Here is a 144,179-nt window from a genome sequence, read left to right as displayed (position 1 = left end):
GTGTTGGTGCCAGCTTAAGAAGGGCATGTCTTGGGCACATGGGCAAACCTTATGCACAGAGATACATCAGACTTTCTCACGACTCCCTGTGAATACTCTGTTTCTCTGTTTTGTCCTATGAAATATGTCGGCAAGCCTCTTGGTAGCCCCAAGTGGTGTTAAACCATTGTCACTGACTCTTTTCAGGAAAGCTCCGTGATAAAAACTATTCAAAGCAAAAGAGGCCTCAGTTCTGTCAGTGAAGGCAGCTCCTGTCCGTAGACCTTATAAAAGATCCAACGGGTGACTCAAACGCCAAAGGAATTCCCCACGAGGGCTACCTGTTGGGAGCTCTAGACTTATTCTCCCACCTCCACTGGTATGCCGTTGAGGCAAGGGAGGGGGCGTGGGGTCCATGCTCCTCTTTAAGACATCTGTGCAGCGCTTAAGAGAGAGGTTGGGAATAATGCAAACAAAACCACAAATTCAACTATTTATCTTAAACAAAAACTCCTTGCATTATTTTGACTGCTTAGTCAATTTCTGGCTATGAAAATGTCGACCTTTCCATCTTTACCAGTGTTATTGTTTTTAGGAGGAGGAACACATTTGGGGAGGGTCTTATTTCACCATTCCTGCTGGTCCCTGCCCTTTAAAAAATACTTGTTTATCTTTATTTGTTGTATCTAGGTATTTTGCTTGCACCAATGTCTTTATACTATGTGTCTTCCTGGTGCTGATGAGCACCAAAAGAAGGTGCTGGATCTCCTGGTACTGGCATACAGATGTTTGTTAGCAGCCATGTGGGTGTTGGGAATAGAGCTTGGGACATCTGGAAGAGCAGCCAGTGCTCTTAACTGCTGAGCCTCTTCTGCAGCCCCATTAAAAATATTTTAGCCTTCTCTCCTCCCCTCCCCACTCTCCCCACATCTGATCCCCCGTTTCCCTTCCCATACCCTCTCCAACCCAGTTCCCTTCCCACATTCACTTCTACTGCCTATTCTATGTCCCCATCTGAGTGAGATTCAAGGAGGGCCTCCCTTGGGTACTACTTGTTACTTAGTTTTTGAGTTTGTGAATTGTAGTATGTCTATCCTGTACTATTTGGCTAAGACCTGCTTATTAAGTGAGTACATACCATGTGTGTCTTTCTGGGTTTGGGATACCTCACTCAGGATGATCCTTTCTAGTTCCATCCATTTGCCTGCAAATTTCATGATTTTTTTGTTTTTAATAATGATGGAAGAGGAATACCAATCCATCTCTAAAACTTTCAAACCAAAATTTATCTTACCTACAAGGTATGTAGAGATAAAGATAGATCAGAGACTGAAGGAATGTCCAACCAATGCCTGGCCCAACCTGAGACCCACCCCCATGGGAAAGAGCCAACTCCTGATACCATTAACAATACTCCGTTATGTTTACAGAAAGGAGCCTAGCAAAATGATTCCCTGAGATGCCCCACCCAGCAGCTGATCCAATCAGGTGCTGAGACTCGCAGCCAAACATTAGGCAGAGCTCAGGGATTCCTGTGGAAGAGTGTGTGTGTGTATGTGGTGGTGTTGGGGGTATCAAAGGACCTGGAGGGAACAAGAATGCTACAAGAAGACCAATAGAGTCAACTATCCTAGACCCATGTGGCTTAAAGGCACCAACCAAAGAGCATGCATGGACTGGACCTAAGCCTCCCGCACATATATAACCGATGGGCAGTTTGATCTTTGTGTGAATCCATAGTAAGCTGAGCAGATGCTGTCTATGACATGGACTCTGTTGCCTGCTTTTGATCACTTTGCCCGACAAGGCTGATTTGTCTGGCGTCAGTGGATAAGGATGATCTCAGTCCTGGTGCAACTTGATGTACTAGGGATGGGTAGGGTGCTCCCCTTTTTGAGGTGAAAGGGTGAGAAGGGGGGAAGAGGAGGGAAGAGAGGGACCAGGAGAAAAGGAGGAAGGGGTCTACGGTCAAGGTGTAAAATAAATATATAAATTAAAAATAAATGAAAAAGAATATTTTAAACTTCTAATCGTGTGTAGAATTTAAAGAGTTATGCATAATAAATGAATAAAAACAAAGTGGATAATGTTTACATTCTAGAACCCTTGGATACTATTTCTCTTTATTCATGATCCACAGGCAGAGAGCAAAATAGTTCTCCCAAAGGCACCCAGACATCTGAGTAGCCCATACTCAAGCATGATACAGGATGCCTACTTAAATCTCAGCTAGAGGAACAAATATGTTTATTTCTTTGCCTCATATAATGAGACATGCTTACACTAAAATTTTGCTATTCATCTGTATTTAAATTGACAAAGGCATTCTGCTTTTGTTGTTTGATTGGTTATTTTGTTAAATCTTGCAACTCCACCCATAGGAATCTTTAGATTTTGTGTTTTCATCAGCCACTCACATCCAAAGCAGAACACCACCCTGAGTCTTTCTTTCTTTATCTTTCTTTCTTTCTTTCTTTCTTTCTTTCTTTCTTTCTTTCTTTCTTTCTTTCTTTCTTTTCCTTCCTTCCTTCCTTCCTTCCTTCCTTCCTTCCTTCCTTTCTTTCTTTTTGGTTTTTCAAGACCGGGTTTCTCTATGTAGCCTTGGCTGTCCTGGAACCCACTCTGTACACGGGCTGGCCTCGAACTCAGAGATCCGTCTGCCTCTGCCTCCCTGGGTGCTGGGATTAAAGGTGTGTGCACCATGCCTGGCCTCTGAGTCTTTTTGATAGGAAAGCTACATTGCAGGTTCATCTTCTCTTTGTCCCTGTTCACTGTTGTCAGGTCTGCCCTGAGCGCTGTAAGATTTCGTGAATGTGGGTTGACTATGAGACCAGAGGAAGCACCACTATCACTACTTACGAGGGATCAGTTGTCATGTCAAGCAGTGCTGGTTCCTTCATGCACTGTGCATGTCATCACGTGATATATGAATTGTGCCTAGTGTGAGGCAGTAATAGAGAAACAGAGGTATAGACGAGGACTTATCTCCAAAGCTCCACTTTAAATATTGTCTGTGCTACTGAGTTATTTCACAAGTACATGCTCCTTTTTTTTTTTTTTAATGGAAGCACAACATATATCCAGAAATATATAGATATTGCCACGGTGCAACTCAGAACAAGTTTTCAAATAAATCTTGAATTTTTTAATGCAAAATTTAAAAGTTAAATTAAAAAAAGTTAAGTTGAAGAAAAAATTTCCCTACTTATGTTTCCCCAAATCCTTAAAGGTCAAATTTCCTTTCCAGCTCCTAGGATTCCTCTCATCTGAATCCAGAGAGAGAGAGACAGAAAGAAAGAGCATATATATTAGAAATTTCATATTAAATTTAGGTTGTGACTTTTGTTCCATATCTATCATGTATGAACACTGGCTTCAGACTTAGAAAAATCTAGTTCAGCGTTCTCATGTGGTAAGTGAAGCTCAAGGGGTCTGGTTGTACTTCATCAGGAAAACCTTAATTTAAAAAAACGAATTAGTTTTACATTTTTTTACATAGCATCAAACTAAAGTGCCTTCTAAATATATAAATATTTAGCCTTAATCAGAGAAACCTCTGTTAACAGTGAAGGCAGACTCATGGCTACCGAAGATGCTGAAAATAAGTGACAGCTGAGAGCCCATCCCTGCACAAGACACTTCACACTACCCCCACTTTTAGCTCAGGGAGCATTGCAGAAGAATGTTAAGAGCTGAAAGACAGGGAGAAGGGCTGCAGAACGCTACTTTCTTGGCACAACACAACCATTGGGAATCAGGAACTCACAGTAGCTGTGATTACTTGCACTGGCCTACACAAGACTGGCCCTGAAAAAAATCATTCATGAGTGGAGGAAAGCTCACAGGGCCCTGCCTCTTAGTGATTATTTATTATTGACCATTGATAGATTCTTGAAGAGAAAGAATCATTATCTTCAGTTATGCACCCACTGTTGAGGCCACCAGGTTCCGATGGATAGCTCCAAACCCATGACCATACATGGGGCCTGCTCAAACTCAGTGTATCATTAAAACAAAACAAAACAAAACAATTATATATAATATATGTAGGGAAGACGGGGTGACAGTAGACAGGAATGGGAGTGAGTAGAGTAGGAGATGAGAGTAACCAGAATATGCTATGCATGGATGGAATTGTCAACAAACAAGTTTAAGTAAACAAAAAAATATTTTCCTGTCCATTTCAGTCACCTGGTTTTCTGGCTGGAATAATGATCTATCTTTGCTGTGGATATATCTTACGTGTCAGAGTTACTGTGAGCTTTCACCATCCAAACCACCCATGTTCACCTTTATACAACTATTCTACCCAACAATAAACAGTGGCCGTTAAATGAAAGCAGTGATGACTGGCATTGATACACTACGCGAGGAACCAGCTTCAGAGGTAGCCCTTGGACCAGCCAATCTTGCCTCTATTTCTGCCAGACAAATTCCTCCCAAGTTCCCCTTAGCTTTTGGCTTGTTTTCATTCTAATGAGACATGAAGCAGAACCAAGAGTTTTGATGTGACCATAAAATGTTCCTCCATTATTTCCAAGGCGTCTTCCTCCAACCCCGTATGGAAGTTTGTTTCTGATTAAGTGATAGAAAATTTCCAAATACATAACACTTACTTAGAACAATGTATATGCGGGGAATGAAATGATTCTGACAGAAATGTGCAATGATAACTTGAACTCTTGTTTGGTTCTGAAACAGCAGAATAGGACAAACGACAACACGATTTTCACAGCACAGCATCTGTTTTCTTTTTGGAAGACAAACATTTTCCAATAAAAATGCATTAAGAAAATTCTGCCTCGAATTATCTAGTAGGAGTCCAAACTTTTGGTTTATTTTCTTATAAATGTACCCAAGGCGGTAACCTATTCTTCTGCTGTGAGGACCTCCGTTCTGGGCAGTGCGCTGACTATTAGGAATCTTGTTGTTGCCAGGGCTTCTGAAATGTCCTGCCTTTGTAATTGAGACCAGGGTTTTGTGCCAGCCCTGGCTGTATAAAACATCTTCCAAGCTTGGAACCCAGGGTTGGGCCATTTTCTACACAGCAATGTGGAGGTTAATCTATTGTCACTTGGAGCCATTATGTGACCCTTAGTGGGAACAATGTTCTTTCTTTCTTTTTTAAATTTCAGTTTATTTACCTTATATCCCAAGGGAGCCCCTCCCTCCTCTCCTCCCAGTGCCCCCTTTCCTTTCCTTCTCCCTCTCATTCTCCTCTTCCCCCCCAGAAAAGGAGAGCTCCCTACCCTCATATCAATCCTCCCCAGTACATCAAGTCACATCAGGACTGAGAGTATCCTCACTCTCTAGGCCAGGCAAGGTGGCCCTGCCAAGAGGAAGTGATCCTCTGCTGGCCAGAGCCTCCCAGAGGACAGTCAAGTTAGGCTCCTGTCTACGAGCATAGCAGAGCGTCATTAATAGTGTCAGGGGCTGGTTTTCTACTGTGTGGGGGGTCTCAGGTTGGGTCAATTATTGGGTGGACATTCCCTCACTCTTTATTCCCTCTTTGTCCCTGCACTTCTTGTAGGCAGGGTAATTTTTGGATCCCAGGTTTTGTCAGTCCACGAGTCCTGTTTGGCTAAGAGGTGGTCACTTCAGTCTTCATGTTCCCCCTGTTAGGAGTCTCAGCTAGAGTCACACCCATAGCCTCCCAGGAGCCAACCCTGTCTCATGCCTCCACCTTGACAAAGAGATGTTCCCCCTTCAGTTTCCCTTCCTGTTCCCAGCCCTTTCACCTTCCACCCTCGCCCTCCACTCTGTTCTCTCCACATCTGATCTCCACCCTTGTTTTTCTCCCCATTCCATCTCCTGCCCAGGTCCCTCTATTCACCCACCTCTGCTGTCTTTTCTATTTCCCCTTCTGAGTGACATTCTGGCACCCTCCCTTGGGCCCTCCTTGTTACTTAGCTTCTTTGGGTCTGTGGATTGTAGCATGGTTATCCTGTACTATAGGTCTAATATCCGCTTATAAGTGAGTACATACCATGTGTATCTTTCTGGGTCTGGGTTATCTCACTCAGGGTGATCTTTTCTAGCTCCATCCATTCGCTTGCAAATTTCATGATTTCTTTGTTTTTAATAGCTTAGTAGTATTCCATTGTATAAATAAACCACAATTTCTGTATCCATTCTTCAGTTGAGGGACATCTAGGTTGTTTCCAGTTTCTGGCTATTACAAATAGAGCCGCTATGAACATAGTTGAGCAAATGTCTTTGTTGTATTGTGGAGCACCTTTTGAGTATGTGCCCAAAAGAGGTATAGCTGGATCTTGAGGTAAAACTATTCCTAATTTTCTGAGAAAGCCCCAGATTGATTTCCAGGGAGGTACAAGTTTATACTCCCACCAGAAATGGAGGAGAGTTCCCCTTTCTCCACATCCTCTCTAGCATGTGATGTCTCTTGAGTTTTTTATCTTAACCGTTGTGACTGGCATAAAACAGAAGTTTCTTGTGTGAATCTCATTTCTACTCTATTCTATAAATGGGGGAAGATTTCCCCTCCAATAAAGGGAGAATTTTCCGAACAGTTCTGTTGTTGCCTAAACCCTTCATACTCATAGAGCCCAGAAAGACTTTTCTATTTTAAAAACCTGAACAACAAATTGTATTCATTTGAATCTTCTCAAAAGTAGAAATGCTGTCTATATTTTCTTATACCTTGGGGGTCAGGGTCCCTGGATCTAAGGACAAATCTTGTACTCATTAGTTCTGTGCCTTGTGCCGAGTTATTTCGTTGTGTGAGAGTCCCCCTCTACAAAATGATGGTTATATCAGTCATAATTTTATTGACATGGGGGAAATAATGAATGTGAGATAATGAAAATCTAGAACTTAGCACACTCTGCTCAGTAAGTAAGCTTGACAAAGCTTACATTATTTTCACAAATTGGGGAGGTTTTTTTTTTTTGTTTTTTTTTTTTTTTTCAAATCCATTTAGTTTTTGGAATGAGAAAAAGTTCAGAGAAAGGCAGGGCACCACCAGCCCATAATTGTCCCCGCAAACACTCATGTTCCTTTTGAGACCTTGCTGTTTGACAGGCCATTCACAGCTGTCTCCTATGCAAGTCTCCCACAGATGCAGCTATTTTCTTTTCCATTCATTATAACCGAGCAAAATTCTTCCAGCAACAGCAACAACAAAAATCTAAGAAAAGGGAATAAAATAAAACTAGACCAAAATAACCTAAATACACATTTTCTATTTTCCAAGTATTTTGCCACCATGAGCCTAGTGTTCATACGAGTTGAAATGAATGTTTTCAGAGATATAAGTAAAATTCCCATCATCACACTGGGTTAAAAGTCTTTATCTCATGTGGTATATATACATTACACATTGTGATAGTAGGGTAATATTGGGCTGCTGGTACTTGCCCGAGATTAATCTTCACGTCAAAAGAAGTGGCAGAGTTATTTTAAAAACCTTTAAAAAAATCTGGATAGATTCTAGGCAACATGTTCCCTGGGGTGAACAGAAACACTGTGAGGGAGGGAGCAGAGTGCGATCCTTTGTAAGACCACAGAGTAAAGTGCACCAACAAACACCACTGACAACAACTAACACGTGCTCTTTAAAAATTACCCCAAAGGGTGACACAAATGTATAACAGAGCTTATATCCTATCACCCTGCTCTCTGTTCTGCTCTGGAGCAGCCATTCTAGATGAAGATAGCCACAGAACGATCCCTACCCTGCAGCTGACAACCATGTTGTCATTTTGACTACAGGGAGATTAATCTGCCTGCCATTTCACATATGTCTCTGTCCTATAAAATTCCTTATCAGGGTATGATCAAGACTAAATGTGGTAGATTTTTCTCTTTGGGTGCTTTCCCAGTAGATGTTTCACTTTATACTTATTAAAGGTTCTTTTTTGAAAAATCAGTGGGTTTGTTACCTGACCTATGGACACTTCCAGATTTATCATTAGAAAGCAAGTTAAAATGTACGATAAGTAGTATTGGTTATAATTGTGCAGTGAACATGTATGTTTATATGGGATGGCTTTGGGTGACTTATAACTGTTATGAGTACCTTATGCATCAGTGAGTTTCACAAAGTGGGTATATATAATTCATCCCCTTCCTTACGAGTATCTACATAGGATCTTCTTTTTTTCCCAGAGGAGTTATTCATTTTACAGAGAAGCCCCTACCCCCATAGAAGCCAGCAGTTTTCCAGCTCTTCTAGTGGGTACATAAATTTAACTCTGGGGTTTAGTATTAGAAAGCCCTCTGCTGGTGTGCAGTGTTGTAGGCATTAAAAATGGTGTTGTCTATATAATGCTTATTATTATCTGCCCTATAATTTCATGGCAGTATTATTTAACCCAATATCACAATCAAGTAAGACACAGACACCTGTTAGATTTTATAATTGTCTTATTTACCTTGGGCTGGGCAAATAATTTACCTACACTGTCTCAATAACCTCACCATCTGTCTCCCAGGCCCCATCCACCTAAACCATTCCTATCTGGACTACCTTCCACCCATAATCCCAAAACACTTGCTTATATTTTTCATCTGGATCTTTCGGAGGCATTTCTGGAGTTCTTCCTCCAGGCCCATGTGGTTCCTTCTCTATGCTAGCCCATCGTGGGATCCTCCTGCCTCCTCTCTTCCCTGAAAAAATCTGTCTGTCTGTTTCCCGTGATTCTCTTGAATCCAAAGCCCTGGAACCATGGCCATGTTTACCCCAATCTGTCCCACCCAGGTTTTAGGCCTTTAATCAACCAATCAGGTATAATGTCTTAGGCAGGTTTACACAACAAGGATAGGTTTATCCGGGCAGTAACCAGATCTTGAGAACCAGTAATTAGCATCAAAACACAAGCATCAGACCAACACCCAACAGTGGAGCTAAATCTCATCCTGCATACAGCTAGCTCCATGGGAACTTCATCTCTTGTCATTTTGATTCTTTCTGATAACGGATTTTGAACATGGGCCAAAGAAAAAAGATAACGCTGACTCTATATTACTTTTTCATAGACTCAACCCAAGACCTGGTGCTTTGGAAAAAATAGACAGCATCAATCTTTAGCCACTGAGAGAGAGAGAGAGAGCACACCCAAATTATAAAAGCACAGATGACAAAGGAGGTTATAATAGATTCTAATGGAATCTGAGGGATTAGTAAATGTTTTGAATATTCTAAACAAACTGGAAATTTTAGTAGAAATGGATAAACTGTTAGACACATATGATCTGCCAAAATTAAATCAAGAAGATGTAAACAAGTAAAGAGATCCAAAGCGACAAGATTGAAATGGTGATGAAGAGTTTGCCAACAAAAACTAGCCCAGGTCTTGAGGAGTTTATTGCTGAGCCTTTCCAGACCTTCAAAGAAGGACCCGATGCTAACAATCTTCAAACTGTTCCATAACATAGAAAGGGAAGGGTTGTTGTTTAACCCATTCTATGAAGTCAGCACCATCCTGATACAAAAACCAGGTAAGAATATAACAACAAGAAATAGGAATAGGAGTCAAATTATCCCAATTTTCAGATGACATGATCTTACACTTAAAAATGAGCTTGTCACTGAGTTGTTGCCAGAGAAAGCCCATTTCCCTTCCTAGGGACCCCACTTGGATACTGAGTCTATGGGCTACATCTGAGCCAGGGTTTTAGGCCTTCTCCATGCATTGTCCTTCATTGGGGTATCAGTCTCTGCAGAGCCCCCAGGGCTCAGTTTTCATGGTTCTGTTTATCTCCTTTGGAGCTCCTGTCTCCCCGGGGGTGGGTTGCAGCCTTCCCAGGCCACTGAAGATGTGTAACCAGTCTTGATGAGACCTGATAGGCTAGGGTCAAATAGAAGGGGAGAAGGACCTCCCCTCTTAGCGGACTAGGGGAGGGGCATAGGGGGAGAAGAGGGAGGAGACGAGGGAGGGGGCCACAACCTGGATACAAATTGAATAAATTGTAATAAATGATGATGATGATGATGATGATGATGATAATAATAATAATAATAATAAGAAGAAGAAGAAGAAGAAGAAAATGCCCTAAAGATTCCACCAGAAAACTTTTAGCTCTGATAAGCATTTCAAGAAAAAAGCAGGGTACAAAATCAACACACAAAAGTCAGTAACTTCTCTATATATCCATAATGAAAATGTTGAGAAGAAATTAGGAAGAGACAATCCCACCCAAATAACTTTACAAAAAAAATGCTCAGGGACAAATCTAACCAAGCAGATAAAAAACCTTTACCATGAAAACTTTAAAACGCCAAAGAAAGACATTGAAGAAGGCATGGATTGGCAAAGTTAACACCACAAAGATGGCAATACTTATTAAAGTGTTTTACAGATTTGATGCCACCCTACCAATGATATTTTTAACAGCACTGAGGAAAATATCCTTAAATTCATATGGCAGTATATAAGAGCCTAACTGCCCAAAGCAATCTTAAGAAGAAAGAAAAATTCTTGAAGGCATTACAGTATCTAATCTCAAACTATGCTACAGATCTGTAGTAACAGAAACAGGCTAGTGCTGGCACAAAAGCAGACATGTAGAGCCAAAGAATAAAATAAAGGACCCCAAAACAAACCCCCATACTTCCATCCCCCTAATTGTAACAAAAGTATTAAAAATGTGTGCTGGGAAAAGGCTTTTTCAGCAAATGGTACTGGGAAAATCTGTATGCATAAAAGTGAAACTAGATCTATATCTCTTACCTTAAATAAAGTCAAATGAAAAATGGATCAAAGATCTTACTATAGACCTGAAACCTAAACCTGTTAGGGAAAAACATATAGGCATAGGCAACAACTTTCTAAAAGGGGATTTTTAATAAACTAAAAATAATCCCAAGTACTAACAAATGAGGCCACTTGAAATTAAAAAAATAACTCCTGGACAGCAAAGGAAACCATCAATAGAGTGAACAGGCAGCGCTCCTCTGACAGAGAACTGATATCTGCAATCTACACACACAACTTTATTTCCAAAAAATTAAATACCAAAAAATACAAATACCATCCAGTCAACAAACAGGCTCCTGAGCGTTAGGTGAAATAAAGCAGACTCAGAGGAGCAAATACCTGGTTTTCTCTCACAGGTGCAATGCTGATTTAAATTTGAGCATCATCTATATGACATGCCGATGGAAAGGGGACTCTGGGGGGGAGGTTAGGTCCAAAGGGAGACGTGTATCCTCTCAGCAGAGCAGGGGATGTTTTGGGATGGGGGAGGGGGACTGACAATGGGAGCAAGCTGAAAGGATATGAAATGTGTGAAAATGTTACAGTGCAGCTCGTTTCTGTGTTCCGTAACCTACCTCCAAAGAAACAAAATGTGGTCCCATTAAAGCTCCAAATTTCAGTATTTACTGAACTACTAGAATGCGTTCGACTGTTTGGTTACATCTCATTTGAGCTCCTCTACGCCTGTGAGGTTGGCATTGTTGTCTCCATCTTACAGAAGAACTGAGAAGACAGTCAGTCAGAATTCGGTTTAGGACCACAGCTCCCTCGACTCCAAAGTTACTCCTCTTTTTACTTTGCAGGGGTTTGCAAACAATTTTTAGAAAAAAAGCCCTTTTTTTTTTTTTTCTGAAAAGAAATGTTTCAAGCCAAACATACAAACCAAGAAAAAGCTGAGGTGTTCTGTGGTAACCCAGAGGTCTGTCTTTGTGGCTTCTCCGATTCCAGCTTGCTAGCCATTGCCTCTCTGAGCCCCGAACAGATCTTCTTAATAAGACTGCTCAGATAGCGGTAGGGGTGGGGATGGTACAGCCGCAGAAAGCTGCCCACAACAGCCGCTTGGAGAATCGAAGCTCTGTCGTGGGTATTCCCGGCTTCTGGCTGCCCTGGCCTAGGGCGCCAGGCTGTGGAGAAAAATGACCCGTGACAGCACAGCTCTCTAAAAAGCGCCACTCGGGCCAAGCCAATCCTGCCAAATACAGAGTGTTGAGGGTGGAATGGCAGAAGGCAGGGTCTGCAACCAGGGCGCAGGCCGGGAAGCCTCCACCTTGCAGCTGGACAAGGACAGGCACTCGTGGCGTGATTCAGATGGAAGGGAACAAAGCGAGGGAGAACAAGCAGTCCCGTGCGCAATCCTCTCCTTTTATACCAGTGAAAGGTCTAATTTACGAATCCTGTAAACAGTACTGACTGTGGAAAGATTTGGCCATATGGAAAGGTTTCCTACTGCCGCCTTGGCTGGGGGGAACATTCAGAAGTTTGGAGTAATTGTCAGAAATTAGTCACAGCGGCGTTGCAGGGGATGAAGTCAGCGTTGCAGCCCGGTGTGGGGGCCGGGCTGCCTTCAATCACAAGATGTTTCCGTGAGAGATTTTTTCCCCCTCATTTCCTTTCCGAGGAGATGAATTTCGGCACCTTTCTAGTAACCAAGTCTTTGTTCAGGAACTAGGAAACATCACTCTGTAGAAGCCCCTGATAACCACAGCTGTCATTTTACGTGGGGACTGTCCCCCTTCATCTCAGTGGGTCAGGCTAATGCAGGTTTCATAATCCGTTTGCGGTTATGGACTAAGACACTGAGGAGTGGTGTGCTCCTGGCTTCTTCCGCGCCCCTTGCTTTGAAAACTGACAAAGGGCTCAGCTCCCCGACTAGGGAAAAGAGAAACAGAATTCGTAGGTTTTCTAGAATACTAAACCCCAGAGGTTACTGCCCATGCTCTTATTAATTTGTGGTTTATCTTCCCCAAATTTAGTGGTTGAAATTAATCATTATAGCATGAGAGTCAGATTTAGAAACAGTCTGGCAGAACTCAATGTCTCCCATGAGGCTACAGTCACATGGCAGCTGGGCTGATGGAGCTGGGTATCCAAGCTGGCTCCTGGATATGGTGGGCATTTGGCACTGGCTATTGACTGGAAATTCAGTTCAGCTGTTGGCCAGAGGCCCATGCACATGGCTTCAGAGGCACACAAGTCCCAGGGTCACCAGGGTTCTCGCCTGGGGGCACAATTGCCCGACAGCTCCAGAGAGAAGCGTGTCAGGATGCTTCTACTTGCTGGTCACATTCCCCTGAGTGACAGTCTGCAGGGAGCTCTCCTTTTCCACTTCCACTCATTTTGGGGGATAAGGGCTACATTTTCCTGGCCTTTCCCCTTCTTTGTCTGGTACCAAGGGAAGAAACTCTATACGGGTTTTTTTGTTTTTGTTTTTTTTCTCTCTCTCTCTACCTTACAAATTCAAAGAGGAAGAAGTGTGTCTCAGCTGTTTCCTTGTGGGTTGACTTGGGTGCAGTCCTGGGTCATGAATGGGCTCCTGTCCCCACCGCTCAGTGAGGAAAAAAGCCATGGTTCAGTCCCTCTTCATAAAATGTGTGGCACTAATAAGCAAGCCGGTGGGAAAACAATGTCACCTGTGGAAGAGTCGACAGAAAGATTCCAAGTGCCAGAGGCTGGAGAAGGATGCTTTGGAATATCTGAGCATGACAGGACCATGTACTCACGATTCACCTTGCCTTGATTGCCAGCTCAAGACATGCACAAGGTCAAGGCAGTCAAGATGACAGTGTGATGGGGAAAGGGTGTCCTACGGTTCCACCTCCAGCTGAGGAGGGACAGGCAGTGTTCTTCAGCTTTATTGGACCATGATGTAGGGGTGTATGTAGATATGATCTAAATACATGGCTTCAGTGAACAAAATTAGCAAGAAACAGTTAAAATTTAAAAAAGGAACAAGTTTTTGGGGAATTGGGGATTTCTGAGACTCGAGGCAGGATCGTGGAGAAGGAAAGCTTAATAAACCCCAACTGGGGCTGATCCTCAAAGGTGTTTCCTGGCTGGCTCTCACACAGCCCCGGGTGGAGGGATAACAACATAGAGATTGACTCACAATTGTTAACTTTCTATATTTTGTCTAGAACTCTGCCTGGAAGGGAGCAGATGTTGACGGCCACTACTGGCCAAGAAAAGCAAGACTCAAAGTTGAATGAAGTTATAAACTACTACAAATGAACAAATTTCCCACCTCCCTGTCTCAGACCCATGTACAATGTCAGGAAACTGCAGCCGACTTAAGGAAACCAGAGAAATGTTCAACGTCCAGGCTGACTGGGCAGCTAAGTAGGCATGCCTCTTTTTGTTTGTCTCCACTGTGGGGAAGCCTTCTATGGGTCAGGAGCACATTAACCACAAAGGCAGAACGGTTAACAGTGTACTAGAACAACCTTACATAGGATTACAGTTCTATTACATTCAGAAATACTGGACAAGAGAACCGGCTTACATCTAACCAATACCGCATCGTGTGCTTTTAAGAAAAGAAGTTGATACGACTTAAATAATGTCAGACTCCCACATGGTGAGAACTGTGAGCCCAGCCCTGGAGCAGGCACGGCAGGGCGTCCTGGCTCTGAGGTTCCATGTGCTTCCAGTGTATGCTGAGGTTAGAATTTTGATCTTGGGTAGAAATGTGAAGAGATTTGAGGTGTCAACAGTGTACACTTCCTCATATTTCTCCCAGGGGTTATGGAAAATAATCTCTATAAATGGAACATAAAGGCAGTTTTTCTCCTGAAAATAAACTGAACAAGGACTTCCCACAGAACAGAACTTTGTATCTTGTTATCTAAAAGTTAAAAATCCCCAATGAACGAGGATGCCCTCAATATTATATTCCCTTTGATTCTTCTAATCAAACTGTGCCCTAGTTTTGTAAGGATATATCTTGGCCTATTTTCATTTGCACATTTTATACCATTTGTTTTGACTCAGGTTGACTCAAAACATGTATCCAAATCCCCCTTTGAGAATTAGAAAGGCAGATGGGGGAAGCTGGAGTTCGCTTATGCATAAAAAGAAAATGTTCTATAGAGGAATAATAGTTCTCTGATTTCCACTTCTTCTTAAATGCAGCTTTTATGTAGGTCATGTCTCAAAACTTCAGAAGCAGCGGGATTTTGGTCCAGATGATGTCTGTTGAATCTAAGGATGATCATGTACCCACAGGGGCTATAGGATGAGAAGCGAAGGCAGAGAAATGATTTCGTCACAAACCTTGATATACAGATAGTCGAAGTGATAAGTCAGGGAAATACGGGAAGAAAATGGAGTTTTGACAATATAAACTTTCTACTTGGAACCTTTAATCTCTGTGGACTTAAAGGTCATAATTTGGGAGTATTTAAGTTTAAAAAGTTAGTTTTATATAAAAAATTATTCCAACCTCTAAATGTAGAGAAGGAAGGAAGGAAGGAAGGAAGGAAGGAAGGAAGGAAGGAAGGAAGGAAGGGGGAGGCAAGACTCACCCTTCAATTCCAGGCAGTCTTTTTGAAGGAGCAGTGGAAAGGCCTCACTGTTCTTGCAGCTGTGAGCTGCTTCTCTGAGTCTGACCTGAAGAACCCAGGTGTCAGGCCGTGTTAAAGCCGCTTTCTATTTTTTTTTTTTTTTTTTTTTTTTTGTGGTAGGAAGTATTGCCTCGGCAGTTGTTATCTGCATCCTAAATCTAACATCAAGAAGTCATCAAGAAGGACAGCAGTAGGTGTTGGGAGAGATCGTGGCGAGAGCCAGTATTGCAGGGCTGGTGAAAAAAAGGTTTGCTAAGATGATCCCGGAGATGAATACTGTTTGCTTGTTTGATAAAAAATTAGAATGTTGTCTTCCAGAAATTATGATGCAGATTGAAGCCAGGGGTGATTGGTCTTTGGAGTCGCTGAACACCATTTGCTAAGATGAACAATATGTGGTCTGATTAGGCTTTTGAGAGAGCCGCTTGTGGGGAAAACCATGCCAGGTTTTTCTTTCAGAAGCTCCATTTGAAGAAGGACAGGAAGGAGGTCATTGGTTATTTTTCTTCCTTCTGAAGGAGGAAGCAGCACGTATTTTCACTCAAGCTGAGCAACAAACAATCTGAATAGGACTCCACTCTTCTTAAAACCAAATACTGTCTAGGGAAAGACTCCAGGCTTTCTAAAATTCTATGGCTGAATTAGATCTTCCACCACTGGGATTGGTTTGTTACCTGGAGAATGAATAGCTCCCGGGTCCCTAGTACTGATTTCTAGCCTTCTATATGTAAGTAAAAGTGACATTAAAAATGTAAAGCTGGGGCTACCGCGAAGCAATGAAAGCAAGCTGGAGCGAGCAGCAGGCATCGCTGGGAGGTGCCATACCAACAACTGGACAGGCACGACAGAGAGCAAATATCCTCTATAAGCTCCCTGAAAGCTCAGAATACAAAAATGCACCAGAAAAGCTGTTATTTAAATTCATAGTTTGAGGTACACAGTTCATCATGCCCCCAGAAGACATGGCAATGTTAAAATCCTAGTCAGGAGACCGCCAGGAAGCATCAAGAACATTTTTATTTTATTTCGTGTGTGTATGTGTGTGTGTGTGCGTGTGTATGAGAGCACAGGTTACCCATGTGGTAACGGCTTACAGGAATCAGTTCTCTCATTCACAATATGGGTCAGGGAAGACAGAGCTCAGGCCTTCATGCTTGAGGGAAGGAGCCCGTGTCCGTGGTGCCCTCTCACAAGCCCACGGCAAAAGAGGGATGTTGCTGTTCTCTCACTTTGTTTTTTTTTTAAATTTCATTTTATTGTGTTATTTTATTGAGTCTGGGACCCCAGCCCTTGGACTAATGCCACTCATATCCAGGATCTTTCTACTTCAGCTAAAGCCCTTTGGAAATGATCTCACAGACATGGTGAAGAAAGGAGCTTCTGAGCTCTGTGTGTTGCTGTTGTCTCCTGATGCTTCGGCTCTAAAAAGTCTTTTATAGACTTTGTTTTGGCACTAGAAATGGAACCCAGGGCCCTATGAATGCAGGCAAGCACTCTACCACTGAGCCACACCTCCAGCCCTGTGGTGTCTAGAGATTTCTAAGTATAGAATCATATTATTTGCAAATTGGGATAACTTGACTTCCCCCTCCCCCCTCTGATAGCCTTTTTCTTTTGTTTGCTCTATTATCCTGGCTAAAACCTCACATACTCTAGTGAATGATAATTGCTGACCAAGGACATTCTGTTTCATTAACGAATTTAGAAGAAATATATTCATCTCATCCCCCCACCCCCCCATTCAGCATGGTGTTGGCTGTGGACTTTTCAAATGCAGCCTTTATTACGTTGAGGTAAAAACATCCGATGCCTATTTCCCTCTACAGATGTTATTTCCTTCTAAGTCAGGAAGAAGGCTCTAAAGAGTACTGCTTGTCTGCCTGGGCTGTGCCCGAGTTCTGGCCTGTGGTTCTCCTGTTTGTCTCTCACAGACGTGCATTTCATAAACAGTCATGATCTGTCATGGTGTGTGTGTGTGTTAGTTGTAGTTTAATAAAAACTTTACTAGCCGGGCACGGTGGCACACACCTGTAATCCCAGCATCCGGGGAGGCAGAGGCAGGTGGATCTCTGAGTTGGAGGCCAGCCTGGTCTACAAAGTGAGTCCAAGACAACCAAGGCTATACAGAAAAACCCTGCCTCAAAAATAACCAAACCAAACAAAAACAAAAGTACTAAGAAAATATAAAACTCACTCTTTGAGAATATCTACTAAAATTCACATATTTAAGAAGGATGTGTCTGGGGGTCAGGGGAGGGTGCCGGAGTGATGTCTAATCGGTTAAGAATACTTGCTGCTCTGGGAAATGACTGGCATTTGGTTCCCATCACCTATCTGGCAGCTCAAAATCTCTAACTATCTCCTGGGGTTCTGACACCTACTCTGATGAAGATACATATGTGATGAAGATATTTCATATAATGATGATACATATAATAATGAAGGTTATGCATGGATGGTCCAGAGGCCACACCGGGATAATGGTAGTACCGGCTTTGGTCATGCCACTTTCCTGCAGTTTCTGATTCTCAGCAGAGAGATGCAGAGAAGGGAAACTGACGTTTCCCCAAGGGTGTTCCTAGAGTACCAAAGGCCGCAGGAAGCCATCCTTCTTTGTCCTGAGGCCGATTGTTGCAGAGAAAGAAGTCTAACCCGCCTAGGGCTTTTGGAACCTTGCCCTCAATGTTCCCGTGCCCACACAAAGTTCTCTCATTTAGAAACTGTGCCTTTTGCAGAACGTTTCAAATGGAACAAATGCACATCAATCAGCGTGGAGTTGCAATCAGCAATCAGCTCCTCATTCATGCCAGCAGGTGACCCAGGGGCTCCAGGCCCCCTGTGGATGCAGCCAGCTGACAGGGACACCACTCAGTTTCACCGAGGCCTGGCCACATCATTCTCTGCTTTTAGCCCCTCGGAGTTCTTTCTTCTAAGGGCGCAGTTCTGCTAGAGATTGATTGCTGGGACTGTGCTTCTTATTCTTCCCGAGGTAAAGGAGATTGGCAAAGTTAAAGAGATAGCACACTTTAGTCTCAGCAGGGTGGGGTGCTTACAGCAGCTGGGGTTTACAAAGACCTTCAGACTGGCCTCTGAGATGTAAATACCTTATTCTTGCATGCCCTGTCCCTGGGGTGAGATTGCATCCCTTCTTTTTACACCTTCAAGGTAGATCGGCTTGGTCCCGGGCCCCACCGAAAGCAGTAGAACTATTGCGGGTTGATTGCGCCCCCTGCAGGCCAGGATTGGGGAACTGTGTGGTGCAACTCCCCATCTACAACTGCCTCGCAGTTTTCCTCCATTTCCTTGGGCCTCCGACCCGCTCAGACCAGATGTCTTGACTCTACTGTTTCTTTCCCAGGCTCCTTCTCTCTCCCCTCCCCGCTTCCTCGCCTCCACGAGCACGGTAAAGCCCTCAGAAGCAGACACTCACACTTCTTTTTAAGCCCCAACACCATCTGAATTCTGGCCCAGTGATGGGCGGGGATAATTCCATTTCCCTCTTCTACCATTTCCGTTGTCTGTGTTTTTCTCTAACCACATCTGAAAAAACTCACGAGTGTCAAATGGTAGCGTCAAACTCTAGCAAGGTTAGGAATCAACAGAAGGAAAGCCAAGTTCCCAGAAGAGGAAGCTCCGCGTCCAGTTAGCATGGGACTGAAGGAGTACTTGACTTTCAAAGTGCTAAAACTGGGACACTCCCAGCGAAACCTCGACAGTTTAAGTCACTTCACTCCCACAGCTTAGAGGAGGGACTGAAGGTTTGAGCGCTCCTTTGAGATTTCTCTATTCATTTACAAGAAGTGGAAGAATTCTGACCAAGAAGAGAAAGGAGAGTCGGTAGCTCTTACAAGTTACAAGTACGGGCGTTTGGAAGAAACCCCACACAAGCGGGAGGTATACACAGCAACTGATTTAGCTTTAATACCCAACTATTATTGATTCTGATTTTGAACAGTTCATATTAAGAACTTCCCTGAAGCAACAGAGAAAGCAGCCCGGAGCCTTTGTCAAACAAATATTTTCCCTTTGTATATTATTTTATAATTTATTACTCTAAAGAGCATAGGCATCTCACAAAAGCCAAGCGACAGCAGCCACGTTTTAATTGAGTGCTTTCACGCGCTCTTCCTAACACTGTGCTTACGGCTTATCAGCTTGATAAATGAGGACGCTAAGCCTGTGAAAGGCAGATGAGCCGCCCGAAGTCCATGGCAGAGAGAGAGGCACATCCTGGTCTCTGGCTGCAAAGCCTGTAATCTAGTCCACACGCACCTGCGGTGTTTCGCACGGCGTTTGGCTTCTTCACACAGCAACACGCTGCTTGAAATTCTCTATCACCCCGCTCTCATCTTAACAGTCTTTCCAGTCTGTGGGTCAGCCCCCCTCATGTTTTAGATTTTGGTTCTCTGTTGCCAGTGTCCCCTGTAGAGTTTTCATTTGTCCAACACGGCTCAGAATTCAGCTGTTGTTGCTCCTTCAGGGCGCTTTTGTGGGGGAACCATTAGAGAGAGAAGCCACAAGCCCTGCTTGTCAGAGCCAGGAAAGGGAAACCCAGGGGTTTCTGGGGTGATGCTAAGTACCGCAGTCAGAGAAAACACAGGTTTTTAAATCTGTTCTGAGGTTGCTCTTATTCAGCAATGCTTTTGGCCTATGTTTGTTCCTTGGCACATTCAAGTGCTCGTTTGTGGCAGCTCACATTTTGAATGAGTTAAGTATACAGTGGCATCTGGCTTTCTTAAGACAACTCTTGCTTCATGACCTAAAGCTCTATCATTCGGTAATTTGGATTTTTTTTTCCAGGGTTGTGGTTTCCTATCCATTTATCATAAGAACCAATGATATAGGGAGTGTCAGCCTCAATTCACAGACCGCTATATGGAAGTCTGGGCAGAGAATTTTAGATCCTTCAGTTCCAATAATAAAGACCCAGGAGTGATGAGGGGGGTAGGAATGGTTGATTTGTTAAAATAGAATTTTCTTCAAAGATCGATCTGTTGGATAACTGGAGCAAAACAGTGTCTTCTGAACATGATCTCAAAGGGACTCACAGACCTGTACAAGATCAGACAGTGAACATGCAAGCATTGACTGGCAAGGAGTTCATATGGACCGTAGATGATTTCTGGGGGAGGGAGAGACAGTTTTGTCCAAGGGTGTGGTCCCTGGTAGGTGGACCACACTCCAACAGCTGGCACCACACCAAGAATATAAAGAACACAAATTGGGGTCAACGGGTCATTAAAAATAGAGAGGGAGAGAAGGATGGAGGGGGAGAGAGAGAGAGAGAGAGAACACAACGTTGAGAAAGAGGGCGGTGGGAAGAGATAAGGGGAAGAGTTGGGGTAAATATGATCAAAACCATACATGAAATTCTCAATTAAAAAATTTAAATAAGTCGAGTGTGGTGGTGCACACCTGTAATCCCAGCACTCTGGGAGGCAGAGACAAATGGATCTCTGTGAGTTCAAGACCACCCTGGTGTACGAAATGAGTCCAGGACAGCCAAGTTTACGCAGTGAAACCCTGTCTCAAAAATCAAAATCAAAGAAAAAGTAAATACAGATTTTTCTCTTATTTTAAAAGCTATGTACTAAATGCTATTATGTACCCATCACTATTCTATTCACAAGGCATATGACAGTGAAAAGAGATAAAAAGGTCATTGCTTGCATGTAGTTTATATCCTAGTGAAGCAAGACAAAGAAACATCTTATTTATATTGCAGGAGTGGGCAAATGAAGAATAAAGCCATTCCTGGTCTGACTCCCGGATTCCCGCTCCTTTCCCAGAACAAGCTTCAAGCCAGAACTCTGGGCTGCCTTGGACAGGAGCTTTTCCTGGAGCAGGGCCAGGAAAGGTGTTTGGCAGAGCCCCTGGTGGTGTGGGAAGCCCTGGATACCAGGTCCTGGACAAGGCTAGTAAAATTTTTGAGATCTTTTCTTCCTTCTTCTAGCTGAACCCAGCTCCCCACCCCTCCAGGCAGATTGCATGGTGATTGTGTATAGTGATGGTGATGAAGGCAGTGGTAAGGAAGGTGGTGATGGGGGATGGCTTGATCGTGGTGGTTGTGATGATGGTGGTTGTGGTAATGGTGGCAGTAGTGGTGATGGTTGTGATGGTCATGGTGATGGTGGTGGTGGAGGTGGAGGTGATGGGGCTTGGAATGGTGGTGGTAGTATTGAGAGTGGTTTGATGGTGGTAGTTGTGATAATAGCTGTGATGGGGTAGTTTGGTGGTGGTACCTGTGATGGTTTTGGTGGTTATTGTAAGGTATTAAAGAAATTGCCTTGTTCCATCTCCACTTCTATAAATCTTGGGTCTCATTGGCATTGCCCAGGGCCCTTTTGTGTCTTCTAGCCTGGAGTACCGCACCAGGAGTGAGCACCACAGCATACCTGATGCTGGTGAGGTCAGAAGAGGGCACGGGATCACCTGTAAGTGGAGTGATGTGTGGCTGCCAGCCACCAGGTGTGCTGAAAATCACCTCACAAGAGCAACACATTCTTAAGCACATCTCCCCAGGCCCCTTTTCTGCTTTTACACAATGCTGGGGGAGCCTGGGAGCAAGAAGGCAGATTCTGCCCCGTCACAGCTATTTTCAGAGTCTTATCCCAAGCGAACAATGTGTTTATGAACTGAAGAGATGCTCACTGGCACCTTTCATGTCCAGCACACAGAAATTCTGAAGTAGAGACGGAGCCCGTGTCAGAAAAGGAGGCAACTGTCAATGTGTAAGACTCCTGTGGGCGTCGGTCACTCTGAAACCGGCCTCATTCACTACTGTTTATTTCTGGTTCTGATGCACAAGTTCTCTGGGTCACGTCAATAACACCCCTGTCTGGGCTCCAAATCTGCGGAAAAGAAATCAGTGGTTTGAGGACAGTGCCATGAGAGGAAGACAAAGTGTGGCCAAACGTGCTTGAGAGGATACAAGTTTGTGTCATAGGAGAAACAGGGCACTGTAAGTGGGTGAAGGGGTTTGTAGGAAAAGCTGGGACTTCTAGGGATGAGAGGAACTTTTGCTGGGCACAGGAAATTTTAGTATTTTTCTTTGGGTCAGGGTTTTGTCCATGCTGCCTAGGCTGGTCTCAAACTATTGGGATCAATCAGCCTTTCTGCCTCCATCTCCTAAGTGGTTGTGACTTCAGGAGCACATAATTTCTTCAGGCTATGACATGTCAACAGGATCAGGTGCTTGTGGCTAGAAACGGGGCTTTGTAGGGAGGCATACTACACTAGAAAGAGAGGCAAGGCTTTGAAGTAGGAGTGGATCTCATGAGAAGCGGGGCTCACGAAGAGCAGACCTTTCTAGAAAGCGCAGGAGTTTGTAGCAGGTGAGAGCTTGCTAAAAAAAAAAAAAAAAAAGCTTTCTAGGAAGCAGCCACAGTTTATAGAATGAACAGAGCTTGTAAGGATGGGACTAGGCCATGTATGTGAGCAGAGCTTCCTAGGATTCAGACCATGCCTGTGAGCAGGGCTTCCAAGGAGGCTCCAGGCCATGCATGGGAACAGGGTTTCCCAGGAAGATGGACAGCAGTTTCATAAGCAGGGATCTGCAAGTAGATGCAATGTAACCTTGAAATGGACAGTCTTACAAGATGAAACCTAAAACTCCAGGAAACTCCCAAGGGTGAGGCCAGCTTGCGGCCTGGATACCTGTTGGAACAACTCAGGAATAGACTTCTCACAGTTCTGACTTCACACATGACTAAAAAACACATGTGCTTATTTCCTGACTTTTCTCTCCTCTTTTCTCTAAGCTGTAAACACTACTGCAGGAGACACAAATTCAGAAAATGTCTCCTCCAAGTTCTGGCCCCAAATCATGAACAAACTCACTTCCGATTACCACTGTGTCCTGGTTTTCTCCTGAAGAGAAGGCAAGCAGTGGACCTCAGATCCCTCAGCCCTGCCAGCAGAACAGCTGCTCAGGAGGGGTGGTGTTTGTGAGGAGCAGGGCTCAGCACGAGAACTAAGCTTTGTGTGGAGGAGGTATTTCCAGCATAGAAACAGGGGGTGAAGGCTGGAGACAGTAGGGTCTCCTCTTCAGGAGAGGCAGTTTCCAGTGATGGGGGGGGGGGGTCCGGGTGAAACGGGGTGGCTTAAGGAGGAAGACAGTTCAGGGAGGGAAGCAGGGCTTTGGAGGAGGGCTGTATTGTTTTGTGAGGGGACAGGGCATTGGAAGGAGCCTGGGTTGGAGGACGCCAGGCTTGTGGAAGCAGCAGGGCGTTGCCCAGGAGTGCAGGCTGCCGAAGAGAACCACTCTCTTCAATGAGACCGGCTTTATGCAGGGTGCTGTAGATGGAGGACGCTGCCATTCCCAGGAGGCTTTGAGGGTGGGCTGGGCCTGCTCAGGATAGGGATCTGTAAGGTGAGCAGGCCAAGGTGTGCGGTTCTGTTAGACAGGATGGGACTCTAAGGAAAGCTTGGGGCTTTGGGAGAAGCAATGCCCAAGTGTTATCACCAGGCTTTCAGGTGAGTTGGATCTGTACAAGGAGTGCTGTGCTGGCTAGGGCTTGTGAGAAGTTTTGTCTGAGGACAGCTTTTTAGACTGAGGATCTTGCATGGGGAGAGCTTAAAGGAGCAGGACTGTCAGGAGGAACAGGTTTATAAGGAGAAGCTTGAAGAGACCTGAGAGGATGGAGGAGCAGAGCCTTGAAGAGTGGGTCTTCCCAATGAGGGTAATTTCAAGGAACAGGATAGTTTCTCTTCTTGCGTTGCAGTCCACTTATCTTTGTTGGGCATGACTCCCCATCTCACTCCTGGACTAGCTGTTCTGGCACCAAACTCTATGGTGGGAATTTGAATGCTAAGGACTGTTTTACTTGGCCTCCAGAAAACAGCACCTGCAAATTCTCAGATACACAAAAAGCTGAACTGATCAAGTCCAGACCGAGCACAAGGCTCTCCGTGGCCAAACCTGTGTGAAGAAAATACTGTGAAGTCCTAGGCAAGCTGTGGCAGCCCTTCTCAAGTGCAAATGCAGAAAGTGATGATCGGCCTGTGCTAACAGTGTTTTCCTGCTTGGGCATGGCGCTACCCGGTCCTCTAGTTGTCCTCCCAGCAGGCCTACTTCGTTGGAGACATGCGAGGAGGTGAACTGCACCATAGCCCATGTGCTCCCCAGGCCCAGTACTCCCTGCTGTTGCCCATCCTGAGCAACCACGGCGAAAGTGAGGGAAGTGGAGGGCCTGGGTGTGCTACCTTCACAGTTCCCTGACATATCAGACAAGTACAGAGAAGAGCCTTCAACACCTTTCTCAGAGGTCTTTCTTAACCTAACTAGAACCTCTGAAGCGAGTGGCATGCAGGATGCAATGACACATGGCTAAAGGCTGATCGCAAAGCTAAAACGCATAAACCTGAATCCTCTGGGTTGGTGAGTTCTGGCAAGTGAGCTCAAGTTCCACCAGCCCTGACCTGTACAGTGAGGCTAACAGAACACACCTCAGAGGGCTGCTATCAGAACCACGTGAGCTAATACACCTGAGAGACTTAGAGTGACACACACAAGTTTTAAGTGACACACTTAGTGACACCAGAAGTGTCTTAGTGTCCATTGTCATCCTTATATCTTTTTGTAAACCTTGTACTGTCACTAGACATAGAAGGGTTAAACTTAGGTATAATCCTTAAATACAAGTCAAGCTTTGTGTCACCAGCTATTATAACCCTTAGGTCATAATGGTTTTAGGTCTTTGCTGTTAAGACCTAAAAACAAAACAAAACAAAACAAAAAGCCTCCAACCAACCAGCCAAGAAACCAGCCCAGGAAAGCTCAAAGTCAAGTTCTCTAACTGGTGGAAGAAAAAAAATCTTTCAAATCTTGTGGGCCTCTTTAATGCATAATTACTTTTTCTAAAGACTCCCTGGGTTTGAATAATTTGGTGTGTGTGTATATAGACACCTTAAGTATTAGTTAAGGGGCCAGCTCTTTAGAAAAGCTCCTTAACAGTCTGATCTATAATCTCAAATGCTCAGTAAATCTCAATAAAACTTGCTTTGGAAACTGCACTTAAACATTTTTAACAGAGGTAATGGTCTATACCATGTAACATTAACAGGCAAACAATAAATATGCAATCAAAAATTTAATAACAAAGATACTATTTTCAACATGGTCAAATATACATGGCTAAGCCAGGAATTAAAAAAAAAATGTATCCAGCTTAACAGTACAGTTATACAGTTTGTACAGAACACTCCATAGATCAACAGAAAATACATATAAGCACAAAAATAAAAAATATTTAAAGAGAATCTCTAAGCAGCATTTTCTTTCTGCAAAACAGACATTGATCTTGCACTGATTAAATATCTACAAGTGCTTTTCCTTTACAAAAATACATAGATTCTTAATAGACTAAGTCATTAACAATGACCTGGTAATTCTTTCACTTCAATTTGAATGATTCATAAGCTAAATCTTACAACCACAAAAAGGTTTTTATTTGTAGTATGATGTTACCACTTTTGACAAAAAGCTTAAAATATTTCATATTTCAAAATAAAATTAGCAACATAACTTTACAATATATTCTGTGCTAGATTCAATAACCATGAGGGCTATTCTAAGAAATGATTGCTGTTGAGTTGCCAGACACAGGAAAGTGAAGGAATATGTAACCCCCGCCCCCACGCTCTTGTCCTGGACCACAGCTTCATAAGGACACTTAGGGCCCCCAATCCCATTCTGAAAAAGACAGCAAAAGAGAACCGGTCTCCAACAGTGCCAGGCTGACCTCCAAACATCTCCAAAAAACATGTGCACGTGCAGAAAAGAGCCCTGCTCCTGGACTTATGTCAATACACTGGTTAGTCTTCGTTTGTGCTACAGCTGGTTCCTTTTCTAGTAACTGCTGCGAGACAGAAAAAAAAACTAGGCCTAGTATTTAACATACTCTGTTACATCTGACTCTAGATTCAAAGACAATTAAGATGAAAAAAACATATTTCTGGAAAACTGCTGTTTTGGATCGTGGAAGAGTGGCTTGAGGATAGACACAATTGCACAAGAATTTAAAGCAATTATTTTGAAGTTTTATCATTTTCTGAAGAAGTGCCCAATCATTTTAATCCCACTAGAAAACATAACATAATGGCCAGTAAACTTACTATTTGTGAAAATCGTATTCCAGGAAGAGAAGCAGTTTCAAATGACCTGAGAAACACTACAGCTTAACAATCAAACAATAAAGTCCCTACTGTCTAGGGCAGTTTGTGGTTTTTTTGCTTTTTTTTTTTTTTTTTTTTTTAATCTTAATGTCATGTTTTTGATGAAAAAACACACTTGAGCAGAGCTCCTCAAGTAAATCCAACAACTGGTGATTCTGGGCTTTGAAGGGCATATGAGTTGTTAGTGCATTTGACAACTGTTCAACTTTTCATGAACCAGACCCAGCAGACAGATTCTGTCCCTTATTGCTCTCCAGAAGATTTACACACTGAAATCAATGGTTAACAGCATTTCAAGTTTTTGATTCTAATCCAGAAAAGAGGTTTTGGCAAATTCATACCGATATTTTACTGGTATAGAGCTTAGATTTCTAGAGAATGCCTACTTCTTCAGAGGACTGGCTGAGGGGTGTGGCTCAGCTGTGCAGTGCTTGCTCCCAGACTGCACAGGATGGTGGGGCTTGGATGGGGCTCACTCTGCCACTCTGCAGGGGATTACCTCAGGCTGACTTAACCTCAGCAGCAGCGGAGGAGCAGATCATCAACCCCAAAGAAAGAACAGCATACTGGGACATTTTCCCGTGCTCCATTTAGTCAGAATTTGGCCCCATGGCTAAGTTTAGTTTCCATAAAGTGCCTGCTGAGAAGCGGTCACTTTTAAAGCAAAACAATCACGAGCCCTATGGAATTTCGCTTTTTTACAAACAGCAAAACCACTTCTGTCAATCCAGTAGGATGTGCTGTGTACAACACAGGCTTGTCTGCACCTATACGGCACTGTGTTCCACACAGGCGGGCCTGTCCGTGCTTCTACTAAAGCTTGTCTTCAGTGGAGCTGAACAGGCCCGATTTCCTTCACACCACCTCCATGGGATAAAAAGCTTCTTGAAGTGGAAATTGTCAACTTTCTTTTATAAGTTTGTATTTTTCCCATTTTCACGGAAAGGATATTTGTATTGTTTATTTTTTTCTCATATTTGAGGATTTTCTAAGACCTACCAGATGGTGCTAAAAAAAAAAAAAGTGAACGTATTTGAAGGGAAATACGCTGACTGTGGCAAGAAAGACACATCTGACTCCTACCAAGAACACTTCCTGCAGTGCCCTCCCTGGTAATATTTTAGTAACCAGTCAAGGCTAGTACTGCCTCTTTACAATCGGGCTACACTCCGCCTCCAACACACAACAGTAAAATGTCTTTGGTGATGTCTATGTTCTTACAAAACTCTTATTTTAGCTTTAAGTGCCCATTTGGATAGGAAACCATGAGACAGGTACAGCTGACCAGAGCCGGATGCAGGGAGCCTCCAACAGGGCTGCGCTTCGGCAGCAAGGCACTGTCTTAACAGTGAGACTTAACAGCTCACCATAGTCTATAACACAGCTGTTTCTTCTTAAGGTTTCAGTTTCAATTAACCTTTGTGCTAACTCACCACATCTGCACAAGGTGGTATATGCTTAGTGAATAAAGAACTTAAAAGCTGTCAAAAACATTACTTTAGTCACCCAAACCTCAGGCTTAATGTAGCCTCTTCGATGAGCCTTTTAGTTTAAGCTAGAAAAAAGGACATTTTTATCTCTATTAACTGATGTCATTACTGCAATTTAAAGTGATTCTTATGACAGACAGCAGGTATTCTTTATATCCAAGATTCCACGGCCCTTTAATATCTGTTTTTTAAGGCAGGTAAAACTGGTAACACAATATTTTTTGGAGTAAAGTTCTTTAGTTTATTGCTTAAGAAATAGCAGGTTGAACAGTAGCTTTCATTTATTCTTGGGTTTATAGATTCAAATAGTTATTCCTGCAAATTATTTAAATTGGGTTTTTGTTGTTGTTGTTAACTAACCCTATAGCTGTAAAGCTGGCCACAAACAGTGCCTGCTTGTGTTTCCTACAGCAGGTTCCTGGCAAGGGCAACTGAGTGGGAACTCGGGGCAGGCCACACCAGACAAGCAAGTGGTCCTCAGCTGGCTGATATACCAGAGGAGGCTGGCTGACGAAGCCGGACTGCACTAGCAACACCCCATTACTCATGTTCCCATATGATGTCAGATGTCCTTAATGGTATGCTTTGGCACATAGTCTATTATTGCATCTCAGTGAAAACATCAATGCAGTGGCATTAAATAAAGGAATTTTTATAAAACTGCTTTCTGGTTCCTGTTTCCTATGTATCCCTCAGAAAATAGTTACTGATTTTATGAGAAAGCGCCTTGAGGTATCAAAGCAGAGGCTGAGACTCACTGCCAAACTTTGGGCAGAGTGCATGGAATTTTATAAAAGAAGGGGGAGATAAAGGGGACAGGAGCTCCAAAAGAAGAGCAACAGAGCCAAAAATACTGGGCTCTGGGGCCCCTGCAGAGACTGATACTCCAACCAAGGACCATGCATGCAGAGGACCTAAAACCCCTGCTCAGATAGCTCATAGACTCAGTCTCCAAGTGGGTTCCCTAGTAAGGGGAGCAAGGGCTGTCCCTGGCATGAACTTTGTGGCTGGCTCTCTGATCACCTCCTCCTGTGTGTGTGTGTGTGTGTGTGTGTGTGTGTGTGTGTGTGCAGCCTTGCCAGGCCACAGAGGAAGATGATGCAACCAGCCTTGATGAGACTTGAAAGGCTAAGGTCAAATACCTCCCCTATCAGGGAACTAGGGGAGGGGTACAGGAAGAGGGGAGGGAGGGAGGGTGAGACTGGGAGGGGATGAGAGAGGGGGCTACAGCTGGGATACAAAGTGAATAAACTGTAATTAATAAAAAAAAGAAAATAGTTGTTACATGTGATCAGGCAACAAGCAAAATGTAAAGAGACTTTGTATACAAATTCACCTACAGCCTCAAGGCTTGGTTGAGGAGCCAAACAGCTAAATCTTAGTGTATGGCTTTCAAAATTGATTTTGACTTATGTCAATTAACATTAACCTTCATATGTAAAACACATTTATCTAAATGTGACAAACTGCAGAATCTTTAAAATTTTCTGAGGGATAAACTAGGAACTGGGTTTTGCAAAACAGCAAAATAATTCCTGAAGTTAGACAATAAATTCAGGTGTTTAGTCAAGTGTAATGGTCTTCTCTAAACTTTAGAGTAAATTAACTGCCTCTTAAATCCTGCTAGTAAGTTCTTCTAGAAACAGCATTAGAAAAAGATGAAATTAAAAATCTGCTGTGGCCTTCCAATGCAGCAAACTTTAATACAGATTTTTTTGACTTAAAAAATATAAAAAAAAATCATAAACTTTCAGCCTTTTATATTATGAAAGACACCAAGACTGAGCTATATTTTGTGTACTTCTTAGAGCTGTACAATGTTTATTTCTATGAAGTACTTTGGAATTCAGAAAGCATTCGCTTGTGAAGTATTTTACTAAAAAACGTGGATCACCTGTGTTCACAGCATTAAAAAAAAAACACAGTGCTCTTACATAATTTCTAAAACAAGTCATTTTTCTTAATTTTCCCCCTACTTCTCAGAACTTAGCTTTTTCAAAACAACCAATAGACATGCTCCACAGTTTTCTTTCTTGAAATAACTATTTATTTTACAAGACCTAACATGTTTTCATGTAATAAGGTCACAGAGGACTCGGACTTGCAGGCTAATTTCAAAATGAATGGAAGACTTAACTAAACTGCCAACATCAAGGACATCATCATAGTTCTGACTTCTAACACACTCACCTACAATGAACTCACAGTTTAAACAATAATCCCTCTTCGCCTGGTTACTACAGTCTCTAGAATAAAGTGTCCCCAAACCACTAATTTTGGTTATTGTATTTATCTACCACCCAATGTTTGTTTTGTTCTGTGTATATGGTTTGGAAATGTGATATGCAGTGAACACTCGGGATCGGTAACTCGGGACTTAGGAAATCCATCAAAGAGCGAATGTTATCTAAATATCCCGGTATTTAAAACCACTTTACAATAACCCACTGCATACCATGACACATGCCTAAGGCCAACTTAAAAGAAAAATGCTTTCATAAAATGACATCAACAATGCAATGAGGCACACAGAACATGGGCTACACAATGAATGCAGGTTTGTAACGCAACACCCACTTGCCCTAAGACAGTAACAAACGTTAATGTACTCACACATTAATTTTATTAGAAGTCAATATGGTCAGCTGCCGACATTATGAAGCTCAGCTGTCCAAGTCACACGTGTTCCAACGTGAAGGGCTCCCGCGCCTTTCTGTGCAATGGTAGACCGCCCAGACATTCAGAACATCCCCAACTGCAATGTGCTCTGGTCAAAAAAGAACTGGAATTCTTCACAAAAGACTTGCACACTCAAGAAGAAGCTGGCATTTTGGTTTTCTTTCTTTTTTTTTTTTGGTTGTTTATTCTTTTTTACATAAAAGTTTACCAAGAATAGGGCAGTGGCTCAGAAACCACTTTTCTAAATATATTCTTATACAAAATAATTTCGAGATATAATTATACTAGGTTCTTGTACAGTACTCTATTTTAACAAGAATAAAAGTATTAAGTATGTGAAAACTGCAACACCACAAGGATTGAGCCATTTTACTAGTGTAATTAACATTAGAACAATCTTGCAACAGGCAAGCAAAATATTGAGAAAGCAGAGTCACGGCTGCACAGCTAACTGACTTCAGCCGCGCCTTGCACACTGAGACAGCATGAATATCTTATGCAGACGGTCAGTAGCAGAAGGGCACTTGAATTGCTCCTAATAGAAACAACATGAAAGAAACTGACAGTTTAGAGACAGACAATGGCCTCATGTGCATGCTGAAAATCAGATCGCGTCTCTCAAGTCCACACACCGCCCACTGCGCAATCTGTCGACGAGTAAACAAATAGTGCAGGGTTCATTCAGTGCAGTCTGCGCCACTTGGCCTACCCAAAATCAATTCTTGGTCGATACTGCAAGACCATAGGGTATGACTACAAAAAAAACAAAAACAAAATGATGAGTAAGACTGTGTTTACATAAAAACAATGGTTTATACAGAAAAGCCTTGAAGAACTGGGGGTTTATATTTCCAGATAATAGCGATTACACATTAAAACTGTCACCAAATTAAAGTGATTAAAATTTAAGTTGTCATTTAAGATTGAAATTATCAATACCTCTCCCTCCCTTCCTACAGAGGCCTGAGGAGGACTACAAGCTGCATGGCGTCCCTCCAGCAACTCTTTGGGGTTATTTGAGCCATGGATTCTCCCAGGGCTGCTGCTGGTGATGAAAACTTACTGAACTACCTAAAAGACCCTATTCTGCAAATCAGTGAAACTAGACTTTCCACAACACTGTTCATAGATTGATACCTTTCCTTCAGTATTTAAGATTTATTTTAAAATGGTCTTTCAAAGTATTGACAAACATTTACCAACTGACATAAATAAAATGGTGATTGCCTCCTTTCAGTATTATCTCTGATCACAGCTATTGCATGATGTAATGAAAAGCTTTTCATTGTCCTTGGTGCTGTGCCCAGCTACCTATACAAGTCCTAGGGAGGAAAGAGCCTCCTGAAGATAGAAGCAGACAACACTTCCCTCTCCATCTGCCTTAACTTCACCTTCCACTGCTACAGAGAACCAAATAATCAGAATGCAGTATGGAGAATCAGCGATTTTCCTGTTCTAAAATATGCAGGTTCCCACTTTTTAACTGAAACCTATCAAGCTAACTATTAAGAAATGAAGAAAAGGCTGAGATGGCCACTGACCACTGGACTGCTATCTCTGGGTAGGTGGGTGTGAAACCTTCAGTACAGAGAATGCTGTATTCTTTAACATAGAAAAAGGTCACACTGAGATTCTACCGTCCTGAGATGCCCTCTCAGCATTTATACACTAAGATGGCTCGATGCTGCTATGTACTAACTTCAGTTAGGACAGGAGAGGACAGCGGGGAAAGATGCCCAGGGCCTTGTTCTCATCTCAAGAATAAAGCAGGTGACACTTCTGATCTAATGGACCAGCACAGAAGTCTCAGGCTTGCAAGGTTCCAATGGTCTTCGCCGTATTCTGCTTTTTAATTGCTTACTTGTATTCATCTTAAGTTTTACTCTGGTCTTACAAAAGCAGCTCAGAACTTGGTTAGTTGGGCACAAAATTCTCTATTTCTCAAGCCCAGTCAGAATTTTGAGGTCATAGTTGTACATGATCCTCCCACCCCCATCTCTCTCTGTGCACGCGCGCGCGTGTGTGTGTGTGTGTGTGTAACTATCCACCTTTATTTTTGAGACAGGGCTTCTCATTCACCTGGAGCTAGCCAGTTAGATAAAGCTTCCTGGCTGGTGAGTCACAGGAATGCCCTTGTCTCTGCCTCCAGATACTGGGGTTGGCCAGCTTGTTTGTATGGGTTCTGTCTAGGGTTGAACCAGGTCTTTGTGGTTGTGAAACAAGCACATTACTGACTAAGACACAGACCCAGCTCTCTACTTATGTCTATCTACCTAGCTTCCTGACACTAAAATGTCCTTGTTTTTGTGTCTAAGTCCTATGAGAGAAAAGCTGTTTGATGTTTACGTGTGCAGCCCCAGGACTGCCAGAGTACCCTGTGCATGTTTAGCATGCTCACCACTGTTAAGGAGCCTTTCTGCCTCAGGCCTTGGCAGCACTGCCCTCAGGGGCTCCTGTGCTGCAGCTAATTCTGGAGCCATTCTCTCCTCACGCCCACACAGGCCGGCACCTGGTCTGAGCTCCTGGCTTTATGCTGCACTGCTGCACATGGGTGGGGTGATCATGCCCCATTCATTGCTCACCTGAAAAAATGTGACCGACCAGAAATACGACTTCCGGATTAACAGGCCTAGCTAAATCAAATCTTGTAAAAGTGTGCAGAGTTACATGTAACTTCTGAATTTAGTCACGAAGTCTGTCATCTCTCTAAGATGCTACTTAAAGTCTGTGTGAAAAAGAATTCTGGACAAGCGTGAAGTAGGTATTTGTTCTCAGGAAATCTGACTAAAAATTTTTGTGATCACTTGCCATTATATTTGACTTATTCTTAACCATTTATTTTTAAAAAAACTAAGAGACAAAAACAAGGAACAAGGAGACAGAAATATGAAATATTAATTGGTAAATGTAGGTAAAGAATCTGTCTAAAGTAATTGCTTCAGTTTTTAGTTTGGAGCTCCACAAGGAGAGCAACAGATCCAAAAAATCTAGGCATATAGGTCTTCCCTGAGACTGATAGTCTAACCAAGTAGCATGCCTGGAGATAACCCTGACTGAACCCCTGCACAGATGTAGCCCATGACAGTTCAGTCTCCTAGTGGGTTCAATAGTAATGGGAACAGGGACTGTCTCTGACATGAACTGATTGGCCTGCTCTTTGATCACCTCCCCCTGAGGGGGGAAACAGCCTTACCAGGCCACAGAGGAAGACAATGCAGTCACTCCTGATGAGACCTAACAGACTAGGATCAGAAGGAAGTAAAAGAAGACCTCCCCTATCAGCAGACTTGGGGAGGGGCATGCATGGAGAAGGAGGAGGAAGGGAGGGTTTGGGATGGGAGGAGGGAGGGAACTACAGGGGGGATACAAAGTAAATAAAGTGTAATTAATAAGAAAATTAAAAAAGTCAAACTAACAAGATAGTAGAAAAATTAGTACCAATGCTGAATTTTATTAAACATCTTTTCAGCATCCAGTGATTTTTGTTTTAGAGAATCCCATAAAAAAATACTAGCTTATTATCTGCCTGTCTCCCCTACAATATTAAGCCATTCTTACGTTTCTGATAAAAAATTCTACCAGGTCTTGACTTTATCCTATTAGTGTGATATTTTAGTTCATTAAATAATGTATTTAATATTTCTATATTATATTCAAAGTAGTGTTTTGGAAGATTTTACTTTAAACTGTGTGTGTGTGTGTGCCTGTGTGTGGATCTGTGCACATGTGAATAGAGGTGCCCAAACTGTCCAGAAGAGGATGTCCATTCCCCGGAGCTGGCTGGTGTGGGTGCTGGGAAATGAACTCTGCTTCTCTGCAAGAACAACGAGCCCTCTGACTGCCAGTGCCTCCTCTCTGGCCCCTGGGTGTTAGTTTTCTAACTTAATTCTCCATCAGGTTTTACTGTCATAGTGACGCTTCCTTTGGAAAATGATTTTAGAATTTAAACTCAAATTTTAATTTTTTTACAATATTGCTGTCCACAAAGAAGAGGTGAAGAAGGAAAAGGAAGTAAGGGTGCAGTTATGGATTTGCCTTATCCCAGTGCTCTTCATCACTTAGGATCAGATCTAAAAAGCAACTTCATCTCTCAGAAAACAGACATTAACATGAAGACAAAAAGTGGAAGGCACGTATCATGGGTTACAGCTCCGGACAAGGTTATTACTATAATTTATCACTTCTACCATTCGGCATTTACAAACTTCACTGAGCACACTGAGGGCTGTGCTCAGCCCTCTCCAGCATGTGTACAATCAAAGGAGGACAACTTCCTTCCTGAGTCGCCTTCTCTTTGCCTTTCTAGACGGTATGCCAGGTTACCTCATGTCTAAAGCATGTATCAAAAAGTTCATATCTTAATGGTGAACTGAGACTCCCATATCACAGCAGTAACCAAAAGACTAAGCGAAAATCTAGATATGCTGCTCATTAAAATTTCTGCTTAGTGATTTCACAGTGTTCTTTAAAGACATAAATGTAAACTGCAACACTGAAGTTTACTAGTTGCTGACTACTAGGAACTAGATTGATTTTCTTATTAATTACTGGGGAAAAGGACAATGGATTATTTTTAAAGAAGTACTGTGAATCATCCATTAAGACTGAGCACATTATCTCGGAGCTTAGTAATACAGTAATGTTTACTACACTGCATACGGACTCTTTTCTTTTCATTAAAAAAAAAAAAACACTTATTTTTAAACATATGTATATGTGTAGGCAGGTGCATATCAGTGAGGCTGTCTCTGGAGCCTAGAGGTCTCAAGTGCTCTGGAACTGGAGTTACAGGCTGTTTCGAGCCACCTGATGTGGGTGGTGGGAATCCAAATTGGGTCCTCTGGAAGAGCAGTCAGTGCTCTTAACTTCTGAGTCATCTCTCCAGCACCTAAATGTGCGTTTATTAGACAGGCTTTCCTTAAGGTTTAAGGCTCTTGTGTGTTACTAACTGACCTCAGTCACTCCAGCATGTATCCCAGAGCAACAGTAAGGGCTGGCAACATCAGCCCCTCACAGTTACAGTCAGCCTAGCTGCCTGTTAAGACATAACTTCATTTCAGTTCAGTAAAATGGTTAACACAAGACAACTAAAGTAAGGGGAAGCTTTGTTATTTAAGTCTGAAAAGACTTTACAAAGTGACATGTCTGAGAACTGGAGTTTGGGGTGGGAATGGTCAGCACAGGGCACTGTGATGGTCCTATGTCCCGTCATGAGTGCCTCTTACCTGATACAAAGTGCCATCCTGAGAGCAGACTTGCAAGGCTGAGCAGTTCAGACAGCGAAACTGCGGAGGAGATGAACTCATCAGATAAGAGGCATCCACAACGGGACACATTTAAAACTTGTTATTTAAAGAAGTTTAACTCAAACATAAGTGCCAACATGAGTAATTTAAATGAACACTGAGGAATAGTAGGGGTTTTTGGAGGGGAAATACTTAATAACTTGGTGACTGGTAAATTTTAGTGTTAAGAAATTTTAGCATTTGCCTATGAAGGTTTTTTTGTTTGTCTATTTGTTTGTTACTAATATTCTAAAGCTACCAAGATGGTATCCTACCCTTTTCATTTCCTTTCCTGATGCTAGTTTCTGGGAATCTTCATTTCTTATTAGAGCTGGCACCATCTTTCTTGCATCTGTTCCTGAGATCAATCTTTCCTATGGTTCCTCATCACCTACTCTGACAGCAGTATCATGTAATATCGGAACTCTGAGGAGACATGGAACCCGGGGGGGGGGGGGGGTACTGATCTACTTCCATACGGCTCAGGTTAGGTGCTTAGTCCCCACTCCTGTTTGTTTTGATAGCATTGGTGAGCTCCTTGAGTCTCCTTGATACTCATGTTTGCAGTTTTAGTAGCTAAACAACTTATACTTTAAGTTATACATATATTTCACACTGCATACTCTTCCCGATAGAAAAAAATTAAATGTATAAATACTTGAAAAACTAAACACATAAAAATACAAGTTTAAATTAATCAGGAAAAACTTAACTTCCCAAAGCGGACTTTTTAAGGATCTAAAGACTGTAAGTTTTCACCAAGGTTTCTCTGGAAGTTGGTCCTGGTTTTCGCACGGTGCTCATCACTACGCTCTAAGGCCGCCTAGAACTGCTGTCCTGCACTGACTTAGATGGGTCCCCAGGCTCTAACCTACTACAATGTATGACTATGCCAGCTGCAAAAATCACTCAACTAGAAATACAGTTAAGATGGAAAACATTATTTTATTAATTTTTTCCTATTAATCTCTTTGGAATCAAGTCAAAACAGATGTGTTTGTTTGCTTTCCTAAAACTGTCAGAGACTGCAAATCAAGCAAGGAGAGACGGTCACGGTGCTGGAGTGGCTGAGGTTGCAGGAAGAGGTGGAAGCAGCAAGGAGCATCTGGGAAGAGGCAGCTAGTTTGACTTGAGGTTATCAACCTACCCACAAGGTGAGCAGAAGAACATGGCCTGTGATAAAAGCTGAGGCTGAGCAGAAAGCTGCTCTCAGGGGCTCTCACTAAATGCAGAAAGAGAGGACTGAGGTCCACCCTTTTACATTTATTACATTAGGCATTCTGCTAAGTACTAAATTTTCCTATACAGGTACTGTCACAATTTTAAGGATCTTCAAAATTGAGGAAAAACAGGGAGGCAAGACAAAGCTGGGGAAAAAAATGATGCAGTACATACAGCAGAAAGTTAGTGCTCAAAACACAGAGCAGTTCCTAGAAGTCAAACTCCTGATTAACAAGGCAATGAATGTAAGTACTCACAGGGAAGTTGCATTCCTAATACGAGTATCAAGAAGTCAGAAAAGAGGCCCTGTTGCGAATTACTGGCATGACTACAACCTTTTTGAGGACAACTGGCAAACTCTCACAATGTAAAAGTTAGTCCATTGTAAACCTAGCAATCTAGGCAATGGATATTTGTGCATTTTCAGGAAACATGTCTTGGAATAGATACTGCACTGCTTGTAATGTTAAAAATGAAACAAAATCTCAATGTCCACCAAAACAGTTAAATTATGTTAGTCACACAAACTGAATATATTAAAAAGAGTAACTTCAATACATAATTGTTTTCCATGACACATAATATCAAATGAGAAAAAAGTTGCTAGCAACATATATGAAGCCATTCATGTCTCAGAAAACTTATGACCACTGGCATGGCATTATGAAGAGAAATACTAGACTGATGGTATCATTAGATGAGCTAGTTACCCTACTGAAACATGAATCTCTAGTTCCATACTGTCAATTTGTAGAAGTCACAGAAGAAACCCTGGCCACAGATCATGTCTCCCAAATTCTTGATCTAAGGATCAGGTGTTCACACAAGAGTGGGGCTTTTTAGAAATGAATCTCAGGCCTGTTCCAAGGCTACTGAGTAGAACTGTATTTTGTCACCATCCCTAGATCATTTGTATGTGCACTAAGATTTAAGAAGCACTACTGTTAAATATTTACCTACTAGTGAACAACAGATCAACTCCAACATTTAGCATAGCGATCATCAAGAAAAATTATTATGAACTGTAAAATTTAAAGCAGCTGTTTGACCAGGTGTTTGTTTTGATTCATAAGGATAAAGATATTTAAAAATAATTTATCATGATGAAGACAAGGTCCAGAAAGGGCAGAAGCCACCTATGTTCATCTTTTCTAAAGGGGCTAAGCTAAAAGGGGACCTAACCTGGGAAAAGGAAAGCGTGGCCACAGATGCTGGAAGCTGTAAAGGGACTCCAGGACTGCAGAACTGGAAGGAAAGCTCACTTCCCTGACAGTATCCTGAGAGGACAGAATCAGCATGAGGGAGTACTCTTGCCTGAGGCCGGTGACTCATGACTACCACTCCTCCAGTGTGAAAGGAATGGAAGCTATGCACTGAGTCACAGACTCAACCAAGGGCAGAATTCACAAGCAGACATTCCACAACACAGACGAGAATGAAAAACTGCAAAGGTGCCAGTTACAACCAAAGCAATCCAGAAATACAGCCCAGTGCCAATCACAAACCCATTCAAAAGCTTGTCTGAGACGTTACATGATTTTATAAAAAGTAAGTTTTGTTTCAGTAGGTACAAATATAGCTCAGGAACTTTATAAAAGCTGCATTCTGTGCAGTCCTAGTTCAGAATAATGCCTGTGTAAAACAAAAGAATGTCCAGAAACATACACATGTGTGTGCACACGCGCACGTGCAGATAATGGCAGCATTTTCAAGCAACGAGGACCAGTCTGGGTTGTTCAATGAATTGTATTTTTTGGTAAAAAACAACAAAACAAAACAAAACAAAAAACAACTTCAGAATAAACTATGTTGTTAACTTTGTTGTGTATAAAAGAATCAATTCCAAGTGGACTAGAATGTTTACTGTAACAAATACTAGAAGCGAGTAAGAGAACACACAGTAGCTACCAGAGCAGGAACAAGCGGAGACCAGCCCAAGGCTAAGCTAGTGAGCAACACCAGCAGTGGAATACTCAATCTGCAGACATCCCAGCCTCCTGCTAGCATGGATGGGACAACCAATCTCAAAACCAGAGACACAGAACACTAGCAAAAAAACAGGGTTAGAGAAGAACAAGCCATCTCTCCAGGCCTAACTTTAATAAAAGAATATCACAACTAAAAACCCGAAACCTCAAAAATGTGTGCTCAGAAACGTAATTGCATAAAGACTGAGGTAGTTGGCAATCTGTTAGTAGAAAGCCTATACAAATCAACCTTTTCATGCTTTGGCATTAAAATAACTGGCAATACTGAGCTTCTTGGCTTCTAATGAGGCTGAGGCAGAAAAATATTAGTCTCAGGCCAGCCTGTACTATAGTGAGCTCCAGGACAGCTTCAGCTAAATACTGAAATCTTTCTTCAAAGGATACTCTCCAACCAGACATATACAAATGGGCAACATGGGCAGCTTACTGGAGAGACCCGTGACAAGCAAGCCCCAGGAAAGGGCCTATAGTGAGGGACCTTTAACCTTTAGATAAAGGTTGAGCCACAGAGAGGAGTTCCAGCACTCACATGCTGAAATGCCCACCGAACTAGCAAAGACAAAATTAAATTTACTGCAGTAACAATACTGTAGAATTAGAGTATCTGCTTCTAACAGTGCAGACTTACCCCTGCAGTGTGCACCTGGCATCTGAAACATTCCAGGCTTAATTAAATGAAGGCAATGTACATGCAGCCCTTAGAGCCTATAAACAAGGCAGGTCATTCCTTATGCCAGACAGTTATAGGAAAAAGATGAACCCTAAGGTAGTTTGATGAGTTCTTCAAGTGCACACAACTAGCAAGTGACTGACACTAGAATGTAATGTTCCCTTCCTGGTCTTGAGATAGTTTTGCCCATGGCTAGAATACGGAGCCTCACAGAGAATATTTCCGTTGACGTGAAAACCAGATAGGAAAACAACAAAACCCTCTGATTTAGGAACTTAGGTGCTTCAATATTTTTATATCATCACATTTTCTTCTGAAGAAAGACAGACATCTGTTAATCCTGTAAATCCTACATTATCTATACTGTGTGAGGTAACAGCATTGTGCTGTGTTTCATAATTAACATTTTCCTAAGAAAATGTAATAAACCTGGGAGAAACATCAGTGTTTAACACATGATACAGTGACTACAAGCATCAGACTTAATGTCTGATGAGTAGCTCTCTAATCAGCTTTAGGTCCATTTATGCGTTCAGCTCACAAGAGCAAGCTGGTAGCATTACAGTGCTCCTGATTCCCACAGACAGGCTTGTGTCACGGTTACACACAGTGCCTCACTCCCGGATCAGGTGGACTCAAGTTAAAAGTGAACCTAAGCAAAGATATTTGAAACACAAAACTCTTTTTTGGGAGGGAAGGGCGGAATTGATCTCAGGTTTACTCCAGTGAACACTTTCTCCCTCATCATTAGGGCCCAAGGCATGTCATCTACTTCTGGCAGCAGAGACCTCCACTAAGCCCCTTTTCCTCAAGCCTGACATTACTCTTTTAGTCTTTATGCAATCCCACCCACCTCTTCCTTCCATCAAGACCCCAACAATTCCCCTTACTGACTCTTAGTGCTGTCAGGGCAGAATGGCATCTCCCTGACCCTACTTCACACTTTCATATTTCCAGCAGACACCAGGCTTTAATAGTACATCATCTCTGTTCTCAGGCTAGCAGAATCCTGGACATGTTTATAGTTGGACTTAAAAATTCATCTTCAAATATTTAGCACAGACATTGGCCTTGTACTTCGACCAATTTTTTGGTGCTGGAAAATAAAGAGGAATCAGTTTCTTCTCTTTTCCAAACCAATTTTCTAATTTCTTAATACTCCTAAATGATACTGTTAAATTATGTAATAAAATATAACTAGATATACAGATAGGTAAATATAAAAGCAATTTACATTTTCTCCTCTTAGTCGCCATCTTGTCATATAGATGAATTCCATAGTATGATCCTTTCCCATAATTTCACCATTGCACAGCACATCCAGCTTTAAAAAGAAGAATTAAAATATATTAATGCAAAGAAAATTTGAATTTATACATTTTCAAATTCTAAAAGATCAAACTAGTTATACCAACATAAAAGTCCCAATTTTATAAGATCACTGACTATTTCTAGTAAAACCACTTTGTAACAGATGAAACAGCACTTACCTTGTGCCGCACAACTATACCTCGAGTTGATACACACTTTATGAATGCCATGCCAACTACCTTGGTTCACGCGTCTACAGCCCTAAGGTTGTAGACATACAGTGGGATCACTCTAACTGAATGAGAAGAAAGTATAGCAACCTTGTTCCAAATCCACCTCAGAATCCTCTGAAGTTCCCAGGATAGAAAGGAGTTTTATCTTCTCCTTAGTTTGGGGTCAAAGAGATAGAACTACAGCACTATGGCACAGATCTGGGTGTTGTGTATTCTGGGCTATCTGGTCTTTCTGATGTACTTACTTGTGGATTCTCCTCACCTTGTATGAAATGTTAAAAACTAACCAACCGACCAACAACACCCAAAAAAACAAAACAAAACAAAAACCCAACTGTACTTACACAGTCTCTCTTTTCTTTTAGGTTTCCTACAGGAAACCACCTCAAAGCCTCAAAAGGCCACAAGAACTTTCAACAAAGCACACACAACAAATGTTTACCAAAGATCCCTCTAAATGAGTCATCTAGTTTCCAGTGAAAGAAACTGCTTCAGATTTTATTTTAAGTGTACTGGGCAAATGAGTTTTAAATAAATCTGTATCTAGCTAGACAAAGCCTACAATTTTGAACTTGAAGCTTACCACAAAATATAGCCCCAATTATATTGGATATATGAACTAAATTATTAATATTTTAACAATTTGTGATAATATATAAGCTTTAAAATTAGCCAAAAGTCACACGAACCATTTCCATTAGGTTCATGATCAGATGCTTCCTCAGCTGCAGACTCCTATCTGCCAGGGTCGTGCTTCAGCTCTCCATTAGTAACAGCCACACATTTCCACAGAGGGGGCCCGTATTCTGGCCCCTGCTCCAGATCACCACTGGAGGACAGGGAGCCTGCCTATACTGCAGATCCATCTCCCGTTTGCCACTTAAGATTTGTGCTGTGTCCTCTGAGGCTCAGGGGACACCACAGAAAAGAAGACAGGAAGATTAAGAGCCAGGGAGATGGACAGCAAAAGAAGTCTTCTGGACATGACAAAGCCACTGCACTAATGGACTTCCTGCAGCTGCAGTTATCCATACAAGACTCCCATAAGAAACAATTCACCACAGATGGAGTCTATGAGGCCTAATTGCACACTGGGTGTCAACTGGCAGTTAGTGGTTGCTTGGGAAGGGGTCGTTTCCTTCAGTGGTGTGGCCAATGCAAGCGGTCCTTGCTCCGGTAAATGACCTCGTACTTAGTCAGGCTCAGGCAAGAAACTCTTACTAAACTCAACAGACCACAACAAAAAGGAGCAGAATGTACCGAGAAGGACTCCAACCCACAAAGGTGGTGATGTGAGGGGGGTGGGTAAAAAGAAGCAACTTAAATTCCTACATAAATATGTAAAGCTGTCAAACAGTAAAACAAACAATTTAAGAAGTGACATATCTTAAAGCGTGTTGACATTATAAGAAGGAAAGAACTCATTTAGCTAGGCAACTTGTTTTGAGACTATTAATATAAAATTTTCAAATAGCTCCTTAGTTACAGCTGCATGAATATGATTCACTTGGGATACGCTGTTATAAAATGTTACAAAAATACTAAATTCTAAAAATTAATTTTTAACCATGAAAATAATCATTTTCTAAACAAAAATTAATTTGATTTTTATTTTACTCCTTTTTCTAGAATTTTACTACAGATCAGAATCATAAAAACAATCACAATTAGATATTTTACTTACCTCATAAGAACTTGGAAGTTTTAGTTTTAAACTTAAAAACTTTTTAATAGTTCCTACAGTAACTCGTGTAGAACATCGAATGAATTTCTTCATGAGCCCCTAAAGGAAACAGAAGACAAATTAAAACCCTAATTTGTCTTCACTAAAACCTTCAGCCTTTCCAGGCATAAAGGCATATACTTGTAATCCTAGCATTCAGAAGGATGAGTTTGATTCCACCTGGATTACAAAATGAGACAAGTCTCATAAGACCACCCCAACAGAACAAAGGTATGATTTTACTATATACTTTGAGTATTTTCCAAATGTAAAACAAAAACTTAATTTTCTTAAGTAAAAATGTTCCTAATTATTGATTATTATTTACATGGCATTCTTCGAGAATTCATAAGTGTGTGAATTAGCAAAATCCTGTCAAGTAGGCAATCTTTTTCTCTAAGATATTTTTTCTGTAAAGAAAATAGAGTTTAAGTAAAAAGATAGAAAAATATCAACATTTTATTGACTGATGCTATTTCTGAAAGCAGTAGGGCCACTTGTTAAGCACAATGGAGAACCTATGGGTGACCTGAGCGACAGTAGTAGTTTCACATCAGGCCGGGAGACCTGGGTACAGCACAAAGGTGTCTATCTGCTCCATCCACAGCATGCCCCAGTGCTTGCAAGCTGAGCAGTGTAGGCTCTGGGTTGAGGAAAAACACTTTCCAGGGATGAGTACAGCACTAAGTTCTGTGTGCCCTGGTGTGGCTCCTGTTTTACACGAAGAGAGTGATTCTGATTCACTCTATCAGCTTGTGCAGAGCACCCTCCTAATGGACCCTCACATCACTGTTCAACCTCCCATAAATTAATAATCCAGAGATGTCAGAATAGTTAAGGGAACATTTTTGAGACAAGGCAAAAGTGTGTTTCTAGAATTCAATAAAGTCTGAGACAAATCTAACACAATAAAAATAATGAGTGCATTCTCCAAAAAAAAAACAAAAAACAAAAAAACAAAAACAAAAAACAACAACAACAAAAAACTTTATAATGAAAGCAAATTAAACCTGCTCTGCCTCCTGGCCGGGTGCACCTGAGAACTACTGCATAGATGTCTAGAAGATGGCTGATACCTCAAGACGACAGCAACTGATGGGTGCTGGGTAGAAGACAGGATGGTGGAGAGGAACTAGAAGCCAAGCTTCTTCCCGCCACCTCCTTCCTGCCATGGGAAACAGAAACACTGTGGTCCACCTCAGGGGCTCACAAGAGCCCGTGTCTCACCTCACACTGCTCAGCTGTCTAGAAAGGATCAGTATTTTTGGAACATCTGCATATTGAAGGACTACAAAGAAGAAGACTTTATGTCAAGACTGTCACCCTCCCTTCCCACGGCATGACACCCTTACTCTGTGTCCTGTTGTCCAACTCAGAGAATGTAGAATGCAGAAAGGTCTCCTCCTCCTAAGCTGCTTCCCTGAGGCCCCAGTGTGACAGGGCACATGTCTGAGGTGGCCAGACTCAGCAACCTCAGAGGCACAAGTGGGTCAGAGGCTGATAAAATAAAGGCCCAGATCCTGTCTTCCTCTGGTTCTAAAGAGCTAAAAGACTAAACACAACATCTGCAGTGGTTCCTCCTGCGAGCTCAGAGGGCTCTGTGGTTCAACAACTCAATGATTCTGCAGTTTTGCCTGTGATTTTTAAAATCTAAACCCTGTATGTTTTTCTCTTGTTTCTTTAATTTATGATTTGCCTCTCTACTAGTCAGAATAATTAACAAACGTGACTTGAACTTCTTAAGTTGAAATATAACACCATAAAGTCACTATCTAAAATGAACAATTTAGTTTTTATAAAGCTGTTCAACAATTAAAATATCTAATTCCAAAAATTTTCCTTGTCTTCTGAACAAATCCTTTACACATTAGCAGCTACTTCCTATTCGTGCTCCCACACCAGACCCGGCAACTGCACATGTGTCTCAAGTAACAGGGTTTTTATTACTACTTATAGCATTACCACATAGGGAATAAATATTCATTTGCTTACTATGCTCAAATATATTCATTGTTGCAAGAGGCTAATAAGCTGAAAAATCTGAATTAAAAATTGTTAATTTCCTAATACAAAGTACAGTTATTAGTCATATAACAGTAAAGAAATTCAACAAAAAAAACCTATAGGTTTACACAAATAAAGAAAATCTGAAACAAAAAATAAATATGAATGCATGAATAAAATAAAGTGCAGAGAAAAACAACAGCCTCAGCGAGTAAACATGTGCCTGGACAAAGCGGCAAAAGACTATGTAAGAGCTCAATTAGTGACACCTATAATGAGAATGAAAGTTGCTGCCAATTAAAAAATCAGAAAACACTAAACAATATTTAAACATCAAGGAAAACAAACAATTGAGATAGCAGCGAGTTTTAAGATCTTTTAAGAGACAGATCAATGACGAGATCCAGGGAAACTGGAAGAGAAATGAGGACTATGTAGAAAATAATGAAAGTCTCCACGGACTTCTATCAGTTCACAGGCACTTTATAAAACAACTTTACTTCAAAACCTACTATTTTATTTATAAAATATATCAGCTATGACACGGGAGGCTTATAGAGCTTCACGTAAAAGTAAAGGACTGAAGAATGTAACTTAGGGCTGAAGAGATTTCTCAGTGGTAAGAGCACCAGTGCTCTTCCAGAAGACGCAGGTTCAATTCCCAGCACCCACATGGCGGCTCACAACCACCTGTAACTCCAGCGGACTAAACAGCCTTTGCTGGCTTCTGCTGGCACCAGGCCTACACATGATGCACAGGCACACATGCAGGTAAAGCCGCTGCACACATAAAATCAACCTAAACTTTAAAACGGATAAACTTAAAGATAACTGATTAAAAGTTGAAGACATTGCTTGAATGGAGTTTTGGCTACTGCAGTTTGAAAATTAGCCACTAGATGGTGGCATTGGCCTGAGATGGTTGGGGGTGGGAAGACAGGGTTACCTGGAAAGCAAGGGCTTAGCCATTCCCAGGTAGCGAATTTTAGAGAATGGCAGTCAATTGCATCACATTAACAAAAAACCTTGAAAGAAATCATTTTGCTATGTTGGAAAATTCATAACAGTCCAACTTGCCCACTCACCTTCACTACATTGTCCCCTGACTGCCCATTATTTCGTAAACAATCCAGACAGATAGCAATTTGTGGGTCACTTCTATGATAGTCTTTATCATCTTGGTTATCATCACCTTCTTCATCTGCTTTAGGTTTGTCAACCTTTGAAATGTCATCTGCATAATTGAAGCAAAACTCATGTAACCCAAAGTTTAAATTCAATCAACAATATGATACTCAGCAAAACAAAAACAAACCTAAAATGTTATAGCTGGTCTGAGTATATAAATAAGTGGATATTAAAATTTTATAGGATAAACATACTAAAATCTGTACACCTAAAGAAGCTAAGTAAGAAGGAGGACCCTGGGTAAGATGATGAATCCTCATTCAGAAAGGCCAACAGAATGGACATCGGAAGAGGGAGAAAACAGCAAACAGGACGGGAGCCTGCCACAGAGGGCCTCTGAAAGACTCTACCCAGCAGTGTATCAAAGCAGATGTTGAGACTCATAACCAAACTTTGGGCAGAGTGCAGGGAATCTTATGAAAGAAGGGGGTGATGAAAGCCCTGGAGGGGACAGGAGCTCCACAAGGAGAGCAACTAAACCAAAAAATTTGCGCCCAGGGGTCTTTTCTGAGACTGATACTTCAACCAAGGACCATTCATGGAGATAACTAAGAACCCCTGCACAGATGTAGCCCATGGCAGCTCAGTCTCCAAGTGGGTTCCCTAGTGAGGAGCACAGGGGCTGTCTCTGATGTGAATTCAGTGGCTGGCTCTTTGATCAACTCCCCCTGAAGGGGGTGCAGCCTTACCAGGCTACAGAGGAGGGCATTACAGCCAGCCCTGATGAGACCTGATAAGCTAGGGTCAGAGGTAAGGGGAGGAGGACCGCCCCTATCAGCAGACTAGTGGAGGGGCATGGGAGGAGAAGAGGGAGGAAAGGTGGGGTTGAATGAGGGAGGGGGCTACAGCTGGGATGAAAAAAATGAATAAATTGTAATTAATAAAAAATATATTAATAAAAAACTGGAAATACTAATGCTTTTTAAAAACCCTCTAACAAACCAAACAATGGAATATTCATCAAGAAACATCAGAAACTGTAACAGTCTATTTATCAAAGGCCTTCAGAAACTTAACAGTAAAATTTCTATACTTACTAGAAAATCCAAAGGAAAGATTTTGGATTAACTATATTCAGTCACAGAAACTGCAATCAGGGATTAGGCCACTTTAGAAGGTAAACAGGATGCAAAATACTCCCAAATTGAGTAACAGATATATTAAAATTAAAAGCCAAGTATTAATTTTCAAATCATAAGGAATCTTCTCTAAGTTCTCAGAATTTCAAACTATTTACAAAATCAGCTACAGAATAAAAAATAGATTAAAAAATACTTTGTAACCATTTAACATGGTAAAATTCCATTAAGAAACTTTGAATACTATACATAACATAAAATTTACTGAAAATGTTACATGCATGCAACTGTATTTATTGATGCATTTATGGAATATCTTGAACAATGTGTTAGACATGCAGTGAGCTCATCCTGAACAAGAAATCCCCCCATAGGTTCATATGCTTCAATGGTGGTGCTGTTTGGGTGGGTTATGAAACCTTTTGGAGGTAGAGTTGTGCTGAAGAAGTAGGTCACTGGGAGTGGGTCTTGAGGTTTTACTCCCCAGCTCCACTTTCTGTTCTCCTTTGTGACATGGATTCAATGTGACCAGGAATGCCTTGCTCTTATGCCTTTCCTCTCATGACAGCACCCCTAAACTGTCAACCACAAACTAATCAACTTCTTTTCTTCTTCCCTTTCCATCCCCTCCTAGATGCTTCTTGTCATGTATTTTATCACAGAAATGAGAAAGCAACAAATACAAAGAGTTACCATCCTCACCATTATGGTGCCAGGGTATAGGAAAAGGTAAAAAGGTAAATATTGTATGAAGTGGTAAATGAAATGTGACTATGTAAGATTCAGAAAACATTTTCAGATGAAATCTATCTACCTAAGCTAAATATAAAAAACCAGCTCTCCAAGAAGTTTCCCTGCCAATGAGAGGCAAGTCCTTGTTCAGTATAGTAACAGCCTTATGAAAGAGAAGAGATGGCTCTTTCTTCTTTTCCTACCCGTATCACACAGAACCCACGTACAGACACTGTCTTTTATGAACTAAACTGGCTCAATGAAAAGCATCCCCCAAGTTAAAGACCAAATCCAAAAACATTTTGAAAAGAAAATAGGAAAAGGGAGATAAAGTTCATAAGAGGATATACAAAATATCTATTTTGTGTATAAGCCTCATATACAAAACAAATCACGGGTTAAACCTATCCTATAATTCTGAGGGCAATGCCATGTGCCTCCATGATAGTTAAAACTGGAATATTTGATTTACTCTCTATCATCCACTTTTTTTTAAACAGGTTAAACTGTCTACAAAAGTAGAACCTTTGATTGTCATTTCAGCATCCTTATTCATTTTGTTGTGTATAAAAACAGCCCCTTGCTACCTGATTTTACTCATCAAAATTACTATCAAAGCACCCCTCATGAGGGATTAGTTTTACAGTTAAGTAAAATTACTAAAGCCATTATTCCCATTACACCCGAGAAAGAGACCCAGTATTTCCGCATCCATTGTAAACGGCATTAATTTTATGAGACAATGGGGAAACCAAGGCTTGGAGACTAAGTTCACAAATGCATACCGGCCACTTTGATGGTATTTAGGACATCCTGAATGAAGTCTTGTGTTTAAGAATATGAAGAATGATATTACAATTTAGATATCCCTTCGTGTGGATAATATATATACAAACAGCCCCATTCTCTGACCACTTTGCTGAAATTATTGGTCTGTGTGTAAGTTTGTGTGTTTGTGTGCTAATGTCATCCATGTGTATGCACATCTGCTCCGGAAGGCAGGAACCAATCCTGGGTGCTCTTCCTCAAGTGCTATTCACCTCCCCCTGCTCCCCCTGAGATGGGATCTCTCAATGGTCTGGAGCTCACCAATTAGGTTGGGCCAGCTGGCCAGTAAGCTCTAGAGAGCAGTTTATCTCTGCCTTCTCAATGATGCTGACTTAAAAATAGCGTGGTTATGTGTGTGCAGGTGTCAGAGGACAAATCTCTCTTGTCATCTTGAGGGACCGAAGAGCCTGTTTTAAGCCCCTCTACCCACTGCACTTTGCTGGCCCACACCCCACTCTCTGATACGTGTTCTGGGGATCAAGCTCAGGTACTCGTGCTTTGGGGGCAAGTCTGTTGGCCAATGAGCTCCCTCTCTTTTTACAGGCCCTGATGAAATTATTATTACCTGGATGCCAGAGAAGAAACTTGGCACTACAAGAGATACTTGCTAACAGATCCAGGACCTACACCTGAAGCATCAGCAATCCACCTGTGTTCCTGTCAGAGTGCTGGCGCACAGCAGATCCTGACTTGACTCTGAGGCCCACTTCTCCCCTGTCTCCTATTAGAGTGCCTTTATAAGTGAAGTAAAATTAAAATGCCTGAGGTGCACACTAACATCACTTCTTCAGATTTTTCTGCCTTGAAACTATTGCTATTATCACCTATTCAGTTTTCTCTTTCCTTTTCCTCCCAAAGTCCAATTTCCTCTCTCCAATTACCTTCAACTGGAGTCATGCAGACCCGCATAGATTTAGAGGAAGTCTCATGGAGGGTTGCATGACTCTTGCACAGGAGAACTGAGTATGGAAAGATATTACTCCACCAACCTAACAAAAATCAGAGGAATGAGAGAAGCTGTCAGAAGCACACAGTTACCTTGTCCATTTTCTTGAGGTTTATTTTTCTTCCAAAATTCCAATTCACGCTGAAGTTCTTCTAATTTAAAGGAAAAAATATGAAAATCATAGGAGCATGAAATCTTTAATAGAAATACAAAACACAAAAACAAGAAGTCTGTAGAACCCAAACAGAACTCACGTTCTCGAAGTCCAGGCACCAACTTAAATATAATTTCCTCCAGTGTGTTATCCAGCCTTGGGGTGGGGGTGGGGGGGGAAGATAGACAATGAAGAGATCAAAACTCAATATGCAGCCAGCTTGAGAGAAACACAGACCACAAAGGATTTTAGTGTACTCACAACACCAGTGTTGCCTGCACACAGAGCACAGCACTGCTAGCCGCCTTCCACTGGTGCATACCAATGGGGAACAGTCCCCAAGTCCCAGCCTTCTCTAGATGTGCACCCTCTGAACATGCCTTTGCCATTCTCCCCTTGATTAAGAGGTGGAACCCAGATCTCTGAGAACTCCCAAACCTGAGAAGACTACACTGGAAAACTGCTTAGATCACAAACAATGTTGGATAGCAGTCCTGAGCTTGGCCCTAGCCTAGGTCACTGGAAAACTGCTTAGATCACAAACAATGTTGGATAGGCAGTCCTGAGCTTGGCCCTAGCCTAGGTCACTGGAAAACTGCTTAGATCACAAACAATGTTGGATAGGCAGTCCTGAGCTTGGCCCTAGCCTAGGTCACTGGAAAACTGCTTAGATCACAATGTTGGATAGGCAGTCCTGAGCTTGGCCCTAGCCTAGGTCTTAAGGACACTACATTTCTGTGCTCCATGTAGACCACCTAGCGGAGAGGCCCACTGCCCTGCTGAGGTGGCCCTAGATCGCTCCACTGGCAGTCCATCCCAACACATGGCAGAACACAATAGTTAACTGAAGTGGCAGGAGTAAGGGAAGCCAAGGTCAAATTGCTCACTAGCTCATACCAATGGTGAGGAGTGCTTGCCATGAAGCATTAAGTTAGGGGCGGTTTGTCCTGCAGCAACAGCTAACATTCCCACTCTTCAAATCCCCACAATTCTGGTTCTTTTCTAAAAATTAATGTTCTCCATTTCATTTTCTGAGAAATTTAGACAGGTTGGCCATTTTAACTCTCTAGATATAACCACTCTTTTTTTCTAGGCCATTCTCTTGCTTCTATAATACCTGCTCTTGCTCCACCTTCATCCTGCTTATTATTAGCAGCATTGCTCTTCTCTGTCTTCAAACATCTACAGAGGGAAAATCTTTTCCTTAAGTGTCCTTTAAAGCTATTTCTGGAGCTGGAGAGGTGGCTCAGCAGCTTAGAATACTTGCTGCTCTGGCAGCAGACTGGAGATCAGTTCCCAGCACTCAAGTTGGATGGCTCACAACCGCCCATACTGTAGCTCCCGACCTAATGCCTTTCTGGACTCAGCACATACCTGGTGTAGACACACTGATACATGCAGACAGATAGACAATCACTCACACTCACACACACACTTTTTGTTGCTTAATCTGTCAACCTGAAAATTTTGTAAAGCACAGTTTGTTATTTCTGTTATACTCTGCTACTTACTTAGCTCCCTGTAACTGGCCCTTTTGACCAGTTTTGCAGCAATCTGACAGCATGACTTAACACCAATGCCCTGAAATTCCCTTTTCTCTTTTTAATTTTTCTCCTCTGTTCAATGTGACCAAACATTTTTCTTTATCCCCCAGTGTTGGGGAGTAGGCCCCAGGATTCTTCAGGCATCAAATCTGAATGGTCAAGTCCCTCATAAAGCACTCATAAAGCACTCTAGGACTTCCTGTCTAATCCCCATCTTTTCCATACATCACACCAGCTGCAGTCTGCATACAATAAGTTATAATGTAGTTTATTGTTTGGAGAATAACGACAATTAAGTATTCAATACAGAAGCAATTTTTCTTGCAAATAGATCTGACCCGTGGTTGGCCAAACCCACTGGAGGCAGAACCCAGGGCTAAGTATTCCCTATTGCTCTCTATACCACAACTTTTTCCAGTTTTCCATGGGCCATGTTTCCAAGGTTCTCGTCTGTCTCTGTAGCTTGAAACTCAACATGTGGAAAGCTAGCTTTGTCTCATACCTTAGCTCTCGACCTGTATTTCCAACAGATGCTAAACAACTCAGCCACCTCCTTTTGCTCATTTATGTCAAAGACTGTCTCATCCAACTCTCTAGAGACACAGAATAGACCTTAGCTGTCTCACTTTCTTAAAGTTTGAAATGAAACAACACTCCCAAACAGGCTCAAAGCAAAAGGACGGACTTCTTTCTCTTACTTGATTCACATACTTTTCACCAAGTCTTACTCTCAGCTACTCCTCAGTCTGTCTCCCACATACCCTTTCTTAATCACCTCACATCAGCCTTACATTCTTAGGTCCCATTCTCAGGTCTGTTTGTTTCTTCCCAGCACACATTTTTTTTTTTCCTACTATTGCTTTCCTGATAATTTTATTATAATAAATTTATCCAACCTAGTTCATCTACATCTGAAAACAACTCAACTGAAGTGACGGAAAATTCCAAGAGAATGTTGTCATTTTAATTGAAGATACATTTCCTAAATATTATGTAACTTGTTTTAAACTTTTATTAAAAGATTTAAAAATGAAATAAATGCTTTAAAAAGACTATAAATGCCTAAGACCTAAGTTATGTTCAAATAGCATAATAAATAAAAGACTACAAACATAAACAATAATTAAAATCAGACAAATTATGGAATATATTTCTTTACCTTAACATCTCTAATGGATTCGTTTCATGAACTTGGTTGCCACACCTTGGACAATCATTGCTGTCTTCAAAGTGCTGGACAATACACGTTTTACAGACTAGAAATAGATAAGATGGTAGGTTAAAATTAAACTCTATGAACTTCTAAAATTATACCACCAAAATAAAGCCTACCTGATAGCAAAGCCCACTGCCACAGTATCAAAAGAAAATTCTAATTTACTTATTGTTTCTATTAATATGTTTATAAACTAAATACACTCTATTTGTATTTAAAAAACACTTGTACATTTTACATAAAAGGATCTTTCTCACTTCAAGAAGTGGGACAGAGAAAAGTAAAAATTGTTAATTTTGTTTTGTTTTGCTAAAAGTTTGTTTGAATGCATTATTAACAGTTGGCAATAAAATCTGAAGGGCTGGGCATGTAGCTCAGTGATACAGCAAATCATGTCTCTAAGGCCCAGCTTTAATCTACAGCACTGGAATAGCAAAAGCCTTGAGAATTTTCAACATCTTTGGTTCCTGGGACAAAGCAGCAGTTACAATAGAATTCTGGGCCTTGCAGAACATGAATTTGAGTCCACAGGTGCCTTACTTGTCACAGAAGACACAGGACAGGAGACAGGGTCATGTTGGCACAATGGCACAGAGGGGATAGAGAAAAAGACAAGGTAATTAGAGTTTTAAATAGAGAACAGAAGTTTGGAGCCATATGGCAACACAGCCCCCATTTCCTCCGAGCAGCGCTAACCTCTGTGGTCATGAACTCCTTCATCTTTACCTAAGCTTCTGCTTCCTAGTAAGCCAACTGCTCTGTCCAAATGTGTCCTTATACCATCTCAGCAGCCAAACTACAAAACTGTAATCTGATTCCTGTCCCAATAATTCCCCTTTCCATATTATTTCTCTATATAATCTCAAAATGTCTCTGGGTACAAACCTGCTTCCCCTTTATTGTACAATCACACTGAAGTTACTTTCTTCCCTTTCTTTATATCCCACACGCTCTGACAGAAGGAAAATTTATCTAAATGCTTGCCCAAGAGCAAACACTAAGATTCCTACCACTTAGATCATATCTGACAACCCAAGCATCACACACACTGCCTAGCACAACAATAAGGAGAACTCTACCAGGCATTTAACTTTAAAATTACTTGGTGTATATGGGAAATAACATCACTTATTTAATTGTTCATTTATTCAAGGAATTGAATGCTAGGCATTATGCGAGGAGCTGGCAATGCGGGAATAAATGACATAAGGCCCCCAATCCTTAGACATTACATATTATGCTTAGAATGGCATACAAAGTTTGGTTAATGAGTGGTAGCCTGAACTCCCCTGCCCTTAAGGAGCTGGAGCTGGAGCCTGGTGTCTGGCAGCTGTGTCGATGAAATGATCTGGGTAGGCCTCCTAAGAAGGTGATATCAACAGGTTTTTCTGTGTTCTCTGATAAGGGCATGTAAGACCCACACTATCTAGTTCTCTTTAGTGCAAACAGTTAAGGATTGTAACCTCTTCACTGTAATTCTCCTGCAATCCTCACAAAGAAAACATCAAAATGTTTAAAAAAATAAGATCATACAAGTTAGTCCTGTGTTTGTTTGATATAGCCTGGGCTGGCCCTGAATTCTCTATTCTTCTTCTTCTTTTTATTTTTTTAGATTTATTTATTATGTATACAATGTGTGTGTGCATGTACACTTGCAGGCCAGAAGAGGGCACCAGATTTCATTTTAGATGGTTGTGAACCACCATGTGGTTGCTGGGAATTGAACTCAGGAACTTTGGAAGAACAGCCAGTGCTCTTAACCTCTAAGCCATCTCTCCAGCCTGAATTCTCTATTCTTTTTTTTTTTTTTTGAGTCTTCCTTTAATTTTTTAAAAATTCTTTATTGATTACATTTTATTCACTTTGTATCCCCCCTGTGGTTCCCTCCCTCCTCCTGTCCCAATCCATCCCTTCCTCAACCCTCTGCATGCATGCCCCTCCCCAAGTCCACTGATAAGGGAGGTCTTCTTTTCCTTCCTTCTGACCCTAGTCAATTAGGTCTCATCAGGAGTGGCTGCACTGTCTTCTTCTGTGGCCTGGTAATGCTGCTTCCCCCTCAGGGGGAGGTAATCAAAGAGCAGGCCAATCAGTTCATGTCAGAGACAGTCCCTCCTGTTTCCATCTCTCAAGAACCTGGGATTACAGGTAAGCATCACCACACCTAGATTCCAAAAGGGTTCTCAAATGTTTGTTAAAAAGTCAAAGTAATCTCTGACAGCTCTGTCTTTTTAAGTCAGGCTGGAGTAGAAAACAGAGAAAGAATTCCTTTAGAAAATTCGTGGTATGTGTTCTTTCCCCAGAATTACTAGCTAACTCTGAAATGTAAGAAAGAAAGAAAAAAAAAAAAAAAGACAAATAAAAACCAAGAATAAAGTTTTTTTTTTTTTTTTTTTTTTTTGCAAAGGCAAGTACGGCTAATATTGATCTGGAGCTCTGATTCTTATGATTCAAACGTTTTATCATACTTAATGAACTCAGGAATCCATGGTTGTCTATCATCCTTGATCAAACACAGATACATGGCATGCCCACAGCAAACCCTCATTAGGCCAGCCAAGACCCTAAGTGTAAGACCCTGTCCTCCCAGAGACACCAGTACTAATCTAAGCTATCTGATTAAGGAGATGTCAGGCTGAAGCATTGATTTTTGTATGGCTTACAGTTCAGACTCTGACTACGCTCCTTACACAATGAACAGTGTGCTAAAGAGCCCGAGAAGACTTCCCGCAACTTCCTAGCTATGCAGCAGAACTAGCACCCAAACATCCAGCTTTATCACCTAAAGCACAATGCAAAGTATCTTAGCATAGACAGTATTTAGTCCCTGACCTCACAATGACATCTTTTTGTTGCTACACTGCTGAATTAATTGGTGCTTTTTCTAATACCTGCCCTAGCTCCCAAATAATGAGTCGGAGACCTGTTATATTTATTAAAAGCATTAAGCACTAGAGCCGGGCAGATTCTCATCTTTTCTAACTCGACTGTGCTAGCCTGGCCCACTTCTCAACTACATGCTCTGTGACTTGCCACCTGCTCTCACCCTGGCTGCTCCTATTCCATCTCTGTCCTCCTGGACACTCTCTCCTGGCCCGATACCCTTCTCTCTCTGCTCCACCTGGGAACCTCCTCCTGGGATTGCAAGTCCCCCCAGCTATAGGCTGTTCAGCCCGTTACTAATCAATCAGAGGTGATGGAGAACAAGTGTTACACAACATTGAGACAGGAGATACTTCAGTGAATACAGAGATACACCTTATCACAATTTGAGTGAAGGTCACCTCTACACAGCAAGGTGGTGAATAAACCCACAGCATCAAACATGCTATGGGTAAGCATTCTACTAATGTCCCCCACTACGCACCCATGTGCATGTACACTTGCAGGCCAGAAGAGGGCACCAGATTTCATTTTAGATGGTTGTGAACCACCATGTGGTTGCTGGGAATTGAACTCAGGAACTTTGGAAGAACAGCCAGTGCTCTTAACCTCTAAGCCATCTCTCCAGCCTGAATTCTCTATTTTTTTTTGAGTCTTCCTTTAATTTTTTAAAAATTCTTTATTGATTACACTTTATTCACTTTGTATCCCCCCTGTGGTTCACACACACACACACACACACACACACACACACACACACATTTTGCATCTTTAATTTATCATGAGCTCACCATTAGCATCATTAAAGTGAAAAAAATTACTACCTGAATTTTTTACTTCTACCATTCTTTAGGTTTGAACAAGGTCAAATATACAAGTCAATGGGGAGATGGCTATTATGCTATCTAATAGTTTTCCTATGTTGAGATGGGAAGCACAAATTGGACCAGACAAGTTTTGAAGAAGTATCTGTAGGACTAACTTAACTGCCCTACGACTAACTCTGCAAAGCTCCCTCCCTGGGGCAGCCAGAGGAAACTGGGAAACGCTGGCCAATGCGATGCATGGTGGGCAGAAGCTGGTCACAAACATCTTCCTTTACAGAACCTGTCAGACTGCCCCATTCTAGGACTGACTCTCTGCTAAGCTATGATCAGAAGGACTCCATTACCCCCGCAAGTAAGAATCACTGTCACAGCACAGAGAGAGTCAAATACCTTGTGAGTGAGGTACAAGGGAGGGAAGCCAAAGACTGCCCACAACTGATTCTCACACACTCCCGTCATGAGGCACATTATTTATTTGTACCTGTGTATGAGGGAGATTTTAAAAGTATCTATCCTACTTGGTTATTATGAGGACCAAGTGTAATAACTGGATTATAGTGTCTGGGAACTTAAATGTGAGCTCTTTCTATAAATCAGATTACTGGGTAAACAAGCCATCAGAACAAGGAGAATTAATGTAAAGTATTGAATATCATCAGACCATGACTAGTTTGAAATTCCCATTGAACAGGGAGGCATGCCACTGGAATTGGAATGTCTATCACTTTGTGGTTAATATCTTACAACCATTTCTACTTTGCAACTCAGATGTCTTTAAGATGCATTGACTGTTTCATGTCCATGAAAACTATCTTCTTATATAGGACTTCTTTTTCTAAGGCAAAGTAGGTTCTTGTCCAACATCAACGAACACTTTTCCACTAGACATTTTTTTCCTGAACTTCACATTCAGTACATTCCAGTATTGCCCTTGGGCTCATAGTTACTTCCCAATCATTCTGAACAAACCTGCTTCGATGTACTATTCAATGTTGATGTCCCAGCTCAATTATCCAAGAGCTAGCAACCTTTCCTACTTCCTTACTCAAGCTTTGGGGGCATCTGCACAGCAGGTACAAGGCAAGTTTTGGTCTACCCTGGTTGGCCAGCCTAGCCACATCGCTCACCTGTCAGGGTTGACAGCACAAGGTAATTCAGATTTCTCCTTCAGAGCACTAACTCTGACATTACACCATAGCATACTAATCTGCTTTTGTCTCATATTCTTAGCATTGTCATCCAATAGTAACACTATTTATTAAATTGCTCGAGGGCGGGCTTTTGTTAAAAACATCTAGGTAAACTGGTCTTATCTGCCAATTTAAAAACATTCCCCCCTCCTTCTTTGAGGGTATCATTATATGTACTATACTCTAACAAGAACAGAACAAAAACTAAACAAATAAAACAGAGTTTCACAGAGTTTCATGCAGTTCTGGCTGGCCTGGGGTTGGTCTCTAACTCAGAGATCTCCCTTCCTCTGTCTTCTGAGTGCTTCGGTTAAAGGTATATACAACCATTTCTGCAGTGCTGGAGGTCAAGCTTTCTACCACTGAACCAGAGCCTCAATCCTATAGGTTACTGTGGTAAACATTTTTTTTCATACAGTTTTTGTGTTGAGAATTTTTTCTGCCAACAGGCTATAAGCAGGCTGTGATTATATGCAGAAGAGGTATTTCCTGCTTTTCAGAACATATATTCCTGCATGAGTAACTAACACTGATTTAAAACTTCCCCAACAGCTACAATTTGCTTCCATGAGCTTCTTAGTTTTACTAATATAAGGAACTAACAAATTCTTTATTTCTCCGATGTTGTTACATATAACTAGCCTCAAAACCTTATAGTGACAACTTTTTCACGGTGTACATCAGAATAGTTTTTGTTTTTCCTACAGCCTAGAAAGCTTGTATCCCTTTCCCACTGAGACAAAGGAACAGGCAGTGAAGGACAGGTTTTGAACGGCTCAGGGCAGAGTGGGCTTCATACATGGTCAGAGAAATCTTACACACTGAGCAGGAAGGGAACCCTTCTGAGTTGTGGAAGGCAGGAAAGCTGACGCTCCCACAGCCAGCTTCCGGAAGGAGCAGCAGTGCAGTGGGAAGTTAGGCAGAGTTCACAGACGCTGCAGCTTCGCTCTCTTCAGCAATCCGTGTCCTCACGCAAACATGTGCCCACACCTCGACTCCTCTGCCTCTCAGCTACGGTTTGGATGAGGTCTCTTTCCTAAGGATCTACGTGTTGGAGGCTTGGACCCTCATGTTATGATGCAGAAGGTGGTGTATCCTTTAAAGGTGGGGCCTAGAGGCACTGCCTTTGAAAGGGAAGGTAGCTCTACCTTTAGGAGTTTCTACACCAGAGAGAGATGGTAGAACAAGAGCCAGCTTAGCCCCTCTTCCCTCTCTCTGCTCTTTGATCTGACTTTTTGTTCCTGCAAACGCTTGGGCCACAGTGTGATACCATCTGCAGCACATTAAATAAGTCCCTAGATTTTAACCCTTGAACCTCCCAAATTGTGAGCTAAATAAACCAATTTATTTATTTATTGTGAACTGCCTGCCTTAGGTGTTTCATTATAGTGACTAAAAAACACTCTCTTTTCTTTGGTTGCACTAGCTTAATTAAACCAAAATTTTGTTATTCAAATCCTACATATTCTGGTTCTGTAAAATTATAGCTGAGCATTGTCAGAGAAAGTCATGAAACAATACTGATGGATGTCTCACCCTCAATTTAAAATGGGGTTTTCATCTGTCAGGCAGTCATACTCAGTGCCCCCAAGTCAACTATGTTCCTTGCCAGTATGTCTCTCCCCAAGACCCATCAAATCCCCCCTACATTCTCCCTCTCCACCTTAACATTCAGAGTCCTGGTTTAAAGCTGTAGAGACCCCCTTTGATGTTCTATTCTGTAAGCTACACTTATTTCCTTCATTGTTTATGCATGTTCTATCTGATGATGGTCTGCAATTCATTAACAAATGTGGATCTACCTTCAAAATATATTCAGAACCCAATATTTTACCATATCAACACCTTGGCGCAAAACTATCACCATGTAAGATCCTGACATTGCTATTTTCACACAACAGTTTAGGTGACTCTTTTAACTGTAATCCAGTTTGTATTATTCCTTGCTCAAACCATCCATGAAATGGGCCTTCATTTCCCTCAAAACAAAACCCACCCAAATAAATCCTTAAACGTGCATTCCCTATGGCCCACGCCCATCCCTACCTCCCCTCTGAACTCTGTTCCCTGCTGTCCAGCCACCCTGGCTTCCTGGCCCTTTCTCAACATGCCACACTCATACCTTCAGGTTCTTGATCGTAGTATTCCCTTTGCCGGGAAACTTCTCTCACTTATCTGACGGGCTAGCTTCTCAACCGCAAGTTCAAATGTGGTGGATTTAAGCTTCTCCCTGACACAGACTTTTATAAGCTAACCCTTTCTTGCCAGTTTGGCCTTTCCTTTATCTACAGCAGATAGTGACAACCTTCTACTGTACACTATGATACTCTACTATTATGTTCCAAGTCTCTGGACCAGAATCTGAACAAGAACAGGCTCAATAAATATGCACAGACAAAAAGAAGCCTGAAGTTAGGATATTAGAGAAATCCCAGATTCTAGGCTTGCAACTGTTTCACTGTAATCAAGTCAAAAAAAAAAAAATGGCAATGGAAGAAATTCTGAAGTTTACCAGCAACAATGAAAACACACTCATTCCAACAGTAACTAATAATCTAAGATGAATCATTTTCTCTATCAGTCAGCAGTTATGTATTCTAATGAAGAAAGTTTTGTTTACTCACCTAACTTTTTTATACAATAGTCTGTTGGAATCAGTTATGTATAAAACACTAGCAATTGTGAAGGTTCTTCAAAGTATCCAAAGAAAAGTATTTTTTTCTACAACGTTAGACTGCAGCCCTTAGGTCACATTGAATCTCTGCACTGGGTTTTTAAATAGTACTGTTTATTTTCCATTATGACTAGTACTGATGATTTTCTGCTACATACTTTGACTTCAGTCAAAAGCTGGTATCAGTTCTAATTCATTCTGGCCCCTATTTATCAGTTATCAACATACAAGATAATTACACTTTTTAAATTTCTGTTATCCCTTTGCTTATCCTTTTGTGTCCCCTATGATGATGCTTGCTCAGAAGTTTATTCCTATCTCATAGCTTCAAAATAGAAAAGACCCATAGCTTAATATAGTATCTTTAACGTTATGAACAGCTAGCATCTAAACTGCTTAGAATCAGCAACTCTTCTTATTTCTAAGCCATCAAAACGAACACTGCAGTCACTTTCATTAATGAGTGCACCACACTGTCTGAAGCCTTAACATCAGTATGATGGTGACTCCATTTCTCCTGTGACCTATGATGTATATGCACCCTCTGGTAATATAATTTCAATCTGAATTTTGCTTTTCTAAAAACAGATTTTCACTCCAAAAGTAAAAACCTTATAAAGAAAATATCAGAAATTTCATCAAAATAATGTTCTTTTTTTTTTAGGATAGCTTTTCAATCCAAAACTAATACTAGATTCACATCTTTAACAAACACCTAATACCTCACAAAACAGCTTTTTCTCGCATATGTAATTAATGCTACTTAATGAAGTTATAAAAAAAAATAAAGAGATAAATGGATGAAGAAAGAAGAGAGTTAGGGAAATGTCGCATGTATTTGAAGATGTGCCTGAGTCAGACAGCAGAACTGAGGGCACGGCCCTGGCACCAGGCGTTTTTTAGGATTTCTCAGTCCTCTATCTGCAAGAATTTGGAACAAGGGTCTGAAATACACTGCACACCCCCTGCCTTTCTGTAGCCCGTGTCTTTCTATTTTTTGGTCTCTGCTGAATAGTAACTACCAAGACAGGCTTTTCTCTGCTTAATTTATCCCACAGCATTTGTTATACACAGAACCTGAAATTTCATTCTTTTCTTTCCTGTTGTTGGTCTACTCTATCAGAGCATAAGTTCTAGGAGGTCATGGGCTAGGCTTTTCATAGTTGTTCCTCTGTTTCCTGTGGTAATTATAATGCCTGGCACATGTAAGTGCCAATAAACACTTGCTGAGTGATCAAGTAATACTGCCCAGCTACAAGGGGTCTCAGTTAGATTAAATAAGTCAGTGAAGAGACCGCTCAAACTCCGTACAACAAACATTCGATAAACAGTAGTTATGGTTTCAGTCTTTTATTAGCACTATTTTAATCATAGTATTAAACTGTAAACTGTCTAAGGGATGCTAGGATGTCAAAGGTCTGGTCCAGAGTGGTGCCTGTCAGACTCTAGTATAGCTCAGAATCACCTAGAGGGCTTGTTAATACACATTTCTGCCCTTATCCCCAGAGGTTCTTATTCGCAGGTCTACAGTGAAGCCCAAGAATTTGCACTGCTAATGAGTTCCCAGGTGACAGTGTTGCTCATGGATGCTGCTAGCCTGGAGACTGAAATTTGAATAGCAAGGGTATGGGGCATAAGATTTTAGCATTAAATTTCCACGCCTACACCTTCACTAAGTAGCCATATGATTATTGTATTTGTTTGGACACAGTAAATGGGAGCTGGAGCGATGGCTCAGCACTTAGGAGTGTACCGCTGCTCTTACAGAGTTACAGGGACCTTTAGGTCCCAACTCCCACAATGCAAGGCTCACAGCTATCTGTGACTTGAGCTCCACGGAATCTGACACCCTCTTATGGCCTCTGTGGGTACCTACACTCATGTATACAAACCCACACAGATACGTACATATAATTTTATTTAAAAATCTTCAAGACAAAAACCAGTGAATAAGTAACTAAAATTTGCCATCATGATCAAACTACTCCTGCATTCTATCATATTTATATCCTCTCTCTGTGTCTGTCTATGTGAGGGATCCAACTTAGACTTGGTGTCAGGCACCTTAACCTACTGAGCCAACTTCTCCATTCCTAATGTCCTGATATACAATCACCAGTTCTCCATCCTAACACTAGCTACCTATCAGTGAGCCCATCTTCTTTGTATATTTTCTGTTCCAGGGGTTTACTGCCATAATTTCTGAAAGGGTAGAAAGTAGAGATTTGAAAAGAGAATTTCATGACTACGAACACATTTTTCCTCCCTAAGGGAAGAACTAGACGATTCCTACAGTAGCCTCAATCTCAAAACAAAACAAAACAATAGTTAAGAATCAACATACTGCACTGCATTTATTATACATGAGCTTCTGGAATGAAGCGCCTTCATCCTTGATTGATTTAAGTATACGATCACTAGTATATACACCCTGGACAACTTCCACACACTGCCTAGGGCCTGTTACAGCCTCTGTCTAGGCCACTAAACGTTAGTCCCCACCTAGAGTCCATCTCCTTCTTTAATACTCATAGATGCCTCAGTTGGTTCTAGGAGACAGTTTTTTAAAAACTAACTCACTCCTAAACGACATCATGTACATGTCTTTCAAATTAGCTAGCACTGTATCTGAACTGCTGAAAGGAGAGCACGGTAATCAATCATTAACCAAGCATTTACGCTCTTTTATTACACACTCACTAAATATTAAAGAGACACTTAACCTACACCTGTGTAGAAGGAAAGGGACTTGTAGTAGCTGGAACTTAGAGGGAATGAATGTTAAAGGATGGAGAACTTCTGGAAGAGAACAGAGCAAAAGAAGTTCATGCCAAGGAGAATAAGTACCTGAACCAAGTGTCTCCCCATGTGTGTGCTGCAGTGAAGAAGGAGAAGCAGGGAAACAAGCCACAGGTAAGTAGCGATAATTTATTCTGGACGTAGAATATCACTGAGACATCTTTTGGTCAGGATGAAAAGTGACAGTGACAAAGACATTATGTCTTTAGATACAGCCACCCTGAATCTGATTAAGGATGTGCTACTATGGGTCTGGGCCTGAATGAAAACAGTAGCAAGGGCTGGGACTCTGTCACAGTTTTGTTGTTGAGGGTAAAGAGAACCAGAGAACAGCTGTCTGACTGGACCGAAGACCTACTCAATGGGGGGGAGGGGGATGTCTGGTACTGAAGGCCTACCTAGCTTTTTAGGAACAGGGAGCTCATGGCCACTGAAAAAGAATCTACTGCAGCCACTTTGCTAGACAAGCATAATTCCCTACTATATTCTAATTCTTATCCTTAGACCTACAGGCAACTGCAGCTATCAGCCCTCATAAAAAACAAACAACAACAACAACAACAACAAAAAACCATCATCTATACAGCAAATGGAAACCATTATAGAAAGCCACACACAGACACAATGCAGGGATCCATGGGCCATGGGAATATACAGCTATCACAAGTCCTACATCTGTGGCTTGGGAACATTGTAGAAGAAACGGTGGAAAGCCTGCATAAGCCATGATACCAAGAACACATGTGTCAGTCTCTCCTAGAAATGACTGTATAAACAAGACAGGGAAAATGACAGTATCAATGGACATATCAAAGGGGGAGGAGGAGAATGTCAATGGCTTCCCACCACTAGACAAAGAACTATAGTAAGTAATGACTGCTGGTAGAGTTAGCTTCTCCCAGAGATGAGCCCGACTGGTTGTCAAATGCATAGTGGTCCTCTCTGAAACCATACACACAAGCAAAAAAAAAAGATGCAGCAGGTTCTACTTATTTATTTGCTGTGTGTGTGTACATATGTATGTGACAATAATCAAAGAAAAGAGCTGAGAGAGGAGGGGACCTGGAAGTGTTTGGAGGGAGGACCTGGCAGGGGCTCCAGGGAGGAGAGGGAAGGAAGAAATGATGCAATTCTATTTCAATAAAAATGATTAAAAAAAATTAGGATGAGGACGGGGAGGCAGAATATACGTATGTAGTAATCGCAGAGAAGGGTAAGGTAACTGTCCTGTCAAAGCAACGCAATGCATCTTACCTGGAACGCACTGCCTACCTGGCCCTACCTGGAAAGGCCTAAGGCTGCGGGGAACTTGTAGAAATTCTCTAATTCCACTCTGCTATAATATCCTGACCCACGCTTGTGACTCTGTCATGTCCATTTTCTTCACATACTTACTTTATACATTTCTTTCAATCCCTCATTCTTCAACCTGACTAGCTAGCCAGAAAGCAGATCCCATGTCTGGTTTTGCTCCCTAGTGTAACTTCACTTACATTTTTCTTCCCTGACTGACCAAGGGGACAGATGTCTTCTGAGTTCCCACAGCAAGAACAAGTGTTCTCATTCTTTACTCACATATCATTGCCCTGTAGTTTCTGTGCAAATATTTTAGTAAGATACTCTTCCTATAAAGTTAAGTCAACATCTAAAACTACAAAGTACCACAATACCACTTAATTTTTCTCAATTCCTGCCTGTCCCACTTGGCTGCTTTACTCAATTTTATATACATTCCAAATCACTACAAAACTGTACTCATCCTACATTATACATGCGAAAAATCCTGGCAGAAGACCCAGACCCAGGAGATGATCACACATCAAAACACCCATGAAAGTCTAGTGATGATGCTTTATAGAACTATTCATGTCATCAAAAAACCAACCAACCAACCAACCAAAACAAAACAACAACAACAACAACAAAACCCCAAGAGAATCCTTAGTAAACGAGATTGTTCCCCCTTAAAGGCTCAATATAAAAATATACAGGACATAGAAATCCAAGAGTTAATAATCCTTATGCTATGTTCTACAGAATCCTCAGATCTCAGGCATCAAGCCTAATACCTGACTCCACCATCTACTGCTCAGGCTTCTCTGTGAATGATAAAGTCCACACTTGGGGTTACTACTGAATTCTCATCGAAATTCTGCCACTTCAACTCTCAGTAAAGGGGCCAGTCCATTGCCAAAAACTGTTTATAAAAGAATGATTTGTACAGTTTGTTATTTATATCTTTAAGCTTTCAACTACTGTTTCAACAGGCTATTACCAAGACTATCAGCTGTTCTCCACAAATGGACAGTAAGGTCCTGTTGCTAAAGACAATACTTGCATTTCTCACTGAACATAGAGAAGCCAAGCCTAAGGAAAAGCCAATTTTCTTGCTCTGCCAAAGACACAGCAATTACATGACTCCAGATGGCACTGTTATACCAACAGATCAGCCCTCAGTCAGCCATCATCAGAAAGGCTTCTTGCCGTGGATGGGGACTAAGAGACCCACAAGTGGACAACGTGCAGACAGTGAGAGACTTTGGAACACTCAATCATAAATGGCATGCCTTTGTCAATCCCTACCCTCAGGGCTCGGGAACCTATGCAAAAAGATTCCAAGAGCCAGAGATGACAGAGGACTCTAAGAAAATTGTCCCCAGACACAGTAGGAGGGATGCACAGAGGCTGTGGCAGCATGCACGGGGAGGGCCTGCAACAGGTTCAAGACAGACGGATTCCCAGCACTGAGAGGAAGGAGTGGACACAGCTCCCACCCCTAGCCAGGAAGCTATCTGCAACAGGCACCCACTGGCAAAGGAGTCTCACTGAGCGTATTATCCACACTCCAGGGTGGGCCTCATGCCCAGAAGATGACGGCTAACACAAAATGAACTCAACGGTATTTTGTATATACTTTTTGTCTCATATAGCTTTGTTTGGGGCTTTTTTTTTTTTTTTGTCCTATTGGTCTTTTGCTTGTATATTTTGGTTTTTGATTTTATTTTTATTATTTTTTTTGTGGGTCATTATATGTGCAAGCACAGATGAGTTTCTTGGTTTGTTGTTTGCTTTTTAAAAAGAATAAAAAAGTATGGAGTTGGGTGGGGAAGCAGGTGAGAGCAGGAGGAATTGGGAAAAGTGTAATCAGACTATACTTATAAAAATTTTCAATAAAAAAAGAAAAATCTCAGCCAATCTTTCCATGAAAAATAATATTTCTTTATAAAGCATATTAATAGTATATTCAGCTGGTCTGAATATAATGCCTATATTCATGCCTATAATCCTGGGCAGAGGCAGGTAGATCTCTGTGAGTTCAAAGCCAGCCTGGTTTACAAAGTAAGTCCAGGCCAGCAATGTTACATAGAAACCCTGTCTCGAAAAACAAAAAACAAACAAACAAAAAACCAGCATATTCTTCAATGATAAAATCAATGACAAAAGTACTATTTCAAGTAGCTAAATAAAATTTCATGGCTGATCAGGAAAAAAAGAAACATAAAAAACATAAAAAAAAGAACATAAAAATAATTTTTGCTTCTGATAAATAATGTATACTTCTAGAATCTTTTCTTCAAAAAAATGAGATAATTTGGGATTTTATTTCAAAATTTCTTTCAGGATATAAAATTTGTAGTAGACAAAAATTGAGATTTGTGCTTTTATCTTATCTCTCATAATTGGCCATTTCTTCTAGGGAGACCCAAATATAAAAACAAACAGTGAAAATAAATATAAATATATAAAAACGATCAGTGAAACAAAATAGACTGTGGAGCACATACAGGAATATGTGCGAGTACAACAGGAAGCAAGATAATATGCCTGACTGCCCACTCCAGTGTGCACGCCTTCACTCTTCTCCAATACCCATGACCCAATCACCTCTCACCACCTCCATCCCAATCCGCTGTCTTTGAATGAAGCCTGTCTTACAGGGTGTGTGTATGTGCAGGACAGCCTTCTAACTGTCTTGGTATTCCTAGAGCCTGCCAAGTGTATTCTGGGCTCAAGGCCTCTGGACTTATTTGATATTGCTTCTTTCTAGAAGGTTCTTTCCAAATTTCTACAAAGCTCAGTCCCTTAAGGTTTCTGTTAAAATGGCATAGAGAGGCTGGTATGACATCATATAAAATAACTCCATCCCTATCTCTAATCTGTCTCGCTCCATGCCACTCATCACCAGCTAATACTGAGCATATTTAATATAAGTCCCCCTTCCTAGACTGTCAACTCCTTGATCAGTTTTCTTATTTTGAAAACTCTTGTATCCTCCGTATTTAACAGTGTACCTGACACATAGGTAATCAATAAATGTTTTCATTGACAATTATTAACTGTTCAAGTTAAAAACAAGGTAAGGACACATTAACCATAAAAGATATTTCATAGTTAGCTGCTAACTGAACAGCATGAACCAGTTAGCATCCCAGAGGAGTAGCCATCAACACCATTAGACAGCTTTTCCACAGCACATGTGACCACACCTGACCACAGACCCAGCAGGTCTCAGTGTGCTAAACTATTGTACTGGCTGGTTTTCTGTCAACTTGACACAAGCTAGAGTCATCAGAAAGAAGGAGCCTCAGTTGAGGAAACCCCTCAGTGAGATCCAGCTATAAGGCATTTTCTCCATTAGTGATCATGGGGGAGGGCCCAGCCAACAGGCTGAGCAAGCCAGGGGAAGCAAGCCAGTAAGCAGCAGCATCCCTCTGCGGCCTCTGCATCAGCTCCTGCCCCAAGGTTCCAGCCCTGCTTGAGTTCCTGTCCTGAATTCCTCCAATGACGGACTGTGATCTGGAAGTGTAAGTCAAATAAACCCTTTCCTCCCCAACTTGCTTTCTGGTATTTCGTCACAGGAATAGGAACTCTGACTTAGACAATTATATATAACATAAAATTTGTCATTTTAACTTCCGAATTGATTTTATGTGCTCATTTGTTTGAAACTACCAGAATGTAGTCTATCCATTCAGCGGAGGAGATGAGCTCAAAGGAAGCTTTGGAAAAGGCATTGGTATTATACGAGAGACTGACTAGGCTTTGGAGCTGAATTCAGGTCCATCATTCAGGAGTTGTGAGCAGAGAGTTAGTGAAACTTATTTTTCACACATATAAAATGCAGACAGTCCGAATATTCTTTCCCCTACACCCATTCCAAACTGCTTCAAGATTACTGAAAAGCTAAAATGACTTGGGTACATATAGCATCTAGTTTAGAACATGACAGACATTAAACTGAGGCTACTGGAATCAGTTTTGCTGAAGTAAGAGAATAAAATTATAGTAACAGAAAACACAGTATATATACTCATACAAGGTTATAAAAAATGTCTCTTTCCCTCTGGTAAGGCAGAAGACACAATGGAGTTCTAGAAATTCCTCAGCTACGGCAATATTAAAATAGTCTCAAACTTGAGCATGCTTCAGAATTACCAAGCATCCCTGAGAGAAAGATGCTGGGTAAAAGAGGCCCTCAGAAAGTAGGTCTGTGGACAACTTGCATTCCTAACAGGTTCTCAGGGAAAGCGGACACTGGTGTGATTGGTGAAGGATCAATGATATGCACGCTCTAATGCCTTCAGGGTCATCTTTGAAAAATAAAAAGAAAACTTTAAATACTTCACTTTTTGCAAATTCATAACCAATTAAAGCCTTTTTAGAACATTTTACAATCTGGTTTTAAAAGTAAACATGTATTAGGATTTAACCGATATATTTATTTTCAAGTTCATTTTCAGAATATTTGTCACTCAGATGTAAATAGCACGAAAGTTTCCTGAGACTACTTTTTTAAAACTTAAAATCCAGACAAGTTTAACGAAACCAGCACAAAGATAAACCTCAGTGAGCAGACTGACAGAGACATACGTACAGGTATGGAGGCATTCTGTCACGGTGGTCGGCTTGATCAGATACCCTTTACAGATAGAGCAGGTGATGTAAGGGTTGAAATCTTTCACCAAGTGTTTCCTTTGGGTAGCCATTCGTGGTCAGCTGGCTTTAGCAGTTCAGGCAAAGAGGAGCACTAAGGGGGAGAGAGGCTGGTCCCAGGAGCTAGCGCAGTGTTCTTGGTAGGTGTCCTGAGTCATGAGCATGCACATCCAGTCTGAGCACAGATCACTGATCATCACTCCTTTTGGAGGTCCTTTTCCATATCTGTTTCCAAAACCACAGAGAGAAGGCATCAGATCTCTTATACTGTATTTAACACCATTAACAGTCAATTTGTAGGGTCTAGATTTGGTGAGCAGAACACCTTTACTATACAGTTACCCTGTAATTTAATCGAGCGTAACACATTCACCCAGTTCTGAAGCCTCAGTTACCACCTCCTCTCAAGGCACCCAAAGCTACTGAGTCCAGTTCATATGGTCCCTCACCAGTTTGCGGGTTTCTACCTGCTTGACTTTCTTCCAGGAGTTTCTGCCAGCACACAGTACAAACCTGAAGTCATCAACCCTCCTACCAAAGCTCTATTTCCATTCTGTGCTTTCCCTGTAGTTAATAGTCAAATCAAGTTGATATCCATTTCCTCTCTGCAAACAGACACCCTCCAGTCGGGGCATCTTAATATTCTGTTATCATGTTTATTCTGTTCCATTCAGCACTTCTCAAAAACAAGTCAGTGCTTCCTCTTTACAAACAGAAAAACTATGTAAGTTTGTTAGCCAGTCCCGCGAGAAGTCTTTGACCTTTCCGTCAGCACTTTAGGTAGGCTCCAGGATCACTCCTCTCCCACCACGGACTCTGCAGGCTCCTATCTTCCATCCAACATGCCTTTCCTCTTGACAGCTGCATCTTGCCTGTCCCTAGGACTCCCTCTCCAATGCTGTCCTCAGTGCAATCTCTATTTGTTAATGCTTACTTCTCCCCCATTACATTTTCCTCTCATTCTGTCGTCCATTCATTCTTGTTTTCTGAGGGTAGGTGTCATAAAGCCCAAGCTGGCCTAGAACTCCTGATGTAGATGGGATGACCTTGAACCTCTGCTCCTCTAGAGTTCTGGGATTACAGGTGTGCTCCACCATTCCCAGGGATCAAACTCTGGCACACACTCTACCAACATTTATTCTTGATCTCCTCTACTAGGCAGAAAGTTTCACTAGAAACCAGTCACACTCAGTAGATACATAACCTGGAAAATGTACATCCTTTAAGTCTCAAGTGGGTGTTTATTTTGTAGCTTAAAGTTGTAAGATTAAAAATAAGAGCTCCAGCTACCTAAAAAGGCGAGCCTTAAATGTTTTACACAGTAAAAACTGAAGAAATGCCATTAATTTTTCCTGCAACTTGACGAATAGCTAGTTAGGTTATTTCAAAAGTTTTGTAAATTCATTACAAAAAGATGCCCTTGGAAAACAACGTCACAGAAGATGCCGATTTCACTAAGTTCATTCTACACTAAGCTCATTTTTCAGAGAGGAACTTTTCTCCTAGCTTGGCTGTCAGCTCATAGGCGAGTATAAAATAGCTAGAAAGGTCTAGAAGGCATCATTCCATCAGCACACAGCCACCGTGAAGATCGTTCAGGGCTTAGGCTCCGAGCGTCTATCTCTTCGGAGAAATGGTATTAAGGACATGACAGAGGTGTAATTTAATTAATTGCAATCTCGGGGTTCTGGCCTCAGCCCTTCGTGACCTTCAGCAAAGCATTAATATCCTCGCCTGGGTCTCCTGCTCTTCTCTCCGCTTTTCCTTACTCCCAGGACTTGGGCGCTCGCGCTAGACCTGTGGGAAACGCAGTCCCGATCCCCAGCCTAGAGCCCTGTCACCTAGACGCCAAAAGGAAGCGAGCGCCGGCGGTGTCGCGCCGGTGGCCGGCGGCAACTTTTCCGCGTCGGGCGGCGCGGATCCCGGAGGTTCGAGCCCCCCGCCGCCCGGCAGGTGCTCGGCCCGGGAGCCGGGGCCCCCGGCGCGGGGGGACGGCGGGACGCAGGACGAGCCCCCGCGGGCCGGCCGGGCCGCCCCGGAGCGCGGACCCCGAAGCCCCGCGCGCCCGCCCCGCCCCCCGAGCGGCTCCGGCTCCAGCGCCCGGCGCGGCAGGTGTCTGAGGCGCCGCGGCTGCCGGCGCAAACTTGGCGCGCGGCCGGGCCGCCCCCGCGCGGTACCTACCCGGCGGCCGCCGCCGCTCCTCGGCCCGCCGGCGCGCCCGCCTCCGAGCCCGGGAAAGCGAAAGAGAAACAGCTCCCGCCGCGGCCTGTCTGGTCCCCCCCGCCCCCCGCGCGCCCTGCCCGCCCTCCCCCAGCAGGCGGGAGCGCGCGGGCTCCGCGGGGCCACTGGGCTCTGGCGCGATAGGGCGCGGCGGGCCTCCGGGCCAGGCCGGTGCCGCCTCCAAGGGCGGCTCCACCCACCTCCAACCGCCAGAGCCGCCCGCCCGCCGGCCCCGCCCCGCCCACCGGCCACGCCCCCTCCCCACGCCCGTCCTGGCGGGCCCCGCCCCTCCGCGCCGACCACGCCCTCAGCCCACGCCCGCCGGGCCGGTGCTCCTCCTAGGCGCCTGGGACAGACACCCTTCGCGCCCTGCCCCCACCCCTGTCGCTCCTGTGTGACACGTAGCTGAGACCAAATTTTATCTCTGCTCTTATCCTCGCCACCCATCTCCCGGTTGTTTTCATTTTAACGATGACCAGTATGTTTTTCCTGGCGGCTCCAAAAGCAATGGTCTGCGTTGCGACTGAGTCACCCCACTAAATTTTCTCCTTAGGGGCAGCGGGATGGCTCAGCCGGTAAAGGCATTCGCCGCCGCCACGCCTGAGGACCTGATCGATCCCCAGCACTCAGTGGAAGGAGAGAGCGGACAGAACGACTCCTACAAGTTGTCCTCTGACCTCTGAAAGGGCAAGGTGGCACAAGCGCACGCACAAACATCCACACAATAAATGTAATTCAAAATACCAAAGAATTGTCTCCTAGGAGGCATGTTCCCCATACAGGACCCATGGGCGTTGTAGTGGAGATGAAGACATCTCTTGCTATGAGATCACTACTGAACTTGCTGCAATAAAGTGGGTCCAGCAATCAAGATTACTAACAAATACAGGTAAACTGGAAATTTAAGTAGGAAGCGAGGACCATGTATTACTGTTTGCAAGGTTCAAATCAAACAAAAACCCCGGTGCTCTTTCTAGTGGACTTTGAGATTTCCAAGACGCCCCATTCATTGACGGAAAAGGAAGATTCCTTGAAAGGTGTCCTGTACTCTTCATTTGATCCTTTCCTACTGCTTTCCCCAAACTCAAACTCCTACTAACCGTGCTAAGCCTAAATTAGACCTGGTCCTAAACTTTTTAGAAGACTGTAATCCGTGACTCCTAGGATCCTGGGCAAATCAAGGTAGCCTTCACTTACTGACCAAATATAAAAGGAGCATTCTCCAAAGGGCAATCTGCAAAGCAACCTTTAATCTCTCACACCAGAAAAAAAAAAAAGGTTGCAATTCCATCATCTCTTTTGTAAAAGCCAGAGCAAAGGTGGCTAAAGAATTCACAGAGAATGCTGAGCATTTGCGTTATCTCCAGCAGACAGGCAGCACCTCTGGCTAGCGACAGAGGTGGCTGGAGGAGCAAGGCAACAATCCAGGCACACAGGTATCCAGAGATACAGAGAGCTTTAAAAACTACTCATTTTTATAACTAATCAGGTAAATTAAAGGCAAGTAAAACAAACTCATTTGAACATTGCCACAGGAAGAATACATTTTCTGATAGAGCTTTAAGTGATTACAGTCTTCTGAAGGAGCCCTTTGCAGAACTATGATTCCAGGAGGAGATTGCCTTCTACAAGACACAGCAATTACAGTAAGCAGAAGACAAGTCAGGTCAAGTGACTATAGGCTTCGTGTCTTTCATCCTGAACAGATCCAAATATGAAAAGCCAGCCGATTTCTGGTGTATTTAAAACGTGCAATGGAGGATTTCACTAAAATTTGAAACAGAAGATCCTACTGTATACACTGTGGCACATACAAAACCACCTAATATTGTTCTGGGCGCGCCTGAAGGTATTTTAAACATATTTTTCAGGAGTAACAAAACAGTTCATGAACTCCAAGGGGAATGCAATAGATGAGCTACCTGGTGTTTTCAGAAATGATCTCGGCTCATGGATTCCAGGAGAACAAACACTGGCAAAGGCGGGACAGGGCTGTCCATGCTTAGGTGGCAGGCAGTCCCTGAAGGCGGACACAGTGATGGGGGAGCTGGGCTGTGATGGTGGGGCCGAGAAATGGGATGGGGTCCCAGCCTTTGCGAGCAAACCAGTGTTTCCAGTCCTTACACACATTTGTAGTCAAAGTGTCATCTTCCTATTGCTGCGAAGTGAAACCACAACCAAGGAGATGCTTACAAAGAAAAAAACAAACAAACTCTTAACAGGGGCTTGCTTCCAGCCTCAGAGACTAGTTCATTATCATCACAGGAGGGAGCAAGGAGGCAGGCAGGTGGGGTGCTGGAGAAGTAGCTGAGAGCTACATCCTGATCCCCATTAGGCCAAGAGAGATTTCAATGCTATAACTTATTTGGAAAACAGGGTGATACAGTCCCCTGAGAATTAAATGGTGGCCTTTTCATTACTGTAAGTTATTTTATGTACCTCAATAGAGGCTCTTAATAGAGTATCTTTAACATATGAATTGCTTCTGCAATCTAAATGTCTTTCTATAGAGACTGTGGGAAATATTAAAATTTAATGTAAGTATTCTATTGGGCCCAAGTGCCTCTATGTTATGACCATAAATATTACAGCTCAAAGTCAATGACTGCCTAAAACTGGTGATGGAGTGCGGGAGGGCCACAGAACTGAATAAAGGCACAGTCAGTTATCCTTGACAGTGTCTCCTTTTCTCGCTTTTCCACAAGCCAGTAACTGTCAAAACTCTGCAACCGGTCTCTCGAATCCCTACCCCTGCTTGCTCTCAGGTCACTGCCATCTCTTCCCTTCATATCCGCCAGACTATGCATCAGTCTCCTCAGGGAGCCCGCCACCCCGTCCTCCTCAGCAGAGCCGCAGCACTCCTAACTACACTGTGCCACATCCGACCCCCTTGTTTAAAGAAGTCCTATTATAAGACACTTGATGAGGCCACCCCCATCCCTGTCACAGCTCCTCCTGACTTCCATGAGCCAAGCCTTCGTGGACCTCTTTGACTTCCGGCTAACTCTTACAATTTGGCACCGTACTCTAATCCCCTCACTCTTTCCTGTCCCTGTTAAGTCTGAACAATTCTTAGGTATTTTCCAGGTACCTACTGATTTCAAAAGACATCTCCTAGACACCTCAAAGCTCCAAGCAGCCTTCTCTACAGACACAGACCACATATTTTTTGCATGTGTTCCTCGATCACTGTCCACCATACCCAACGTGGCATACCCGCTGTGGCTATGTAGAGCCTGCTGATACAGCTAGCTCCAGGGTCTTTATCTTCTGAGTACTGGAATTACAGGTGGGCTGACAGATACAACTACCCAGAATTTATGTGGATGCAGGACCCGAACTCTGATCCTCACATTACAGCCCCAAGCACCACATTATTACTCAAGCCACCCACCCCTGACTTGGATTGTCCAATTTATCCAGTAGTCTGAATGAGAATGTGAGTCCAGCGTATTTGGCCTTGACCAACGGCATCTCCAGTGCAGCAAACGCTCAAAGAGATGCTTATTAGAAACAAACAAACAAACAAATCCAAATAGTTAACATTTTCAGGTAGAGCCTCTATTTTGTTTTTTCATTGTTTTTTTTTTCTAATGTGAATCTTCAGAGTATGATAAAGGTGTAATCCTTGCCTTCTAGGACTGTTCATTAAAATCACACCAGGGAGTGGAGACTTAGCCACAAGAAAGAGTTATATAGAAATGTAACAAATTTGTTAACAGTGTGAAGCAGAGCATGACCAAATGGCAGGAACTTCAGGTGAAATTACCACGCAAGGGTCAGCTGGAAAACCAACAGGGCACGATCCCAAGGCTACGGAACTGAGAAACTAACGGAAAACACAGAAAGGAGGAGAAACTAATACGCTAGAAATAAGCAGGGAAATGCTAGAGACAGGAACAAGACTGAGACTCTGAAATAGTAAACATATTTTCTTTTTTTGTTGTTCTGTTTGTGGGTGTATGTGTGTGAGTCTGCTTACAAGCTTTGGTCTCAGTCCCTCCTCACCTCACCTTTTGAGACTTTCGCTGAACCAGTAGCCTCTCTAGCTAGCCAGTGAACTCTGGGGCTCCACCTGGCTCTGTTGTCAGCTTTTACATGGGTGCTGGTGACCCAACTCAGGTCCTCATGAGGACTTTAAGTGTATTATGCTAAGTTGAAAAGTCAACACTTTATCCTTCTTTGGGAAGTAGGGGTGGGGAGTGGACCACAAACCTATTTTTTTTTTTAACTAGGTGTTAATAACTGCATGGAGAAAGTTCCAGTAATTCTGGAAGACTAAAGAGTAAAACCGAGAGACTGGAGAAATAGCTCAGAGATTAAGAGCTCTTCCAGAGGACCTTTGTTCCACTCCCAGTGTGAATTCCTGACTAGTGGCTCACAACTGTCTGTAACTTTAGTCTTAGGGGATTCTGTACCCTCTTCTAGCCTCCACCAGCACTGCACACATGTGGTGCACAGCTATGTATGTAGGCAAAATACACACACACACACACACACACACACACACACAAAGAATAGAATTGAAATAATTTCAAACTATATGAAAAACCAAATTTCTCCAATCATAAGGACTGTGACATTTCGAATCATCTTTATGAAACTGCGGGAGGTTAGATTAAAGTCCTAGGGTAATAAGTGGCCAGAGGATTTAAGGTAGAAATGAAGAATAATCCTACAAATCTCCAGGTGGAGTCTTTATTCAAAGTGAGGAGGCAACCAAATGCCATAAAGATAAATTCCAGCAAAAGTCTTGATTTTTATCGATAGCTGAGGATTAGAGTGAAAAAAAGGTGCAGATCTAGTGCCAAAAGATGAGTTTTATTTTCATTTATTCTTTATTTTAAAAGTTTATGTGTGTTTAGCACATACGCTGTCCTGTATGAGCGCCTGTGCTGTGAGTCTTCATTCACCTCTACAGAAAGTGACCTCCAAGGTGGGAATGAAGACTATTTCTTCCTTTGGTGGAGGGGAGAGCATTTGGAATCAAACCCAGGAGTGGACTATGCTAGGCAAGTTGACTGCCTCGGAGCTACATGCACCGTCAACTAAACTCTGGGGCCAACATTATCTTAGCCATGGTGTACAGGGAAGATTTTTCTGGGTATATTTTATTATAATGAATATGATTGAGATGATACGTGGAAGAAGCCATTGGTCCGAAGGTTCTGCTTCCTCAGTCTCTGCAGTACACTCAAGTTTTAAAACTAAGATGGGGAATCTTAAATATTTCACTAGGAAACTAGTGTCTATAAAACTTTTAACAACTAGGTCAACATGAAAAATTTATTTACTTCCCTCTACCAAGGAAGTAACAGAAGGGGTTTGTTTGTTTTTTTGTTTTGTTTTGTTTTATTACCTAGTAAGACACAGATTCTCCACATAAGGGTCAGATAACGAGCTGTGTGAGCTATCTTTTCCTACATCTGCCAGGATTAGCAAACTCCTAAGTCCAAAGGAAGAAAGGCCAAGGGAGGAGACAAGGCCTCAGAGAGGAGTCCAGAGTCAGCAGTGGACTGTCAGGTAATGAGGTGTTGATGGGCAGGAGGGATTGGTGTACAGCAGAAGGAGGAGGAGGCAAAGCCCCAAGAAGGGAAAGCTCTTCTCCCTCTGCCCACAATTCCACCTTGGACCTTGGAGCTCAGACAGAAGGGAGGAAAAAGAAATCACTCTTACAAAACAAGAGGTAAAATTAGTTTATCTGTTGTTTTCAGGTATTCAAGTACTTAATGATTGACTAGGATACACATTTTTTTTTCCCCTGTTTAGGTTTATAGAAAGCCAGAGGTGGGGTCAAATTTAAAGCGAGGAGACATGAGCTAAAATGCTGGATGGAAACCAGTAACTGCTGGATTTCAGTCATGAACCCTGGGAGCCATGGTAACTTCCCCCTCAGAGTTCAAGAAGAAATAATAAAGAGCATCTGTCTTGAATAGTTACCTGTTTGGGTTGAATTACCTTAGCAAACTAGACAAAGTCTCTCCGGATACAGAATTTGTAATAACTTCTTAACCAAAAGCTAGAATAAAGTCACCAGCATCAACGCATCTTAAGTAAGGAACATACGGAAATATAAGCTGGACACCGGGACATATGGTGAACAGAGCAGAAACCCTACATGGGCAGGGCTTTTGCCATCACTGCCGATCCTTACGTTGGAGCCTAAAAAAACAACAGATCCTTACTAAATGTTTGCTGGATGGATACATTCATGAGCAAACAAATAAGGAAAGAAATGCCATCTGCCTTTTGCAGGCTTATGTTTAAATCATGATACAGTTGATCCTGGGTTTATATTCCAGACTAAATATCTACCCATGCCTCAGTTTTCTCATCACCTAAATGGTCCTAACACAAGTACAGATCACACAAAAGTTACATGAATTATGTGGAACAGTCCCACAGCTGCACTGACTACATATTCAACAGACAAGCATGTTCTAAAGTAGCCTAAACGTCTCACATCTGCACTGTTCCCTGCTATGGAGATAAATAATAATGGAACATTTATTTAATTAAAGTCCCTTGTACAAATATGTAGAATAAATTTCTTTATACTTTTCTTACTTTTAGTACATACTAAGAGGAAAAGCTAGCGGACCAACTCATCTTCAATATGTCTGCTTTTCACTATCTAGGAATTTAAAGCCAAGGTCACTTTTCATAAGGCAACTGAATAAAGTAAGCCGTGGCTGAAATTGGTTATCACTAGGTGAAATTAAGAAATGGATGTATACCATATATATGTCTAGTTTCACACATATTCAAAACTTTTTTTCCCTGACTGGGTAATGTCTCAGGGAGGAAGAGTTGGCTGAAGAATAACATATTAGAAAACCTAACTGTAACAATTATATCCTTCTCTGGAAAATGTTTATGCAAACAGAAATGAGAATGGTCAGCAAGGAGCACAGAAAAGGAGAGACACGAAGGGTGAGATCTTGGCCTTGCCGTTGGCACTGCCTAGGGCTAGGAGATACTGGGCTTGGCAAGCATGGCGCTGGCTCTAATGCAGTGTGTTTTAATGCTTCTCGGGAGCAGTCCATCACATCAAAGCTGTTAGCCTTCATCCCCAGCTCTGATTCCAGCGCTCACAGAGACGCACCAAGCACTTGGTCATCTTCCTTTCTACAGATATTAAGCAAACTTCTTCCTTAATTTGATGTTATGTCTGCCTGAAAATTTAAAATTAGAGGAAACCCACATAGAAGAAACTCAAATGGCTGGAAAACAGTTAAAAGAATATTCAATATCCTTAGCTACCAAGGAAATGAAAATCATGTTCCTCTCATACCTGTTAGAATGGCTAAGATCAATAAAAGAAATGACAGCTCTTACTGGCAAGGACATGGAACAAGGGGAACACTCCTCCATTGCTAGTGGGAGTACCAACTTGTACAGCCACTATGGAAATCAGTATGGTGGTCCCTCAGAAAGATGAGAGTCTATCTTCCTCAAGATCCAGCTGCACCACTCTTGGACATATACCCAAAAGACACTTCATCCACTACAAGAACATTTGCTCAATCATGTCCAGTACTGACTTATTCATAATTTCCAGAAATTGGAAACAATTCCATATGTCTCTCAATAAAAGAGTAAATCATAAAAATGTGGCACATTTATACAATGGAGTACTTCTCACTTGTTAGAAAATGACATCATGAATTTTGCACGTAAACGAATGGAACTAGGAAAAAAGAGTCATCCAGAGTGAGAGGAGATGAATCCAGACAAATATGGTATGTGTTCACTTACGCGTGGATACTGGCTGTTAAAGCAATGATAACCAAGCGACTATCCATAGAGCCGCAGAGCTTGCAAAGACAGTAAGGGATGAGATAGGGGTTACAGACAGAAATCATCAGGAAAGGAAAATAGTTATTGATGGATGGGAGGGTTACAATGAGGCTAAGGTGGGGAGGGGGAGGGTAGAGGGGAATAAGTGGAGAGACAGCTAAAATGAAGGGGTAGCAGAGAAGCCTAATATAGTAGAAGCTTCCTAGATACCTATGTAATCAAAATGGAATCACCAAATAATGGGGAGATGGAGCCCAAACTGAACATCTCTGGTCTCCAAATGAAGCTTCCAGTGTCAGGATTGGTTTATATCTAGTTGAACTGTTGGCCAACGGGTCCCGTGGGGATCTTCAAGCAACCCAGGCTGTTGCCAAGACTCTAGGCTGTTCTCCACAAAGTGATGGCAAGGTCTCATCGAGAGGACAATTCCTACACAACTCACTGACCACAGAGAGGTCAATCTGGTGCATACATAAGGCCTTCACCCCTTCACGCCAGTGTCTTTACTACAGGAAGGTACTCTGTATGCTGCCCAAAGAGAAATGTCAAATCCAAGCCAGCCACAAACACTTCGATCTCCACAATGGTGTCCTGCCTGTAAGATGTGCTAGTGCAATGGTGGCACAAAGCTTGTGGGGGCGAGTATATGATTTGACCTAACGCTCATTCCATGAAACAGAACCCACAACTTACAAGTATGACCAGGAACCAGGGATTAGTCAGTCCAGGCACCTAAGCTACTAGGCTAAAACCAAATATTACTGGTCTACACAACAGCAAATACCACAGCAATAAAATCACTCCTAATGACATTCTGCTACACTCAAATCTGTATCAGGTCCTCAGCTTATATTTTATGGCTTCCAGTTCAGTGTTTTTATGGGATTCCCCAGGTGTGCTTCTAGTGAGTCTCTGATTCTCATGCCATCTCATGGACTTTTTTCCTTCTGTTTGTCTTGTCCAATTCTGATGTGTTAATTTTTGTTTTGTTTTATTCTATTTTATTATTATCCCTTACAAACCTATTTGTTTTCTAATGAGACAAAAAGGGAATGGATCTGGATGGGAAGGAAGGTGGGGAGGAACTGGGAGTAGAGGGAGGGGAAACTGTAGTAAATTATCAGCTGCTTGTAAGGTCCCAAGCAGGTCTTGAATCCCATGCCTCGGCAACTTGAAAAGTTTACATTGAGGGACTGCAACTTTTGCACAGAAAGGGACATGGGAAATAGTGTTGTATCTGTGCTCACAGGTTCACATGTGCAGGCAGGTGTGTATGTGGAGGCTAGAGATCAGGGTTCCCCCTCCACTGCCTTATTCTACCTTATTCTTGACACAAGGCCTCTCACTGAACCTGGGGCTCATCCATCTGTCCAGTGCTCTACTTTACTTTTGAATGCTGAGATGACACTCTGACCAAAAACGATGTGGGGAGGAAAGACTTTATCAGGCTAACCTTTCCATGTCACAGTCCACCACTAGGAGGAGATGGGGGCAGAGACTGAAGCAGAGGCCATGAAGGCACATCGCTTACCCGCTTGCCTCTCCTGGCTTGTTTGATTTGATTGTTTATACAGCCCGGCACCACCTGCCCACGGATGGTACCGCCCACAGTGGGGAGGATGCGTCCACATCGGTCATTAATCAATGACTGATTAGTTTCCTACCTCACAGGCTTAGCTACGGGCCAATCAATGGGGGCATTTTCTCAACTGAGGCTTCACTCTTCTCAGATGACTCTATCATGTCAACAAAGCAAACCTCCAGCGAGCTGGATAGTGAGCTCTGTGGACTCACCTTTCTCTGTGTCCACAGGGCTGGGCTCACAGGTACACATTAGAGTCCAGCTCTTTTTGTGGGTGCTGGGGACCCAAGCTTCAGTCCTCACGCTTGCATGACAAGAACTTTACTGAATGAGCCCCTAGCCCCCATGGTGCACATTTTAGGTTTTGAGGACCACAGTAGTTTCTCAAACAACTCCTCAACATGGCCTAGTCCGTAGGGGTAAGGCTGCCAAATCAATATTGAGACAATGTAGATGTGTTTAAATAAAACTTTATGTAAAGAAAACGGCAGTGAGCCAGATGCAACCCTTGGACAGCAGCTTGCTAATGCCTGATCTGAAGAACATTTTCTGTGAGCATACATCCTGGTTGGCAGCTGAAGTTTCTAACACTTCTGAAAAATTATTCACAACAATTTCAGTTTAGAACATTGTGGTACAATGCCTATCACTGTACAATTTATTATTTCCAGGCAGTAGATCAAGTACAGTGTTTCTCAAATTATCTCATCATCATCTTCACCATTAAACAGCCCAGTTTTATTCTGCTCTGATACCGATTTCAATAATTTGGACTTTCTCCTGTAAAATAATGACGGAAGCCTTTCAAGAAAATGACAACAAATGTTGAAAACATTCTCTCCTATTTGTCAAGGATCTTGACCTCTCATTTCAAAATACTCAGAAACGCTAGTGATGTCTAAAAGATGCATTCTCCCATTTTGTCTGGGATTCTTGGGTGCTGACCCTAAAGGGAGCAGTAAGCTATCTCCTCAGGCCTGTGGGCATGCCTTTTATGGTAGCAGCAGCCTCACAGCACCAGCAGCCAGACCTTGCCTGAGAAGGGACCCTGGAGGCAAGGTGCGGAGAGCCTACCATCTCTTCATCTTTGAAAAACAGCAGCTGCAACCAGGCAGGGCACATCTGCAAATAAGGACACTGCGGTTGTGGAACCAGATCTGCCTCAACTAGCTGGAGGGAAGGAGGCCTGCTCTCATTTCTATGATTCTCAACAAGGAGACTTCAGCTGTACAGAGATACAACACTCCCCTGAGTTTAGCTTTTCAGGATGACTATAATATGCAATTGCAAGGAACTTTGCACAGAATCACCAAGACGAAGGTCCATTGGTTACCTATATTATTGGTGAGTTATAAGAGGCTTTGATATCAAATCATTTGAATGCTGCCATTTTAATTTACTAAATTAAGAAAGATGCTCCCCAATTCAAAGAGAGATAAATCCACAAACTCTACCCACTTATCTTTGGAAAGCAAGTGTTCTTAAGAGCTATTGATCCTGATTTGCATTTACAATGACCTGTTACTTCCTCAAATGCTGAACAGATGTTGGCTATCACAAGCTGCCAGGGAAGTTCACTGGGACTTGGTAGCTGTAAGTTGTTAGAGCATCATTTTCCTTAGTGTCTCCTTAATTTTTTGATCCTTTTTACAGAGAAAGTCTAAAGTTTTAAGTGAAGCATTCATTTCTACTACTAGAAGGGAAAACTTTCTACAATTAGAAATGGAATTTAGAAGCATTGACATGAGGTCTGTAAATACTGACATTTACAGACATGAAGCCTTTATGTCAATTAAGACAGTTCACATCAGAAGCATCCAACAACCAACTGGTCATTAACAAGCCAAGTAAATAGAACTTGTAATATACATACTTGACATTTATATAAACATTTCATGTTTTTCTTCTTGGTTTATTAACTTCATATGCCTTTAAATTATATAAATTTATATAACTTCATAAGTCTCATAACTTTAATATGGCACATTAAGTGTTAAATATTATATGTTAAGTATTACACACATTTATTCCAAATGCCAGCTGTGAGGAACTGTGTGCTCTTCCAAGAGAAATTTCAAAACCTTTGTGTCTGATGAACTTAACTTTCTTTAGAAATAAGTTCTTTAAAGGTATAACCAAGTTAGGATATGAGCTCGGCAGTCAGCCTCTTACACAAGACCAGCACCTTCTGAGAAGAAAGGAGACAAAGGAGAACAGTAAGTGAAAGCACAGTAGCATTGTGACCCCTCCCAGGGATATGTCCACTAACAGAAGGGGCTACCCCCATCACCTTTGAGTTAGAGAACGCTTAAGAACAGATTAAATTTAGAATCATGGGTATGAGATTTGCTCAGCCACACACAAAAGGTAGCACCAAGGACCCTGCAGAATGGGTCAGCACTACTGCTGCTGGTGTGACTTACAGACAACCGCAGGAAGTCTAGAGGACTGGCCAGAAGGCTAAAGGGCTGCAGATTCATGTAGCCTGCATCTGAAGAAGGAAAAGGAGGACATGGATCCAGAGGGGCCTAGCTGGAGTAAGCAGAAATGAAGTAATAGAGAGTCGCTGTTCGTATTGGTGACTATAAACCAAAATGGTTTACTGTGAAGTCAAGTTATAACGTAGTTAATTCCAGATATCCTTTTGGATTAGTTCATATCAAGCTAATATTTCCATTTGACATGGAACTTATTTGCACTACAGATAGCAAAATAGTTACTGCAATTGCTTCACATACATTTACAGTTATTCATACATATATAGTATAGTTTAAAGACAACACCTTAAAAATAGATGTACATTTTTAAGCATTACAGAGATATTCTTTTTTTTTTTTTCTATTCTTGGGATTTGAGACAAGATTTTACTATGTTGCTTAAGCTGAGAGCAAGCTCATTACACAGTGTAGGCTGGCCTAAAACTGGCAATCCTCCTGCCTTAGGCTACCAAGTGCCAATATTATAGCTTACCTACTATCAATGATCACATTTATTTATTTATTATGACAATTTATTCACTTTATATCCCAGCTGTAGCCCCCTCTCTCATCTCCAGTCCCACCCTCTCTCCCTCTTCTCCCCCTATGGCCCTCTCCTAGTCCACTGATAGTGGAGGTCCTCCTCTAGTACTATCTGATCTTAGCCTATCAGGTCTCATCAGGGCTGGCTGCATTGTCTTCCTTCTGTGGCCCAACAAGGCTGCTCCCCCCCACCCCAGGGGAGGTGATCAGAGAGAGCCAGCCACTGAGTCCATGTTAGAGACCCTCTCTCTAACAATGATCACATTTTTAATTGGCTCATATTTTTACATTACACAAACATATAGTACAAAAATATCAAGATGAACAGCTTTACTGATACCAGAAAATCAGTGGTGTATTTGGAAGGCTATAACGGGTGCTACTAGAATCTGTGAATCTTGATACTTGAGAGCACGTAAGTCATGTATAAGGGAACTCCTTATGCCAGATATGGAGTCTGATATTAAGAATAATTTACTATTTCCATGCTTGCTCTAAAGTTCTAAAATTTTTATTGTGTGTATGGGTGTTTTGCCTACATGTATGTCTGTATACCATATGTGTGCCTGGTGCCCATAGAGGCCAGAAGAGAGCATTAGATCCCCTGGAACAGCTTATAGTTGTAAGCCACCATGAGTGTGTGAGGAATCAAAATTGGGTCCTCTGGAAGAGCACTCAGTGTTCTTAACCCCTGAGCCATTTCTCCACCCCCCTTTTAAAATAAATTTTAACTTCCCGGTATCAGTAGTTCAGCACTTTCTGCTTTTATGGTTACTGGTGAGGAATTCCATATGTATTTCTTTGTGCACGTATGTGTGCTTATGTGTGTATGTGCTTGTGTGCACATGTGTTTGGAGGGCAGAGGTCAACACTGATTATTTTCTTTGATCACTCTCTGCCTTATCTTCAGGCACAGTGCCTGGTGCTTATCTGTTGACTAGACTGGCTCCTCAGGAACTGGGGACACCTTCCTGTTTCTTTCTCCCCATCTGCCACAGCACCAGGGTTACAGGGACCCATGAGCTGGGGCTCTGCCCGAAGGTCCCACGCTCGTGAAGCAGGCACTTTACTGACTGAGCCCTTCATTGCTGCCAAAGGACTTCGTTTCCTTTCCCCTGAATGGGTTGGGAGATAAAGCCTTCAAGTGTAGTCTACTCAAGAAGACCTCCCAATAAAACAGAAAAAAATGATCCAAACCAACAGATGCAAAACCACAACACAGAAAAATAGAAAGCAAGGCCACGTGACTTCTCCAGAAGATCGAAACTCCTCAACTACTAAACCCAACCTGGGTAAAGAATTCTCAGTTTACTGCAAAAATGATCAGCGGTGTGGAAAAGGACATAGACAAATAGATGGATTCAGCCTGGGACATGGGGTGGGAAGGCAACAACACAGACAAAAGAGTCAGAAAAATGATGAGAAAAGTGGCAAAGTATATGAAAAGGTCACAAACAGGGAGGGCAAATGCATCAAGGAAATTGAGATTTTAAAACAAACTTGAAATGTTAGTAATAACTCAATAAATCAAATAAAAAACAGTGGAAAACATCACCAATAAACTGGACCAAACAAAGGGAGGATGTGAGGGATGAATATACTACATTCAAGTATTAATAAAGACAAAAATAAATAACTATGACCATATTGTATAAGAACTCTGGAATATAATCAAAAAAGATCAGACTTAAAAATGTATAGCACAGAACTGCAATAAACCCTAAAGACTTAGACAATCTACCTGATAAAATTATACCAGGAAAATCTCCAAAATCTAAAGAAAGAAATGGATGTCCAGGCACAAGAGGCATTTAGAACCCCAAACAGACATGATCTAAACAGAACCTTGCCATGACACATTATATTCAAGATGCTATGACTACATAGCAGTCAGATGTGGCAGCACATGCCTTTAATCCCATCACCCAGGGAAGGCAAAGGCATGCTAACCTCTTTGAGTTCAAGGTCAGCTTGGCCAAATAGTGAGCTCCAGGCTAGCCGTGGCTTCTTGGCACGATTGCATCCCCAGAGAAAATACCAACTTATTTATAGATGCAAATACATTGGAGTAACATCACACCTTACAACAGAAACCCTAAAGCCCAGAAGCAAATGGAGCAACATATTTCAAGTTATGAAAATAAATACCTGCCAACCAACTCTATTATATCCAGCAAAGGTTTTTTTTTTTTTTTTTTTTTACAATTGATGAAGAAATAGTAACATTCTAAGAATAGCACAAAGGCAGTGCATGATCACCAAACCATCACTGAAGAAAATATTTAAAGACATACTATAACCAAAGAAGAGAACATAGAAAATAATAATTTTTCTAACAGAAAGAGATGAACAAAGTCCTACAAGAAATCTATCATGTCCAATACAGAAGGCAGAAAATCCCTGATAATAATATGGGAGAAGGAAGTGATAATAACCAACCAAGAAAAACCCCAATAAAGTCACCAGAATTAGTAAACACCTTCCAATAACAATTTAATCAATAATACACTCATATCACCAATAAAGTGGGGCAGATGGGCTGATTAGATTAAAAATCTATAGCCTAGTGTGGTAGTACACACCTTTAATCCCAGCACCGGGGAGGTAGAGGCAGTCAGGTCTCTGTGAGTTCTAGTCCTGGATTATATAATGAGTTCCAGGACAGCCAGAGCTGCACAACAGAAAGACTGTCTCAAAAAGACAAAAACAAACACAAAAAATAAAAAACTAGATCCATGGGGCAGTTGTCGGGCATGCCTTTAGGCAGAGATAGGGCGGATCTCTATAAGATCGAGGCCAGCCTGGTCTACAGACTAGTTCTAGGGTAGCCAGGACTACATAAAGAAACCCTGTCTTGCAAAACCAAAACCAATCAACCAAACAAACCAAAACTATATCCAACTTTCTACAGTCTCTAAGAAACAGCTCTAACTAGTGAAGACATCCACAGACTGAGTTTAAGGATGAAGCCATTCTCTCGGGCTAATAGAACGCTCACCCTCAAAAGCTAAGATGGCATGGCTATTCCAACACTGATAAAGCGGACTTCAAACAAAAATCAGGCAGAAGACATATAGATATATGTATGTTTACTATGCATGGAGATATAACAATAAATGAAAAATGATCAAGGAGATATAACAATTTTATTTGCACCAAACTTTGAAACTCCCTCCCAATTTTATAAAACAAACATTAATATACAAAAAGGTGAAATAGACTCTTTTGTGATTTTTCAGTAACTTACTCTAATCTTTAGAAAGGTTCTCAAAACAGAAAAATCAACAAAGAAACATCAGTAAAACTATGCCATTGATCAAATGTACTTACTAGGTATATACATATTATTCTATTCACCAAATAAAGAATATGCTTCCTTCTCAGCACAAATCAAAAAATATTAAAATTATTTATGAATTTCATTAAAGTAATAATGATCTCAAAGAAAACACTATAATGATATGGTCCAAGGTTGTAGAAAAATAACAAGACAACCCCCAAAGCTGCAGAAAGCATAAAATAATACACATTAGGGTAGAAACGGAGAATACTACTCAGAATCAAAGAATTAGTTCTTTTCGGGGCGGGAGAGGGGGGATGGTGGAGAATGACAAACCGTTTTTTTTTTTTTTTTTTTTCCTTTTTTTAAACCTAGCAGGGTATCAAAGCAGATGTTGAGACTCATAGCCAAACTTTGGGCACAGTGCAGGGAATCATATGAAAGAAGGGGAAGACAGAAAAACCTGGAGAGGACAGGAGCTTCACAAGGAGAGCAACAGATCCAAAAAGTCTGGAACAGGGATCTTTTCTGAGACTGATACTCCAACCAAGGACCATGCATGGAGATAGCCTGGAACCCCTGCATAGATGTAGCCTATGGCAGCTCAGTCTCCAAGTGGGTACCCTAGTAATGGGAACAGGGGCTGTCTCTGACATGAACTTAGTGGCTGGCTCTTTGATCACCTCCCCCTGGGGGGGGGGGTGCAATCTTACCAGGCCACAGAGGAAGACAATGCAGCTGGTCCTGATGAGAACTGATAGACTAGGGTCAGAGGGAAGGGGAGGAGGACCTCCCCTATCATCGGACTTGGGGAGGAGATGGGGGAGGAAGGGTAGGGTAGGGAGGGGATGAGAAAGGGGGCCACAGCTGAGATACAGAGTAAATAAACTGTAATTAATTAATTAATTTTAGAAAGAATGACAAACTTTTAAGTAAACTAACTAAAATAAAGGGACCCAAACTCATTACAGTAAAGATGAAAAAGAAGACATTATAACACATTCCAACAAAACCCAGATAATCTTGAGGAAATATTTTGACAATTTATACTCCAAAACCCCTGGAAATTTTAGAAATTTCCTAGGATAGAGAAATTGCTTGCTATATATGAATCACCAAAATTAAATAAAGAAGGTATAACCACTGAGAACCTTGCCCAAATATCCCTCACAGTCATATACAATAGAAAAAAAGACATGATATTAATCAAGTTCTTTCTATGTAGCCAACATTGCCCTGATTCCAAAACTGAATAGGGACACAATGACAAAGACAAAAACTATAGACATTGTTTCTGATGGACACTGATTAAAAAAAACAAACAAAAAACCCAACTCAATACAATGCTCACAAACCAAACTCAAGAAAATCAAACATCATAATTAAGGCAGGTTTATTTCAGGGATGGAAAGACTGTTCAATAGATGCAAATTAATAAATGTAACACAGCATATAAGTAGATTTAGGGACAAAAATCATACGAACATTTCAATTGATGCAAAAGCGCCTCAGTCAAAGTTGAATATCACTTCATAATAAAGGCCCTGAATAAAACTAGGATTAGAAGGAACATATCCCATACAATAAAGACCATATATACATATATATATATATATATATATGACGTGTTAGACTAACTTACCAATGGCTGCCAATAAACAGAAGGTTCACAAGCCCAGGAGTAGTTCAGTGAACAAGGCTGAATGTCTCAGCTGGTCTTCAGGATACACTGGAATTCTGAGGAAGTGGACTCTGCTGCCAGTGAAGGACAGACTCGCTAGAGAGGCAAGAGTAAGCAGGCAAAGAGCAATGCCAACGCCTTTCAGAAATGGCTTTATATAGGCTTCCAGCAGAAGGTGTGGCCCAGATTAAAGGTGTGACTTCCCACCTCAAAAGATCTGGATTAGAAGTGGATCTTCCTAGCCAGGGCACGCCTTTGATCCCAGCACTCAGGGAAACAGAGGCAGGCGGATCTCTGTGAGTGTGAGGCCAGCCTGTCCCAAAAGCAAGTCCAGGACAGCCAAGATTACACAGAGAAACCCTGCCTCAAAAAAAGTGGATCTTCTCACTTCAAATTAAGCAAAAAGCCCTCAAGGTATCCTTCCAATTTTGGATTTATTAATTCCAGATATAGTCAAGGTAAAAGCCAAGAATATCCACCACACCATATATGATATGCCTATAACCAACAATATTCTAAATGGATAAACTGGTAGCATTTCCTTTAAATTCTAGAACAAGACAAGAGCTTCTACCCACTCTTATCCAATACATTGCTTGAAATCTTAGCTAAACAGTATCTGAACAATAAAACATTCAAAATAAGACAGACAACATGAGCCTATCCTTAAGACTCTACCAGCAAGCTCTTAGAACTGCTGAGTGTGTTCAGTGTATTAGTAGAACAGAAAATCAACAAGCAAAAAGTCAGTAGCTTTATCATATGCCAATAATGGATCTGATGAGAAAGAAATCGGATGGAAAAAAATCCTTACTCACAATAGGGTGTGGGGTGTATAACTGGGACAAAGGGAGTAGACAGAAGCCATATTGGAAGTGTGGTGTCTTAGTGATAATTACAAAGGAGGGACTGGAGACAGTCACCCGGTAAGGCTGGACAGTGATGCTCCTAGAGGGGCTGAGTTACTGAACATCGTTCCAGTCGTGAGATATTGCCAGAGAAGCTGGTGAGAGAAGCCTGGGCCCCAAACATCAGTGTCTCTTGTCAGCCCTCTTCACTGCTGTGCTGTTTGCTGTTTCTGTGAACCTGACACCTAGAACTTCCTGAGAAGAGGAAACCTTAGCAGAGGAGTTGCCTTCATCAGACTGGCCTGTAGTCCAGTCTTGGCGAATTTTCTCGATTAATGATTGACATGGAAGAGGCCAGTTCACTGGGGAGTACTACCCTTGGGCAGGAGGTCCTGGGGGGTACGAGAAAGCAAGCTGAGCAAGCCATGGAGGAAAACAAAGGAGTAAGAAGCGATCTCCTGTGGCCTCTGCTTTCGTTCCTGCATAGAGGTTCCTGCCTTGAGTTCCTGTCCTGAATTAATAGCTGGCTGTGAGCAGAATGTGTAACCCAAATAAACCCTTCCCTCCAAAAGTTGCTTTTGCTTATGGTGTTCTTAATCACAGCTATAGGAAGCAAACTAAGACAGTTTTCCACCAGCGTGAGAGGATACTCAGAGAAAAGCAGGAGGGTAGTGAGCTACAAATGTCCTCCCTGCCAGCTAGCATTAAACCCACCAGGCTGAGAGGGCTACTGCACAAGAAAAGGCATCATTCATCTTTCCATGCTTTGAACTCTTCATCAGAAGGGCAACTGCCAGGCTAGAGCTACCCATTAGTGTAACAGCTAGCATCCTGACTGCTGTGGGGATAACCATCTCCACCATCTGATGGGGTTCGGGGCTTGTTCCACAAGGATGGAGAATACATGCCAGGTACCATAAGCTGGGCTAACAACCCAGGCCTGGGGAAGTCAATGGTCTAGGTGAATAACTCACCCAGGTTAAAACCAAACTCCCTCCTAAATAGCCATGCTTTCATCCCTGGACAAAAGCTGACCTGGCCTTTCTCAGGGAAGTCTATCCTCACAAGGAGCAGAGGGTAGCTACAGGGAGCCACGGTCACTGGGAAAGAAGTATGGATTAGAACAGGGTATGAAGTGTATGGATGAAAATGCCATGGCACAACTCATAATACTTTGCATGCTAACTTTAAAATAAGTTAACTTAAAAAAAACAAGAAAAATTGAATTGCTGTTTTCATAGAGGGAGTAATATTCCATTTTATTATTCACTCCCCAACGGGAATTAGCATGCATTAGTCATTAAACTGAGGTTCTGCCACTCTTCCGGGGATATTCCTAGTTATTTTCTATTTAGATTTATTCAGATCAATTCTCTATTTCATCCCTGTCAGTGCAGTAGCTTCCAGGTACACAATATAAAATAATAGACATTACCAAAAATAAATGAACAAATGTGCAGTGCTAGCCACGCCACTCACTTCCTCCAGGTGACCAGAAGTAGAGTTTTCTGTTGCTACTAAACGCCTCCCAACATCTGCAGTTGTTCAAGTCTGTGACCTACGGGTGAGGTGGAGACAGACAGTCTTGCTCACACAGTACTCATTTACATCCCTGTGCCTTCCTACACCCGGAAGCTGGGAATCAGGCTGACACCTCTCAAATCCATTTTTGCCTTGTTTTGTTTTCTCTGCGTAGCCTTGGCTGTCCTGGACTCACTCTGTAGACCAGGCTGGCCTTGAACTCACAGACATCTGTCTGGATCTGCCTGCCTGTGCATCCCAGAATGCTGGGATTACAGGCGTGCACCCCTTCGCCTGCCTCCAACCCCATCTTTAATACTACACAGGTTAGCAGCAGCCCCACAAAACTTCCATCAACCAATGCTGGTCAAAGCCAACTTCCCACAATGGCTTCCACTCCTCCTCCTTCCTCACCAGCTGTGATGTGACCAGCATTTCATCTACCTGTTATTTCTTTTATTACTTATGCAACGCCACGAGGTAAAGGTAAAACACAGCCGCTTTGTTCGTAGTGTCAATGAGGATATCTCGACACTGAGATGTTCCATGACAGCAAGGTTGCAGGTGATGCTCTGGAGCCATCCTGGTGCTTCTTGGCCCCGTTCTAGCACATCCTGCCCTGTGGTGGAGCGCTCAGACCTTAGTGCCACCCCCCTGCATCCCACCCTCCCTCCTTCTTTTCCCACCAGTTGCAATTCTGTTTAGCTCAGCTGCAATTCTGAATCATCCAGAATCCTTGTCCTCTCTGCTTTGTCCTCTCTGCTCCTTTGTCCTCTCTGCTTCTTAGGAGTCCACCGTAGAGGACTGCTTGAGACCCAGGTGCTCCATGGGAGTTTTGAATCAGTATCCCTGTTCTTGTTCTTCATTAGGATCAGGGAAGGCGGTAAATAACTTGAAGTCAGGAAGATGTCTGTGCATGCATTTTGCATGTATTCAATAAGTGCTGGCTGAATTTACAATAATTTCTATGGCAATACGGTAAGTGAAATGAATGCAGCACGCTGTCCTAAAGTAGCGCTCTAAGAAATACTCTCAAGCTCCTTCTGGTAAAAGTGAAAGCACCACTTGACTTTCTAGAGTATCCTTCAACCTAGCAACCAGTCCTCTAGCTAACTGTGTGTACTAGGGACACATCTGTGCATTTGGACGTAGCAGTGGTCAGGGTGTACACTACTGTGTGCAGTCAGGAGAGGACTAACACCTGGTCGGTACTCAGACAACACTGGAACGCACGGAGCTGTTTAAATCTGCTGGAATCAAAGTTACAACTGGAAGAATCTCATGAGACGGAAAGTCAAAATAACACTCAGCTGTCATCCTTTCTGGTTTTGAGTATGGGTGCTAACCCAAATGTGTGTTGAACACTGTTTTGAGTATCATGATGTAGAGGAATCCTAATTCAGAACATGGCTGCTCTGGTAAAGGATCACATCCAAAGATCCTCTAGGTCTGTGTGATCCAGCTGGAATACAAACATGCCTTTAATCCCAGGAGACAGAGGCAAGCAGACTCTGAATTCAAGGTCAGTCTGGTGTAGAGCAAATTTCCAGTAAAGAACAGATTAGGTCCTGGCATTATGGCACATACCTTTAATCTCAGCACTCGGGAGACAGAAGCATACAGCTCTCTGAGTTCCAGTCATGCTGTTCAGGCAGGCCAGTTATGTGAATGGGTTGAGAGGCAGCACAGGGGAGTTGAGTTTGTGGTAGTTCAGTTTGTGGAATTCAAGTTTTTAATGGGAGAGTTTCACACAGACAGGACGAAGAGAGAACACTCTAGACACAGGTAAAGACAGAATGAGCCAGAGAAAGAAAAGGAGCCAGAAGATTAGATTAGATTGCTAGTTAATTTGAGGCCAAGCAGAGCAATTCGAGAGGCCAAGAGAGAAGACAGTTTGAATCAGTCAGGTAGGAGAGGAGTTTGAGCCAGAACAGCTGAGTTGAACCAGGCAGCAAGAAGTTCAGAAAGAACTAGAAAGGGTGAGCTTATTCAGCAGTAAGTCTCAGAAGCTGAGAACATTCTAGGCCTAGATTAGATTGTATGGAGGCTAGAAGCTTCCAGGACTAGGCCTAAGTTAGCAGAGGCAGTAAGCCTCAGAGACTACAATTGAATCATCTGAATAAAAGATACATTTACACCAGGAAGCATGCTGCCATGGTCCTCCTGGCATGTGATCCCTTTCTCTGCCTCTTCCTCTCTCTGTGTGTGTCTCTGTCTCTCTGTCTCTCTCTCTGTATGTGTGACACATCTGAAAAGTTTTCAGTGTCAGAAAGAATGTGACATTTATCTACATTCAAATAGAGAGAATTGGTAAACATGATCTCTTATTTATTATCCAGAGAATTCAACGTTTTTCAGAGCTATAAAGATACCTGGCGATCTAGGTCAGAATCTGAAACATTTCTGCTCTTCAGTGTTTTGTAAAGGATAGCTCATGGGAGAGGGACTGGGAACTACAGGCCAGCACGAGGCAGGTGTGAACTAATTGGTAGCAGGTGTTGAGCATTAGAGGCACTGATGCAGCCTTTCTGCTCGCCACAGGGCCTGGCGTCCAGCCACGGGCAACCTTCGAATACCTAGATAGTGGCTTGCACAGACCACAAGTTCCGAGGCCCTGCATTACGATAGCGAACCCTGGACCTCTGTGAAGCGACAGTCTCTCACCAGATTGAGCTACTTACACACCTCGATTCTCAAAATCTTCAGGGGTCACCCTCCCACCAAGAAGACTTAACAGACACCTACTTAAACACCATGGCAGACAGTTTCCAGGTTAGCTTTAGGGAGATGACCTTAAAAATCACCGAGGAAGAGAAAATACGAACCCCACAGGTGGCATGGTTCAGTGGGCTTTGTAGGCGAGAAAAGGGTCCATGTCACCAGAGCATCACCTTCTGGCACAGGCGGGGCCCCTGGCAGCAGGTAGACTCTTTGCAATGAGAAGGATGGTGTCTTAACGCCCATGTGGGAGAGCTGAGAGCAGAGGGCCACATGGAGCTGCAGATCACTTGGCTGAGCTTTTTTAAACTAGAGAAGTCTAATTCTATCATCCCCTATCTATCCAAATGCCAGACAGTACAAAATAAAAGAGACAAGATGCACAAAAGCGGAAGCACCCATTTGGGGAAACCTTTAGATCCCGTTAACACCGAGTTGACATAGCCATCCAACCTACGCCATTCCACTCACTCTCTATCGCCAGTTGTGGCTGCGGCGGCACTTGAAGGATCAGAGTTTAAAGTAGCAGGTGTCCTCTTACTACAGGGACATTTTCCGTGGCTGCCACAGAGGGAAAGAATTAAGAGAGGTGCTCCCCACCCTCTATCTACGAAGGGCAAACAAAATTACCTCAAGGGAAAAAGAGTAACTGATAAGAATGCAAATAAATTGAACAAAGTTACTAAGCAACACAAATACTATGTATATGTGGAATTTTTATGAATGTAAACGTCATAGACTTCAAATAGCCACAGTGCTAACAATTATGTGTTTACAAACGACTTCTAAGGGGACTAAGGAAGGTATCTGACCAAAACTTACTGCTGCAGGTTAGGAAAAACATTTAGTTTTTTTGGTGCAGAAAGCTTAACCTGTCTAACTTTGGTTCAGGTACCAGTGATGTTACATTTGACCTAGGAGAACCTTAGTAAGTAACAGCTAAAACTACTGCTATCTCTCACGGTCCCAGAAACCAGGTGTCGAGAGCACCTCTTTGAAAGGTAAGTGTAAATGTGATGGACCTCAACAGCAGGTTCCAGGACTTGACCGAGGTGTGTTCCTTCTCTTCCTATGTCTGACAGAGGGCATGCATCCCTAAAGGAGCACTCTCTTCCATGCTAAGAGGGCAAGTTTGACATCATTACACATTTCTTTAATTTATGTGTACCGTGTGTGTTTTTGAGTTGTGACTTGTATATGTAGGAGCTGTGAGAGGCAGAAGATGGTGTCAGAACCCAGAACAGGAATTACAGATGGTTCTAAGTGGGTGCTGGGAACCAAACCCAGGTCCTTCCCAAGAGCAGCAAGTGCTCTTTACCATTGAGCCATCTCTCCAGCCCAGAAGATATTTTTTAAATAGAATATATGTGTTTTATCTCTTGAAGGCCAGTATCTTACAGATTTATACAATGTTGTTGCTTCTTTAATACAGTCCCCTGACCATCTTCCTTTCTAGGCTGTGGGATAGGAATGATGAATCTGGGGCCCAATCTAGATGCTTCCTGTGCAGTCCCCACTTGTGAAGCATGTTAAGCAGACTAAAAACACTGATTACTTCTGGAATTAGTGCCATCTCTCTCCAGCAGCTAGAAGTTAGGCTAATGCGAGGATAATCTGAACATTAAAATGAGTGACATTAATGCGTGATAACACACTAAAAATAATTCTCCAGTTCATATTTATAAAAAGCAATCAAGCAAATAAGATGAGGAAAAGGAGGCTCTTCCTTATGACAACTTCTCTAAGGAGTCAAAGGTCATAAAAATTGCCATTTTGCACCAATGCTATCACTTCAGGCAACAATTTCTAGGGATCATAAACAAATAGGTAAAAGATATTGGGAAATGAGATATTTAAGTAGTTTTACAATATTTCCATACAAATGCTATAGTTCTATGTAACAAAATTTTGTATTGTAAAATTGTGAGTTACAAGGCACTCACTAGCACCCTGTGCTAGTGAGGAAATGGGACAAACTAAAGCCAAGGCCTCAAAGTAGACAACATTAGCAAGGGCACACTTTGATATCACGTGCCTGCTAGGCTGGTGCATCCACAAGGGTACATTGCTGTCTGCGAAATATTTCCTGCCAAGCCGGGCATGGTGGCGCACACCTGTACTCCCAGCATTTGGGGAGGTAGACGGATCTCCATGAGTTTGAGACCATCCTGGTCTACAAAGCAGGTCCAGGACAGCCAAGGCTACATAGAGAAACCCTGTCTTGAAAAGCCAAAAACCACACACGCACACATACACACTCATCTCCCCCCTACCCCCAGCCAAAAGTCTATCTTGACTCTAATAACAGAAATATAAAACAAGCTCCAGCAAGGGCCATTTAATGAAACAAATGACACTGGCTTTAGAAAAACATTACTGTCAATGGAAAACAAACAACGTTACTAAGACTAAAGAAACGTGTCAACTAAGCGTCATGTGCGAGTGTGGGTGGGCTCACTGGCTAGACTTCACTGCTGTTGCTGTGCCCGCACAGGGTGGGCACACCTGAGAGGGGTGTGCACCCTGGGCTGAGCTGGACCCACGCCACAACCCCTGAACACAGCACTGAATCTCTCCGGGTGATGAAATTGAAGAGTTTAGAAGACGCACATTTGTAACATAAACAACTGTGTGAATTACACTGAGGTAAACAGAACGGTGAGGTGGGGTGAGTGTGGCGGTGTGGCGACAAATGGTGAATCACTCGGGGAACCGTGGACTTTCCGTGCAACACTCCTGAGACCCTTCCATGAGCTTTCAGACTGTCAAAATAAAACTTGGAAGAGAAGTGAAAGATAAAGCACCAAAAGGGCGGCAAATGGTCCCGTCCCCACAGGCTTCCAGCAGAGGAATCTGACCACGAACTGAATCACCTTCTGCTCTGAGTGATCTTGTGACTGAAGACAAAAGACGGCTCTTTCCAGCCAAAGGCCCTACTTAGAAAATGCACCTCCTAATTTCATATTCAGCCTGCTAAGCCTTGTCCTCAGCCCAGGGCACACAGCGGAGAGCCAGGCTCCCTGATTGGTGGGATTTGCCGTCTGGTGGGAGAAGACAGAAAATAGGGAATATAAGTCAGGTAGCAATAGCTGCTCTGAAGGAAAGGGAAGCCGAGGGGAACTTTGGGGGAAGCGCTGTTTTCAAAGGGGTGGCTAGTGCTCACTCGCTTCACAAACTAAAACCAGAGCAATACAGAGAAGATGGCACGGCCCTTGTGCAAGAATGACATGAAAATTAACAAAGCATCCTACATTTTTAAAGGGGAGGGGCTAGAGGACTCTAGTCAGATCATGAGCAAGTCAAGGTACTCAGCTGGGGGTGGGGGAGAGCAAAACAGCCCCGGAGCAAAGCCTAAGCAAATGGCTGGAGTCTTCTGGCTGAAACAGTTTGAGGATAAGGTCACACAGCCACTCCCACATCATTACTGAGACACTGTCATTTATTCTGACACCTATTTTTGCTGTCTCCCACCCTTCCCATCTCAGCGCCCCATGTTTTCTGGACAGCTGGCACAGTGGTGCCCTGAGAAAGGTCCCAGCCTGCTTTGCACCACTCGGTTTCCCTCCCCACCTACCAGCCACCTCAGAGATACCTTCACCATACATTCCCACTCCCCATTTCTCTGACACTTTTGGAACTTTCAACCTCAAAACTGGAAGCTCTAGCTTGTGCTGTGTATTTACAACCTCTAGGGTTTCTTTTCGCAGAAGCGAACTTCCTTCAGGGATGTTAAACGTGCACCCACATCTCCAGTCTCCTTCTATTCAACTTGCTTTTCTTCTAGCTCCCAGTTAAGCTCTGCAGGTAGACAGCGTCCTGTTCCCTGTTTATAGTGATGATCACGGAGCCAGGCACCTAGCAATTCTTTGATATCAAGGGGCTGTTTTTACAACAGGGATTCAAAAAGCCAACTTCTTATTGAATCTGGTAGGAGTTGCCGAAATGTTGGCACAGCATGCCTTCCAGGTGCTGTGAACTCTAACCACCCGACTATGGATTCAGGTACAATGTAGCGCATGGTGAGGGTCAAGGAACAGGGCACTCTGTCAAAACTCCCTCAGATATTAGTCATGGTGTGGGAAGCCACACATCAGATAGGTGTGAGGGACGTCAGACAAAGCCTACCAATAGTGACTTACAACATTAGTTCTATAGGAAGAATGAATTTTGAGCATGGCTCATATAATTAACTTATCAACGAACTTTGGCATACAGCCTTGTCACCTGCAATACTATGGCTATGGGTATATTTTGCCCGTACATTATTTGTGACAGATTTAGAGTGCCATGGTTGATGTGGGGAAGGGTGGCATATATTTGCCTTATATTTGTTGGACTAAGCATATTACAGATTTAAAATGTCCAGTCATTGGAAAATCAGCAGCATTACCCGTGGATAATATTTAAGCTGAAGACTGGATGGTATGCAAAACCAAAGGAGAGAAATATGAGCAGCTTAGTGAGTCCAGGGAGGTCAGAAAGGGTATTGATGCTGTAAAACTATTAGCCTGTGTATCTCCAGTCTCAGTGGACAGTAAGGGCTCCAATCATAACCTGAATGCACAAAACCTAGTCTACTCACAAAAACTGTTGTGAGGGCAATGGTTACAAATTTACTTGGCAGCTCACAAATTTCTCTATTTAGATGCAGTTTGCACATTTGGAACTTTAGGATCACCACCATTTCTAACATTTTATGGAAAGTGGAAACCCGAAGCTCAAGGAAAACACTTTCAACACTGTATCCAGATACCAGTATTCGTTACATCCCCTGAACTTGCTGACCTATACGATACTGGTTCCAGGGAGGAAAATGAGGCAGTGAAAGCAGTAAGGAATTTGAGAGACGGGGGAGGGATGGATGGATGGTTGGAGGGATAGAAAGAGAGGACACAGCAGCAGCGAACTGGCAGTGGGGGACTTCAGTTCTGTATCACTAATTTTATTCTCTGGTCGGACATACCCCTCTTAGCACTTTCTGAGTTCCCATGCTTATCATCTTAGACCACGGAGAACTAAAATGCTTCCAGGAAAGGGCTCCACTGTTTATTTCACATCCAACCGTGTCCTGTCTTGGTAATTTTCAGGCAGGGTCATTTTTTTTTTTAAGTGCTGTAAAGAACGTAAGTGTTTGCTACAGTTGACTAAAGTGTGGCAAAGCCCTGGACCAATCAGGCTCAGTATCTGCAGCATTCAAAATCACCTGTTACCAAGTTCTAAAGCCATTCTGTGTTTTGGGATGCACAGTAAGTGGTGAGTTGTTCAGTCATCCCATTGACTCTTTAGGGGACTACCTACCCCCTACCATGAACTGTGTGAGGTGCCTGGAGCACGGCGGTGAATATAAAAACAGGGCCATGTTCTCAAGGAGCTTGTATTCAAGAGGGACTGAGTATTAATTAAGTTAGTATCTGCCAAGTCAATACAAGGTAAGAGAATCTGAGTTAGTTACTGGACCACAAGCTTCCATTTTTCTTGTTTTAAAATGATGTTGTTGTTGATACTGTTATTGTGTATGCATTCCGCTGGGGGAGCCATGATGGATACATGGAAGTTAAAGAAAAGCTTTCAGGGGTTGCTTCTCTTTCCACCAGGGCTCTTAGGGATCAGGCTCAGGCTGTAGGGACCATACAGCAAGTGCCTTTACCTGAAGAGCTATCCTACCAGCTTTGGGGTAAAAACTCAAGACTCAAGATGGGACTTTTTTTTTTTAAACTTCAAATCATTTATTGAGAATTTAGCAACAGAAGGTTGGAAAATGCACTGGCATATCTTGTTCATTTCAGGATGAAGTGCAATATGGCTGATCACTTCCTGTTTGTTAATGTTCTCATTTAGATGTCAAGAAGTATCTGTGAACCCTAGAGATGTCACAGGCTAAAGAAACCCTTCTACCCAGGGCCCACTTGATGAGCCTGTGAGCTCACTGGTACTTACAGGAGCACAGGTGACTCAAAGGCAAAGTCCTCCCAAGCCTGGCTGAGGACTCATGCAAACCATGCCCCAGCTCCACTGAGGTCTCTTTCAGCAATTGTTTCTTGCTCTAGGGCACTGAGGTAGACTCTTGTGAGTGTGAAAACCGAGATTCCTAAATGTTGAAAGTTTCCTTCCTAAGTCTTAAGAGTCTTCATCCCCCCTCAAGGGATGTTTCAATTTATGGGAAATCAGTAAAAGAACACTGCTTTTCACCTTGACCCTAGGCTTGAAACTGCCCTTTGGAACCTTTACTCTTTATACTTCTTGCCCACTAGGAACTTCCACGGGGTAGGGCCCTCCCCTCTTTCTCTCTCCCTCATGTTTGAGACCATCTATTTGGTCATTGTAGCACTAACTGTGATGAGCATCACGGCAGCCACCTTTGGATGTTTTTCCATTTTGTTTCGTTTTGGTGGTGTAGACGTTTTGGGTCATCCCCGCTCCTGTGAGTAACCCCACTGAGACTCATCGATCACTAAGTAGGACTCCAGTGCAGCCGGGACTTTGATCTATCGTGGGGTTCTTATGGGGTAGGTAGACATTTGTGTGTCCTGTCTCCCCCGGACAAGTCTCTCACATAACAGGTCATCACCTCTACCACACAGAAACCCTTCGTAGGTCACTGAGCTGCATATAATGTCAGGGTTTTAGAATGGGGATCTACCTACTAGTCAATGGTAACTCAGACAAAGGTATACTTTTGTAAGGGGTATGTCCAAGCCTATGTAACATATATGCTACATGTAACACATATGTTACATATGTAAGAGAGGATGTGCAACCCATACACCCACGCCCATCACACACCTGTCCCCACCTCCCTCTCAAGGGTTGGGTCATTTTTCTAAACATTTTAAATATGCAACACATTCCTGACTCTTTCAAACTCTCCCATACTGAGCTAATCTTGGTATCTGCCTGCTCTAGTGCAACGGTTGTCAACCTTCCTAACGCTGTGACCCTTTAATACAGTTTCTCACGTTGTGGTGACGCCCTCAACCATAAAATTGTCTCATTGCTACTTCGTAACCGTAATTTTGCCACTGTTATGAATCAAAATGTAAATATATGATATACAACCCCCAAAGGGGTCGAGACCCACAGGTTGAGAACCATTGCTCTAGAGACTTACAGAAGCTGGTAAAATCATATAGAGGTAAACATCTCCCCTGACCCCCGCAATGCTGTAGAAATATTTATTTATTTATTCATGTTTGGCCCCTTTTCTTTTCTTTTCTTTTCTTTTTTTTTGCTCCTTTTCTTTCTTGCTCTTCATCATGTATTTCGCTTCCAGTTGGCTAAATCAGAAAACTTGCTGCTTGGTCTGCATTGCTTCCAGTCATTTCTACCAACACACTCCTTTGCTGCTTTCATTCCTTTGGCAAAATCCCCCTATATGAGCGTGAAGCATGTCAACTTTCCGGCAAATCAAGATCCTTCACTATAAACGCATGCGAATTCGGAGCCACAGTTTTAAAGCAAGCATTGTGCCACACGTATGTACATGGTGACTCTCTCCATCCACCTACCCTGGACCAGCATTAAGCACCTCACTATTCAAGATCAGCAAGTTAACAACGTCTGTTAGCTGGAGCCAATTAAGCAACAAAGCAAAAAAAAAAAATCTTTTCAATGGCCTTTAATAATAAATAAATAAATAAATAAATAAGCTCCTGACTCTGTATTACACATTCTATCAAGACTCTTAATTAACAAGAAGGATGGATGCCATACAAGAACCACTCACTGTTTGCCAGATAGGTGCTAACAAGGGTTTTAGAAAACTGTATCCTCTTTTAATCTCCACAGAACTCCTATGAGCTCATTTGTATTTTAGCTCCACCACCATCCCCCCTTTTTGGATGTGTTGGTGGGACTCCGATTCACATTATTAACAGCTTCAGAGGTCATAGGCTTAGGAACTATACCATGCAAAAGATGACCGAAAGTTATACCAAACAAATTCCTCGCTACCACCTTCCACTCCTCCACCACAGTCAGCATCATCACATTTGTATAGCGTTCTTACATAAACCATTGCACTGAAAACATGAATTTAAAATTAATTTCTTGCCACAACCCCACCGAGTAAGTGTGACTATCATTCACAGTTTGCAGAAGAAACTGAGAAGAGGTCAAATGCTGGTTCAAGGTCACAGTACTAAGGAGAGGCACATAGGGATGTAATCCGGACAGCCTGGTCCTCATGTCCAGAAGCCCCAACACCAAGCCACTGCTCACAGTAATCCCTAGAGCACAGGGCAGCCGAGAGCATCTATTGGTCGGAACCTCGGAGGCTGGAAAGTGCCACCTCAAAACACAGAACCTTAACTAACCCAAATTGTCAAGAACATATCACAAGGTTTCCACTCAGCTTGTTCAGAAGGTAAAAAGCAACACACTTAAGCCAGGTTTCATCCAAGATGACCCTTAAAAAGGATTTTTTTTTTTCTGGAAAACTTAAGTCAATTCAGAAGAAACGAGGTTTAACAGTGGCTTCTTAAAAACCCTTCTATAGAAATTGGTTTTGTTCTTGCATCATTAGGGTTTCTCAGGATTCCCTGGGGGGGGGGGGGGGCTGTGGGTAGTTGGAGAAGGAGGAGGAAAAAAAAAACCAAAACGACAGGACCTCAGTCACCTGTCCAATAAGTAGCTCCATTAATATATTTTACATACTGGGCTTCACCATAAAGTTTTGCTATGAGACTTTGTTCTAAGCAGCGGGCAACCCTTCTCAGCTGTAACTCCCTTCCCATCTCTTCCCTGGCTTTAGCATTTCTCCTTTTGCTTCTTGCAGTGTCGTGTTTTCCCAAGCTCTGGCTATTCTCTCCCCTGACCCTCCCTTTCCACTCCCTCCTGTCAATCATAACCAGCATCACAGCTGATGCTTATCAGGTGGCAGGATCTAGTTAAACACTTTTATATCAGTTACATCAGGAAGAAACACCCTTGTGAACTGGGCTCTGTTATACTGATCCCATTTTCAGAAGAGGAAACCAAGGCTTAATTTGGCTATTGTCCAATGAATGCTCACCAGGTGATAAAGACAGAAGGAAAGTCTAGTCAGCCCACTCCAAAGGCCCTCGACTCCTTACCAGCAGGCTACCCTGCCCTTCACCCATTTCAGTATTGTTCCACTTCCCACTGGGACTTTGTTCAAGACTCAGCCTGCTGAAAAACCAAAGACAGACAGGAAGCGCCTTTCTTTCTGGAACAGTTTTTCTAGCAAGACCTGAATACCAACTGAGCACTGTAGTGCCTGGTCAGAGCGAGGCAGCATCTGCTCCCAATGCTGACTGTTGGTCAGGTCTCCTCTTGTTGCCTGGACACCGCTGAGCACTATGCTGCCTGGTCACAGCACAGCAGGGGCTGCGCGAAATGCTGTGATGCTGTGAGTGTTGGTCAGGTCTCCTCTTGTTGCCTAGATACCACTGGGCGCTGTCATGCCTATCACCGCGCAGCAGCATCTGCTTGTGATGCTGTGACTGGTGGTCTTCCTGTGCTAGAGCGCTTCTCAGAAAGAGGCCGCATTCCCCGCTCCGGGTGTACAGCAGGAGGATGTTTAATAATATTAATGAAATATTAATATTCAAGATGTAAAACAATATTAATGTTTAATAACGTGATGAGTCTTGGCAGATAGTCAGGGTTATCTGTACTCTAGTGCTGGGCAATCCCCTGAAACAGGTGTTGTCCCTGGTCCCCTCCCCAGTTTCCTCAAGGGCTCACCTGGAAGTAGCTTCCTGGCCCCTGAGCAGGCTAGGCTACCCCGAGAAGTTAGCCTTGGGCTAAGATTGTGCCAGCCGCACTCCTGGTAAATACAGCACTACAGTTTCACTGGCAGGGCTCCTCAGCAGGCTGAGTGAAAACTCGGGGAGTTAATGACCTCAGGACACAGTCTCAGGCAGGGACATGTGGGCAGCTGATGGACAATGTCCTGGTTCCCTTCCCACGTGAGTGGGTGACTTTGGAGAGCAGAGACTGGTCTCTGGGGTCGTCTGAAGGGTTTGGGTTCCCATGGCCCACAGCAGAGACTCCTCCCTTCCTGAGTGACGTTTCTCTCCTGGTCCCACCTCCATTACTTGCCTGGCAGTATTTTGGGGAGGGGAATGCTTTGCAAGTCCTTGTGATGGGAATGCTTTGCAAGTCGCTGTTGCAGAAAGTCACACTAATCACCTTATTATCCCACATCTTCACTTGCCAGACAGGACAGCTCCATGAATACCTCTAAGGCTTCATCAATGACAGCTGCAAAATTTCACTAGCAAACTAAAACTGACCATAAAGTTAATTTTTTTTCTAAAAATTACTTATTTACTTTTATTTTATATGTGAGTGCGTTGTCTGCATGTATGTTTACGTAATACATGTTTGCCTGGTGGTCAAGGAAGCTAGAATATAAGATCCCCTGGAGCTGGAGTTAAGGTTCACGGTAAGCAACCAATACGGGTGCTGAGAACCAAACGTGGGTCATATGGAAGGGCAGCAAGAGCTCCTAACAACTGAGCTATCTCTCCAGCCCCAGAGGCCACTAGTTCTGAGAGAAAATCCTGCACCATATCTTAAAGATGAGGCCACGTCTCACCTGCAGTAATGTGGAAGCTGCTCAGAGGCACAGTGGAGCTTCCATACTGCACTGTCAAGGCATGCTTTAGGGCTCTGCAGAGAAGGACTTTTCTCAAAGTTACCAAAACGCAAAGACTGAGGGAGGCTGGCTATCACAGCCAAGTCAAGAGAGGCCTGAAGAGCTATTCCAGCTTCAGACTCCCATGAGGCTGGTAAACGGTTTAATTTGATTAATTCCTCCTTTACCTCCCTTCCCCCACCCATCCTCTCCATGTGTGAATGTGTATGTGTGTGTGTGTGTGTGTGTGTGTGTGAGAGAGAGAGAGAGAGAGAGAGAGAGAGAGGAGGGGAGATAGAAGATAGACAGACTCTCACTGAATTTGGAGCTAGGCTGGCAGCCATCAACTCAGTGATCCCGTTGCCCCTACCCCCACCTCCCCACCAGGATTGGGATTATAGGCACGCTTAGGGGCACACACAGCTTTTTTCATGGGTGCTGAGATCCGAACTCAGCTCTCGGTGCTCATACAGCCAAGCTGTACATTGAGTTACTTTCCCCGCCCCTCATGCCCACCTCTCTTTTACAAAGGATGCCACCTTCAGCCTGCAAGGACCAAACCAAGGCAAGGAAACTTTAACTTTTACATATCAATGTCTCCAAAACCATATCCTGAGTGGAACTTTACTCATGGAGGCACAGCTGTCCTTTCTTGGTGCCCCAGAACCAAGAAGGGAGTGGTAGAAGGAGAGAAAGGCAGCAGAGGCTTTAAGTGAATGGAACAAGCCAGACACAAACCTGTTAGGTTTGAGGCGCAGTTTCAGTTTCTAAACAAAACAGAAAATACATAAAAGGTCATCAGAGCCGGTGAAACTGAAAGCTGAGAACACAGCTGAGGCAGCCGGAGAATGATGACGTGAGAGAAACATCCAAGGAGGGCTAGCACGGCCACACTGACGGCCTGGCGGGCCACACTGACTGGATATACGCACAGCCAAGACTCCCGGGGTAGACTCACCCCTATCTGACTTCAGGAAACTCCATCCGACCCTGTGTGCCACAGGGTGAGAGGCCAAATGTCACGTGGAAATTCCCAGTGAAGTGCATGGTCGGTCGAATCGGTTCTACTCTAGAGCCCAGGGGGATCCCCAGGGTGCTGCCAGCAGGCAGGGCCTTTACAGAGAACCTTGCCAACAGCGGAAGGGCAGACAGCCTGGGCTCCCGCTGACAGGTGGAGGGAAGGGCTAGTGACACAGCTTTGCTCATGGCGATGCCCAACCATCACCTCCTCTGTGGCACTGTGATAGAGAGACTAGAGGTGTGGAGGGTGTTAGAGAAGTGATGGATACTTAAGATGACTATTCTGCGTGGAGTCTAAAAAGAGGTGAAGGGTGAGTTTTATCTGAAGGGGGCTGGCCACACAGAGAAAGGAAGGCACCAAGGATAAGGACAACACTGGTGCCCAAGCTCCCCACGCTAAGGACGCAGGTGTGGCTGAGAATGAGCAGAGCGGCTGGCTCACTCAGGGCCTTCTGGTTTCTACGTCAAGATGCAAAATCACAGGGGCAGAGTTGGGTAGAATGACATACTCTGGCACCCCTAGTCTTCTCGATTTCTGTTTAAATGTGAAATGTCCCCTTTCAGGCTCACACGCTTGTACAGTTGGTCCACAGTTTCTGGTGTTGTACTGGAAAGATGCAGAACTCTTTGGAGCCTCTCGGGAGGAAGTGGGTCACTTGGGGGGAGGGGACTTGAGGTTACAGTGCCCGCTTTGGGGCTGTCTCTTCCTGACGCTGCCACAGTACAACCAGCCTATACTCACCTTTGCCACACTGGAGTCACTCCTGTCCACCATGCGTTCCCTGCCATGATGGACCGTGCTCCTGATCTGTGAGCCAGGCACACTCCCCCTACTTACTAGTAGCTACTCCTAGCAGCTACTCGTTCACGGCAACAGGACAACTGACAAGCCCTCACAACCTGACCAACTGAACATGCCTGGAGCTCACTGTCTCAGCCCTAAGGATGCAGGCTTTGTGAGAGGAGGCCTGGGCCAACTGATGGAGTCTCACTTATCGTGGGTAACTAATACAATGAATCAACCAGGTTCCCTTCATGAATGACAGTGCGAACCCATAGACAGTCAGGTGTGTGTTTAGCCAACTGCTGTAAGGACAGAACAACAAATATCTGTATCTCCTTGGGACACTTAGAAGGTATCCATAAACAAATTATGTGTCTCCTTTCTAAAGACTGACACCAAGATTCAAGGGTTCGAATGTATGAAGTTCACTCACTAATCACGTGATCAATGAGCGGATCCAAGAGAGGCTATTATGCTAATAGGACTGAAGCAGGACAGGGCTTTTGTGAGGTGGGAGGAGGGCAGATCCTGCTCAAGGCAAGAAGGCAAGAAGGAGGCTGAGGGGAAGGACCAAAGGTCCACTGAAACCTTTACTCTGCTGTCAGTGCTAGGGTTTCCATTGGCCCAGGTGTTTCTCGGGTGTGGCCTCTGGTTGCAAAACCGCTGTTTGTAATTCACTGGTAAAACCAAATGTGTCCTTTATATAGAAAAGCTTCATAACACACCAGTAGTTTGCTGCTCCCACTTCTGTTGTCTGAAACAGGGTTTCTCTGTATAGCCCTGGCTGGCCTAGAACTTGCTATATAGACCAAGCTGGCCTCAAACTCACAGACATCCTCCTGCCTCTGCCGTCTGAGTGCTGGGATTAAAGGTTCAAGCTTCTGTGGCTGAGACCTGGTTTTTAAAAATCAGTTTGGGTGTCTTTTCACAATACTTAACTTTCTAGATCAATTCAGTCTCAAGGTATAACAAAAGTGATTTGTGTTTTTAATGGAAAAATGGGAGTAAAAAAATATTATTGAAATGTGATTGGACAAAATGAGGGTCTTTTGATCCTGGAGAGAAGAAAGGGGGTGTGTCTGTACTGGGGATAGGGTGGCCACCCAGGACCAGCTGCCAGAGGCATCAGCAAAGCTGTGGTTCTACTTTCTCTCCCAAGGCTCCCATTGACCCTCCACCAACAGCCCTTTCTTCACACAACTCAGAAGTCCACTGTGAACTGAAAAACCTTCATTTAACCTCATGCTCTACCCATTCAGTGTAAGAAGCAGGCTACCTTATAAGTCATAGCTGCCAGGGGTTAAATGATGTAGCACAGACGGACTGCTCAGCACAATGCCTGAACAGTCGCAAGCCCTCAGGGGCTGTCAGCATGGCCTGTGGAGATCTTGCTGCCCACAGCTACACATCTGGACGGCCAACCCTGGAAAATAATATGCCAGGGAGAGGAGCACACTTGAAGAACCTGGGCATCTCACATCAGACACCAGACACGCCAACAAGCCTGCAGATGATGCCAGCCTTGAGCTGTTGAGTCCACCCTCTGAATACCACATGGAACAGGGACAGGCCACAAAGCCAAATTCCAGACTCAAGAAACTGCGGGCGGGAACAGGTGATTACCGTCATCTGAAGTCATTAAGCTTCGGGGTGGGTTGCCACACGGCATCAGATAACCAGGGCCCTGCGGTTAATCCAGTCTCTTGTCTGCTCCTAGAGACTACATCATGCTATTAGCCTGTCTGACAGATAAAAGAACTGTGGTCCCCCTCATCCTGCACGGGGAAGCAAGAGCCTGGAAGCTTCGGGGAGGGATCAGAGCTTGTCGTCCTATGAGTCCTTGTGAGCCTGTGATTTCATGACCTGGGACAAAACCAGTCCACGGGGAAGGGGGTGTGTTGAAAAAAGAATAATACTAGTGAAAACTGTGTAGTCAGCAAGTCTAGACCTGGCTCCTTCCTTATGGTGGACGCCCGAGGGCAGGGTGATACTGTTTTCAAGCTAAAACAAGAGATACTGAATGTCTGAATGTGTGTGTGGTGTATCTGGGAAAAGGGCAAGCGGTAAAAACTCGGGAGTCCCAACAAGCCAGTTCTCACTGAGGAGGAACTGGGTGATTGTATGTGCCAAGGGTGGTGTGTGGTATTTTGTTAGGGCACTGTGGAAATTCTCTCTGGGGATGTAGCACTTCTGTTGAAAGTCGCACAACTGAAGCCCATGGGAAGATTTGAGATAACAAGGAATAAGACATTACAATAAACACGAAGGCCCTGGGTGGGAGGGGCCACGGCCCTCAGCCCTCAGTTTCCACCATGCCATGGCCGCTCAGCCCATAAAGCTATCAAGGACTGGGGTGCACAGCTCAACAGTAGACACTTTGCCTGACATGTGCAAGGCCCTGTGTTTTATGCTCAACACACATGCAATGACCGTTTCCAAACTTGAACTTCACATGGCAGAATGCAGGACTGGGGGTTGGAGAGATGGCTCCATGGTTAAGAGTACATGTTGCTCTCACATAAGACCTGGGTTTGGTTCCCAGCCCCCAAGCAGTGGCTCACAACCACCTTTAACTCCTGTTCCAGGGACTCTGACAACGTCTGACCTCCAAGGGCACCAGGAACTCATGTGGTAAAACAGGAAAACATGCAGGCAAATGAACATGAAAAAAATTGTTAAAAATTTAACACAGGACTGGTTATGTTTTGTTTACATTTTAGCAGAAGTTTTTACAACTAGTGCATCTCTCTACTGGGCACTTTTTACTGAATCCTCGGACTCTCTCGGCACACCTTTTCATTCTGGCCTTTGTCAGTATCTCGTTACAGCTTCACCCTCTTTTCATTAGTGTCTGCACTTGCCTTACTCAGCCAGCACCAGGTGGACTACCAGGAGAAGTCCACTGAGCCATTCCCACACATGCACAGACTTGTACGGACCTAAGACCTCATGCGGCGCCCCTGGCCAGCAGGGAATGGAACAGATAAGGAGAACCTCTGCTTCTTATCTCTACACTCGGTCCTGGTGATCTCCTTCAGTCAGGGATTCCAATGCTACCTCTGTGCTTTCAAACTCTATCTTTCTCTTCTTTTGTTATTATTATTATCATTTATTAAAATTTATTCAGTTTGTATCCTGGCTGTGGCCCCCTCCCTTATCATCTCCCAAATCCACCCTCCCTCCCTCTTCTGCCCCTATCCCCTAGTCTACTGATAGGGAAGGTCCTCCTCTTCTTCTATTTGACCCTAGCCTATCAGGTCTCATCAGGACTGGTTACACTGTCTTCCTCTGTGGCCTGGCAAGGCTGCACCCCCCACGGGGAGGTGATCAGAGAGCTGCCCCTGAGTTCATGCCAGAGAAAACCCCTGCTCCCTTTACTAGGGTCCCCACTTGGAGACCGAGTCTAGGAGCTACATATGAGCCGGAGTTTTAGGTCTTCACCATGCATTGTCCTTAGTTGGGGTATCATTCTCTTCAGGGCCCCCAGGGCTGTTTTTATGGCTCTGTTGGTCTCCTTTTGGAACTCCTGTCCCCTCCAGGTCTTTCTACCATGCATGTACACCTGCTCACCAGAAGAGGGAACCTGTTCTCATTATGGATGGTTGTGAGCCACCATTTGGCTCCTGGGAATTGAACGCAGGACCCTAGTGCTCTTAACCTCTGAGCCATCTCTCCAGCCCCTCTCCAGGTCTTTCTATCTCCTCCTTTCATAAAATTCCTTGTATTCTGCCCAAACTTTGGCTATGGGTCTAAGCCTCTGCTTCACCACCTCAATCAGTAGAGTCTTTCAGAGGACGTCTGTGGTAGGTTCCTGTCCTGTTTTCTGTCTTCTCCTACTTCCAAGGTCTATAGTGTTTTCCCTTCTGAATGAGGATTGAGCATCTTCCCTAGGGTCTTCCTTGTTGTTTAGCTTCTTTAGGAGTATAGATTTTAGTATGTTTGTCCTATATTATATGTCTAATATCCGCTTATAAGTGTGTGTATACCATGTGTGTCTTTCTTCTGGGATACCTCACTCAAGATGATCTTTTCTAGTTCCCACCATTTGCCTGAAAATTTCATGATTTCCTTATTTTTTAAAAGCTGAGTAGTATTCCATTGTGCAAATGTACCATAATTTCTGTATCCATTCCTCCGTTGAAGGACATCTGATTTTTTTTTTTTCCCAGATTCTGGCTATTACAAATAGAGCTGCTATGAACATGGTTGAGCAAATGTTCTTGTTGTGTACTTGAGCATAATTTGGATACATGCCTAGGAATGGTATAGCTGGATCTTGAGGAAGCACTATTCCTAATTGTCTGAAAAAGCGCCAAATTGATTTCCAAAGTGGTTATACAAGTTTACACTCACACCAGCAATGGAGGAGGGTTCCCCTTTCTCCACATCCTCTCGAGCGTGTGTTGTCACTTGACTTTCTGATCTTAGCCATTCTGATGGGTGTAAGGTGAAATCTCAGGGTCATTTTGATTTGCATTTTCCTGATGACTAAGGACGACATTGAGCATTTCTTTAGGTGTTTCTCTGCCGTTTGATTTTCCTCTATTGAGAATTCTCTGTTTAGCTCTGTACCCCATTTTTTAATTGGATTACTTGGTTTGTTGGTGTTTCACTTCTTAAGTTCTTTACATATTCTGGATATTAGCCTTCTGTCAGACATAGTGTTAATGAAGATCATTTCCCAATCTGTAGGCTGTCGTTTTGTTCTGATGACAGTGTCCTTTGCTTCACAGAAGCTTTTCAGTTTCATGGGGTACCTTTCTCTTCTTACAGATTCTTGTAAGCAACTGTTTATTCTACAGATTTTCTCTGGCTACTGTAATGAATTACCCAATTTAAATTTTATTATTTTATAGTTTTATGGTCAGGTGTTGGCAGTCTTGAGGCTGTAGCGGAGAATAAGTTTCCTCACCATGTCTATTTGCCACCCAGATCCTCAGGCCCAGGCCCTCCTTCCTCCAGCAACAACCCCCTAGTCATTCTTCAATAGCTGCCTTAGTTTCTGACCACCGTGGACTTCTAGAGATTGGTGTAAATAGGTGAGACCACCCAAACAATTGTCATCTCGAGGTTAACCCACTGGCATTTGCAAAGGCCCTCTCTTGCGAAATACTTGAGAACCACTGTTCTGCCTGCCACACCGTGTCCCTTGCTGGGTGGCTGACAGGCCTTCAGTATGTCCAAACTGACCTTTACTCCTCCCTTCACACCTGCTATTTCTTCTTCTTCATCCTCCTCTTCCTCTTCCCCCCTCCCCCCCAGCCAGGGTCTTTCTGTATAGCCCTGGCTATCTTGGAACACACTCTATAAAACAGGCTGGCCTCAGAATCGCAAGAGATCGCCTGCCTCTGCCTCCCAAGTGCTGGGAGTAAAAGCATGTACTGCCCTTTTTTCTTCATCTTAGCTGACAGCAACTCCATCCTCTGGGTGTTCAGGTCTGAACCTGTAAGAGCATCTTTGGCTTCTCTCCCATATGCATGTATTCCACGCCCAAGTCACAAAGAAACAGATCATCTTTAAAATGTATCTAGACTCTGGACACTTTAGCATCTCCATTACTACTGATTTAGCCACTGCCACCTTGCATGGGGAATCCTGCCATCATTTCTAATTGCTCTTCCTGCTTCTCTCCTGGAGTCTATTTTCAGAGCAGCCAGTGAGATTGTTTTTTTAAAACTGAATAAGTTGATTGCTTCTGTGATCAAAATGTGTGATGTTCCCATAGCTCACCTGGAATAAAAGCTTTTATGGTTTCCACCCTCCACTGAATGCCCTTTCTGGCCTCATTTCCCACTCAATCTATTGTTTTCTGCACTCCGGTCACAGTGACCACCTTGATGCTCCCCTCATCCCCAGGTTACAGGATCTTGGGATGTGACTCCTGTTTTCTCTTTGCCTGATGCCCGCTCTCTCTTTCAGTCAGCTCCCTTACCTTGTGGGTTTTCAGTCACCATGTAACAAACCTCCAAAGGGGAGGAAGGATGCTCAAACAAGACCTGTTATTATCTCAGTTCTGAAGGCTGCACTATCGGCTGGGTCTTTTGCTTCCTTTCTCAAGTGGGACCATTTTTAAGCCCAGTAGATGAATCTTCTTCCAGGTGCTTCTGGTGTTTGGCTGGATTCGGTCTCTGCTGGGTCCCCCATGGCAGTGAGTGGGAGGCTGACAGTCTATTTCCTCAAGGCTGTTGTCCCCTGTCCACCTTACTCTTCCCCACGGGCTCCTTTATGCTGAATTGGAATCAAACCACTACAACCTCTTGACCCTTCCATGCACCACGGTGTGATTTCTCTACTTTAAGGGAAGTCTCCTATTTTTAAGATACTTGACTTTGACTGCATCCAGAAAGTCTGTTTAGCCATGAAATTTAACTTACTCATAAGTAACTTATACTACACCCAAGCTCTCTGCCCCCCATTCACCCCATTTATCTCGGATCCCTCCTTTTCTGCTTCAGTTTTCATATTTCCATAGCTTTTACCAACTTGTGAAAAACACACTATGCTTACTGAGAATTGTTTTCTACGAGTAGAGAAAATGCCATAAGGTTAAGACTATCATTTGTTCATGACAATATGCCAAAGACAACGCAATACTTATTTCTTCAAGGAATAAGTGTCCCTATCCTGGACCATTTTCTAACCCTTTTGCCAAGATTTGTTTTGGTTTTAACAGTTTGGAAGCACTAAGCAGAACAGACTCTACACAATGGCGAAGATGGTGGGTAACGGCACACACCTTTCTCTAGGTATACCCTGTAGCTCTTGTCAACAGCATCCAACAGGCTTGAGTCTCACTGATAAAGGTGTACAGAAATTCTTGTTAGGGGAAATGCATCTAATTATAATTTCTATAAAAATAGCTTCTTCTGGATGATGGGGGAGGTGGGAGTGGAAGGAGGGAGGGAGGGGAAACTGCCATTGGGATGTAATATATGAGAGAATAAATTAATTTTAAAAAGACCATGTGGACTCACAAAGACTGAACCACCAACTAAAGAGCACACTGGACAGGACCCAGGCCCCCTACACACACATAGCTAATGGGCAGCTTGGTCCTCAAGAGGGCCCCCTAGCAATTAGAGCAGGAACTGTCTCTGACATGGATATGTTGCCTGCTTTTGGATCACTTTCCCCTAGCTGGGCTGCCTTGTTGGGCCTCAGTGGAAGAGGATGCTCTTAGTCCTGATGCAATTTGATATGTGAGGACAAGTGGGTGGGTGGGGGCTCCCCTTTTCTGAGGAGAAGGGGAGGGGGGAAAGGGGGAAGACTGTGGGAGGGTGGGGCCTGGCGGAGAGGGGAGAAGGGGCTGTGATAGGGGTGTGAAGTGAACAAAAGCAGCGGAATGGGTTTTTAGACCATTATCCAAGTATAAAAGCAAAACAAATTGAGCTGTCGAGCTAACCTCATCTCAACGTCTCTAGAGAATAAATGGACTAAATTAGTAATAAATACAAAATGAAAAACCGAACCACATTTTTTCTAAAAATCTCTACAAATGAAAAACTGAGCCACAGCCATTTAAAGAACCACGAGAAATGAGGGAAACCTGCTTAAGTTTAAAGCACAGATTGCCCCAGAAAGCTTAAATGAGACTAGAGAGAAGGAGGAAGAGGGGAGAGTGTGTGCCTGTGTGTGTGTGTGGGAGGGGGTAGACATGAGATGAACATAAGTGGATTTTAGAACCAAAGGCATTTGGAAATAAAACCCAAACTTTATTATAAGAACAGAGAATTGAAACTCAGAGAGGGTGAGCAGTCATCTTGTCTCACACGGTGACAGAACACTTCAGATACATACTATTACAGACTAAAACAGCGGAAAAGTCAAATCTCTCTTTCTTACTTCGTTGTTGCTATTAGTTTTGTTTGTCTGTTCTGTCTTCCCAGAGTCTTATGAGCTCTTGACCCTTCTGCCTCCATCTCTCAAGTGATGGGATTACAGGTGGCCACCACCACACCCTGTGTCCTTAGGGGATGTTCATTTAATGATCTGATTCTCTATTTTAGAGGCCTGAATGAATCTATCTGGAGTATGTGTCAGCAAACAGTGAGACACCGCCTGTCAGTTTCATACCTGTCTCAACTAGGTCAGGATGCCTCATTTCAGGAGCAGTGTTCTTGGCAGGGGACAGTCCCCAAGGAGTGTGGCCACAAGTCTAGCAACACTGCAGTGTCTCTTGGAGGGCTGCTCAGAACTCCAGTGTGCAAGGACAAACTGATGAGAGCCCGCACCAGCAAGCCAAGAGGGTCAAACGCGGTACTGTCTAAGCAGATTACCCAGACGCTAATGGAGAAAAACGACCACCAGCGCAAGGATCTTGACAAAACCTGTATTTATAAACACAAACTTGCTCCCAGGAGAAAGGGAAAAAAGGAAATCATATTTTAAGAGAATAGTCATATATATTTTTAATGAGATTCTCACATAAACACAGAAGACAGTAGGAATTGCTGTGAAATGGTTTCTAAACGTATCAAGCCATCAGCCTCTGCTTTCAGAATACCTACTACAGAAAAGAAAGGAGGCCCAATTATGCTGCTCTATCTTTAATACAAAAGGCCAGAGCTCATTTGTTTGGTATTTCCCAACAGTCTACCATTTACTAGAGAACAGTTGGCATTTTCTTAAAAAAAAAAATAAAATAAAATCAAGAGGTTGGTTTATTAAGGGAGTATACAGAGTGACTTACTCAATGGGAAAGCATCGCTGTTAGGAGGAGAAAGCAGGTGTTTTGGGCTCCATCAATCATCAGGTCTCACCGTGGTTACAGGCTGTGTTCCATAACCTTCCAGAATCACACTTGAGTCAAAACGACTTTGGTAGTAATTTGAACCAAATCTCCTCTCTTACACATGGAGAAACTAAAGCTTACAAAGGAAGGGAAGGGCATACTAAATCTCCTCACTCCCAAGGACCAAAGTGGAATCATTATACGTCAGTGTCTGCACCCCTAAAACCCACATGCTGAAATCCTGACTTCCAAGGTGACCCTTCAGGTGAGGGCCTTTTGAGGCAGTTATGTCACGAGGGTTCAGCTGAGATGCACATTTTTTACCAAAGAGCGTCCAGAGACTAGCTCCCTCTTGGCCCTGGGAGGACACAGCCAGGAAATAGGAACCCCGCCCTCACCACATGTCAATCTGTGATTGATCTGGGCTTCCCTATCGCCAGGATTGTGAAGAATAAACTTTACTTGCTTGTTATGCCATCAGTTTATGGCACTTTGTTATAGCAGCCTGAATGAGAAATCACTGCAGAAAAAAAAATGGTAGAAAAATAATTTCTGACTGTCTTTTCATTTGTAAACTATATAAAATTGTTTCAGTGCTCAAATTTTTCATGGTTTTTTTACACAATTGAAAAAATAAAGAAAACTCAGCAGGGCAGTGGTGGCACATGCCTTTAGTCCCAGCACTTGGGAGGCAGAGGCAGGCAGATCTGAGTTCGAGGCCAGCCTGATCTACAGAGCAAGTTCCAGGACAGCCAGAGCTACACATAGAAACCCTGTCTCAACAAACCAAACCAACCAAAAAACAAAAAAGCAAATGAACCCCCCCAAAACCAAAATACAAAACCAAAAGAAAATAAAACAAGCCTCTCAAGCTATTTTTTATAGTTAAAATTTTAGTGTAAGTTAAATATAGACGGCTCCCAAACTGCATCATGTGACTCTAGTACTTTAGCCTGTTTGCTTTTGACCAAGCAGCTTTAAGAAAGAGAGCAGGTAAACCAGGCACGTTGGTACATGCTTATAATCCCAGCACTCAGGGAGGCAGAGACAGAAAGAAGATCTCTGTGAGCTACAAGCTAGTCCAGGACAGCTGAGGCTACGCAGAGAAACCCTGTCTCCAAAACACCAAAGAGAGGAGAGAGACAGACAGATAGAGACAGAGAGAGACAGAGAAAGAGAGACAAAGAAAGACAGAGAAAGACAGACAGAGAGACAGAGAGAGACAAAGAGAGAGACACAGAGAGAGGATAAATCATATGTACTGTTCAGGCTTCTAGAAAGGTTTTTGTTTTTCTTTTGTTGTTTTTCCCAGAACAGGGTTTCTCTGTATACCCCTGGCTGTCCTGGAACTCACTATGTAGACCAGGCTGGCCTCAAACTCACAGATCCACCTGACTTTGGTTCCTGAGTGCTGGGATTAAAGGTGTGCATCACCACTGCCTGGCACTTTTTCTAGTTTATTTTTTAAAGATTTTCTTAAAAAAAAAAACCTCAGATACTTGATATTTATAAATCGTCTTTGATGGTTTTTACCTTCCCCATTTTTGTACAGATAGGTATATCTACATATATGTATATGTATGTAATCTGTAAGTATTTGGAAAGGACTTTTATTTGGTAGGCAAAGACAGAATAAACATTAAAGCAATGTAACTTTTAGCTATAGATTTCTAAGTGGAATTATCTTTACCCCAACCAGATAAGTACAGATTCTCAATGCTTTATAGAGAAACCTTTTATTCATTTGCCTAACATTTACTACACACGCTGAATAACTGTGTGATGGGCGAAGGTTACAAATCAAGATTAAAACTGCACAAACTTAGCTGGATGTGGTGCTGCATGCCTTTTGTCTCAAACTTAACTACTGCTGAATGCACAGTAGAGGGGAGATAGGTGTAACAGGTCTTGGTTGTGTCACAGTAAACGTACCCACAGTGGGAAAGAATGAAGGGAGATGACCGAGTATCAGAGGGGGTAAAGGAAAAGAAGAGGGGAAATTGTCAATAGCAGTCTGTAAGTGAAGAATAATTTTGGCAGGCAAAGATAAAATGTTTCACAGGGAGATCCCCAAGTGCACAAAAGCAGTGACCAGAAATAGAATGACTTAGACAGGTGCCAGCAGAGTATAGGAATGCAAGCTTCCCCTGTCTTGCCCTCACACCTCAGAGGCCATATGTTCAACGACCTCACTTTAAATCTATGGGCACCCAGGTTATCAGGCCTTTAGCGCTTTCCAGTAACCACTCATCTCCCTTGTGTCATCCACCATCCTTCTCTCCCATTCACTCTTTCAGTTAACCAGTCATGAGGGTGGAGAAAATGTAGAACAAGGCTAGAAGGTCCCAAGTGATACTCTGTGATTCGGGCTTTATTCTCTGACAAGAGGTGGGCACAGACATATCTTCACACAGACGGACTTTTTTTCTAGGGTGAAAGATAGAAACAGGGGGTGGGGTGAGGAAGTTAATTTGAATTTCAAATAATGAGTGACCGACTGAAGAAGACAAAGTTATATTTTTATGACTGAATAGTGAGAGGGTGGAGAAATCCAACTTCTTTTACATTTACGTGAGAGAGAGAAAGAGAGAGAGAGAGAGCAAGCTTGTGAATGCGCACACAAGCTTGTGCATATGCCATGGTACACATGTGCTGAGGTCAGAAGACAACACGAGGGGGTTGGTTCTATTCCTGCATCATGTGTGTTCTGGGAATCAAACTCAGGTCATCATGCTCACAGGCAGCGCCTTCATATGCTGAGCCACACTGCTGTCCTCAAAAATTCCAATTTTTTTTAACAGCACAATTATATTCAATTTTAATCCATGCCCTTTGAAGCGTATTCTCCCCAGGAAGTTGTCACTAATATAATGTTAACCATTTCCTCTTTTCCCAAGACTGTTTTTGCAATAGTAACACAGTTAACTTTTGAACCCAGGCCTGTGGTTTTGGAGCAAGCTGAATCATAGCTCTCTCGGCAGCACTGGAAGTAAAGGTACAGAAAACATTCTAAAAGTTCCTAAATCATTGTCAAAGGAAACATGCGAATGCCACAAGTCTGGCTGTGTAGAAATCTCACGAGTGTGTATACTTACTCATGGGCATGCAGAGAGACAACAAGAAGCAAACACATACCCAAAAGCACCCAAGCTGTCTTCACGACACACTGTCTGCCTGATCTCCTGGTATAAGGACACAGAGAACGAAGTGTCACAGAGGCGACAGACACCAAATTCATATTTACTCTTCACTTCAGATCTCCTTCCTGTGCACTGGGGACACGGTCTGGGTATTTTAGTAAGGGAGCATTTTCCTTCCTGAGTCAGCTCATCTCCAGGGACCTGCTAACTAAGAGGAATCTCTTCTTCCCAGCCAACACCCACAACATCCATCTCTTGGAAGGTTATCTAAGGTGCCTCCTGGGTAGCTACAGAATCCACACAGGAAGATTTTTTTAGCCATGAGTCAGAGTAAACGCGTGCCGGCCTTGTGGCAGGGGTTGTTAACCCTCCTTGCACAAATCAGAGGCATCTATAGGTGACTCATACCTATCACTACACGCTTCAGGCCTGGCCCCTCCCAATCCAACCACGGGCACTATAGGCAGGTCCAGCTATTAGTATTTGTAAAAGCCCTAGATGATTCTGAAGTGAAACCAGGGCTGAGACTCAGACACTAACCTGACCTTCCTTCTAATGTTGTCTGCCTGCCCAAAAGGCAGCCCCTGGGGCAGACTCTCAGTCCCCCATCCGGAGGATGTTATCCCATTCCAGGGACCGGGAAAAGCACGGGCCCAGGACCTCTTCTATCAAGTGGGCTAACTCTGAACCATGAATGAGAGATCAGTTGCTCATCTTAAAGGAGTGGTTCTCAACCTGTGGGTCACGACCCCAAGCCTTGCACAGGGGTCTCCTAAGACCATGGGAAAACAGATATATACAATGGGATTCATAACAGTAGCAAAATTATAGTCATGAAGTTGTGACGAAAATAATTTCATGGTTGGGGTCATGACAATATGAGGAACTGTATTAAAGGGTGGCAGCATTAGGAGGTTGAGGACCACTGCCTTATGTAAATATAAAGCAACCCCCCCCCTCCCCAGCAACCAGCCTGGACTTTCTTTGAGCATGGACAGAGTATTAGAAGCAAGAGCCAGTCCTGGTTGATCCCTTAGTTACCTGATCTATGAGGTGATTTCTTTGCCTAGTGAATGAAACCAATCAAAAGCATGGAGAAAACTTTTGTTTATGATTTGCCATCAGTTTTCTCTGATGTACAGAATATTTATGGCATCTATATAACAAACATTTTTTTCTTTTAAACAATTTTAGTCAAAGGTCCAATGTGGCAAGCCCTCTAACTTTATATAATCATAGTTCTTAAGACCCTTTCTTGAATGTTTATAATTGTTCTTAGAATTCCTTTGGTGAAACTAATTAGCTATGCAAACTTCTTGTGATGCCAACTACAGTTAGAATTGCTGTTCTTGGTGAGCTCCTGGTAGGCCTTAGCTGGGAGAATCAGACACACCCAGGGAGACGAAGCTGGAGGGCAACCTGAGGTGTGCAGCTGAGGAACCCCCCAAGAGGCTGCACCAAAGGTAAAGACATGAGGAAATCACAGTGAGTTCAGATTTACTTACTGTATTTGAGCCCTAAACTTTCTCCACAGAGAATCTAAGACGAAGTCCTCAAGTTAGGCAGCTTTTGCAAAAATGACCACTGGCTCTCTGACAGCTTATTCAAATCGGGAGGAGGAGGAGAGCAGTGCCGATGTCCTGGAGAGCAAAGATGTTTAAACACTGCTTGGGAAGAGGAGTCAGCCCTCACAGCAAACGAGAAGTTGGAAGCTTTTTAAAATTACTGGTTCCCTGGGGTCTTCCCAAAGCCAAACACATCAGAGTCTGGGGCTACGGAGGCCACTTGAAATTTGAAAAGCTCACCCAAAATATTCTTAGACAGAATGAGCTGTGCTGGAATCAGCTGAGGCAGAGAATATTCTAACTTCAAAGCAAATGTGTGTCTTATCTTTTAATATCCACATTTCTAGCGTTTTGGATCCAGGTAAATCTCCAATCCCACTTTGACCACTGCATTACCTTTTTCTTACTGATTTTAGTTTTTATTACACTAGCCCATGGAAATTACTTAGAAATTCAAAGTGTCCTACCAAGTTTAAAATGAACAACTGCATTATCCTGCTTCACTCCCCACTTGCTCCCAAAGGTGAACTAAATATAATTTTACCTGCTTCTTCTACTAGTTCATTTTATATACCTCAACAATATGTATGTTCTAAAATTTATTGATATATTAATTCTAGACCTTTACTAATGTTTTCAGGTTTCCCGTTATATGCTAACTTGTCTCCTCCTGTTCATCTATAACACTCAAATCTTTTCTGCAGTCAAGTACGTCCAGGGGTCCTATTTGGTCTGTGTGTCTTAACACGGCTGCACCAACAGTTATTACTGTACTACCATAATGGTAGCTAAAGGCGATTGGTGTTCTGACCTCCAATCCACCATGCCCCACAATTCAGCAAATAAAGGGTTAACATGTGCTACAGCAGGGACAGCCTTCCAAACTTGCCTTTACTCTACAGCAGGCCCCTGTTCTGACTTGTCAGTGGCCTGGCTACCAGTTGGTTGTTACATATTCTGAATATTGCCTGTAGGCACGACCACGTGATTCACTTCTTGCTATCTGAATACAAGCGAAAGTGATGTGCTGTGCTCCCAAACACGCCCTTGTTCTCACAGTCCAGAACATAACACTGGCTGACCAGGTTTTAACTCTACAGAGATGAGGGCAAGCCTTCGCAGATAGTAGGGGAATGAGATGGGGCAGAAGGGAGTAGGTGACATTGTAAAGCAGGGACATCACCCCCTTAAAATGTTCATCCTGAACGGAACCGTGGAATGAAAAGTGACTAATTTCTCCTTTAAGTTACAATCTGGGGAGTTTCTACTGTATTGCAGCTGTGTAGACTTTATCTCTTTCCTTTTAGTTTAAGACAAGGTCTCACTAGGTAGCCTTGGCTGTCCTGGAACTCCCTATGTGGACCAGGCTGGCCTTGAATTCAGAGATCCAAGCTTCTGCTCCCTCGGCCTCTGGAGTGCCGGGATTCAAGGCGTGCACCATTTAGCCCAGCTGTAGCACAGTCTTTTAACTGGCTCAGGAGTGATTTGCACCATTGGGACCTTTTGTAAATGCCACCGTCACTTTCTTGTAGGGCCACTTATAATTGCCTTCCACCAACCCCAGTTGAGTTTTTCTTCATTGATAAGCCCTCAGAAAAGCCCTCAGAAGAGCACTTTACAGTGGTCAAAAGTAAAATCGCCCAACAGTTTGTTCTTACTTGGAAATTCATGGAAGTCCCTTTCCTGAGGCCATCCTGCTGCCTCTCTGACCTGGACTGCTTCCCTCCAGGGCTGCCAGGCTGTTTTTTAAATTGTCCTTCTAGAGTTTCCTTTGGACCTTTTCCTTCTGTTTAGCCGCATATTTCTGGAATTCTCTATATCCTTCTTCCTTGATTTATTCCCACATTTTAATATAAAATACCATCCAGTAAATTGTGTTAATTAAAAGGTCTTAATTCTTTTTCCTACTTGATATTGACTATTATCAATATCAAAGATATCAATACTTTGTATTGATTTTTTTTGATTGAAAATAATTTCCATCTTAATTTTTAAGAAAGTAATCCAGGGCTCTTCTTTATTTGTTTGTCTATTCATATATTTTGAGACAGGGTTTCTCTATTGTGTAGCTCTGGCGGTCTTAGAACTCACTATGTAGATCAGGCTCGCAGATTTCTGCCTGCCTCTGCCTCCTGGCTGCTGTGATTAAAGGCATGTAAGAATCCAGGACTGGTGTTAAATCACGTAATGCCATCCTATTTTCAATCTTTTGGCATAGGACCTGTTTCCACTTTATGAGTTATATGATATATTCACGTTCTTAATATAGAGTAATGTTACGGTGATATGATTTGTACACACACATTATATGATGTGTGTGTGTTTGTGTGAGTGTGTGCATGCACACGCTCTCTCCCATTATCTCTTCTAGATAATCTTAAAATGAAATTCTCCTAGTTCTAGAAAGATTTCTTGTATTATTTCTTTGGTAATTTCTTCCTCTTTACCTTTCTCTATAGTCTCTCTAGAATTCTTATTAGTATGATAATATGTACGGTGATTAATACTTTGATTCTAGTTTTTCTGTCCTATTTTTCTTTTCTTTTCTTTTTTTCTGGTCACCCAATGACTTTTTTGTTGTTGTTATTTTATATTTAATTTCTATAACTAACTTATTAATCTCTTATTGTTAATTTTTAGTCTCCACTCTTAGAGGAGAAAGTTTCTCATCTTTCTATAGCTTAATACAGACAGACAAGCTTTAGTTATTTTCATTTTCACATTCTTCCTGTATTTCTGCCTTTTCTGTGATTATCTTTCTTAATTTCCATAGCCTGTCTGTCTAATTACCTGGCTATCCAAGAATCAAAATGTGGGGACTGAATAGGGTCTCGCTGCTTAGAATGTAGAATTTCATTAAATTTGTTTTTATTGATCATTTTACCCTTCTTCATATTTCCCCTGATAATACAAGCCTGAACCTTTAGTTTATTTCCATTCTGTAGAGAAGAATGATTCTAGTCTCTGTTTTTTTTTTGGAGATTGGGGAGGGGTTGGAGAAGTAGATTTCTAATTTCCTCTTGGGCTTCCAAGCAGGCCTGCATTTTGAGGCGTCTATCTGCCCCATGGCTTCTCCTTCCTGAGCATTCCCAGATTTTAGTGATAAATCCAATGCTTCTTCCAGTATTCACTCCAACCCCTCGGGACATCTAGGTACCAATTTTCTCCTCTCTACTAAGTCAGCAGCCATTGGACTGTTTCTTATCCCCTAATTGTTTTTTGTTTTTTTTTTTTTTTTTTCAGGAATCTCCCTACTGTTGCCTCCTTTTCTGATCACCATTATTACACGATATTTGTTAATAGTTTGGATGCATCAAGGGCATGGCTGTCAGCCAGTACAGAGGGACTACTGAGAAGCCGTTTGAGTTTGAGATCAGGCAGCATGAAAACAAGCCGGGTGACCGGGCTGTGATTTTTGAGGGTGTATTGGAACACTAGCCCTGATTCTGTCTTTCTCTCAGTGCTTCCTGTCCCCCAAGTGAAGGAAGGGTTCATACCAGTTGTGTTCCACCATGACACCCTGCCTTGAACCAAGCCTGGGGGCAACATGACTGACTAAAAACATTGAAACCTCTGAAAGGATGAGCCAAAGCAAACCTTTCTCTAAGATTACCTCAGGTGTTCTATCACAGGGACGCAAAATTGACAGAGCATCTCAGGAAGGGCTGACAGTAAACAAATCAGCTTACCAGATTCTCATACGAAGCTTTACTAACTGAATCCCACAGGCAGAGAAACTGTCACCAAAGATAGATTTGTCTCAGTCTTTTAATACTCCTAGTTTTCCTGACTTGTAGGCCATCTGAGTAACTAATAGGTTCCCCGCAAGCTTACTATTTTTTTAAGATGTGGGAAAGGTCCTTCTTAATTACACACACAAAAATTACTCCAGTGAATCCTAAGTCAATTTTACCAAGGACTAGAAGAAGAGGAAGGTAAGCAGAAGGCTGATGGAGCTACAGCCTCAGCAGGCGACTTTCCTAAAGCAGGTAAGTGAAACAAAGAATTCTTTTCTAGATAGCAAAAAGACTTTTAGTCTACCAATTCACCAATTTTCTCTTAAGACATGATTTGCGACATGAGATATTTTCCCCTCTATTTCTCTTGTATTGAGAACTTTTTCATGCAACATATTCTGATTATGGTTCCCCTTCCCATTTCCCCTTCAATCCGAATCTGCAACCTTTCTGTCTATCTTTAGAAAACTAAGAGACATCTCAAGAAATAATGAAAACACAATATAAAATAAAAGCAAAAGCAAACAAACTGGAATAGGACAAAACAAAGAGAAGAAAGAGCCAAAGAAAAAGCACAAGGAACACACATAGACATAGAGACACGAATGTTTGTGCAAACAGGAATCCCATAGAAACACAAAACTAGAAGTCATAACATACACAAGGACCTGCAAGTTAAAAAAAAATGTCCTCGCTGGGGGCATAGTGGGGCATGACTTTAGTCCCTGCACAAGCACTTGTCCTAAAACACTAAATTCACAGCTATACTGGGAATAAGTCCAAGAATAGCTAGAGACTAAAACACTAATGTCACAGCTTTGGTCTGATGCTACTTAAGAGCAACATATCCCAACCTGTCAAAACTTCATACCCGCTTTCTGCTCTTCTTTATGACTCCCCTAAAGAACAAGCAAACAAAGCAAGCATCCAAGAGGACAGAAGCCCCCCATGTGGGAGACGTTAAATGGCTCTGGTTCCTGAGCTGGGCGGTCATGAGCCGCATGCTCGCTCTTCACAGTTTGTCCATGTGTATGTCTACACTTCGTTTTCTGTACATGTATTACATTTTACAATTTGAAAAAAAAAAAAAAGGAGTCTTGAAAAGTCAAAAGAGGAATACATAAGGCAGACATTTCACTTGTCAGGAAACATACTGCTTCAGGCTCACGTAGCCCGTCTGGCATGGATAAAGAAGGAAAGTTGCCAGGACTGATATAAAAGTCTAAACCAGTGTCCTGCCAAATTTCAACAGTCGTCTGTGCCATTTTGTTCAAAATATCTACTTGAAAAGGATGATCTTAAGACTCAGTTATCATTGTGTTTCCTACGGAAACTCAGATACCTTGACATTTGCATAACGCGATTTGCTTACAAAGAGTGTTGACATCAGATCCATAGAGGATACCGAGAATGCTATTTTCTCCCACGCAATGGGCGAGGAAACTGGAAAGCTTAATAGCAAGTTAGCAGGATTCAAAATAGTGGGCTGTGGGTATAGGTTGGTGTTAGTCTTGCCTTGCACTCAAGGCCCTAGGTTTGTGCCTCACCCTTGGGGGGGGGGCACACCAGCAAAGATTACGAGAAGAATCTGGAGAGAGGGGATGCTAGCCGGGATTGGTGGAGCCACGAGCACACGTGCGAGCAAGCCAGGGGCTTCTCAAACATTTAACGAAGAACTTTCTACATTTCCAAACTTTCTTGAGTTTAAACACGGGGTTTTAGAGCTGGCTTCGACATTGGCAGGTTTCCTGAGATTCCCAGGGAGGAGCAGAGATCCACTAAGTGTGTCCTGTGAGGTTCTGCATTCACATCTCGTTGGCATAGCAGCAGTATTGCAATAGAGGTCAAGCTCTAATGCAAGTGAGGTATGAACACTCAATAACCTTTTGAAACGAAGCAAAACCAGAGAGGTTTCAAAATAAGGGACAGTCCCAGTGTACTCCAGGAGCCTCTATCTTCCACATCACAGTCCTCCTCATAGGCGCTGAACAATTTATTTGATGTATGACTGCCATGGGTATGGTTCATGGGTCCCAGTTCTCAAATAGTAGGATTTGGCGGCGGGGGGGGGGGGGGGAGGCGGGGATTTCTTCTTTGATCAAAGACATTAAACATGACATTAATACATTTTTCTCTCTACCTGGGCAGTAAGGACACTTGGGTAAGAATTTTTGCTATGAAGCCTCAAGCTTTCCATCTAAAATTCAGAGTAGGCAAAGCAGGGTGTGCGCAAAGTCACTTTTGGGCTCTGCACCTAAGATTCAGTCAGTGGAGACTTTCATTACTTCGCCAGCAATTCTCACTGGGATTCAGAAACGCCAGTTTGTATCAGTTCCAGCCTGGCCCTGAATGCCTGGACTCCTGGGCAACTGTCACATTTGAACAAAGTGTTTAACAGACCTTAGAACTTCCTCACCATTTAAATGACAGAATAAATTCCTTATCTCTTCCTTACCTTTTATCTTCCTAATCCTGTGGACTAAATGCTAAGAAAGACTTCAGTGCATAGTATCTACACTTACTGAAACAGATATTTAAGTTGCTATATAATCATTTTGATACTCTGGCCTCACAGTTCTCAGAGATTACCTGCTTTCTACTTCTAACAGCCTGGATCCCTTCACTTTGAGTTTTTATCATTAACTCACAACAGACCACACCATAATTGTAAAGCCTTGGAAGTTCCTCATGCCTTTAACTTGCTCCTCCTCCAGATTCCCCCTTTCTGAAACACTTGCTGAAACAGCCATTACCTTGCACCAGCTCTGTTCCCTCCCTGAGTCATCTTCACTTTCCCTTGTCTTTGTTCTTGACTGGGTGCCCATATGGGGTTGGCAACTTCAGGGAGATCCAAGCCATCTCTACTTCCAGTGTCCTGAGCACTGCTGGAGGAAGTCACAAACGTCAGAGTGACGCGTCTTTCTCAAGCCCAAGGGAGACCTCCTTTGCTCTCTCGCTGCCTGCGGATCTTCAGTGGATATAGGCCAACAGCTTTCCAAACATTTCCCACTCTGCCTCCACTTCACACCTCATGCACAGTTTTCCAACTAATCGACAAAAGATGACCAGTCTGCTTCAAATGAAGCTGCTGCCCATCTACAAACTGCTCTAAAATTCATCTTTGCCTTTCTCCTTTTTTAACCATACAGCTACAGTTCTAGACAAATATAATGGCGTGTGTCTGTCACTACAGTATGATAAAAGCATTCTCCCAGTGCCTACAAGCCCTCTGTGTTCTTTCTACTCATCCCTTCCTGCACGCGAGTCCCTCATAACCAGGTATTATTCTGCTTCCACAGAGGTTCCTTTGGCAGAATGGCATTCAATCGGAGCCACGTAGCTTGGCTTCCTCCACCTAATAACACGTGGGTACTGACATCTTACCCACAGCTTGTGATGGGAGGGGGCTGAATGACACCTTCAAGTTTCACTCCTCAGGCACTGTCCATTTTGGGGTTTTGTTCTTTTGTTTTCATTGTTTTTCAATAGACAGGGTCTCTCAGTGGCCTGGAAATCACCAAACAGGGTAGCCTGGTGAGCTCACAAGCCCCAGGGATCAACCTGCTTCTGCCATTTCAGAGCTGGGAGTACACGCATGTGCAGCACACCTGGGCTTTGGTTTTCTTTCTTTCTTTCTTTCTTTCTTTCTTTCTTTCTTTCTTTCTTTCTTTCTTTCTTTCCTTCCTTTCCTTCCTTCCTTCCTTCCTTCTTCTTTCTTTCTTTCTTTTTCTTTCTTTCTTTCTTTCTTTCTTTCTTTCTTTCTTTCTTCTCTCTCTCTCTCTCTCTCTCTTTTAATATGAGTTCTGAGGGTTGGATTCAGATCCGGCTTGCAAGGCTATTTAATGACTCACCTATCTCCCTAGCCCTGTCCATGTCTTCTCACAGCTTGGTGGCTTCTTATTATCACTCAATAACATTCCATTGTCTATCTTCTTCATTTATTCAGAAGAATACAGGAAATCATCACTGCTTCCAAGTTTAGCAATTATGAATAAAGATGTCATAAGAACCACGGTGTAGGGATTTTTTTTTTTTTTTTGAATGGACATATGTTTCCAGCGCCCTTGGCTAGATTCTGAGGAATGCAACTGCTGGACTGCTTGATAAAAGTGTTTGGTTTTATAGTACTTTCCAATATGGCTGTACCCAGCATTCCCCCCAGCAAAGGAGGGAGGTTTCCCATTGATCAACATTCTTGCCACCATTTGGTGTGTTCTGTGTAATGGATTCTGCCCATTCCAAGAGGTGCCCAGTGGTATCTCTGTTATTCTGATTGGCATTTTTCTGATGTCTATGATGTGGAACATCTATTCATAGGATTATCTTGCTGTTTTCCTAGTTTCTTTAGTGTCTGTAAAACACTTAGCCCATTTATTTTATTTTATTTTTCTTATTAGTTACATTTTGTTAACTGTGTCCCAGCCCATTTTTTTTTTAAATAAGAGTTTGTAATTGAATTATAGGAGTTCTTTGCATATTTGAAGTAGTTCTTCATCAGACACATCTCTTGAAAATATTTTCTCCTGGCCTGTGACTCATCTTTCTATTCTCTTGACAGTGTCTTTTTGCAAGGCATATTTTTTAAAATAAAATTTTAATAGGTGCAACTTCGTCCATGAATTACACCTTTGTTGATCCATTAAAAAAAAACAACAAAAAAAAACCCCAACCAAACCTTATGTTATTTGCATATTCTCCTCTGCTATTTTCTAACAGTTTTACGTGATTAAATCATGTTTGCGGCCCATTTTGAGTTATCTTTTGTTAGGTATCGAGCCCAGTCGTCCCAGCACCACTTGCCAAAAAGGCAATTCTCCCTTGTGTTGCCCTTGTCAAAGATCAGCTGATAACTCTGTGGGACCCCCAGAGCCCCTCACCTCAGTTCTGCTCCACTGACCTGCGTCTTTGATCTCTTGCCAGTGCCACCGTTGACTGTTATCCTCTTTCCGAAAGTCTTAAAGCCAAGAAATGTGAGCCATCCAACTCCGTTCTTTAATATTGTGCTTGCTTTCCTATACAGACTCTAAAATTAGTAACTGCAGTGGAATTCTGATTGAGACTGCAGTGAATTTATAAATCAAGTTCAGAAGCCCTGATGGTGTAGTCTCTCCCTATCCATGAACATGGAATTTCCACTTAATCTTTCCTTTCTTTCTTTCCATTTTATACTTTCATCACATGGATCTCACACATATTTTGCCAGGCTTAGAACTCAACATGTCATCTCTTTTGCTAATGAGAGCTGTATTGCGTTTGTGCTGATTAGCACTTTGTCAACAAGTTGGGGTCATCCAGGGAAAGAAAAGTTCAGCTGAGAAAACACTTCCATCAAAATGGCCTGTCAGCATGTCTGTGCAATTTTCTCGATTGATGACTGATCTGGGAGAGCCTCGCCGACTGTAGGAGGTGCCATCCTTGGGCAGGTGATCCTGAGATGTGTAAGAAAGGCGGCTGAGCAAACCACGGAGAGCAAGCCAGTGAGCAGCACTCCTCCATGGCCTCCGCTTCACCTTCTGCCTCCAGGTTCCTGCTCAAGTTCCTTCCCAGACTTCCTTCAGCGGTGGAGCGTGAGCATGAAGTGTAAGGATGAAATGAACCTTCTCTTCCCCAGTAGCTTTTGGTTGTGGTGTTCAGCACAGCACCAGAAACCTAAGGATGGCGTTCTTAACTGCAGACTTCACTCCTAGTAGATAGGAAAGCAGCATTCTGCACATTACCCTTGCATGAAATCTGCTGACTGTTTATTAGTTTCAGGAAGTTTTCTTTTGATTCTTTCTCATTTTTTTTTTCATACAAATAACTCAACAACAGCTATTTTTCCTCCTTATTTCGACCTACCTTTTTTGTCTTTTTGTCATGATTATCCAGAAATAACTTCATTATAATCATCCAGGTGATCATATAATCTATTACTGAAAAGAGGAGTTTCCTTTAGTATGGTAATAGCCATCCCTCATATACAGATAAATAAAAATGTAATTTAAAAAAAAGTTTTAAGATGGGTGCTAGCAACAGAGCTCAGCCAGTGAATGTACCTACGGCCAAGCCTGACAACCTTAAATTTGACCCCTAAGACACACACGGTAGAAGAGTCATGCAGGACGACCTTCGACCTCACTCACAAACCATGACACATGTTCCTCATCCCCAAAACATACAAATAAATAAAAATATCATTTAAAATTTATAAAGGAATGGGCGTTATTTGTCCAAATATTATCCCATAATTGAGTGAGCATAACAAGTATGAGTGGTGTATCAATCTGCAGGTTAAGCTTCCTTTCTCTGCTCTTGCCCCTTCAGCCTGAGGAACACCCAGTGCATTAATCACCTATTCCCTCCTTCAGAGGAGGCCATTCCACCCACAGACACACGCAGACACCTTCCTTACAGTGTCTGCTTGTTTTGAATTGAACTCATGTCATTGCACACTGCAAGCAAACAATCTAGTGATGAGCTAATCCCAAACCCATGATTTTGTTTTCAGGGACTTTTCATCCACTCTCTCTCTGATATTCCCAAGCACATATTCCCAGTTTTCCTGTCCTCTCTGTAACGACACCCTCCATTCAACTGACCCACACTGGCGGACTGCACACTGCCTGGAGGCGAACTGCCGGCAGCTTTCCTGTGGATTTTAATACCTGCCCACACCACCCCAGGTTATTCTTCTGCTTCTGTCTTCTCATTTCCTTCATCCGTCACAAGTGGTGTTGCGTTCCCATCTATGGCCACTTCCCCCCACCTCCCTTCCCTCTCAACTATCACCCTGACTCAGGTTTGCACTGCTGTTCTTCTGGAAGCTTTTCTAACAGTTCCTCAACTGAAGCTGCCATTGCGCCCTGTGCAGACTAACCTCAATATGTGAAGTTTGGTGACATCGGCCCACACTTAGTATATCTTTGATGCTCTCCACTACAAACACAACAGGCTCCTTAGCCCAGCACGGGAGCTGATTTATAATGTGGCCCTAATATTTCCATGTATCCCCTTTCCCTGTTAAACTCTGCTCTAGCTCCTCAACCTTCATCTCAACCGCATTGCTTCCATTTCTGGATGTGGCCACATATTCTTTCCTTCAAGTCTCAGTACATATTGGTCCCCAAATCTCTACCAGCTCTACTGCTATGGAATCTTTAAGGTCTTATGAAAATCCCCCAAATCTTTTCCCAAATTTCTGGCTAATAATTATACACACACACACACACACACACACATACATATCTGATGTATTTCCGTGTATTTTTTTTTCTAACAGTTCCATGTAACACTGCCTTGGTTATCTATCATACCCTCTCTATGTAACCTGTAAGGCTCTCACAGCCTCTGATTAACCCTTATACTTCTCATACTGCTGTTCATATAATAAACTAAGAGAATGCTCAAGTTAATCTGCATAGTGTATAGAATAAAGATGAAGTTAAATTATCGATGTTAATTAAAACAAATTCTTTGGAGGCCTTGAAACTAAGCATTTTTCTTTTTGTAGTTTGTGGTGTTAGGATATAGAAATCACTTTAGTTAAAAACACAGAACAGCATAAATGTCACTGGTTCCTAAAACCGAAGAGTTTGGCCAGACCTCATGGGTCAAAGGGTCATTTAATCCCCCTGTGTCAGCCCCACAGCTGCACACATGTGCAGTCTGAAGCAGTTACCATTTATTTTACTTGTTCATTTATTTGTTTACTTACTTACTTACCTTTGAGACCAGGATTCACCTAGTATAGGCTGGCCCTGAACTCACTATATAACCAAAGATGACCTTGAACTCCTGATCCTCCAGCCTTAAACACTGGGATTACAGGCTTGTGCAACACCATACCCAGCTTTCAGTTATTACTTATCAAGAGTACAATGTCACCAATAATCAGGTCATTCTACATTAGCCAGGCTCACACAATCCTTCATTGCACATGGCACCAAGGCCACCCTGCCACGCCCCTTTCCCTCCTCCACTCCTCACCTCACCACCACACACAGAGCAGGCATGAAAACATTTCTTCCAAAGTCAGGTAGCTCACAGAGAGTGATGCCTGCTGGGGGGCAAAGCTGAAGTTCAGGCTTTTCTACTATGGTTACAGACATAAGAACTACTACATGATATATGTAGAAAATGATGTGCTAGGTAGAGTTTTAGAGTAGCTCTTGAAATATCAATGCTTTGACATATGTATATGGTGAGATATATTTATTTTGGTTATGTCCTATTCTATATGGCACAAATAATCTTTGAATCAGAAGATTGTTCAGCTGAACCTAATAAAATCATATGTGCAACTTAAAAAAAAAAAAAAAAAAGAACTACTACATGGCCCAACTTCTGTCTCTTGCTGTGTCTCCAGATACTAACTATGCCAACTGGAAACACACACTAAAAGTTTCAAACCACTGTCATTAAAACTTAAGAGACATTAAAATGATATGGTACCTTTATCACTAGGAAACTTTGAAGCCTGATCTTATTTGCTAGAAAACTTCTTTTCTAGCATTTACTTCTTAAATATACTCTCAACTGAAAAGTGATTCGTCCAGCCACATTTACTGAATCCCTCAGATTGGGTGGGTACATGCCTAGGTAAGGCATGCTTTTACGCTGAGGATTTCCAGGCAACAGGCAGACAATGTCAGTGGGAGGAGCAATTCCTCCTCACCTGCTGGTACCTGGCCTAACCAAGGGGCTTTCAACAACATAAACTCCAGATTCTTGGTTCTAATCCCAGCTCTGATTCTTGAGGGAAGCACTTCACTGCCTTAGTCTCACCAGAGAGGGGCCTGGGGAGAAGAAAGCATGTAGCCCGCAACTTCAAGCTCTCTTGTACTCTAAAATGTCCCTTCTCTGAGCTCAGTGGAAGTTACATTTCCAGAAGTGACCAGTTACTGTGTCGGAAGGAGAAGGGCAGGTGGCCACTCCTCTTTTGCAGTGGACTGTGGAAAAGCTGAACGCTGACGATACTCAAGACTGAGGCTGAGTAATACGCCTCGAGGTTTATTTTTCACAGTAATATACTTTCTCAAGGTAGTCTCCGCATATACCACATCCAGATCATTCTTCCATACTATCTCGGAGCAACATTCTATCGATATTCTTCTGATATTCTATCCAGATGTTTTAAGGGATAACCTTAAGCAATACCTTTCAGCTTCTGTTCTGTGGCCTTACCAACATCAGCAACAAATTGGAGTGAGGGCCTCTGACCAGGGGAAAAAAAGCTTTGTGTTTGTTTAAATTAAGACCACCTGAAGTTACTATGGACAGTCTTCACCACCACTGTGTGTGAGTTGTTTGGTTTACAGGGAGGAAGAAAGAGGAATGGAGAAATATCAGAGTTTCAAATGAGAAGAAACAAAAAGACCAGTGACACTAACCTTTGCTGGTTTCACTTCGCCCCCCCACCCCATTTTCTTTTTAACTAGTACCTATGTTTTTAATGACTCACTCACTTGGTAATGCCCTGTAGCCCCAAAGCTCCACATCCTTCTTCATACTAAGCATCTTAAGAGAGGATGCTTAAAGGTTTGTTATCTTTTGTCCTTAACAGTAGGCATGATAAAAGCAATCCAAGATGACAAAAATTACAACAGTAAAGAGGAAGTCAGAACTGTACCCTATTGGTAACTTGTCCGCCAAAGGCAATGAATTGTGATTGTCAAAGACGGTCCTGCCAAGAATCAGGAAAGTAGTTTATTCATTCAGTACATGAACAAACATAGGGTGCCCCAAATATATATATAAGGCTTTTGCTGCTTCTAGTATATAAATGAGTAAGCAGGGAAAGCCCTCCACTCTCTAGGGGGAGAGGGGACCCCAGAACGCCTCAACAGAATATTATAAGCGTTCAGGAGCTATGAAGAAAATAGGATGATTGAGAAGTTTGGGGGTAGGACTGAGAACTAAGAAAGTATGGTAGTCAGGAGTATTTGTGGGGCCGTGGCACTGGAGGTGAGCCCCGGATGAGGAGAAAGCTTTGCTCTGTAGTCCTTCAGATGTGGGGCGGGGCGGGGATGAGTCGAGAACGGTGACCGTACGAAACATTCTGTATTCATGAATGAAAAACTAGATGGCCTTTAAAAACTTAAAAAGAAAAAAGCCGATCTCTTATATCATCTACTTAAAGGGCCGATTGTTTAAGATCAACGTACTTTTTTAAAGACTCTGCTAATTACTTGGAAACTACTGAAGCAGACGCAATCACTAGAATTCCTCCCAAGCTGCAGACTCCCTTCACTTGACACCATTCAAATTCTGAATGAGACTGGACCCGGCCCTGCAGCGAATCAGCGCCTCCTCTGCCTCATTAACGCAGCCAGGTGGAATCTTGTTACCCTTCCAGAAAACCCGAAACAAGGCTGGGGAAGGTGGGGGCGCCCTACACCCTGAAAGTTACTGTGGCAGGTTTAAGACAGAAGAGCCCCCGAGCCCGCCGCCCTCTCGCATTAACTCCCCCCTCTCCGCCCCTCCAGGCGTCGTCACTTGCAGAAGGGCCGCTCGCCGGGGTTGGAGGCCCACGGCGAGTACGCGCGCGCGTGGGGAGCCCGCGTGAATCATCCGAGCGCGGTCCACTGGGCCGATGATTCATTCACGGCTCCGGGGCTCGGCGGCCACACGTTCCCGGCGTACTAGGACGGCCGCGCACGCAGCTTCCTTAATATTAAACAAATGTTTCAAAGTCCAGACGCCCGCAGCCAGAAACGCCCAGAGCCGGGCGAGGTGGCTAGGAGCGAGCGCCCCGGGGCGGGCGGGGGGCGCGGGAGACGGGGGTCGCCCCGACCCGACCCCCCGGGGCGTGCGGTGGCGCACAGGTGGGTCCCCGCCGCCCCTGCAGCCGCGCTCTCGCTCGCCCCTCCGCTCCCGGTGGCATCTTATATAATAGCCCGAGCCGATCCAAACGGAAGCGGGGCGCGCGCCGCCGGGGCCGCGGGGCAGAGGTGCTCACGCCCGGAGCCCCCGGGGGTCCCCACGCGGCTCCCAAGAGAAGGGGGGAAAGACCCGAGCGTCCTCCCCGCGCGTCCCCCCCACCCCCCCGCGAAGGCGCTCGGTCGTGGCCGGTCCCCTTCAGGAAGCCGCGAGCGTCACCAACTGCGTCAGCTTCTTCAAACCCAGTGCCCTGTCTCTCTCTCCAGCCCGGGAGCCGCCGACGCGGGGCCAGGGCCGCGGGCCGCGCTGGCAGGCGCGCCCGGGCGGGAGGAGAAAGTTCCCGGGGACCCTCCGCTCGTCCGCTCGGCCCAGCCGCGCCGCCCGCGCCCGCGCCCCGGCGTGGGCAACTTGGGGACCCCCGGCTGCGCGCGACCCCTGCCGCCCGCCTGCCGAGCTCGCGCGGTGCCCGCGGAGGGGGGGATCTCGCCCCGGGGGCCCAGCGGAAGAACGGCCGCGCTGAAAAAGAAAAAAAAAAAAAAAAAAAAGCCAAAAAAAAAAAAAAAACTTCCTAAAGCCGGGGAGCCGCCGGGGTCCCCAGCATCGCTCTTACCTAGCTCCCGGGAGGCCACGTTCCGGGCGGGCCGCGCGGGGCGCGTGGTGCGCGAGCGCGCGCGCGTGGGGCGGTAGGTGAGCGGCCCGCGCGGGCGGGGGCGGAGCGGGACCGGGTGGCGGGGCGCGGGGCGCGGGGCGGGGGGTGGGTGGGGGGGTCCGGATGGCCCCGCGGCGCGAGGGCGGGGGGTCGGGGTGGGAGGGGAAAAGGACGACGGCCGCGGAGCCCGCGGTGACGGCGGCGGCGGCGGAGGCGACGGCGATGGGCGCGGGGCGAGCGCGCCAAGGGGGCGGAGGAGTTGCCAGAGGGTTTGTTTACGCATTGCTGCCCGGCTCGGGGCACAGCCCGCACTCCCTGATTGGACACAAACTGGGGCACAGCCTCCCGCCGCCCGCCCGCCAGGCCTTCTGGAGCAGCCGCCGCCGCCGCCGCGTAGCTCCCGGAGCGCCTGCCGGGCACAGCCCGCCGCGGTGCCCGGGGCCTGGAGGGGGACCGTCGGGGCAGCGGGCGGGGTGGGCGTGGAGCGGAGGCGGGCTCCCCAGGCTCGGAGTGGCCCCACCTGTAGTGGGGCGACCTTGGCAAGGAGAAACTTGCAACTTCTCTGGCTGGGAGGCCGCTTCTGCTCCGGAGGCGGAGGAGATACCCCACTCTGTCCCCTCCACCCCTGCCCCCACCAGGAAGCTTGCCCTTGAGCCGTAGAGAAGCGGCTGGGATACCAGTGTGTCTTTGGTGGAGTCCAGGCTCCTGGTGGAAGCTGGCCGCGGGCGCTCCGGGTTCCTTTCTGCCTCCGGCTTCCTTGCTTTTAATCTCGGTTCTTCCACGTGACGTTCAAAAGTTGTCCTCCCAGGAGCGACCTCGTTGCCCAGATGCTGAGCATCCCTTTGAGGACTTCGCAGGGTCCCGGCTTCCTTCACAGCCCGACCTCCACCCATCTTCAGCCTCCTCTCTACCGCTCGGCTGTCACCTCAGACCCCGAGGCGGTTTGGTAGACCTGCATTCCCTGGATCCTGTTCAGTTCTCTGCCAGAGAGCACTAGAATTTCCTCTACCTGTCCAGGTGACCCCAGCCTCGGCTCCCCTCCTTCCTCCTGCCATTTTGTGTTGTAGCCTTCTGGACTCGCGGTCGACTAACTTCAGTCTGACGAGGGTAGGTAGCCGTGTACCTTCCCTGTGCAATGCCCGCCTCTCCTCCCATTCTGTAGATTTCTCGAGGAAAGTGGCCCGGTTTCAGCAGGGCTCAGGCACACTGGGAGAAATGAAACTGAAAACAGGCCTGTGTTGTGTCGGTGTCTACCATTCCTCTGGGCCCAGAGAACTTTGAATCTCTGAAGAACTGCGGAACCCCACCTCGGCAGAAGGAAACTCTTCAAAACCCAGGCATGTCCCCCATATTTCCTGTCTCTATTCACTCCCCCCCCCCAACTAGGTGCCTCTCTATATACTTACAATGGGCAGTCAGCCCTGGGTAGGGTGTGACTGAGTTCTGCAGAAATGTTCCCTAAGCCAAGGCCCATCGTGGCCAAAGCGAATAAAGTAAAGCATAAAGCGACAGACACAAATTCAGTCATTTCACAGATGAGCGGGGATAGGAAGAGCCCTTCAGTCCTGATAGTGCAGGTGGAGTCTGTGCTGATCAAACGCTGCTTCAAGTCCATCACGGGGTAGACCCTGGTCCTTCTGGACTCCTGCGATGGCTCGACTTCCTTCTCTAGGTATGGGGAAACATGGAGGAGCGTCAAGTGATAAGTTACAAACACACTGCAAGAACTGCAGCTGCAACCAGGGGCAGGGTAAGGCCACCCCGAGACTAGAGGCCTATTGAAGCGACTCCTCCCCTCGGCTCGGCTGGGAAAGGGAGACTTCCAGAGCAGTGGGGTAGAAATCATGGAGTGGAGCTTCTCCTGGAGATGTCTTCAAAGCAAAGGCTCCCTTCCTCCCACCATTCCTTCTCAGCCTCCCCAGTCACCACTCCCACGTGACAAAGGGCTAACATGTGACAGGTGTTAGGGAGAGGAGAAGGAAGCTGAGAGCATAGTGATAAGTGACAAGCCTGCCGGGCTTGGGTGCAGCGGTGTGGACAAACATCCTTCTCCCCCTCCCCAGCCCTGGCACCTTGCCCTCCCCCCATGTATCTTTACTTTCATCATCCTTCTAGCCTTCTCTTTTCCGCCATGACTTCCTTAGACGGTCCTCTTCTCTTTCTTGCTTTTCTCTTTGTGTTTCCTTCCTATCTCCCCTGGACTCTCCTTCTCTGAGTTCTTGTTAGTCATACCTACCCTTGGTCAGCCATAGGTTTTGCTATGAAATGACATGCCCTCCTTCCCATTAAGACATTAGGATTAGCCCCCACCATGCTGTGGCCCTTCCAGTGCTAGACAGCTGTCTATGCTAGCTTACACAGTCTTCACCGTACTCTCATTGGTGGAGCACCACTGGGTGTAATTCGGTGGCTTGCGTATCCACTGTTACAAAGGAGACTTTGTTTAGGCAGGTCACTGATGACACTGCTGACAATCCTCTTACTGTTCAGGTTAGGGTTTCCCTCAGCACTTTCTTTTTTTTTCCCACTTATTTATTTATTACAATTTATTCACTTTGTATCCCAGCTGTAGCCCCCTCCCTCATCCCTTCCTAATCCTGCCCTCCCTCCCTCTTCTACTCCCATACTCTCCCCCAGTCCACTGATAGGGGAGGACCTCCTCCCCTTCCATCTGACCCTAGCCTATCAGTTCTCATCAAGACCAGCTTCATTGTCTTCCTCTGTGGCCTGGGAAGGCTGCCCCCACCTCAGGGGTAGGTGATCAAAGAGCTAGCCACTGAGTTCATGAAGGAGACAGCCACTGGTCCCCTTACTAGGGAACCTACTTGGAGACTGAGTGTGCCATAGGGCTACATCTGTGCAGGAGTTCTAGGTTATTTCCATACATCGTCCTTGGTTGGAGTATCAGTCTCAGAAAAGACCCGACCCTCATAACTTTTATCCTATGTGTTTTCCTCTTATTATCAGAAATGCCTCCCCAAACCCCAAATTCCAACAGTCCTGTACATTATTTTAAATCTCCAGCTGGAGAAAGTAGCATTTTATCTAGTTTTTGAAGGGTGAATAAGATTGAAGAACCAGAAGTTGATTAAGGAAGAGCATTTTTGGTGAAACAGTAAATAATATGATACAACTTGGCTGAAATGTGATGGGAGGCTAACAGAGCATGCTTCAGAAATTTATCTTTATATCACAGTTCCCTGAAACAGTGTGTGCAGAAACACAGATTAAATCCTAAGCATATGTATAGTCCGTATTATTCATACTACTGTTTTAAGGCCACAGGAAAGTACTAACACTGTCTAACCCAAATTTGTTTTAAAGTAGAACTATGGTTGAAAGGTGATTAACCATGGCAATTAAAAGCTAGCCATATTTAAATCCCTTCTTTGATAAATGACCTTGAACATGAGGTTAAGTTCCTTCCTCAGAATAGTAGGGAAAATCATATCATTTACTTAAGTGGCTTTTGTGAAAATTAAATATTATGTATAAAACACTCTATAGTCTATTTCGGATGACAAAAATAGCCATAGAGTAAGTAGCTTAACCAACACACATCTGTTTGTCACAGTTTTAGAGGAGGAAGTCTGAAACCAGGGTGCTCTTGTGGCCAGAGATCTGTGAGAATACCCTTCCCTTCAGCTGTGCAAACCGTCAGCTCCCTGCATCCTGGCAGTGGAAAGAGTGTGGGTGACAGAGTTCTGTTAGGATCTTTTCTGTGGGGCCCTCATCCCATTCATGTGAACCCCACCGTTGACACCTAGCCTTCTTCCAAAAGCCTCACCTTCAATGCCATCATACTGGGGATTAGAATTTCAACAGATGAGGTCTGAGGATTCAGTGATACTGCCATCAGTATGGAGCACCGTGCCTGGGAGGAAAGACTCGGCAAATATGGGTGCACATTAGCATGCTTCTCATGCCAACAAGCAGAAAGATACCAGGACTAGAATGAGCCTCTCAGGCTGATGCTGGGAGTTGTGGCGAATAGCACCTGTCTGATGCCATCTGTGAAACAGAGCACTCCACTAGTTCTCTGTTGGAAGAAGGTCTCAGGCAAGTGTACTGGCACACACCTTTAATTCCGGCACTTGGAAGGCAGAGGCAGGTGAACTTCTGTGAGTTCGAGGACAGCCTGGTCTACAAGGTGAGTTACAGGACAGCCAGAGCCATGTAGTGACACATTATCTCAAACAAAACAAAACCATAAATGAAACAACACCCCTCCACCATCACCAAAAAAAAAAAAAAAAAAAAAAAAAAAAAAAGGCTCAGTTGTATTTCTAGCTCCAATTTCTTTCTGTTCCTCATGAGCCCTGGCTGCCCTGGCATACTGTAAAATTTGAGGATGTGAGAAGCATAGAAATTAGTTACCGACATTTCATCATCAACAGTATAGTTTCCAAATTCTGGTGTAATAGAACTTGGTGAATTTAAATTTCAGAAAACTCGAAGTAATTGACGTAGCGGTGTTTGGGCTCTTGGACTCCTTAGTCCCTGTAGTATCAAGTCCACTAGCTTAGAATGGAAGGTCCTTAGCAGATTCACTTGGACCATGAAAAGCCCTCAGACTATCCAGTCTGTTAGGAGGACTTTCTTTTCCTTTCTCAGCCCATGGTCCTACTGATCAGAACACCCGTAGCCCCATGAGTGCTATGCAGCCTACTCTCAGGACATAAGCATCTTGAGACAATGAACCAATTGGCCTTTAGCTCAAGAACCTAGCGCAGTCTCGGGAGTAAGACATGCCACAGGCTTGGGCAGTGGCACACACTGAAGGCGCCACCCTTTCTCCCACCCCTTCAGAACATGGTCTTCTGGGGTGACTCATGGCTAGATTGTGCCCCATTCCACTAATGGATCAGAAAGTGCGGCAGCTGCTGAGTGTGGCGTAAATGTGCGCTCTACACTGTAAGGAACATTTAAATAAATTAATTTTAATCTTACAAATCTAAGCAATATTTTAAGAGGGTTGGGAAGACATTTTTTGAGCCATTGGACTTTCCCTAACACCTTCAGTCCACACAATACAAACTAAACCTTATCCTACAAGTAAAAGCTACTTGACTAACACTGTTATACCCTTTGCTTTCCATTGTTTGTATTAATATCAAGATTGCCTTATTATTGTGTCAAAGTCCTCCTTTTGTTGTGTTTGCCTCTTTGAGACAGGGTTTTTCTGTGTAATAGTCCTGGCTGCCCTGGACTTACTTTGTAGACCAAGCTAGCCTTGAACTCATAGAGCTCCACCTGCCTCTGCCACCTGGCTCAAAGTCAGTTCTTTTTTTAAATTAAATTTATTGTTTTTTTACAGTTTATTTACTTTATATCCTGATTGTAGGCCCCTCCCTCATCTCCTCCTGGTCCCACTCTCCTTCTCTGTTTCTCTTATCCCCCTTCCTAGAAGTCAGTTCTTAAAAGACACATTTTTCCTTAGTCTTAAAAAGTCAGTAATTGTTCCACTTTTCTCTCTCATTTCAAAACCAAATTTATAATGCAATACTTAACCTTTAAAACTTATATTTCCCTACTTCACTTACATGCCTTTTCCAGGAGTTGGAAGAAAGGGAAAAAGTTTAGTTCTAGATCAACTACTCATCTCCTTAAAGAGGAAACTGAGACACACACACAAGAAAATGATGGTGGCACGAGGGCCCAGTGGGTAAAGGTGGTTTGCCAAATGTTATGATCTCAGTTCAGTGCCTGGGACCCAAATGGCAGAAGGAGAAAACTAACTCTCACAAGTTGCTCTGCAACTTCCATGTGCGTGGTGGTGGCATGTGTGCATGTGTGTATGTGCCTGTGTGTACACACATACACAGAGAGAGAGAGAAAGACCTTATAAATAAAAGTGTAGAACAAATAGTGGCAATAGTGGCAAAATCCTGCATGCTCAAAGCACACATCCATGCTCTACCTGCTTATCTTTGAAACATACCTGACGGTGAGCCTCATTGCCACACCCCTCCTCCAACCACCCATGTCGACCTGTCACTACCAACCCACTGAGGCCCTGTTGAATGAAAGTGGGAGACCTCTTCCTTAGGCCTCCACACCCGCTTGAGTTTGTCTCCCTCGGTTGTTATACTTTTGATATATACTCTTGAGCTATATAGTTCAAGGCATCATCACTTTAAATCCTGTTAGTCCAATGGCAATGGCTTTGATTTCTCCCACCTGTCTCTTACACTAAACCTAGCAGAGCCATTTAAATTTTTTTATTATTATCATTTATTACAATTTATTCACTTTGTATCTCCCTTTGTGTCTCCCTCCCTTGTCTCCTCCCAATCTCACCCTTCCTCCCTCTTCTCTCCCTATGCCCCTCCCCTAGTCCACTGATAGGGTAGGTCTTCCCCTTCTATTTGACCCTAGCCTATCAGGTCTCATAAGGACTGGTTGCATTGTCTTCCCCTGTGGCCTGGCAAGGCTGCTTCCCTCTCAGGGGGAGGTGATCAAAGAGCAGGCCACTGAGTTCACAGCAGAGACAGTCCCTGCTCCCCTTACTAGGGAACCCACTGGAGACTGAGTCTATGGGCTGCATCTGAGCTGGAGTTTTAGGTCCTCTTCATGCATTGTCCTTGGTTGAGGTATCCATCTCTGCGGCGGCCCCCAGAGCTCAGTTTTATTGGCTTTGTTGGTCTCCTTTTAGAGCTCCTGTCCCCTCCAGGTCTTTCTATCTCCCCCTTCTTTCATAAGATTGCTGCACTCTGCCCAAAATTTGGCTGAGTCTCAGCCTCTAGCAGAACCATTTTTATGTAACCCGACTTTATCATTAACAATAAAATAGTACCATTTGACATATAAATTAAATTTCAAACCTTCAGTAAAATATGCGTTTATGCCTGTTAAACCATTTCAGTCCTGAAATATATTATTAGTAACTAGCTGTGTGACCTTGGACACATTTACCTTCCATGAACTGCAGAGTCTTTACATGGTAGCTGGTGATATTAGCGTACGTGCTTCACTCCTTGGATTATTTGAGAATTAAATAATGGGATAATGAATGTAAAGTTCTTAAAATATAGTTGTAATAGTCCGATGGTATTTATTGAGCTCTTAATTTTCAAAAATTTGAGGTCTTCAGATGAATAATCTTATATCAAGTTTGTGGCATAGATATCATCACTGTTCTTGGTTGAGAAAACTCAGGCCTAGAAGAATTACAAAATTTGCTCCAGTTCATCTAGCTAAGAGATGGCTGAGCCAGGCTTCAAAACAAAGCGAGCCTGTATCCTACAGTCTGGTTCATTTAAAGAACTTATAGATGGCAGTTATCTTACATTATTTATTTATCATCATCGGTAATTAAGTTACAGAGAAGGAAAAAGTCCTTCCCCTGCTCTCATTTCAGATCTCAGATCCACTCTATGAAGAGATGAGCTAAATGTACTGGGCATGATGTTTTTGCTTTTCAAAGAGTGACAAGAAGGATGGCTATCCTGTGCTCTCCGAAACCTGTTTCCCAATCCCCCATTTCCATTCTGCCTTCTACAGTATTCTCTGTTCTGTGGTTATTTCTTGTACTTCCTTTCGGGCCAGAATACTCTCTATGTTTACCTCTGTCTGTTCAACTCCAGAAGATAAATTAGGAAAGAATATCTCCCCAGTAGCTTCCCAGCAAATAATATTTTTGGTCTTTGAAATTTTTTCATATTTTTCCTTTTTGTATATTGTGCACTGTAGTTATCAGATAGTTCCACTTGACTGTCTTTTTGTCATTTAATGATGCTAAAACAAAAATGAAATACCCTATTGCTGAGTTTAAAGTCCTTTTCAGGTATTCCATGAATTCTTCTTTGGCCTCATATTTTTGCACTGTACATGAGTTTCTGTGACTTCTCTACTCTCTTGCTTCATATTTGTGTGTGTGTGTGTGTGTGTGTGTGTGTGTGTGTGTGTGTGCGCGCACGTGCTTGTGTGTGTGCATGTGTGTTTCCCACTGAGCATCTGGTTGTTTATATTTAAACATCTGGTCTTTTGATTAATAGCAAAAATTGACCTTGGCCTTCTAATAATGAGATTTTTATAGATCCTAGAATCATAAAGCATTGAGGCTGAAGGACTTTTGTAGATAACAGAGACTCACACATTCCTTTTATAGTCAGGAGCCAAGACTCAGAGAAGTCACTTATCAGAAGAATGCTACATGACTTATCGCAAGAGGAAGCCTGAGGCAACCCCAAGACATAGCTTTCATTCTTCCTTATGAGTTGGGTTAGGACACCTGAAAATACAGATATAGAATTTACAAGTATCTTCTCCCAAAATGTTTAGGGAACAACAACCCATGGACAAAACCTTTGATCCAAAAATTACCCTGCCTACAAGAAGTGCAGGAATAAAGAGGGAACAAAGATTGAGGGAATGTCCAACCAAGAATTGAGCCAACCTGAAACCTACCCCATGGTAGAAGGCCCATGACACTATTATTGATGCCCTGCTATGCTTGCAGACAGGAGCCTAACTTGACTGTCATCTGGGAGGCTCCAGCCAGCAAAGGACTGATACAGTCCTTTGCTGGATTTTCAGCCAAGCATGGGGTGGAGCTCCAGGGTCCTGTGGAAGTGTTGGGGGAAAGATGGAAGGGGACAGGAACCTCACAAGAAGACCAATAGAGATAACTAACCCAGTTCCATTGGGGTTTCAGAGACAGAGACATCAACTAAGGAGCATGCATGGTCTGGACCTAGGCCGCCTGCACATGTAAGGCTAATGAGTGCCTTGGTCTCCATGTGGGTCACCTGGCCAGTGGAGTGATTGGATACTGTTTCTAACATGGACTGGACTCTCTTACCTGCTTTTGGATCACTTCTCCCTGGCAGGGCTGCACTGCCTGGCCTCGGGAAATGAGGATAAGCTCAGTCCTGATATGACTTGTTGTGCTGGGGAGGATTAATATAGGGGGAGATGGGGATCCCTTTTTCTGGGACGAAAGGGAGAGGGGACATGGGAAGGAGGGAAGGGGGGACTTAAAGGAGAGGAGGGAGAGGGCATCCTTGGATTGTAAAGTAAATAAACTGAAATAAAAAATTAAGTTCTCATATTAATGTTTTTAAAAACATATTTCCAGAGAGATAAGAATTTCAAGAATGAAAAAAAAGAAAACCCATGAACAAGCAGATAAGAGTCATAAAGAACTGGGTCTGTATCACTTAATCATCTTTCTTTCCCAGTGGTACTTGCTTCCGTGTCTAATGTGCAGTACAGTCTCCACAATGTTGATAGCTGTGATGGATCTTATATTCCTGTGTTCTCAGGCCTTTCCTACTGCCTTGTTCTTATAAAACCGGTTATTTCAGAGTTTCAACATTTTCAGAATGGTGTGTCTAGATTCCAGGTCTTTATGAGACATGGGGTAGGGATTTAGTAGCTGCATCTATGGTCACAATGG

General features: G+C 43.2%; 1 protein-coding gene and 1 non-coding gene across 8 annotated transcripts; one reads left to right on the top strand and one right to left on the bottom strand.

Moving 5' to 3' along the window:
- Positions 1-25,334: 25,334 nt before the first annotated feature.
- Positions 25,335-135,811, bottom strand: Pcgf5 (polycomb group ring finger 5). Of its 7 annotated transcripts, none has more exons than XM_060388609.1 (10): positions 135,789-135,811; positions 68,968-69,251; positions 52,666-52,762; positions 50,063-50,118; positions 49,901-49,960; positions 46,121-46,269; positions 42,993-43,091; positions 40,999-41,088; positions 35,826-35,885; positions 25,335-31,353 (listed from the first exon to the last, which is right to left on the bottom strand). In XM_060388609.1, the coding sequence occupies exons 2-10, from the start codon at positions 69,077-69,079 to the stop codon at positions 31,306-31,308; spliced, it is 771 nt and encodes a 256-aa protein (XP_060244592.1). In that variant the 5' UTR covers positions 69,080-69,251; positions 135,789-135,811; the 3' UTR covers positions 25,335-31,305. The 7 variants fall into 7 exon arrangements, with proteins under 7 accessions (XP_060244592.1, XP_060244586.1, XP_021486943.1 ...); XM_060388603.1 differs by lacking the exon at positions 135,789-135,811 and adding an exon at positions 135,457-135,595; XM_021631268.2 differs by lacking the exon at positions 135,789-135,811 and adding an exon at positions 134,741-134,862.
- On the top strand, positions 96,845-96,953 carry LOC132651287 (U6 spliceosomal RNA). The gene has a single exon (XR_009589050.1). It is a non-coding gene; the product is annotated as a U6 spliceosomal RNA (small nuclear RNA).
- Positions 135,812-144,179: the final 8,368 nt, after the last annotated feature.

The sequence above is a fragment of the Meriones unguiculatus genome, chromosome 1 (assembly GCF_030254825.1).
Source record: "Meriones unguiculatus strain TT.TT164.6M chromosome 1, Bangor_MerUng_6.1, whole genome shotgun sequence".
NCBI lineage: Eukaryota > Metazoa > Chordata > Mammalia > Rodentia > Muridae > Meriones > Meriones unguiculatus.
The sequence above is the reverse complement of the archived record's forward strand: the minus strand, read 5'-3'. Positions and strand labels throughout refer to the sequence as shown.

Bases quoted from the DNA above. Each gene is read 5' to 3' on its own strand.
- Pcgf5 (XM_060388609.1), bottom strand. From the start codon at position 69,079: ATGGCTACCCAAAGGAAACACTTGGTGAAAGATTTCAACCCTTACATC. The intron at 43,092-46,120 runs GTGAGTGGGCAA...TGTTTCCTTTAG, and splicing joins CAGGGGACAATGTAGTGAAG to GGGCTCATGAAGAAATTCAT. The intron at 41,089-42,992 runs GTAAGTAAAATA...TTCTTTTTAAAG, and splicing joins AACTTCCAAGTTCTTATGAG to CTGGATGTGCTGTGCAATGG.